At 39.9% G+C, this 144,179-nt stretch overlaps 1 protein-coding gene across 1 annotated transcript; it reads left to right on the forward strand.

The window, feature by feature from the left end:
• The first annotated feature begins 27,498 nt into the window (after positions 1-27,498).
• On the forward strand, positions 27,499-121,058 carry LOC133967630 (contactin-associated protein-like 5). The gene is made up of 24 exons (XM_062403203.1): positions 27,499-27,681; positions 51,243-51,353; positions 53,050-53,243; positions 63,683-63,830; positions 67,591-67,794; positions 68,953-69,137; positions 71,127-71,270; positions 74,157-74,424; positions 79,724-79,867; positions 80,815-80,974; positions 84,466-84,572; positions 85,966-86,085; positions 90,518-90,718; positions 95,474-95,630; positions 96,985-97,112; positions 100,586-100,756; positions 101,615-101,833; positions 106,650-106,889; positions 109,818-110,045; positions 113,138-113,271; positions 116,005-116,092; positions 116,263-116,463; positions 118,832-118,906; positions 120,215-121,058. The coding sequence occupies exons 1-24, from the start codon at positions 27,519-27,521 to the stop codon at positions 120,412-120,414; spliced, it is 3,990 nt and encodes a 1,329-aa protein (XP_062259187.1). The 5' UTR covers positions 27,499-27,518; the 3' UTR covers positions 120,415-121,058.
• The last annotated feature ends 23,121 nt before the right edge of the window (positions 121,059-144,179 follow it).

Below are 144,179 nucleotides of genomic sequence, written 5' to 3' on the forward strand. Positions count from 1 at the left end.
GAGGTAATACAAGTTGTTTGGAAATTAAACTGAAAAGTACTCTGGAATTGAGTGCCATGTGCATATAATGTTAAATAGACTCAAATCACTGTTTTTGGATGTGACATTCATGTGGATGGACAGTGGCCACAGTGAAGAACATGGTGGAAATGAGGGAGCTAAACAGCCAAATAGTGAGGATGTACTGGGTGTGATTAGATAAAGAGGCTTCTGGGTATAAGTACTCACTTTGCATAACTATAATGGCTCAGAGCGGATAGCTCTTCTATGATCAGCAGTCCCCTCATGATTCTGCATTCAAATTCACTACATAGCTAAAAAATCTGAAAAGTTAAATTCTATTTTTTTTTTAGCCTTCCCTCCATTAAGTTTCATGGAAATTGAATCTGAAATTTAGATTTACGTTCATAGCCCCCAGATGATCAATCTTAATAATGTTGATTATCCAGTGTCTTTTATTCTAGCATCACTATCAGCAGGTTTCAGCTTTTGGGCCAAATATCTTCACAGTAAGTAGCTTGCAAATTCATTCTTTGCAGACATGCATGGTCTCCAGTGGATCTAGCCAATGACATGCTGACCTTTCCCAGTGTCAATCTGGGAATATTGTTTTAAGGTTGTGGGTCATAGACTGTAAATAAAGATAGACGACATGTCTTCCTTGATACCAACTATCTTGAAATTAATCCAAAATATCGGTAATATGAAAGCTGCCATCAGGGGACTTACCAATGGCAAGTCAGTCTGTCAATCTTTACATTTCCCCCTTTTTTAAACAGCACCAAATAACTATTTAAAACCAAATGTATGTGGTAAACATGGTATAGAATACAGCAAACCTTACTCTTTCCCTCCAAGCACCACTGGGACTAACTGCAGCATCACAGAGCTGCTAGCATGATCCTGTTTACTGTCACCTGCGTTCCATGTGTCCACTCACAAAGTGTTTACATAAACCTGCACCAGGTTTGGATTTCAGTCCCCAGACCCACAAAGGTTGAAGTCCTGTGATCTAACGCTGCAATGAAACTTGGTCAGCACATTTATGGTCTGTGTTTAATTAAGGTTGCAACCTCTGGGGGCCGTTAGGGGACTTCAGGCTCTGTTCTGCTCATCACCAGAAATTAGTGCTTGGGTGCTTTTTAAAGACTGGGATATTGCCACACAGTGTTTAATTCCCTGAGTGCAGTGGAAGCAGCAACACGGGGCTCCACCTGTCCTTAATTAGTCTGAATTTTCTTTGTGTACATTAAAATAGGTGCTGACATTCTTCCTTGTTATGGGCTAAACATCTGAGGGAAGCATTATGCAAACACACCACAGACTGCCAGATCAATACATAAGTAAGAGAGAGGACGGAGGGCTCAGGGAAGGGAGGAGTATTCAAATCCCGGATTTAGACCCAGAAAAACGAAGATTAAATAACAATAATCACAAGGCAAGCAATATTAACAATTTTATAGCTTTTTCTCTTGAGATTTTAACAATGCTTCTTCAAACACGACTTAACTCTTCTCTGGTTTAGTCTTTACTTACGATTGAGGATTAGAGCATGTTGGAAAAAAAAGCAGATGCATCTGTCTGGTTTTCTCTTTCAAGTAGCACCACACAAATAAAAACACCTTCAGCCTTAAACTGTTCCCCGTACCTCTTAAATATCAACTAAAGCTTTCTTTGGATACTGGGATCTGAATGTGTGACCTTAAATTAACATTTGCACTTGGGAATCTTGTGTATACATGTTTTCACACCAATTAAACAACTTTTTAATGCTTGACTCAACATGGATCCTCTCTTTCAACAGGATCTAACAAGAAACAAATTAGCACTTTCACTCAGGTGAGTTTAAAATGATATCCCTTCAACAGTCTTGTCCCAACACAATCTAAACACCTCCACCGAGGCCTAACTGTTCCCTAATGAAACCACATTTTTCACTTGTGATTGAAATCTGAAAACACAAGAGGGTAGAACACCAAATTTATCTACATCTTGTTTAATAGGGGTTTTCTGCAGAAACGATCAACACAGAGTCACAGGGATCTCAGAGTGAAGTTGGAGAACCATCAAATGCAAATATCTTATATAGGAGAACTAAGTCTGTTTGTCTGAGGTATGCAAAAAGTTACTCTTCTACTACAAAATGGGTTTCAGCTACACTTAGTTATTTTCCACGACACTTAGTTATTTCCTGCAAGCAAACAAACAAACACAAATCATTAGTTAATCAGTTTTAAACGCATATACTGCATATGGGTGGACACAAAATAGCAACATAAGGTGCCTCTGTTAAAAGACCTAATATTGATTGACCACTAAACTACGATTTAACCACTTTTTGAAATGACAGGAACATTTGAAGGGGGACAGCTGAACAGGACCTGTGCATTGATTGCGGCCTTGACATATAATGTAGCAGGTGCCAATACCCAACAGTAAATTGGTTTTGATCAGGGTATGTGCATAGATATCTGCCCTGATATCACTTTTCGTATTTCCTTGCTGCTGAGCCTGAATTCTGCAGTGTAAGATAAAGTTTGAACGTGAAATGGTGAAAGCTGCCAAGCAACTCCTGGTATTTGCTTAACTGTGGTGGATGGAAAGGTTCATTAAATCAGCTTTTTCTGATCTTGAAATGAATTTGTGCTTCATTTGGATGGAAACCATGCTCACTAAAGAAGCCATTTTATGGCCTTCAGGGCCAAGGCTGCACTTTATCTCCTAAACCAGCGGATTAGTAATTAAAGTACAGCGGACAGGATAGTCCTCTCTCACTAAATCACTGTTGAACTCTGTAAGTCACATGGACATGTTAAATGGGATTTATTCTCAGTCTGGACCCCATCAACCCCAACATCAGGTACAGGCGCCTTCCAAACTCCAAAATCTGACATTCAAACCTTCGTCATGCCGTGATTGCCCTGCTGTTCAGAGCTGAAAAAGGGGCTCGACATTACTTTCTGTTGATTTGTTCAGGGACCATTTGTCGCACTTTAAATGTGCACAACTGAGATCAACACTATGAATGTCTTTCACTGCACCTTCAAGTGTGGCCGATAAGAATGACGTCGTCCTAAGAACTACTCACAGGAGACTGTGAACTGACCTTCGAAGCCATTTCACAAGTTCAAACAATACCCTGAGGAGACACAGCAAACTGATATATTCGATTTTATTCTAATTGATCAGTGAATCAATCAGAGCCATGCTTCCCGCAAAATAGACAATTCCCATTAAGCTTTATCCTTTGAGGATCATGAGGGGGGGCTGTACCCAAGCACTTCAGCAGTCATTGGGCTCAAGGTAGTGAACATCCTAGATGGTTCAACAGTCCATTACACTATCAAACTAGTCCCAATCCATTTCAATCAATCTGCACCCGATCTTCGATATTAGTCCTTTTGAATACACCTGATTTTTAAATTGAATGGGTTATTTCTTGTCCCATGTCCAAATGAACCGACAACCAACCAACAAATCAATGATGAAAACATAACCTCCTTGGCAGAGGTAATTAATACCTGCAACTGTGGGAAGAAGCCAGTTTACCCAGACCAAACTCAAGCCGGCATTGAGAAAACACCCCAGCTCAGAGCCTTTTTCCCATGAGTCAACCCTTGTACCACTGCACCACCGTGCTCAAAGTCAACACCTTTTTTCATCTTGTTGACCAAGTGATTGTAAACAGGCAGTTCATATATAATAATCTATTAGCAAATAAAAGACGAATATTAAAAGAGGTGAAGAATGACAACGATATGGTCATAAATCCTGCATATAAGGAAGGAGGTAATTTGCATACAGGACACAGTCAAACATAAAGCAGAAATTCTCATTCGGTTATCTGATCCAAAAATTCCACTCACTTAAAATCCTACCGACTCTTCACAACAGATAACAGATAACATTTTCTTATCTTCTATTATAAGACCAAACAAAAAGGATGGATCTTAAATCCAGAATTCATTTTATGTATGGTCAACATCAATTACACAGATTTCTTTTTTTTTGAATACCCTTCGAGGAGTACATACATCTTTAACAAATCCTGCTGGCCATCTTGCAAATGTGGAGGGAATGCATTATGAATGTGTTGGCTGTCATCTCAAGCCTATTTTAAAAAGGTCTTAAGTAAAAGTTCTTCTCTGGCCGTCATCCTTTTATCAATCTCATCATTGAACTTTCTTATGAAACACAATTATTTCAGCCTCTGTTTATTGGCACCACACATGCTTCTAATCTAATACAGGTAGAATACACATCTGCTTAATAACACTAGATGGATGGTGACATTTTCTGGCTTTTAAACGGCTTCAGCGATGTTTTTAATAATTTTTTGTCATTACTTTAAGGCTTTGATCAACGCCCCCGGTCACAATGAGACATAGTACAAAGAGTACTTTTTTGACACCAAAAAATTATGGCCATCTAATTAGAGATACAATAATCTTCCAGTGTCTTCAAGCTCTCATTCTGTTCTCCTCAAGAGAGCTCTTCCAATAAGTCAGCTTTACAGGTAAGAAAGGCTTTGTCACAGAAGATGTTCTTCAAAGAAAAGATGCCGCAAATATCAAATTGAGACTTGCAGCGTGTTTATCCTTCCAGCTGGATCGATTAGACTTTAAATTAAACTTTGAACAAGACCTTCGGACTCCGAGGACCAGAAATAAACTTCTTAATTACTTGCTTAACTACTTTCTCTCCTTAATCACAGGTCAATGAAGTGACTACAAGTTTGTGCCAACGCTACATAGCCAACATTAGGTTATTTACTGACTTTGCTTCAACTATTGTTGTATTTACAAACAATACTTTAAAATATGCCTCCTGGGTAACGTGCTACATCTTTGTTCTATCATGCTGCATCGATGCTACAGAGACTTGCTATTGTAAAGCACCAGGATATGCTGGAGCTAAATGTTTAGCATGCTATCTTCATGTTGTACTGGTTGCAGACTGGATGCTACAATAACTCATTATTGTAAAGCACTAATATGAGATGAGACAGGTAACTGGTTTGCATGCTAACTTCATATTGCACTGAATGCTGACTGAACGCTACATCACTATTGCAAAATACTGATCCAAGACAGGACAGGCTGGAGCTAACTGGTTAGCGTGATAACTTTATTGCACTAAAATCAGAGTGGATTAAAAAGTTACTCACTATTGCAAAGTGCTGTTACGGAAAAACCGGAGCTAACTATTTAGCATGCTAACCTCAGTAAATGTGACAGACGGTATAAAGTTAACATTGTCGCATTGATGCTGAGCAGGAGAAAAACCTTACACATGTCATCTCTAAGTCAGTCTTTTAAAGTACTTTTATCAACATTAGACCCAAAGCTTTCACCTTTCATCTGTGTTCCCCTTGTTTTCATTGAATATAAGGGGATTGTTTGGCCTTGGTGGAGGTTTGAGCTCTACTGAGTGCCATTCCAGTTTGTTGGTTGTTTGGTTGGTTTATTTGTGAGCAGAATTACACAAAACCTGCTGAACCGATTTCCATCAAACTCATTGGAGGGACGGGGCCTGAGAAGACATTATGGTGCAGATGCAGATTAAGGGCCGAATGCAGGAATTATACTATCAATTTGTATAACTCTAGAACATTATCCAACTACTTACCTTTTCCTTTAACATTTAATATGAGAACTAAAAAATCATGCATAGAATGGATTAGCCTTTGGCGGATGTATGGGACCTACTGATTGCTGTCTAGTTTGTAAATGACTTTAGAAACTGACACATCATTTAGTTGATGCAAAATTTCTCTGAAAATAGAACCAACATGTCACCAGTCCATACATGTCTCACTCACCTCTCCAGGGCATTTGTTCACAGCGCAGCACGAACAAATTATTCATTTTCTCATTGAATTTGCCTCCACACATTTGACACACGTAGGATGTTGCCTATGTAGCTAGTGTTACATGGGTAGAAAGGAACAGAAAATATAAACAGTGCATCAGCAGCGAACATAAAAACGCCATTAAGGCTTAATGACCACGACTTTCCTGTCACGGCACACTACAGAGATGTGAGGCATGACATTTCCTCTCGAAATTTCACGGCCTTGGAAAAGTTTCTCTTCCACCTCGGGGAGGGGACCTTGACCTACTCCAGAGAAGACAGATTATTTTGGATACATAAATTACAACCACCGAAACCACATGGAACCTAATGAGGACTTGCCTGTTAGCGTGATGTTAAGATTAATGGGCAGCCAACATGAGCTCCTCATGATTTGTTTGTCCCCCTTTTTTGTGATGTTGTGATAAGTGAGGCCCTGTTCAATAGTTATGGATCTTAGGCTGCGTGTGGTTACACTCTCCGCACATATTCCAGTAAGTTGTCAGTTATTGTAAGCTTTATTATACTACTTTTGTGAGCTCTGAACATTTGCTGTCTTTTGATAATACTTTATTTTTTCATATTGCAGATATTTGGTTGCATATATCCAGTGTGGACATTGAGTGGACATTGAATTAATAAGTCATATTTTTTCTGCCTTTTGAGCCTCACTAATGATATTTATAAACTACATTATAGGGTCTGACTTGTAAACATGAAATATAATAACATGAATCTATGTTAGCCGAAGCTCTGTGTGTGCTTTCTGTGGTGAGCGCTGGGTTTTAATGAGCTCATTGACCTTCATTTGTATTCACACTGTAGGCACAGCTGGTGTCCTCTGATTGGTGGCATTTTTCTTAGGTCAGAGCCTATTATCAATATGTATGTGCTGTTGTGATGTATTTTGCTTGATGAAGGTTTTATAATAGAGACATTATGAATACAGTGAGTACATATGATGGACAGTGTGATATTTAGGCTGAGCAATTTCCTTACCATTTGCAATGCTAAATGATTGTAGCAGGCTACGTTCTTCATTTCTCTAAATGCAAGTTTGTTTTTTAGTTTCATTATCAGTTGTTTTTTAAGGTGTAGAGCCACATATATATCTACACTTGTATTAGCATTGTTTAGAATAAACAGTTTACAGCATAATGGGATGTAAATTAATGATAATAATAGTAATAGTAGAGTATCATTGTACACTTTCATTCGATACTTCAATAGTGCAGGCAAAAGTGTAGAGACAAGATCTTAGATTATCGGACAATAAAATAAACATTTATTTGCATCTATACACAAAGGATAATGAACTCAGGCAACTTTTGGCAAATTGCAACAACATTTGTTACAACACTTTCTTGAGGATAAAAAAAAAAAATCGTCCATTTTCGAAATTACACGATGCCGGTGTGATTTGAGCCGGAACAGCAGTTTCTCTGTTTCTCGGATGTTCAGAAGGGAATAATTATCTTGGTGATGAGAGAGAGTAATGTAATTGTATCTGTAAACGCATTTTTTTTACTCTCAGCAAAAAAGCAAAGTCTTAGTTATGAAGAGGTGCTATATGATATGCCCGTGTCAGCTGGCCGTGGCGCAGAAACCCCAGTTGGGAGCTTAGCCGTTCTCAATTAAATCCACAACTGAGCACTTTGATGGTGGAGGGCTGCACTGTGAATTAGCCTCTATGTGAAGCTTTTGTAGCTTTGCCACTGGCTGAGTGCACTCTCACTGACCTCCTCCTCTTCCTCAAGCTGAGACAGAGATAGTTGTAATGAAAAAGCAACGGTGTCACAGAAAAAGTGGCTTATTATACACCAGTATAACAGAACGCTGCAAAAGTGAATACAATTATAGGATGTTGCATTTCTTTATAAAGTTACAGTGACATTTGAAAAGTTGTCATCAGCAGGTAGGTTTTAGAAGATACTTGTGTGGAATTTTTTTTATAATTAAGGCTGAATGCACTCGACCTTTACAGCCCCCGTAACTGTAGTTCATCATGTAGTTTCTCTTTCTGCACATTATTTACACATTCACGATGCTTTTTGAAATCCATATTTACTGTAAACCTCATCTACGTGCATGGACTTAATATTCCGCTGAACCTTTGGAAGGATTTGTCAGGATTCCCTGCTTATGTTTGTCAGTCGGTGCATCGGGCACAAAAGAATGACTCCATAAGTAGTCGGGTTGATTCAAGTCACTTTTATTTATGCAGCACCAAATCATAACAGCAGTTATCTGAAAGCACTTTTCATACAGAGCAGATCAAGACAGTACTTAGACTGTTATTTACAGAGACTCACAGGAGGAGGATAGGCATAAACCCCAGGACCAACAGTGAAGTTACTTTACTCAAACTTCTACTGAAGTTTGTAACACACTGTGCTTTTTTAGGTTTGAGTTTGGGGCCTGACATATTAAATTCCACGAAGAATTTTGTGTTTTCATTGGCATGCGTTTGTTCGTCTGGGTGTTAGTTAGCAGCATTACACATTATACTACAGGACTGATTGCCACAGAAGTTTTTGGAAGGATGTGCTTCGGCTCGAGGAACCACCCATTCAATATCTGATTAATGGAAAAAAAATCTGTCATTTGAAAACTGCTACGCTCTATGATCTGCAGAAATTTGATCCAGATATATTAGGTTTTGCATAGGATTTTTGTCTACATCATAAATGTACTGTATCTGATCTCAATACATTTACATGCAATTTATGGATAAAGTCACCCATTGGCTGAGGTATGTGCTCTACCTGTGCCCTTGTAGTTGTTGTTGTTGCTTGTGTTTGCTTGAAGTTGTCATCAGATAGATAGATAGATAGATAGATAGATAGATAGATAGATAGATAGATAGATAGATAGATAGATAGATAGATAGATAGATAGATAGATAGATAGATAGACAAACAGACAGATGGATTGATAATCACACTGAGACAGATTTTCAAATGTAAGTCATGAATGGTAAATGCCAGATTTGACAGGATTGCTTCCACTTTGAAACATTTTAAAACAAAATACACACTAGAGAAAGGACACACAGCAGAAAAAAAAACGTCACCTTTCAGACTCTTGAGACCTTTCAACCTGAAAACCAGATCCTGTGTTTGATATGAGATACAGATCAGTCAGTTGCTGCCATGATGATAGCGATCTTCTAAAAGGATATCGATTCAATCACAAAGGATATTTTTCCAATGGTGGATATTCTACTGTAGAAACGCAATCGCCTGATCTTAAAACTGAAACACTGGAGATGAAGGCAGGCATAACTCTCTGCTATTAAAACACTTCATTACATAATGATCCATCAAAACATGAACGTTCTTTCCCAACCCAACATTGTCCGATGCTTTATTCCTTTCCATCATGTTACTGCCAACTGAAATCAATAAGGACATCTTGTTTTATGGTTATTATGGGATGGAAAATAGGTCAGTATTTATTCATCAACAAATAAATTAGATCAGGCCTATTTGTAATCTATGTATCTATATATTTCTCTGTCCATTTAGCTGCCAAATTACTGTACCGCCTCTGTAGCCAATAATGATGAACATTTTATTGTCCCTTCGAGAATGGCCCTTGGCTTGGGCCATTCTCTCCTTTCTGCAATTTCATTTTCCTTCTGCAGTTTTAAGAGGAGACTCTAAGCCAATAACAGTTAGTGGTGGGACATCATTTGTGAATGCTGCTGCCAGGATTATAAGACTCATAGTTTTTTTAAGCCTTTCTCCTTGTCCCTGCTTTGTCCCCTCCCCCCTCACATCTGCTTCTCATCAGGCCATCGACTCATCACCTGAACTCAGTGGTATATAAGGATCAGTTGGATCACTGCTTCCTCGCTTGAACCTTGTGTTACCTCCATGTTGAATTCACTCTTGGGCTGATCGGGTGTTTCTTGACTTTTCAAACGCCTCGTCCTCCCTGCAGTCTATACCCGTCTTCTCCGGATCACATACTCACAGTGTCACGCTCAGCCTGTTCCTCAGCCACACCGACTACCTTTACATGGACAGCAATATTCTGACTATTGACCTTATCCTGAATAAGACATTTTCTTGATAATAATGTTCATGTAAATTGCTTAGAGAATGTTTCACTCATACTTACCTGTTACAGAGCATAGTGTAATTATGACTCGCTTTACATTATCCTAATACTTGTTTACACTTACACCACATCATCAAGTCGGTAACCATCAAATGTCGATGTTTCAAAATCCTGTGAAAACTCTGTCTCTGACTTGTTCTTCTCGAGGTATAGTGATCAGAATACTGCACCTCATTGTTTACTGCTTATTAGTATAACCTTATTCATGCTAAGGTAATCAGAACACGGCAGCGTCGTATTCAGACCTTTGTCTTATTGAAATAATGTATTTAAACATGTTCACTGTTCCCCTGGACTGTTTATAAAATCCCTGGAAGCTTTATAGACTCACTCTGCCCTGTCTCCCTGGACTATGGACTCTCCCCTGGTTTCTCTTTGTGTCCTGGTTGTTGGTCATCCCATCTTCTACTCATTTCTTCTCCTGCACATCCATCCATTATCTAGACCACTCATCCATTAAGGGTCCGGGTTGGGGCTGGAGCCAATCCCATCTGATATTGGATGAGAGGCAGGCTACACCCTGCACGGTTCACCAGTCCATCACAGGGCCGACGTTCAGAGACACAAGGCGACTGTGCTAACATCCACACCACCATTGATGCATTTTAAATGAATTGTTCATTGTTAACTGTCTGGAATCTGTTCTGCTTTTTGAGTTTGCCATGCTGCTCAGTTTAACAGTTGCCCTTGATTTACTGTGTTTGTCTTCTTTCTACCTTCTCCCCAGGATGTAGGAACAGGCGCGCGTGCAGACACACACACACTCACACACACAAACGTAATTAGGTGCATAAGTTAAATCTTCGGCTCCGAATTATTCATCTGTGTGATTTTCACTCCAGGTCCTTCCTTTCCCTCTCGCTCTGTAATGTAAGACGGTGAGAGCACAAGTATGACAAAGAGTATATTTCTCTGTGTTTGACAGGGTGACCCAGTGGGCGAGGAAAAGCTTCTGCAACTGGTGGAACGCATCTGACCGATCTGGTATTATGACAAATCTCCTACAAAATGAGAGTACGCCTGCAATATATTACGATGCTGGATGGGAGCCTTGTGGCCCAGAATGATACCAGCAGCTGCGTCCACCTGCCGTTTCCATTATCTGCTCCAGAAAATGACAGTTTCCCCTGGAACGAGCAGGTCATATATATGACATTATCTTAAAACAGAGAATAGTGTTTTTGTAACATATAAACAGAGGTGCTAAGGTTATAAAATATCAAATCATTCACAAATTAAACCTTTATATATGAAATGTAATTTATTTTGACTTTATTTTGTATTTATTGAATTGATCTGACTGCAAAAATAAGCTTTTTATCTTCTCTGTTTTCCTCCCCTCTTCACTCTTGTCAGTGGAGAGAAACGTGACCTTAGGTATTGTCCTCTTGTTTTTGACTCTCCAGTAGTCAGCGGTTAGTGTGTATGTTTTGTTTTTGTCTAGTTTTAGACACTCTTTATATTAAATACCATTTCTGTTTAAAACTCTGCGTCCTGGGTCCATCTCCCTCCACAACACGTGGCCCATTTAGTTTCTGACACTCATCTCTGGCAAACACTTCCTGTTACATGGGAACATCAAATCAAATGCACGTCAGTTTGAACCACTCTACTGCCTTTCTATTCCATTTCAGATGTTTGGATAAAAACTGAAAAATATTTAGTTGTGAAGAAATTCTACGTAGAAACCAGAATAGTATTTAAAGTCCTCAAGAAAACACATCTAAATTCTCTAGATCTGGATTTAATGTGCACCAAATTGCATACACTAATAACTGTCCCCTAAATATTCCAGATAATAGATTCTGCATCTGACCAGAGATCCGGAAGAGTTCTTTCCCGACCCAAACTGCATCCGCATCCCTCCGCCAAGTTTCTGCGTTAATCCCCCCAGTAGTTTTTGTGTATAACCTCTTTAGCGGAAGTAAATAAAACTCAAACCTATCACTGATTTTGATAAAGTGTTTCTGTTTTAACTGACTGAGCTTTTTTTATAGCCTTTACTGCACTGGTTTAGCGGCTCAGGAAACTCACAGACCAATCTCACGTGACGCCACTGAGCCAATCACACATTTGTAATCTGATGAGCCACAGTCACTGTGATATGAGACAATATGAATTGTCTTGAATCATAAAGCTAGTTTGACATTATCGTGCTCCAGTCGTTCACTATCTAGAACTTGCCCGCATTAGGTTCTTTATGTAACAAAATACTAGTTTTAGATTTAACCGATTTTATCCAGGTTCAAATCTTTGTCAACCAAATGCATTTTTTATTGTCTAATCTAAACAATACCGACATGTTTGTTTATGCCTCTCACCCCTTGTGCTCACATTACTACAGACCCTTTACAAATATAAATGAAAAAAATTATCAGATCCGCTTTCACTTATCTCCCACAGCTCAAACCCTCACAACTCCTACTAAAACACCTCCATATTAGCCTATGTGATAAAAAACACATCATCTGAGATTATCAGGATCAGCTGACATAAATGTTGAAATAGCAGTATTACAATCTAAATATATATATGTTTCGATTGTAAGCTGGTTGTGTGTAGGAGCGGTTGTGGATGACTATAAATATACTTGAGTGACGGGCTGAGGTGGTGATGATCACTCGGATCATGTGTTAGAAAGTTGAAACCCCATTTACACAGCAGTAGAAAGCAAATAGACCTTTTAATGGCAATGCAGAAATGCTGAGGGGGATTTTGTGTCTGGAACCACAGTGCATTGACCGCGGCTGGGAAAACGGTGTAATTGACAAGGACGGGATGAACGACATTTGCAGGAGAGCTGGGGGGCTGATGGCGGACTCAATATATCATGATCATCTGTCCAAGGTGTTTTATAAGTTTATTGAGGATTAGGGACGTCTGCTGCAAGAGGTCGGTATGGAGTAGTCGTATTGAGTCAAGCAGTGAGCGGTCTCTCAGTAAGTTAGACGGCCGTCTTTCCATTCTTGCTCAGGATTATATTTCACCGGCTATTCATAGATGCTTTACTTCAATTCTTTATTCATGATTTTTTATAGTTTTACATGAGTGATTTAAGTTAAGGACAAACTAACGTTTCTGATACCTTCAAAGACTTGAACAGATTGTCTAATCTTCAACAGGCTGTTGTCGACATGTCTCAGATGTACAAAATGATAGCTCTCAAGAAGTGAAGCCAAAGCGTCTTTATAGCCTCCTGGTGGCTGGCTGCATTGTAGATCATAAACCCTGGCTCCTCCATGTTATCAGATGGGACATGGATCAAAGTATCTGTCTAATACGTCTTCCTCATGATGGTTTCTGTCATTTTAGACTGTAGAGCCCACAGAGGTAACATGAAAACTAACTTTAGTAAACATGTATTTACTTATTTATCTATGTTTGTTTCTCCATTTTGTGAGACTCTTCATTCACAAATATGAATCGTGTTTAAATAAATCCCCATTTTTAAGAAGACACTCAGCAAATGGATATTAAGATTAAGATTATCTTTATCCATAGTCATATTATCTGTTGACCATCAAAACCAGCTGATTCAGATCACAACAGACTCCAACATGCTCCCATTGGTCATCGAGGTTAAATCATTCAGATAATCAGCTCAACAGTCATTATCTGTGCTCCTGCTTTTACCCAATGTCCAAGGCATCCATACTAATACATTTTATTTTTTAAATAAAAAAAATTTCCATCCAGAAAGGCATTTATCTGCTTATCATCAATAATCTCCACATTTATAGTAACACATATATCAGATGTACTGGTTATAGACACGTGTCGTAGTTGCAGATAATACTGAGGAACAAGGAGAAGGTGAAATACAAAAGCAGGGATTTCTTAGTTTTGGCTGATGATGAGGTGGCGGTAATGAACAATCTTAGCAAGGCTTGTAATTCATTATACATCTTTCAATATTTTCAAACCATGGGACAGTTTGATCCAGACCATGACCAGCTCTTATGGCTGGACTAAATTTTGGTCGGTTGGTCCTGACTGTGGTCTGAGGAACCTCTCACAGCTGGTATTATGGTTCAGTTTTTTTTTTTTCCAAATGTCCACACCAAACAAGCTAAGTGTGAATGTGTCTGATGACATCCCTGGAGCTTTCAAAGTAACAGTATCAGTTTTAAGGACTCAACACCTCTAGAGTAGTGTGGACATTGGACAAAACATCGCAAAATTGATGTTTGGCTTTAACCTTAGCCAGTAAAGTTCCTGTCTGTTTTCTCCACTTTAAACTTTGTGTATTAACAAGGTAGTTCTATCATTTCGGTCGATCAGACCAAGCAGTTACTATGAGTAACAACTCAAAGGTATGTGGACTAAATTTAAACTTAGAATTTATGACAAGATTAAACTACACAACAGGATATTAGTTGTTTCTTAAGTTGTTTTGGTCTCGAGTTTCATTTTCCAGGCATTTATGTCTCATGTTTTGTAATCAGTGTTGGTAGATTAGAAAGGAAGCTCTGAAATTTCCATCATTTTATCAATGAATAAATTGTGGGTTGAATAGATTGGACTTCTTCTATTTACCCAGCATCGAGGTGTTTCCTTCCACAGAGAAATTTTGGCCCCTTACAGCAGGTACTTATTCTGATGTGATAGCATTTATTCAGGTGTTAGTCTGCAAAATAACTGATCTTATCTCACAGCCCGTTAGAGCCGCTCACTGCTGCTTATGAGATATGGAAATGATGCATGTGTTGGAAACTGTTACAATTCCAGGCCAGAGAACCTGAAAATACATTTTTATGTTGGCCACTTGTGACTCTTTTCCCTTTCTTCTTTAGTTTTACTATCGAGTCAATTTGCATAAAAACAACTAACGTGCCGATGGTCAACCTGAGGAGATGGAGTAAAATAGAAAAAAAAGCTAGAGCTTGAGTACAATAAGTGGTTGAAAACCATGTGAACTAATTGTCATGAGGACAAAGAGAGTCAGTGATGAGTGACGACGAGGCTTTTTTGGGAAAAGTAGAAATATTCACTGCACAAGTGAACAAGAGAGGAAAAACATCATTATCACATCAATGAAGAATATCTGCACCATCAGAATAGGAGTGAGGTGCACTGCGGCCCCTGTTTAATTAGCTGCTGTGTGGACGCGCCGCAGTCATTATGCCCATTCGAATGGAGCGTGTAAATGTCTTGTGTCCATTTTCACCGAACAAAAGACTTTAATGGTCACACGAAAACAACTCCAACTTCCTGCTCAGCGATAAGGGGAGGTCAACGAGGGAAAGAAATCTGCTGATAGATTATTTTAATACTTGAAATGAATGAACTTTTATAAACTGTAAACTCAGTGATATGATAACCCTTCAGCAAACCCCCCAGCCAGATATGATTCTCCCACTGTATACAGCAATGCAGTGTTGCGTGTGAGCATTGAAGGAACACGGTGCAGGTGCTGAAGGTGCAAATCATGTTAACGTGAGTGTAAATTGAATGACCTGTGCACGTAGCCCGACATGCACACACACAAGTTTAATGGTTTATTTCATATCAAAGAATGTAAAATTAAACTGTCTTGAGCTTGTCGTCAGAACATTCTTCATTTCAGGTGTTTTATTAAAATCGGCTTTCAAACCACGATTACTTCACAGTGGAGGGAACATGCACGTGTCATATGTGGTGACTAAAGAACAGGGGATGGTATTTGTTCCCACCATGTCGGGCAACCTGGTTTAGTACAGTTGAATGTACCTAACTTTACTTGTTTTTATTATCCAGGATGATTTTATTCCATTATAGTGGGTTTTCGTTTAGCTTTTGTTTCCCCTGAATGAGCGAGAAATGCAACATGATTTAAAGGATAATACAATGTCATTTCCTTTTCTTCTTTCCTTTTCTTTTTTGAAATAATAACCAAGTACAAGCTTCCTATACCTCCATTCATAATAAAATAAAGACTAACTAAGACTGGTTTATCTGCAATAAGGATTTTGTGCCAGGATCAATCAGATTTAGTTTTTTTGCACCGATTTGATAGTGTTTTTCATGGAATGAAACAGAATTAGTTTCATTCATTTTCACTGTGTGGTTTATATAAACATTTGAATGATTTACTGAAGTGCTGTTCTTTTGTCATACATGTTGGCTTTGTCGGAGTCCGTTAAGCAACTGACAAAAGATCACAACTTTTAATAAGAAAATCTCTGTAATCCAGTTCTTTATAAAGCATTTCAGCGACAAAACAAATTTTTTGCTTTTTACTTTTTTAATCAATTTCTAAGTGTTTCCATGAATGTTACTGAGATCAGGTACACTTGTGAATAATAATAACAAAAATATATCAAAAGTGATCTGATGGGCCAGTTTTTCCAAGGACGCAGAAGAAGACATGTTGAACCCGCTCTTCAGACTCCCTGTTAGAACACTACACAGCTGACTGACTGTGCTAAGGAGAATCTTCAGAAGATCTCATGAGTTCAGGAAATGTCTGATTTCTGATTTAAGTTGTGCAATGCAGCCTCTGTCCAGGTCTTAACACTGTGTGTCAAAAACCTTTTAGAAGTACTGAAGTAATGAATGACTCTCTTACTGATGGAGGATTTCTTTCGGCATGTGTTTGTTGCATCCTTTGTCTCAATCTGCTATAGTTTTTTCTTTGTCTAAATTTGCTCCATGACTGCAGAGCACGTCTTGACTTAATCTGCTTTTCAAATACTTGCACAGACCTTTTCAGTGTGTGTTGTGACAGTGGATTCTGCCTCCGACTTTATAATGTCAAAGGAGTTTTATCAGGTCACGACAGAGAATCAGGAAACTTCTGTCAAATGTAACTAGGGGCACATGCTTTAAAAAAGTTTCTGTAATTATTTCATCTAAGTTTCTATGGTGAGGAGAGATTGTTCTGAAACCCTCGAGTCAAAGGTCTGTTATGACACGTGCCATGTCGACGTAAAGAAGGGAAGGAACCATGTGACTCAAATGAAAGCATGAAGGGCCTTGATTGGCTTTTCAATGGAAAGAAAAGCCATAGAGCGAGTAATAAACCAAAGAGGAATGTGAAAGGCGATGGAACAAGAAACATTAGCTTTGGAAATGAGCTCCATAATCCATGCAATTAAAATGAAGTGGCTGACAATGTCAGTTGGCCATTTCCATTTGCCACTGCGGCATTTCTCATGTGGAGCTGCTCCCAGCGACATGTTCTTTTGATCCTTTCATGACTCTCTGGAGCTCGATACAGAAGAGGGGGACATTTAGGAACATTTGTTTCAGTGGCTAAAGTTGTAGGCAATTTGAATATGAGAACTAGGTTTGCATAATGTGGACAGAAAAGCCCATATAAAGACACATGGAAACCATTATGACCATTCAAGCTGAGTCTAATTCTCCTTCTGATGCTGGAATTACTGGGCCTTTGTCTCCTAGTCAGCTGTGAAATGTTGCTGCTCAGGCTGTTCTGGGGGAACAAAGTATAAACTGAGACAATTACATGTCCTGCCTTTGATGAAAATCTCTCAATGATTTCAAGGGTGGACTTTATCATTCAAAGTGGGAAACTGCCCGGACCCCCCAAGCTAGCAGGGCCCATAATAGCTATTATCTGTCTGCACTATGTTTAGCAGGGGTGGAAGTGATGAGTTAAGTTCACTCTGGTAACTGTAAAACAGCTGTAGTCTTTATCTGCTCTTAAGCTGGATAAACTGTACAACTTGAGTTAGTTTTCCCCTATTTCTATCGAAATTCAGTTTTGGTGTCGTCTGTTGTGCAGTGTTCAGGGGCTCGTCATTGTCATGCTCTTGTCACGAGTCAATTCTCCAAACTCAGCATCTATTATAGGTTATTATAGGTTTAGGTTTAGGTTATAGGTTTTTATGCTTACACCTTTGTTTGTTTGTTGTTAGCTTGCAGGATTCTGCGTGAACTACATTATTACAAAACCTGGTGAATGGATGGACGTGGGCCCACACCTCATAGGATTAATGCTGATCATAGAAGTGTTGGATCCAAAATATGTTATCACATTCTTTTAATCTACATTATAAGATATGTTTTTTTCCCCATGTTTTCACTCTTTTCCCAGAGAATCAATCACAGATCTTGATTTAAAAAAGAGCCGCATTTAGAAGACTGATAAGTATGAGTCTGTAAAAGTTGGTGCAGAGGTGGAGGCGGAGGTGTTTTTCTCACTGTGCCTGGCAAAAAGGAAAAAAACGCAGTGAAAGTGAAGTCAGGACAAGAGGACACGACACGTCATACAGACACAAACCATGGAGGCCAGGCTGGTGGAGGATGTTGCAACAGCTCATCTGCTTGTTCGATGTTTCTTGCGATCACAATGACATACTAGAGAAAACCAACATTACAGCATACCACACAGAATGTCACGTTTGGTAATTTCTTCCTTGTGAAAAAAAGCAATACTCAACTGGTCCAGAGGGGCCCAACGGTTATGTAATCTGCTAGTAGTCAGGTCGTGGCTTCATGATCACATCGCACAGCGGGAGGATGTTAATCGTGAGCTTTGGCTTTTTTACAGTTATACAGTGTGAGCGGAAATTGAACAACAACAAATTCCACTGTGTATGAGCAGCATTACTTATTTACTATAGAGGTTGAGAGGACGGGTTTGCTATATCTTTTTTATATTTTGCATTTTGAATGAGCCTAACCCTAAACAAAGTGGCTGAGGTTTGTTCTGGTTTACTTTTAACATTTTCAATGTTCTCAATTGCGCTGATAATATTCAAAATAATCCCATAGTTCAAAAGAAACGACTGCGAACCATATTGACCCACAATCATAAATTGTAGAAAAAAACACCAACAAACAGCAAAAGCTATTCTTAAAAAACCTTGCAATATGAATACAACAGTGAATAACAGTTAATAGATTTATGAATCCTCAAGTGGCATTCAGACATGTGTGTGCAACTACAGACAGATTTTTGTAAGTCACTGTACAGTGGGGTACTCAACCGCTATTGTGTTGCCTAGCAACCTAGAGTCTTGTCTGTGTCCGATGGCTGCAGCCGCTGTGGAGTTTTTGTTTTAAATACGCCTTCACCTTTTCTCTTCCTTCACTCTGCTTTTAATTCTAGGAGATGTGTCAGGCTGTTTGATTAATGCAGTTTAATATCACTACATTATTGAATCTGTGGACACCCACGGCCCTCGTGTTCTTAGTCTTGTAATAATCAATTATCACCTGACTGCAAAAGTGCCTGATTGGAATTAGGTGCTTTCGTAGCAGTTTTCACCTGGTAACAGTGATTATCCACTGAAATATTCATGTTTAACAGCCTGTTAACCTAAACATAAACAAAATTGGCAATTATTTCTAAGACGTTGCCATCAAATCCTAATGAAAGATATGTAATTGTGACTAGAATTTTCAGAAACCCTAACTTTAATTGAATTATTTATAACAGTAATTACAATGAAAACACAAACATAACCAAGTATATAACACTTACTCTAATCAAATGAGAGTCATATCAACACAAATCAATGCTACATACATACTGTCTTTGAAAGGCTTTACATGTACAATGACTGCTTTCATACTGGCTCGTATCAGTTGATTTCTATAGGTCGAGCTCTAATTTACTTAAATTGACTAAAATTTTGTTTAGATAACGCTCCTGTTGGCTGAGCACAATTCACCAGATCTTGACTCCTTCATCACACACAGAAAATTCTGATCCCAACCCACTTGTGGCTGTAAAAGCCTAAAAGCAATTCCACACAACATCGAGCAATGACCCCTGCGATGAAATGAGTTTATGTGAGTGGGAATAAATTAAAGCAGCCACGAGCCACAGTGTCAGGATAATGGTATGGCAAAGCAAAAATGTCGCTCTGCAGAAGCACAGGGAGAGAGAAGAACCAAACAAAGCCACTAATACCACTGCAGCAACACAGCTCACTCACATTGGCTACCAACGCTACACCACAACTAATATTATTACTCATGAGGAAAGATTTGTTATTTAGCTTTTGAAACGTCTTTGCTTAAAAGCCTTTATTTCTCTCTGCAGCTGAAACTGCCAGCAGAGTTTTTACTAACAGCACCTTTACTTAACTTTAATGACTCGGCTGGAGTCAGCTGGAGTCTCTTTTATTAGTACAGCATAGTAACAAGGCTCAGTTCACAGTGTCAGCAGCACACAGACAGACAGATATAAATATAACCTTGCGGAATAAAAAAAATAAAACCGCAGTATTCCTAAAAGCAGAGGGAGTTGTACATTCACGTCAAGACGCATTAATTCAGGGGAACATTCTGGAGTTTTGCTGCTCGGCTGACTCTCTTGTGCAATGTGTCATCTCCTCCTGATCCTAATTAAAGGGACGGAGATAATGCAAGAGCAGAAAAACTACTTAAAAGAAAGCGAGGAAGAGAAAGTGGAACATGCTGCGTAAGAGGTGGTCGATTTTCTCGTGTAATTCATTAAACGTAGATTACAACTTTTTTTTTTGGGGGGGGGGGTTAATAATAGATGATAGACCACATTTAATATGGACGGAGATTTATCACCTGATTGTGGAGTTCCCTTGAGCTCTGTATTAATTTATTCATGTATTATTTTTTATCCATTTACCCCCTCTTTTTCAGATATGTTTCAGATTTCAAGCAGGTATCGATCGATCAAACTTTTTCTACGTGGAACGATTCAAAAATATCAATCAGCAAATCAAAATGTTTTACAGGTGATTGAAAAAAAACATGGGTTTTTATAGATAAATAAAAAAATGATTTAACCATTTAAGATTTAATGTGTTGTTCATAACACCAGTAAACATTTTCCTGAGGATTTTATTGACTAAATTGTAAGTTGTAAGCCGATGATAAAGTAGCGGATGTAGTGGGGCATGAATACCGCAGGATATCGTCCAATGGGTGCAGGTTTAGGTGAGCGAGTTCTCAGTCATGCTCTACCCACTGCTCCTCCTAATATGGTTTCAACCCCCCCCCCCCCCCCAAGATGGTTCTGGATGAGATGTGAAACTCAAGGTTTCAAAACAAACCGACGGCTGACATCACTGTGGGTCGACACCTTCTGCTCTTCGTCCGAGCTCTGAACCACTTTGTGTCTTTTTAAATGTTCTAACCTGCCAGCCCTGCTGTTTGTCGCTCTTTGCTAAGAATCATCTTCTCACCTTAATGTGCCAATTACTCTCCTCCCCCGTTTCCTCGTGTGTACTCTGCCTCAGTGTCAGTCATATCTGCCACACTCCGCATGAGAAGCTCTTAGTTTGTAGAGAACTGCTCTCTACTCCTGCATATGTATCTACCAGTGTGTCAGCACATTGTCGCAAGCCTAGTTTTCTGAAATTCTTATTGTGAGCTTATTATTTTTTGCAAAAAAAATCTATTTCTACATCCATTCCACTGAACATTACAGTATCTTATGCTTCTATCTGTTTTGTTGTCATTTTCATGGACCTGCAAAAACAAAAGGAGGACGTGACGTACGTCAATAATCAGACTGGGAAAACTCAGAGACATATAGTACATATATATGCATATATAGTACTATATGTAGTACTTTCAACGTGACCCTGTTGAAGGTGCACATTTATTGTATATTCATTATACTAAGTAAAGTGAAAATACTGTGGCTGAGAGATCTCAACACACTGCAAATGAACAAAACACATGCAAGTAGAAATAAAAAAACATCTTGTTTACAGCTCACAAGTTTTTCCACATTCCGACCTCATAGCACATGAAAAGACTGAAAACAGACTGAAACCCATGGGAGACTGTCGGAGGTTTGAATGTGATCAGATTAAAATCACATGTACGAGATGCATTATAATGCCTGAGTCTTTCTTAACATCCTTCTACTCTTTGCTTTGTTTTCACTGCTCACAAATTGTCCTCACCGTTGTCATTAGCAACATTTATATCTGCAGCAAGCAGCTGTTGTCATCAGGAAACTAAGCTCCAATAACCCGTTTGCTGCTGTGTGTGACTCTGTTACTGACTGTACATAGCACTGTACACCCAGCAGCACTCAGTCAGCAAATATAGATACTGAGCACGGTGGAGCATTTAGCAGCTAAGAGGCAGATATTTCCCTCAGGAGTTGAGGGAGATCACAACACAGCTGAAAGGAGAGAGTTGAGTACTGGACACAAACGTGGCTCTGCATGAATCCTAACACTGCTCTGTGTCAATAATCAACTGCTCGCCAACGCGTTTTCTATCTGAACTTTATAAAATGATAATTTGTCACTTTACAGCTTCTTCAGCTGCTCCAGTGACACAGTTAATCAGTTAAAACAGGTTTATGTAAAGAAAAAAAACAAACAACAATAGCTCATGTAAGTACTTTGACAATGTCCTGACCACAGCCTCTATATGAAGATTGATGGCTCCCTGAGAGTGAAGCCAAGCATCTCAATCTCCCCAAGCTGACTTGCTGAAGCATAAGTCATAAAATCTGCCTCTTCCATGTTGATGAACGGGACATGGACCAAACTAAAAGAAAATCAAAGGGCACATGAAGAAAGCAGTAAATATACAACCAATAAATACAAGGCTAATAAAAACATTGACATAGAAGACCGGTTATGTCTTTTTTAGTGCACAGAATGGATATTGTACTTAAAATGTGGGTGGAAATATGTCAACGTATTATGTTTATGAATTGGTCGTCCGCTGCTTGTACGTGCAGGATCTCGATACCATATCTCCGACCCCTGATTGCTGCATCACAGACTTTGGCTTTGTATCAGCGAGATTGCAGCATTATTATCTGCAATTTCTGGATAGTGGGAGGAAGTGAAGACATATTGCTCATCTTTACAAGTAGTTCATAGTACCAACAATGAAAAATACAATTACAAGTAATAGAGGACAAGGTAAAAATAGCATTGTTTCCAACGTTCTATCTTTCAATGAACCCAAGTACAGTAAACAAACATTGTTTAATTATTATTTGCCTGTAAACTGTAATCTCAGATTTTCCCATATTCAGCTGAACTGCATGTGCTCTGAATAATGACCCAAGGTTATGCTGCAGTTAACTGGCTCTAATTGGCAGGAAATGTACTACCTCTATGTCCCTGTGTTTGTTTCAGGAACCTTCCTGTAACTTTTCAGTTCAATATCCGTTCTGTTACAGGACGCTGGACTTGAAATTAAATGCAAATGTGTTTGCACACAGTTGACAAAACACACTAATTCCAGGAGATAAAAGAGAGCGGATTTATTTTCAGTGCGTACGTCTGTGGCTGTGACCAAAAAAGCTACAGAGGGTGAGTTTCTCTTTATAGTTTTTTATGTGATGTCTTTTTTCTTGTGTTCCTCACAATTACCATTATACCCCCACATTAAACTACTGTATACCTTATCTGTTTTAAGTGTATGTTTTCAAAGATTTGTTTTTTCCTTTCATTATAAAATACCACAAATCTGACGAGCGCTCTCGCACCAAAACAAAACTCTGCTTTAACTTGTGGAATGAGGTGAGGTTGGTGAGAGCAGTAATATGTGTCAGAGCCGGAGGGAAAAGCAGCAGATGAACAACACATGAAACTGAGCTTCTTCAAAATCTGCCTCCTCGTTTTTTTCTGATCTGTTTTTGTGTCTGCTACCACAGAGGAGCGATACATTGTATACTGTACTTCAGCATAGTATCTATATTCCCTCTTTATCTGCATTGGTACTGCAGTACAGCGTAGTTGTGCAATGAAGTGTATGTAGTGTGAATTGTATATTGCGTGTTGAATAATGCATCCTGAATCGGAGCTAATGTAGGTGCATTTTTTATTTCATTTGAATGACTATGTGAATAATGCTTGGTAAACCTTGTACGACACGGTTTTCATAGCTTTACTTCATGGTGGTAACTGGCCAAAGTTTCTTCTGTGAGCAAAAAATAATTAATGATTCTCCTCTCAAAAATGTGTTTTATTACTATACAGTTAGCTGACACCCCAGTTTGTGTGTCTTTGTGTTTTGTACAAAATAGATAATTTATTCACCGAACTTGCTGAGAATATGACTTTAGAGTTTATCTCAACATGACTACATTTGATTATTGGTCAAAAGTCAACAAATCTAGGTTCCGGAAAAAACTTTTCCAACATATAACCACAACGTACAGTTACAGAGACAATATAAATTGTATATTTATCAGACAATGTATACAATCATAGGACGTGATATAATTAATAATCATAATGTTAAAAACAAACGATTAATACTTTAAAAAATGCTGTTATAAAGTGCTTCACATGGTTGAAATTTGGTAAATTGGTTTCAGGATTAAGACAAATAAGATGAGCAAATAAATAATATTTATATAAAACATACAAATTCAGGCTTAAAAAAATTACAATTAAATAATAAAAAAGATAAAACATGGAGTTTTTTAAAAAGCTGTGTTTTGAAAAGGGATTTGAAAGATGTCACTAGCAAGGTAATGAATAAGTCACAATGAAGTCAGAAATTAAGCCATGCATATTTAAAAAGTAAATTTTCTGTGCCTCCTATAGGACTATATACATATATAAGAACTAAAGCTAAAGAGTCAAATATTTTCACATCTGTCTTCAGAAAGAAGAAAGTTTCATGTGTTCAACTTAAATATGACACCAAAACCAATCGTGGTGCCAAATGATGCTAAACACATTGTGATATTGAAACTTGACGCCGCCAACACACATTCACACACAAAGGAAATTGGAGATGTCTTGGTTTCAGTGATTAAAGTGCAGAAATAAATTATCTGCATATTCACAGTCTGTTCACAGTTCAATGTGCAAAAGTAATCTAAAATGTTTAAGTGACTCAACTGTTATCAGACACATTTTATTATTCCAAGCTGCATACTTAAATTTGTCTTCAAACATGTTTTTAAGTGAATAAAATACGCCGCTGAGAAGTGTGAGAACAAAGACATTTTACCAACTTGCCATAACAACAAAACTAACAAAGAGCATCAGCCTGACGGACATCTACAGCATAAATTCAAAGTCCACTTTAATGCTATTTCTGCAGTGAACACATTCTCCAAAGTGCTGCATTATGTGGACAGGGAAACCGAGAAAAACATTAGTCCAAAAAAGGACTGAGTGCCCACACAAGTGACATCGCTGCAGCCTGTAGATGTCTCCACCAACATAAAACTGAAATACAAAGAATATTACACATCCTCAGACCCAGAAAATAGATGCAGTGTTTACTTGGAGGAAACGATGACCATGTAATATGAGCAGTGAAACAGCCAGAGGGGAAAAACCAGGTGAGAAACACATAAAGCTGCACAATGCACCACTTCTGCTTCCTCTGTTAATTTTTACTACATCTATTCCTCTACGGCTTCCACTATTACAATCTCATTTATCCCTTCAACTATATCTCATATATTTTTGTCCTATTTTACTGATTTGGTGCAACAGTTTAACCGTTTGTCTCAATATTGTTTTAGTGATATGCACAGCATGGCGCTGAACGGGGATAATCATTGGTCCATCACTTTGGTCCAGTCACATCCCAACATCTATACAAGGTGTCGCAGTATTAGTATGATCATATAAATGCTAATAATTTAGGAACAACCCTGAACATAAACATTATAAACAACACAAACATATCAAAATAATATGTTATGTAAGAAGATAAGATAAGACTTCATTAATCCCAGAAGGAAATTCTTGTAATAAATTTTGGACATGATATTGAAATATGTTAAAATATTTCATATGATAGCAAATCAATTTGCTGATTAAGAAAACACAAGAGGAGTTATACAGTTAGATGGCCACAAGACGAAGCGTCTTGGTGCTCCGTTCTTAGTGGGTGGCTGTGGCTGAGGGGTAGAGCGGTCGTCCTACAACCTGAAGGTTGGCAGTTTGATCCCCAGTCTGACCCATCTGCATGCCGAAGTGTCCTTGGGCAAGATGCTGAACCCCGAATTGCCTCTCATAGAACAACAAAGTGCTGCCAATAGATGCACTGTATGAATGTGTGTTTGAATGGGTGAAAAACTGTACTGTAAAGCGCTTTAAATGGCCATCATCAGACCAGAAAAGAGCTGTATTAATACAAAACCTTTAAAATCCATCGCTGAAGGTGCTGTGATGTCACACCAGTGTGGCCTGGGCTGAGCAGCATAAACAATCATATTCAAGTGTCCATAATTCTCATCTAGTCTCATTAAACTACCTCCTGCTGTTATTTGTGGTTTACACCATCCAACAAACACTTCCCTCTGTGAACTTAACATATAGGTGATTATTTTGTGCAATAATTCATGTTCCCCAGAGGATGAATTACACTGAATTTGAAGATTCTCTCTGTTTCTTTATGAGATACAAACTTCAATATAGTTCAACATGTCCTTTCTCACTTGAAGTTCTACAGTTGTTTTGGTATAAACCAATAACATTGCCTTCAGCTTCAGCCAATACTCTGTGTTTAATGATAGTGTGTCATGATCACACACCAAATGATACTTTTAAAGTGTAAATAATGGATCTATTACATTTATTCAGTTATAATACATTAATAATGATATATGATGGGTCATCCGGTTGTGGTAAAACTTTTCTCCAGCATTTCGTTTTTCAATGGACTGTTTCACCTTCAGGAAAAGGGCAGAACGTCCTGTGGACGGAAAACAGCTTTTTAATAATTAGAGACATGACAGATTATCGTACAACCTTATATGTCTTTAATGTACTATTTATTTTTGCAAACTGAGAAACCGATTGTCCCTTTTTTGTGCCTTAATACGATTCATAAGAGCAAATGAATATGTATCCTGCGTGTAAGGCACTTTTGCACAACTTTGTTTAGGTAAATCATAGATAAACTAATTAATGAACTGCTGTTACTGTAATTGATGAAAGCTCATAAAACCATACAATGCTCACAAAACTTCACTATAGTAAGATAACTAAAAAGCTAAATAGGATTTCTACATTGTAATTGCAAAAAAGAATCAGAACATTGCTATCCCGGAGCTGTATGGACACCAGTTAATCCGCTCTAACAAAGAGAAAGAGAATTTAAAAAATATGAAAAAGGAAAATATTAAAAAATATATTACTTATTGATGTTCAAATGTCTTATCTGGTTTTAAAAAGTACTATTATTTATGTTTTTAAATCATGCTATTAAAGCCAATAACAAACCCATAAATACATTTAAATATGAGATACAAAAACATTGCACATTTTATTTCTTTGCACAGAACATGACTAAAATGGCAAAACTCCCAGTGAGACGATGCTTCACACTGGTCCACGTCGAGCTGCAGAGTAAAGCTCATATATTGATTCATTATTCACCTGTCAGCGCATTAACATACGTATGGCATGTCTGCATTTTATGTGATGTCGCTGTAAAGTTCACAGGGGCGCGTGCACATAGAGGAGTTGCAGCTGCTTCTCTCTGTAGATCTGCTGCCTGTGTGTTGCAGCGGCTGCATGTGCATCACCACAGCTCCTGTTCTTCCAATGAAGAGAGGGTGGGAGGGAGGGAGTAGGAGGAGGAGAGGGAGCGAGAGGCAGTGTCTCAGTCGGGGAGTGTCGTCGTGGAAGCGGGTTGCTCTTCCACATCCTTCTATGCCTCCGCGCCGGAGGAGCGAGGAGGAATATCCGCCCTATCTCTGCCTCTCCGCGGACGATCGGATAAACCACATCACGCCTGGGAAGATGGTTTTTCTGCTGCATATGGTTTCCCTTTACACTCTGAGCGTCTTCAGCGGAGCCTCGGCCGCCTCTCACTGTGAGTATTTCACCCGAGCTCACCTGTGAGCTCCTGTCTCCTGGCTCGGGAGTGGAGGCTGCTGAGTTTTTACGCCTGGATGCTGCTGCTGCTCCAGCTTCTTCTTCCCGTTGTTGCAGGAGCCGGAGGCTGAAGCGAGTGTTTTGAGCAGATGTGCTGAAGTTTACTTGGCGGTCTGTTTTTCTCAGAGACGTGTTTGGTTTGGGCAGAAGTTGATATTTCCCTCCGGTTTTTCCTGGTGCGTAATGTGAAGGTCAAGCAAACAGGTCCGTTCCTTCTTGGCGCACATGACAGGGGCAGCGCGCTCTGCAGCTCCGGCTCTGTCACGCACGCATGTTTCTATTTCTTCGTTATGTTGTGTTTGCAGGAGTCAGTGTTTGGACATGACGAGGAGAAAGTGCTGAGTGGCCTCAGCTCCACCGTGCAGGAGGCTGCTGTCATACAGGGACCAACACTCACATACACTCAGATGTAGTCTGATGGAGACGCTGCTTCTATAAATATATGTTTTAGATTTAATATCAAGCTGTTTCGAATATGATTGCATTAACATGTGTGTTGATGTGTGTGGATTAGAAACACCATTGTATGAGCTTCTGCTTCTCTTGGCTTCTGAACACTAAACTGAATCCTTAATATTGGACGACACAAACAATTGGAAGTCCCATCTTGTCACGTTTTTTTTTACATTGTAGAGCAAATGATTAATGGATACGTCAAGGAAATGATCAGCAGATTAATCCATAGTGGTAACTAGTGGTGGTTATAATAAACGATGTAATCCTATTAAGTTGTTTGAGAAATTGTGTACAAACCATATGCATCAATATACATGAATATGTTATATGATATAGAACCTGATTTGAAACACACTGTCAGAACTAAAGACAAATCCTATGGACATTTATATGGGAAAAATGTATTCAATTGAGCAAATTTAATTACATTTTAAATTACAAAAACTCAACATTCATGATCTCAAGGTATTCACACAGTAATATCTTATAATTGTATTATACAATAATGATATTCATTATTATTATTATTATTTTTAATATACTCCTTAGTGAGGTGTTTATGTGTCCACCCTCATCATAACTTCTAAATAAGATATTTCATTTTCAAAATAACACCTGTCATTGTCTTAGTCAAATTAAACAAAACTGACATCACAGCAAGTACAGTTAAGAATAAAGATGGGAGGGGGGCGTCAGGGTTTGGTGTCTGGACAACTGTTCTTAAAGATCTCGACAGTTGGCACAGCACTTCCCAGGGTGCTCAGAAACACACCTGGCAATTGAAGTACATACGGAGAGAGACAGACAGAGAGAGAGAGAGACAGACAGAGAGACAGACAGAGACACAGACAGAGAGAGCGAGAGAGAGACAAAGAGACAGACAGAGAGACAGACAGAGACACAGACAGAGAGAGAGAGAGACAAAGAGACAGACAGAGAAACAGACAGAGACACAGACAGAGTGAGAGAGACAAAGAAACAGACAGAGAGACAGACAGAGAGAGAGAGACAGAGAGACAGACAGAGTGAGAGAGACAAATAAACAGACAAAGACAGACAGACAGAGAGACAGGCGTCACACAGTGATCTGTGGATTTATTTGCAGGATAGCAGCTGGGTGAATGTCGTAAACTGGGCAGCAGATCGGGGCTTTGGTTGTGGATTTTACAGTAAATGTCAGATTTCAGACAGAACACATCAATATACAGGGTCTGTTCGCTGCATCGGTGTCTGTGTGCATGTATGTATGTGTGTGTGTGTGTGTGTGTGTGTGTGTGTGTGTTTACGTGTGTGTGTTTGTGTCTGTGTGTGTGTGTTTTTGTGTGTGTATGTGTGTGCACGCAGCCAAAGCACACATGGAGAACAATTGAAAAAAGAAAAAGTGTTAATTAAAGCACATCCTGCCTCCATCACAAGTAGAGACAGAAGACATACAGCAGCAATATAAGAGCTCAGGCTGTGATTGGTTCACCTGGACGCTACAACCGGTTTTGTCTCCAGACCAGGATGGAATAATTTCACCTTTTTTTTATCCGCTTTTGATATGTCGCCTGTTTCTGAGTAACACTCACCAGAGGTGCTGGTTTCTCTTCACCTTAAAAACAAAAAAATGTAATATGAATTGTGTTTATTTATTTAAATACAATTTCGTGACATTACCCACATGGACACAACAAATAACAACTATATATATATGAAGCAAACAATCTAAATGAAGCAAACATTACAATTTATATTGAAATTAGACAGGATGTAGCCATAGCTCAACAAAAACTCAACAGGTTAAGTTTCCTTTATAATCCTGGACAAATTTCCACATTCACACCTAAACAGGTAATCTTTATCAAAATGTATTTAAGATATGATCCGATTTTTTTTTCTAGTTAGGCCCCACTCCCATCTGCTAACATGGAGGAGGTCAGGACCTATACAGCAGCCAGCCAGCAGTGGGCGATCCAAATGTTTTGGCATCACATTTAAGGCGCTGTCATTTTTATTTACAGTCTATGTGACAGATCATTTCTACTCAGGACAATCATGTTCTCCAGAGGATAAACTTGATCTTTATATTCCACTTAATTCACTTTCAGGTCGAAACATTTGTTATTTTCTGCACATGTACAACTTTTTACCAATTTACAATTTTTATTTAAAAATCAGATGACGTGTTTTCTTTTATTTGGTAAACACATTCTATCATGCTCCCTGGAGGATGTCCCTACCTTTAGAAATAACACAAACCATCTGTTCGTTTCTAACAACATTTAAGTAACGCCGGATGTTTTGTAAAAAAAAATTCCAGGTATCATTAAATCAATACACCAGAGGCATGACATCACGTGATCTGTTTGTCTGCTCTCTGAGGGCAAGTGTGACACCGGGCTTGTGTTAGGGTTTAAGCACTTTATGTTAAGGTGAGGAACTGAGCTAAACTGACAGCTGCATTACTCATTTATGACAGTCCCGTGGTTCTCAGATGTGTGCTGTGATCAGGGCTGACGTGCCACACCGAGACGGAGCACTGCGATGCTCTTGGAGGTCAAAAAGCTGCTCTCATATTTATCGTTCAGGAACAAAGGGATGGCTGGTGAGTGGGGCAGAGTCGTGTCATGGTTGGTTTGTGTGGCCTTTTTCAGGTGGCGGGTGCTCTTCCCCTCATGGAACCTTTCGCACTTTGTTTGGCTGCACAAAGAGACAGTGAAGCAATGTTGGTGATGTCGGAGCTTAGCCGGTCATCGAGTTAATTGATGCTGTGTCGCTAGATGACAGTCAAACTACATTTTCTCTCTTTCTAATTAGTTTAATACAGTAACATGTACTCTGTTAAAGGGCTGATGGGCAATTAAACATCACTGAGGTGCTAAACTCAATCTTTGAACTTCAGAGGAATATGAAGGTTACATTTATCGTGATAATTAGGAATATCAGGAGATATTTTGGTCCTATTTACTCTGCAGGGAACTTCGGTTATCTTTATGAAAAGCTTCTGTATGTTAATATGTAGAAATCTTTAAACAAGGGACAAAATTTGGTGGATGCTTCTGGCTTCTGTTTCGGCGAATCACGGGTTGGTTGTCCATGGGTAAAGCAAGAGGTGGAGCACTTTGAATGGAATTCATCAGCTTTTTAATTCAGCGGTATTCACATGAGGGTAACTTTTATTGGAGTTTAACTTAAATGTCTTCTGGACCTAAAACACCATTTATAAATTATCACTGTTTGTGTTTTGTGTGGAGAAACATTTGACCCAAATTATCTCCCGTTTTACCCAGAAGTCATTTCCTCGTCACACAACAGTAGATGGACTCAGGGATTGTCTTAACAATAGCCTCATACTCATTGCGGCGGAATCCACCCTGTTGTAGATTCACACAACACAGGCTTGAGATTCTGCTCCATGTTTACTCGACACATCATTCCTGCAGGTTTGTCAGCTGCACGTTCACGCTGCCAATCTCCCACATCTCTGAGGTGATTCTGTTGAGTGACGAGGCCACTTAAGTTCATGGAGCTCACGTTCATGGTCATGGTCATGACACCAGTTAGAGACAAGGTTTGCTTTATGACACGGAGCACGATCGTGCTGGAAGGAGCTGTTGGAAACATTTTCATATCAGCTGATATCAATAATTAGCACAATACATTTTGCATTATTATTTCTTTTAGATTTAACAACAGTGATTTTTGTTTGAACCTTTTCTTCATGAACATTGAGTGATGAACATTTACTAAACATTTTACAAATCAGAGGCAGAACATTATACCCACTGTGATTTATATACATTTAGATTTTATTATATTGCTATTGAAATAATATTGTCACCCAGCTCTAAAGTGAATTTGATAACTTTTTTAACGTAACAAGAAGAGTCAGGCATGACATTCATTTGACCACAGCTATGCGGTAAAGTGTAAGTACTGAAGACATTTTGAGGTGAGCTTCTTTGTTGGTTGTCAGGATCAGGATGGAGGACTGGTATCAGATTTGTCTTGGTACACTCAGCACTAAGCTCAGCTCACCTTATCTTAGCTTAGCTCAGTGTTTAGGCCAGAGGCTATTTATGTTTATCCTTGGATGTAGACCGTCCAATCAGTCTACATGTTTCAAACGATATAAGCTTCAGGTTTTGTCTATAGTCCTAAAGGTTGCAGAAATAACTGGAAAAATGCAGTTTTGAACTATGCAAGACGTCATTATGTGATTTCTCTGTTGTCATGTAACTTTTATAATGACATCCTATGTTGGGAAATCGTTTTTGAATCTATACAAGCTTCAGGTTGTCTCTAGAGCTTCTACGAATCAGCTTTAAGAGCTAATCATGTGGCGTATTCCTACCATGTGGCGTGTTCCTACCATGTTTGTCCTTTTGAGCTATTTTGTTCTAACACGTTCCCGTAGCCACACATGGAAAAAAACAATCCTGTTTCCAGCTAAGCCATTGAAAAGATAAAAATAATGAAAACAAGATATGAAGAAACATTTCCTTTGATATACATTTTTTACAAAATGATAACTGAAACTGAACAAAAGACAAAACGAAAAAACGGATGTAACATTTTTTCCAATATATTTAACGATTACATCCATTTTTCATAAATACCTATTTAATTTGATACTTTCACCACAATGTTCTTTCAAGGCAGCCTTTTCTGCTCTGAGAGGAAACACAAGGCTTTCATTAGCCGACAAGACCCTTTAACTACAGGTTTGTTGGAGGAATATTGCTACAAATTACAGTGACTTCTTCACAGCAGGTAGAGGCCGCTGCACCAGACATTCATCTTTTATGAGCTTGAATCTGTTCCCCGTGTGGCAAAGCACCGCCCACATATATTTACTTAAAATTTCCCCTGCTTCAAGTCTGCTCAGCAGGCGGATACTTCACAACTAATTATTCCCCATCTGAAGCACCTAGAACGTGCTTGAGCCGCTCTGGCATTCAGCATAACGGCAGGAGTGATGGTGTGTGTATGTGTGTGTCTGAAGGAGACGATGCAGCTGCAGGTTCACTCATTGCAGATTCATTCATTGCTAATGAATGTGGAGCAGGCAGTGGAGAAACACCTTCCGCTGTACATATTCAAGGCATGATGAATTTATCAGGAGGTAAATGAGGCAGAACACCAGGGTGTGACAGGTGCGCCGGCACTTTTCCTCAAGTTTAAACATACAATGAAGTTATTTTGCGACTCCATTTACACCTGGCATAAAAATGGGTTTTCACATCCAAATCACAACTTTTAATACGTGTCCCCCACGTCCACAAGCAGATCCAATTAAGATTTGATCACTCTGTGGCTGACTTCACGTTCTCCACATGGAGAGTGTGTACCTCCACGAAGGTTAGCAGCTCATCTCTCCATTTGAGACAAGAATAAATCCTGGATCTGCTCCAGCTTTAATCATCTCAGTAGTTTTTGAGTAATCCTGCTCACAGAAAATTAAAGATGAAAAACATAACCTTCTCGGTGCAGGAAAAAAGATAGAAGACGATGATATTTTGTGTTATTATGTTATTTACCTGGAGCAGCAATCACAACAACAGATCACAAAACACAAAGACAAAGGAGAAAACACAACAAATCATGTTTTCTTAGTATTTTGAAGTGTGTCCGTCCAATCAGCAACGAGACTTGTAGGTACCTTTTCCATCAGAAGTCATTTGTTATTGCATTTTGTAAGTTGATGTTCTAATTTGATTTTCAGGGCCACTGTCTTTGTTTCTTGCCTTTCGAAGCAGACAATTTAATTGTCAGGTTTTGTATGTGTGCTTTTCTTTGGTTTCATCTTCACTTTGTTCACAAATGTCTTGATTAATGTCGATAGCTGAGGACTGAGGCTAGGACTTTTGTTTACTGGCTACGCTGCAGCGCTGTTGGTTTGAAACAGTCATGTGGGCGACGTGTTTTGTCCCCTGTAGGTGTTGTATATGGATTAACAATGCAGTTGAAGGTGAATGTTAGACCAAATCAACTAGAATGAAATGTGCAGCTCAAAGATCTAAAGACGCTTTTTTGAAACATTGCACGACATATGTCAAAATAATGACTACTTCTGTTTATAGAGAAATAATATCTGATTATGTCACATGTCAAGATTACCCTCCTCTTAACTCTGATCCCATGTGAGCTTTTTGTACAAATGATTTTTTTTTTATATATTGCAGATGTTTGCTATGTTCGGCATTAAATCCATTTATCCTTTATTTAATTTGTTATGTTGCAGTTTTATCTGTCAACTGAAATAATGTACTATCAAATTCATCTTAAAATGCAACTAACTGCAGTTGAACTGGTACTCTATGTAAATATATACAGTATGTTCATTTTTTACCAGCATTACTATTGCCTGCATTCTCTGTTTGGTTTTGTTCTGGGTTTATTTCATGTGAAAAACCGACCAGGTAACATCCCCATTACTTGATTTCAAAGCTGATGATGCATAAAGCAGCTGCAAATGACTCTTTGTTCAAAGATCTTTGGTCAAAATTAGCAAATGCAGCATTTCCGTGCTCTGTGCATGATCTCTGAGTGACTGCAGCTCTGCGGAAACATGAAGAGAGAGAGTGGAGAGAGTTGCAGTTTTGAGTTTTACCTCCCTGAGATCAGTTTGTATCTTCTTATCTCTGATTTTCTTGGCTGTGATACATAGACGGATGCTGCTGTCTTCACTCTGTCGTTTCAGTTTTTTTTTATGCATTGACTGATTCACTCCACTTGTACTGACAAGTATAGTATCACGGCGTGGGTATCATAATGTATAAACGATACATTATAACAATATAAGAAATAGTTAGGATTCTCTGATTTAATCTAATCCTAATCTCAATGTACAGATTCTGCAGAACAGGATTTAGGACCGTAAACTTCTGGTTTCCTTTTTTCAGTTGGACCAATCACGTTAGAGGAGGGTTTGATTGGTGCTGAGAGCAAAAGTAACGAAACACACCGACTGAAATGCATAGTTTTTTTTCATTTATCTGCATTGATATATAGATGGGAACTAAAACAATATAAATTATTACCGTGATATAATTCTGCAACCGTTGCTCAGGAGAAGAAGTCAGTTTTAAAACATAAAAGAAATACTAATGTGACATTTATCCTGATAATTATCAGTATCTTGATATACCTTTTTACCACGATGCCAATTCTTACTCTGAAAGGACGTATGAATGTGAGTTTGTAGAATCTGTAGGTGAGAGTCCATTTGAAGTTTGACCAATCACGTTTGAGCTGGCTTTGGTTACCCGCCGGTAAACAGTCGGAGTGCAGAGCAAAAGAAGCGCCATCTGCTTTTTAACTAATCTTCATTCATATGCGTATAGTTGTTGGTAGAAATGATCCCAAAACGTTGTCTGGACCTAGAACATTAACAAAAAGTACCACTCTTGGTGTTTCCTGTGATTTAAGAAACTATTCAGGCTATAAAAGGTTCAACCATCTTCAAAGGGGGCAAAATATTGGTTGTTATCCCCAGAGGCTTATTCACCAACAGATGATGGATGATGGATTCCAAGATTGAGCCAATCCTGTCAATTCAATACCTGATAAACATGTCTCTCTAATGTACATTTCCATTATTATTGATGTCCTTCAGAGATACATGGAATGAATATAAAAGAGACCATTATAATCATTTATAAACATATGATGACATGGAGAACTTAGCCTTCAGAGGCTTTATACCAACGTCAGCTGAAGGCTCAGTGCAGAGGGAGAAAAAAAGATGCTTGTTGATTGTAACGAGTCTGAGGAAAATACAATGGATACATGATATAAGACTATTTGGAGAAATAATTTCTGCCTGATCTCTCGGGATCAGAAAAAATCTATTGTGATGAATATGGCGCCAGTGAAGGCCTTTCCATTTCCAGCTGCATTGGTCACACAGCGGCACTGCACCGATTCCCAATCTATAGAGTGCAATGAATATGCTCCAAATAGCCGTGGAGTCTGAAAGTTTCATCCTCTATTTATTTTCTGTGTTACTGGCAGAGGGTTTGTAAGGATTATCAACACCCACTTTCTATCGACTGTGCCAATAAGATGGATGAAATAATCAGCGAGGGACGGGTACAGTGATGAAAAATGAGCCCAACAAAAAAGAAAGACCCCGTTTGAACATTCAGGCTCCAGAATGAACAAACTCGGCTTTAAATCAGAGGGAACTGTAGAGGTCTGCTTGTTGCTGGCTGGATCTCGCATTCTGTATAGCACAGGTTATTATTGTAATTACGCTGTGTGATTATCTGAGGAGTAGGCACGGTTCTGGATTTTTCACACTGTGTGATTTGATATTGATTATGTTGTTTTCATATGGAACAGAAAAAAACAACCCAAAAATCAGGGTGTGCTTTTTTCACAGGATAAGCATTCGGGGAGAAAATGAAGCGGCTCTAGATGCAGTGTGACTACGATGCAGTGTTTCATTTAGAAAACAGAAAAGAGTCACTTTTGTAACACGTACAGCGGCGTCTCTAATAAAAGCAGCACACTGCAGCAGAGAGAACATAAAAACCAAACACCCGTTGGCTGTTCACTGGTCTAAATATGACCACTTCAGAAATCGATGCATTTCAGTTTAGCTCAGTGTATTTCCTGAGGATACGCGTTGAGTTATTGGCCACAATGACAATCCGATCCTTAAAAATGTACCTTCACATTGAAATAACAACTTTAGTCTTCTAAGCTTAGATTGATATGGCTCCTCTTCCCAAACTCCAAACCTCATCTGTGCCGCCATGTTTCGTAGCGTTGGTATTTTCGCCTGTACTTGCCCAGAAACCCTTTTCACTCAGGTTTTCATAGAAACAACTTTTTGTCGGACTGCAAGTTATTGCGACACTGGACATGGTCATTTTTATGTTGTGCTGAGTTTTCCCCTCGGTGGGACCTAACAGACCCACTGCATTCTTCCTGAGCCTGATCCAATACTGAAGGGGCTGATTCAAATCTATGAAGGTTTCAATTATTGACATGACACAAATTAAAGTTTTAACGGGTAGCACGCAGCTCCGGAATCTGAATCCACTGGAGAGCAGATGTATCTCTGCTGGAGTTGTTTGAGCTGCAGAAGTGTTTGTTCAGAAAGATGCTTATTTTACCAAATGAACAATCTTTAGCTTGGCACAAACACCAAAGAGCAGACAAACCCAACAATGGCAAGGTTGGAATTATGGCTCCTCCAAGTGTTTGCGTTATCTGCTCCTGATCTCCCACTGTTTGTCATGTTAGCCACAGAAAACCAACGAATGAGCAGCTCTTTGCTAATAAGGGAGAAAGTTAGACGGCTCTGTTACAGCTGCATTCACACAGAATTGACAGAACTGGACAAAAACCCACCTAATTAGAAGTGCTACAACAATAATTAGCTTCTTTTTTTTTTTATTCTGTTTTCGTGGCAGTTCATTATCCAGTGGAATAAACAAACTGTACATAGTAAATATCCTATAAAAATAGATGAATAATTTTTTTACTGCTGTTAATATTGAATGATATTATTTGTTGGTTAGTCAATGGTTATCTGCTGTTGATTAGCACACTAGATCACACTGAAAATATTTTTATAAATGTTCTTATTTCCTTTTAATTATTAATGTATCCATAAATCCATGTGTTGATAGCGATGGAGGCGAGGCTTAGCGACTTAGAAGCTCGGCTCAGCAGCTTAGAAACTCCGTTAGCTGTAGTTAGCCGGCTCCCGCTAGCCGCGGAGCCACCTAGCTTAGCACGTAGCTTAGCCTTAACGAGCAGTCCCCAGACTAGTCCCGTGCAGCCGGGAGCCCAGGGCAGATGGGTGACGTTCCAGAGGGGGCATAGTGCTAGACTTAGAAAGCCCTTGATTAAAGAGCCACCAGCTCACGTTTCAAATAGATTCTCTCCACTCAGCGAGGCACCCGCTGATAAACAAACTCTGATTATTGGCGACTCGGTTCTGAGAAACGTCAGGTTAGCGACACCAGCGACCATAGTTAATTGTATCCCAGGGGCCAGAGCCGGCGACATCGAATCTAAACTTAAGTTAATGGCTAAATATAAAAAAGGTAAATACAATAAAATCGTAATTCACGTCGGCAGCAACGACTCCCGGCTTCGTATGTCGGAGGTCACTAAATTGAATGTTGAGTCGGTGTGTGCTTTTGCTAAAACGATGTCGGACACAGTAGTTTTCTCTGGCCCGCTCCCTAACACAACAGGTGATGACATGTTTAGCCGCATGTTGTCTTTTAACCGCTGGCTGTCGAGGTGGTGTCCTGTAAACGGCGTGGGCTTTATAGATAATTGGCTAACTTTTTTGAGAAAACCTGGTCTTGTTAGGAGAGACGGCGTTCATCCCACTTGGGATGGAGCAGCTCTCTTATCTAGGAATATTACTAAGTCTATAACATGACAACCCATAGTTGGGACCAGGAAGCAGAGCTGCAGTGCTAAACACTTCTCTGCGCTCCCTCTGGATCAGTCACAAAACCCCATAGAGATTGTGTCTGTTCACCGTCCGATTAAATTATTGAAATTAAACAATAATAGAACGAGAACTCCACACAAAAATTTAATACAAATTAAAACAACCTCTGAAACAATACAGGAAACCCAGACTTTTAAATGTGGTCTTTTAAACATTAGATCACTGGAAAAAAAGGCTCTTTTAGTTAATGAAATAGTCTCTGATTACAACATAGATTTATTGTCCCTCACTGAGACGTGGCTGCATCCTGATGATTATGTCAGTCTAAATGAATCTACTCCCCCCAGTCATATCAATTCACAGGTTCCTAGAGAAATTGGGCGAGGAGGTGGAGTTGCTGCTATTTTTAACTCCAGTCTATCAATTAATCCTAAACCTAAACTCAGCTACAAGTCATTTGAATGTCTGGTTCTTAGTCTTCCACGCCAATCAAGGAACCACCAACAGCCAATCATATTTGCCGTAGTTTACCGTGCTCCCAGGGCTTATACTGAATTTTTAAAGGAATTCCCTGAGTTTTTATCAAACTTAGTCCTAAAGACCGATAAAATTATTATTGTTGGTGACTTTAATATTCATGTTGATAATAATAAAGATTGCCTTAGCGTAGCATTTATTTCAATACTAGACTCTATTGGTTTCAGTCAGTGTGTGCACAAACCTACTCATTGTGGTAACCACACACTTGACCTTGTATTATCGTACGGTGTCGCAATTGAAAATTTAACAGTACTTCCGCGCAATCCAGTTCTATCAGACCATAATTTAATAACCTTTGATTTTTCAATAACTGAATATATGCCACTAATAAAAAATTCATTTTCTAGATGTCTACCTGATAGTGCTGTAGCTAAATTTAAGGAAATAATCCCAATTACATTTAAACCCGTATTAGCAGTAGATATAAACAACAAATTCTTTAAAACCCTGAGCTCCATTGAGATCGACCACCTCGTCGATAGCTCTGCAGACTCATTACGATTAACATTAGACTCAATAGCGCCTCTAAAAAAGAAAGATGTCAAACATAGTAAATTAGCTCCGTGGTATAATTCCCAGACAAATGAGTTAAAACAATTATCAAGAAAACTAGAAAGGAAGTGGCGCTCCAGCAACAATGTTGAAAACCTCATAGACTGGAAGAATAGTGTTAAAGAATATAAAAAGGCTCTCCACAAAGTAAGAGCCGCCTACTATTCAAAACTAATAGAAGAGAATAAAAATAACCCCAGGTTTCTCTTCTGCACTGTAGCCAGGCTGACAGAGAGTCACACCTCCACCGAACCCAGTATTCCTCGATCCCTAAATAGCAATATCTTTATGACCTTTTTTAATGATAAAATTCAAACTATTAGAAATAAAATCAACCATCTCCTGCCCTCAATTGGCACTAATACCCTCCCAACAACAGAGATCTCAGAAACGGCTGAGAATCCTACCCATTACTTAGACAGCTTCTCTCTGATCACCCGTGATCAGTTTACCAAATTAATCTCAGGTTCTAAACCAACAACCTGTATCTTAGATCCCATTCCTACCAACTTACTTAAAGACATTCTGCCCCTAATTGATAGTTCGTTACTTAACATTATCAATCTGTCATTATCATCAGGTTATGTACCACAGTCTTTTAAAATAGCTGTCATCAAACCCCTACTCAAAAAACCCACCCTAGACCCAGAGGTTTTAGCCAATTACAGACCAATATCTAACCTCTCCTTCATTTCTAAAATCTTAGAAAAAGTGGTAGCCAATCAGCTGTGTGAGTTTCTCCAGGAAAATAATATATATGAAGACTTTCAATCGGGGTTTAGAGCCAATCACAGTACAGAGACAGCCTTGGCAAAAGTCACTAATGACCTTTTAATAGCCTCAGATCAGGGACTTGTGTCTGTCCTCGTTCTGTTAGATCTCAGTGCAGCATTCGACACAATTGACCATCAAATTTTATTACAAAGACTAAAACAGTTAATTAACATTAATGGAACCGCCCTTAACTGGTTTAAATCGTATTTTTCTGATCGCTCCCAATTTGTGCAAATTAATGATGAGTCATCTGTGCGCACCAAAGTTAATCATGGTGTTCCACAGGGCTCTGTGCTCGGCCCAATTTTATTCTCATTATATATGCTTCCACTAGGAAACATTATCAGGACACACTCGGTAAATTTCCACTGCTATGCGGATGACACCCAGTTATATTTGTCAATAAAACCTGAACAAAGTAATCAATTAACTAAACTTCGAACATGTCTCAAGGACATAAAAACCTGGATGACCCGCAATTTTCTCTTATTAAACTCAGACAAAACAGAGGTTATAATACTTGGCCCCAAACACCTTAGAGATGCATTATCTAATGATATAGCTGCGCTAGACGACATTGCCCTTGCTTCCAATGAAACAGTCAGGAACTTGGGAGTGATCTTCGATCCTGATTTATCCTTTAATAGTCACTTAAAACAAATTTCTAGGACCGCTTTTTTCCACTTGCGTAATATTTCAAAAATTAGACATGTCCTTTCACAAAAAGATGCAGAAAAACTAGTCCACGCCTTTGTTACATCGAGACTGGACTATTGTAATTCATTATTATCAGGCTCCAGCAGGAAGTCGTTAAAGACTCTACAGCTTGTCCAAAATGCTGCAGCACGTGTCCTGACGAGAACAAAGAGAAGAGAGCACATTTCTCCAATATTAGCATCGCTACACTGGCTTCCAGTTAAATCTAGAATAGAATTTAAAATTCTCCTCCTCACCTTCAAGGCCCTTAATAATATAGCGCCTTTATACCTTAAAGAGCTGTTAATACCTTATAAACCCACTAGAGCACTCCGCTCCCAGAATTCAAGCCTACTTGTCGTCCCTAAATTCTCTAAAAGTAGAGTAGGAGCCAGAGCTTTTAGCCATCAAGCCCCTCGGCTGTGGAATAATCTACCACTTTCAGTTCGGGAGGCAGTCACCATCTGTTCGTTTAAAAGTAGGCTCAAAACCTTTCTTTTTGATAAAGCTTATAGTTAGAGCTTATTAGTGCGCCAGAACGTTACTTGTTCTATTTTATGACACATGACACACGGAGCTTCTCTTTCCAGCTTCTCCTTCCTCTTCTCCATCCCTATCCCCCTTCCCCGGAATCCCTTTGCTTTATCACCCGCAGATCCAGGGCCTCTGTGGCCGCACCATGGATTACGGTTTGTGGATCGCGCACCGGGGGTCGCGGTGTTGGATCCAGTGTGGCGGATTCTGAGTCATGTGGGCTGATCGTGGTGCTGGTGGCGGACCCTGTGTCGCGTTGGCATTGGGCACGGGCGGTGGACCAGGACCGCAGTGGTGGCTTGTGATGGGTCCTCCTGGTGGGCGGCGGTGGACGGTGACTGAGGACTGAAGTGGCGTCTGGTCTGGATGGTGGATCGTGGTCTAGATGGTTGCTGAGCATGGACTGTGCTTCATCAATGCTGCTAGAGACTTTGATTATTGATGATGTTCTCCTGCACGTGGCATCTATTGCACTTCTGTCCGTCCTGGGAGAGGGATCCCTCACATGTGGCTCTCTCTGAGGTTTCTACATATTTTTACCCTGTTAAAAGGGTTTTTTGTAGTTTTTCCTTACTCTTGCTGAGGGTTAAGGACAGAGGATGTCACACCCTGTTAAAGCCCTATGAGATGAATTGTAATTTGTGAATATGGGCTATACAAATAAAATTTGATTGATTGATTGATTGATAAATGACACTAGTATATTTCTGTTTGTCTAGTATTCTCTCTATTTACTTTTCCTGTTATTTCTTAACCGCCTTCAAAATCTCAGGGAGTTCCGTCGCGTTTCCGTTATGTTGCTGCCTGCAGCGGTTCAATGACAATAAAGAATCTTGAATTTTATTTTGATGTAACTGCCAGTGGTATTGCATGCACAGCCACATTCGTGCCAGCTGTTTGTTGACATGTCTGCAGCTGGAGATATCGTCAGCGTCAGGAACTCCAGATATCTCCGCTGCGGAATTACAAGCCTGAGGCTAATGTGAACACTTTCTCCTACTTGGTTGCTCATAATCACGGTTTAATTGATGTGACGTGAATGCTGCATTAGGAAATTCATTTTAATTCTCCAACCAGGGTGTCAGAACGCAGTTACTCTCTAGGATCGGATTATGATTGGCTTTTTTTTTAGCCACTACCCATCCACAAAAACCCTGGGCATCAGGAAGAAGCCACTTAAGAATGTTTTAATCAGCCAATAACGCGTCGAATGACGGAACCAAGGATTTGTCACCAGATGTAAAAGCGGTGTGTTTTCTCACAGTGCGTAAATATGGTTTTACTGTGTGTTGCTGTTGGGCTCATTCCGCCTGTTGCCGCAGCTCTGGAGCAGTAAATATTTCAGAAGAAACTCGGGGCGGCCCAGTGACACAGGCATCCTATCTATAAATGTGTCTTGTATGAATGACTGCCCTCGAAATGCGAATGTAAAGCGCTGCTGGGAAATTACCCTCCACCGAGAACCATTTCCTCCGAGACACATCTGGTATTTAAAAGAGCCTCTTCTTTCCCCATACAACTCAATGGGAACAACTCTCTATAGATTATTTTTTCACCCATCTCAGCCATAGTCAAAATAATAAATCAATGTTGGATATTGATTTGTAGGGATGCTGTGGTTTCAAATCTATCTTCATGCTCTTCATGATTGATCAACTCTTCTTCCCCCTAATACTGTTTCAAACCGTCGGCTGAGGTCGCTGAAGGAGCCACATGCACACTGCAAAGAGCTTCTAGTCGTTATTCACCAAACATATGAAGCAAACTCTCATTAGATACAGTATTGGAAGAGCAACCTCTGTTAATAAGCCTTCATTAAAAAGGCTTGGTTTTCATTTTATACAATTGATCTTGAAGTACCTTTTTGTAACCTCCATGAAGGAGGTTATTGGGCCCTGTGCACTAATGTTTTTTTCTTTTTGAACATTGCTAGATGGGTCATGGATCTTAATGAAAACATCAGCCATGTTACGGGAGACATCCATATGAGTGTGCAAAATTTGGATCAGATCAAGTGATCAAGTCCATTCTACTTCTCATTTTTCTTTGTCTGTCTGTTTGCAGGACTATGCAAAAAATACAAATCTTTGCGATTCTGTTGAAACTTTCTAAGAGGTGGAGTGGGTTCACTTAAGGTGGCGGATGCTTTCATTTTCAATCCCTGGATCAAATGCAGAATTATTGTTGAGCAAAATACCTAACCCCAAATTCCCCTGATACCTCTGCAGACAATTAATGAATGTGTGCATGAATGAGTCAATGTGACTTAAGCTTTAAGAGCTTTGAATTGTCAATAACCCTAAAAAAGTCTGCATGTAAATACAGATGTAATAATATAGGCATGTGTCGTGCTTTCATTTCTAGAAACAGGTGACACTTGGTGAAGAACTAGATAATCCTCTTTACGTATCTGATCTCAACACATGTAAATAAAATATGGTGAAGAAGTGGCCAAAAAAATACAATTTATTTACATTCACAACCTGAGGTTCTATTTTTTTTTTAAATCGCTGCCTTTTCCTACATAGATAAAGTTATCAAACTATCTGTAATCAATTCAGTTTCCAAGTCTTATATGATTTTACCAGGATGACAGTCAATGATAGTTATTATATAATAGTAATCACTCATTGATGCTCATTACTACAACATATTCCCTCCTTATTACCTTATCGTTATCAAGCTGTAGTGTAAAATGCTGCCAGTAATCCTATAAGCCATCGGAAAATTAACACAAATCCTGTTTCACTCTATTCCTGATGAGGACTGAATAATTAATGTTTGGCAGATGAGATGTGTAGCTGTCGATAAACCAGTGAAACATCCTGCAGGCTGCCTGTAAACGCCTCAGCGGCGGGTCCCTTCAGATTATATGCAGTGTTCAGAGAAATGAAGTGCTACAGTATCCAGTGTTTCTCAATCATTTGTATTGATGAGTGCTTCCTTGAATTCAGCCAGCGTTTGGTGCTAATTGTCAGCCAATACCTCAGCTCTGCTCGGGCTGCTGAGCAGAGGTCACTGAGCTCCAGAGCCCGTCAGGCCCTGTGAGGTATCATATGAAGCTTTATCGGTGCCACACAGGGGTCTGAGGCCGCTCTGTTACCGGATACTATCACTGTAACCTTTGATATTATTGATGCTGTGGTCTGTGTTGACTGAACTCCAACAGTCTGCCTTTGCTCATGTGGGTTCATCTCTGTTATGTAGATGCTATGCATATATGGTTCCAGTGGTTTTATAGAAGGGGGTTATATCATAGATGTCTTTATTTTTACATACATTACAGAGGTAGATTCAAGATGCTGAACAGAGACATTCAATACACAAGGAGAAATGAAAGCAAAGTTTTAAACAGATCAATCTAGTAGTTAAAGATGTAAAAGAAATTGAAAGGATGAAACTGTTTTTGAAAATAAATTGAAAGAGAAAAATATTAGAAATGAAATAGATTGAATTGTGTAGAGTAATAAAATAAAGATAGAATGAAATACACCGATGTAAAGCTTAGTAAGAAACACTTATTTGAAATGTTTTTAACCTGGTTTTAACAATTGCAATGGACAGATCATTTCTTCTAGAGAACGCAAATTGAATAAAGTAAAATATGATGAATTGATGATCATCTCTTGAGTAATTAAAATGTCAATGAGTGCCGAATCTTGCAAAGTTCAATTCAGATCAAGTTCAATAAAGGACGGAAGAACTTTATTTTAAGAAATGCAAACCTTAATCTATTATTATTATTAATATTTATTTGTATTTTATTTTTTATTATTATTTGTGCAAAGTATCTGAGTAGCATGGTTCTCTCTCTCTCTCTCTCTCTCTCTCTCTCTCTCTCTCTCTCTCTCTCTCTCTCTCTCTCTCTCTCTCTCTCTCTCTCTCTCTCTCTCTCTCTCTCTCTCTCTCTCTCTCTCTCTCTGTCTCGGCCTGTGGACCTTGTTCTGAGTTTCTGACACAATCAGTCAAAATAGACGATCACGACAAATGAACACACAACAACTTTGATAAATTGCTTGTTTTGTTTTCAGGGTACAGAACATAAACTTTTTCAAAGCTATGCAAATTAAGACTTTGAGGTTTTTTTGGAGCCCTTTCAAACAGGCAACAATGATTCATCCCATATTGTGTTTTTGTTGTTGTTCTTTTTCATTCAATTTTATTCAATGCAGCTTTTATAACCAGTGTCCCTTTAAAATCTGTTCTATTGTATCCTTATTTGCCCTGTTGTAATTTATCTCAAGACAGTTGCTCCTCCTGAAACAAACAAAAACCATTCAGTGAAAACCCATCATGTTCATTCCTTTAACTTCCTGCTGACTTCACTCTGTGAGAAGCTTCCTGCACTGAAGGCGAACGCTCTTTTAGGACGGACATGTTCAAGCTTTCAAAGATCCATTTTCAGAGACATGCAATTTAGATTTTATTTCTTTGACTTTTGCGTTCTTTGAAATATTAACAAGTAGAGGTAAATAAAATATTTAAACCCTATAACCCTGCAAGAATATTGAAACCAATTTGAGAAAAAACATCACTTTTATATCCTGACCTATATAAACACCTGTTTGTCTTTTATTTAAGAGTTGTTGAAAGGGGTGGAATAAGCTTTTAAACCCTTTACTGAAGTAAAAATATAAATAGGACATTGTAAAAGGTTCTCCATTACCAGGCACAGTCATCTATTCATAATTCAATAGAGTGTATAATCAGTGAGGTGTAGTTAAAGATGTAGAAGGGCTCCCACAGCTATATAAGAATTAATATAGTATAATGTTGCACTGCTATTATACAGAGTAATGAGTTGCATTTGGTCAAAGTGGATGGATGTTTAACAATATTCTTTGTATTTTATTGATCAAGATGCATTCAATTCATAAGGCATATGATATATTTCAACTGGAAAAAGTATGTATGAGGTATTGCATTTTTTAATTTTCTACATTATATGTAAGTATTTTTTTTCATACAAAATAACCAGTAATTTATAACGGAATAACAAGTTCAATGTGTTCCTCTGAAATGTAAATAGGTCAGTCATACCGACTTCTCCTCTAAGCCATGTATATGAGTTTCATCATACAGTTTGATCCACCCGCTGTAGAGGATCAGACCAGACTGAGAAGCCTGCTCCGATCCGCTCTTCCTGTTTCTCTATCTCAATCGCGTGTTCTATTTTTAATGAAATTCCTTAGGCATTTTTTCATATATTCACCTGTTAGTACATTTCCTGAGACTCTATATCCTAGAGGACGCTCAGGCTCCCTCGTATCTGGCGAGCCGTGTTTACTTGGCTTGGACGTGTGTAGTCTTTTTCAGGTGCGACGAAGCCTCCGCCGCTGGAGCTTAAAATACCCGGCCCTATGTGTGGTACAAAAGACACTTTCTTGTGATAATTGATTTCTTCGTGCAGGAGCCTCTGTTTCGTACACTCGTGTAAAGGCGCTCGCTTATGAGCAGAGAGGAGAGCATTGGAAAAAGCGACTGCATATACAGGCTGAGTCTATTCCACTCTCAAACACTGAATACCTGACAAGGAAGGTTCAAGGATCTCGTCTTATACCACCTTAAAATGAAACCTGTGGCCAGACGGCATTTGTGTTTCTCAGATACGTGATGTCGGTGAAATCAAAAGATGAAACAAGTTTTCTATTCGCTTGTCGCTGTGTGTGTTTTTTATTTGATAAGTATGAACATCTAACAGACTGAAGAGCAGAATGAAAGCTCACCCTGAATCTGAGCATGTTTGCAGTCATTCATCGGGGAGTGAATGGTAAGAAGAGAGTCCTATTAATTTTAAAATGAAAGGACAGTGGATGGTACAAGGATATTGGAGAAAGAAAGTCTTAAAGGATGAGACTCGCAATATACTTCCAATAAATCCTAAGCAAAGACCATCGCCGACTCAGACTTGATCCATCCAGCAATAACTGTCTGTGTAAGCAAATCGGATGTACTGTACTTCCTCTGAGCCAAAGAATTCAAATACTTAAAAAAAAAAAAAAAAAACAGAGATAGAGATGCACAAGGCCTCTCCACTACATCTGGCATTTGTGACATAATTTGGTGCCAAAGTTGGTGTAGTAGTGATCATGGTGGTATCGAGGTCCCAATGTGACCATTTCACCTGGATTTTATAACATTGACTAATGAACTAATTTAAACAACATTTTTATCTAAAAGTTTTTACCATCCACAAATACAGATAATACCTTTTAGGTTTAGCTGCAGCTCAACTCTTATGCATATGTACCTGTCACTCAGAATCTGTTGCAACTGAGAGTGATGTTCGTGGGTGCCCCCCTTGAACTCCGTGGAAACGCTGCAAGAAACTGAAAACAAGATTCATGGATCCGCCCATTTTTGTGCGTCACTCCTCTAATAGTTTCTTCTCTCTCGTATTTCATCCTTCAACCAAGTGTTGGGGTATCCGCCCTGTGGTTTTTGCGTTATACTGTTAACTAACAGGCAAACAAACAAAAACATTACATTCTCGGTGGAGGCAATAAATACTTTAACATACATCGAAACCTATAGTGACAGAAAACATCTTCTGGTATTAAAGTGAGGTCAAAATTCCTCAGATATGAGTAACAACATTTTGAGCCAGTTGAATTTAGAATTTTTATTATCGATTATGATCGATACTTCTACCAGCCACCGGGTGCAATCACGCTGATTTGGCTTCACTTTAATGGAACACATTGTGACATGGGGCCTCATTTACATATGGGCAGAAATGTTCTAACTCTTCTCAAAATAAGTGTGTGCGCAAAATCACCGCCGGATTCATGACACGCAGGACAACCGATTTTGTTCTCACCACCATGCTTATGTTTGTAAATCAGAATCATTCTAAATTGATAGGCCCCTGTCCACGCTCTGTTTTAGCATACTGCTACACCTCTGTTTTTCCATATAAGGACATCCGTTTGTCATGAAGAGAGCGGTGTGCTGAACTGTTGAAGTTATAAGAAGTAACCCAAAAGATAAAAAACACAAGAATCTCACAACAGCAGAAATGAAGGTGTCAGAGGTGGAAGACACAAATGGAACAAACTGATTGACGATATTTAGGAAAAACTTAACCTGGGCTGCTGAATAATTATAACTTCAGGATCAGGACAGTAGCACATTAAATGTCCGCTCATCCTGCTTCCTCCTCACTCCTTCTGACCTGCACTCAGTTTAGACTTTAACAATTAACACTGATAACAAGTTACAGTATTAGGACATATACAGTGCTGTGGTTAACTTTGTGTTTGTTTGATTCACTTTAGAGTTAATGAGACAAATGTGACGTGACGCGTCAGGACATCAGCGTTAAATTGATCGGAACGTTACAGAGTCAGAATCCGACATCATTGATTAATAAATAAATACATGTGATGATCAGTTTGTGTTTGCAGAGGGACAGAGACGAGCACACTCACACAACACATACACACACACAAATACACGCACACACACTCACAAACACACACACACACACAAGCCCACTCTTGTGCAGTTCCTGCTCAAATTTAAGTACAAACATATTGATGAATCCCAGATTTCTGCATCCAACATTCGTGCGCACGGTTAAAGCACAGATCTATGCGTAGGCACTGTTATTAAATAAGGCCCACTTTCTTTCATAAAGGTAAACAGGCACGGTAGTTTGTGATTTCAAGCGTGTCCCACTTGCACCGTTTCAATAGAAATCCAAATGTCTGTCAAATTGTCCCCCTGCAATTTAACCTCTCACTGTTATCTGGGCTACATTTTCATAAAAGATGAGTGATGTCAGACGGTGATAATGATGTACTGACAATGTTCACTCTGGTTGGAGATGTTTAAATGCGATGAGAGAATAGTCAACATGTCACTTCTGTGCTGTCCTTCTGTCGGCCTAGAAAAACCTGGTTCCTAGCCATGGGGTGTACAGCTACGATGTCCTTTATGTTTGATTTTAGGAAGATTAATTGTTCCCACTCAGCCAGCAGTTATGTTCCTGCGTTGAGATTTACGTCTGAGTTCATTTGGAATTTCAATCCCCGGAGTCTTGCAGACAAATGAGCCTCCATCCATCCAAGTCTTCGCTGACTGACAGCCAGGCATTTAGCTACACTGCAAGTCTGTAAACAACAACAACAACAGGGTCTGTAAGAACCACCCTTTATATGTTGAGAAACTTTTTCTGCACGCACACGCCCAGCGAATTGAGGCTCACCTGTCAATTTGAGAACATGTGTTACACCATCGAAATATTGCTGGTTTGTTTAGCCCTCTTCATGCTGTCAAGGTCTCATTTGTAGTGTATGTTCGTGTCAAGTGTAGATGGAATGGAGGAGTGAGGCAATTGAGCACGCATTTTAGGTGTAGGCTTATATCAGGGAGGGTTTCAGCTCTTCAACCGCAGATGAATCATTCAAGAGAGGATGGATACAGATTGGAAGGGAAATTAGAGGAGCCAGAGGTCTCTTTTAAGGATCAGAAGTAGAATCTGAGAGACTTTTGACAGATTAAAAGTGCTGCGCTTGCATAATGACTCCAGTGCTTGTCGTGGCGCGTTAAGACGCCATGCCAATGTTCTCATTTCCCCAAAGAACATCTGCAACTGCATTGCAGCTCAGCCATAATTTGAGACTTGGACAAAACAGCTTGATCCACTTTAGTCACACTTGAAATCAGGATTAGAAGAATCTCTTGGCAAGCGATCTGAGAGCAGTCAAATCAGGTCAGCTGAAATTCACAGGGACGCCCAAAAGGAAGACGAGCTCACGCTGTCAGTTCTGCTGTGCTCTTGTCGGCCAGATGGATGGGCAATTTCCACTCCAGATGTGCTCAGAATCCGTCTGTACTCAAACTGGAGTGGAATCTACAATATAAAAAAAGCCTCTGACACTCGAAAGAGTGAACCACACGCTGATGGAGAGGGAGCAGGGATAATTGTTATCAGGCTGGTGCCAGTTTTCATTGCGTTCCCAGATAGAGGCCGTAATGCAGCTCTGCACTCATGTGAAGCCAAAAAGCAAAGAGGATGTTGTGCCACTCGCCGCTTTTATGGCGAGCGGGTTTGGTCAGAGGAAGATGAGGCTGACAGCTTTAGATCACTGGAGTCTTAATCTGCTCCTGCCTGTTGGACGTGATGTAATCTCAGAGTGCAGGATTAAAACGAACACACACATGCTCACAAAAGGAGTCATAGCGTTTTGTGTGTGGTTTTCAGGGGTCAGTGCACGGGTTAATAGACTGTTTGAAGCATCTGAGAACTGGATAAGTGAGGCTGCCCTGTTATTTATTTTCCCCCAGTTTGTTGCTCAGAAACTCCTCCGCTGACAGGTAAAGGTGCACTTCGAATCAACACGTTTAACTTCTCCCAGGATGCATTTTCCGTTATTTACCATCCGCTGAAAGTACCCAGGCGGGACAGGCGGCGAGAGCCCTTCAGAACCGTCCTTATCATAATCAGATCTGCATGTGAAATACAAATGCAACAATAAATGTTTCAAAGTTAATGGTTTCTGAATGGTGTGTGCTTTCTTTTTGTTTTCTTCCAGATAACTGCATCGGTCCTCTGGTATCAGCGTTGCCCCATTCATCCTTTCAGAGCTCCTCTCAGTCATCAGTCCGATATGCTGCGTACAATGCCAAACTCAACAGAAGAGATGGTGAGTCGAGACAATGCTCAGTGTTTCTTAATGCTTTGGCTATGCACCACCCACCTGGTGCACCAGCAGATACCAGCGAACAATGACAAAAGCAGCAGACCAGAAAGTGTTTTTTTACTGGTCATATGGGCTGTTTCTGAATGGTACAAAACAGAAAAGTACTGTATAGCAAAGAAAGGGACTTATTATTGTGATTAAAATGAGTCCTGGGGATGAAAATATGAATGGCATTGTCACCTCACAGTGAGACAATTTTGGGTTAGTGTGTAAATGAAGATGAATAGCGCGTCATCTCTTACCCCCTTGTAATAAAAAATGAAGCAAAAACATCCTGGCTGCAGGCAAGTTCCTTCCAATACAAGCTCTTCTCAAATGGTGAGCAAGAAAAATGTATTTATTTGAATGGATAATGAATGTGGTTTTTCACCTACACTGCAGCCAGCCACCATGGGTCAGTCAATATGTTTTGGCTTCACTTCACTGTCATGTTGTCCATCTTTATCCACAAGTCCGTAGCTCTAACCTCTGAGTTTGCATGTTCTCACCTGTGTAAACTTGTTTTTTTCCCACAATCCAAAGCTCTGCCGGTTGGATTGATTGCCTGTAGGTGTGAATGTGAGCAGGAATGGTTGCTTGTCTCTAGATGTCAGGCCTGTGACAGACTGGCAACCTGTCCAGGGTGTAACCTGCCTCTCACCTAACGTCAGCTGGGATTGGCTCCACATCGGACAAGCGTATATTGGATGGATGTTTACACATTAACACCCGAAGGTGCTGAAAAAATCACCCTCTAATTCCCAAGCATTCTTTAAAACAACCACCTAAAACCTGAGAGTTAATTACTGCCTTTTTCCTAAAGTTAGTGAACATTAAAATATATATATTTATATATATATTAATATAGCCAGCAACAGCAAACTGCATTTTTGGTGGCGAAGAGCTAGCAAACAAAGCAACTGCATTTCCCATGATGCATTTCACAGATCACAATGTATTCCATGATAGCATAGATTAGATGATCATGTCTCTGAATCTAAAGGGAGAAGTATGCAAATGTTTCTCTGTTTACCAGAGTCACAAGGTTGTTGTCAAAGGGGAACTGACCCTAGAGCAGTGTGAGGGGTCACCTGCCACAGGAAATATAGAACTAATAAAACTCTGATGCCAATAAACATTGTTTTATTGTATTTTCAAATGTCAAATCAATCTCAGGGAAAGGAAACTGTCTGATTGCTGTGACTTGATTTTAAATTGATTGTGACACCGTCAAGATGATGTCTCATCTTTTAGGTCTCGGTCACTCCTCTGGTACAACTTGTCGCCTTTCAAGTGCTTAATAACTAACATTCAACAACTGCAGCTCCCAAGAGCTTTAGACACAGACTCTACGCGACTGCTTCTGAATTCTAACAAGATAATCAATTTTGCATTGTCGAGAAATCTCCAAAAAATTTCTAGCAGGTGCTTTACCAGAGGCCGTACACATTTCAGAATAAATCAGCTATTTTAGAAGAACAGAGAAGGTGTTGATCATTATCAGTTGAAGATTAACTCCACCTTCAAACCTGCCTCCGTCCATACAAGGAATATAAATGCTTTCAACCTGAGCCCGAAGGCGATCAGCTTAAACCACAACAATCCACTGTTCATCGACAGAATGGATGTTTAATGGATCTGTTGTTCCGCTTTCCTTCAGGAGCCGGAGGCTGGTCCCCCATGGTGACCGACCAGGAGCCCTGGCTCCAGGTGGACCTCAAGGAGCAGCTGGAGGTGACGGCTGTGGCTACGCAGGGACGTTATGACAGCTGGGACTGGGTCAGCAGTTACCTGCTGCTCTACAGTGACACGGGCCGGGCGTGGAAACAGTACAGGCACGAGGACGGAGTGGGGGTGAGTCTATATAGATGTTTAACTTGATCAGCATTCTGTATAACATTGGTGTCATCATTGATTCGCTGCTGTGCTGTTTATAACTGAATCCAAATATATTCAATATCCTTTTTTATTTAATTTCTGAAAGAAAATCAACAATTTGGAATGTGTGGAAATATTCAGATGTATAAGAAAGTAACTCAGAGGATTTTTATGGTCAAAGGAAGAGGTGACTATTTTCGGGAATATGTTTCTTTGATAAATTGTCCAGAGTTAGAAGGGAAAGACTTGTAGAGTATGGAGCTACAGCAAGGAACACATTAGCCTAGCTAAGCATCACTGCTTAGCACAAAAACCATCATTGTGGCTTACAAGTCCTCAAATAGCTACATTTGGATAAACTTGTGTACGGCTTACAGTAAAAAATAGGAAACAGTGACATATAAATAAACATCAAATATAAACACAAGTTAAAATATTGAAGTATATATATAAACATCAGAGAAATGCAAATATTTAATATAAACACGAGCGACATTTAGAAACAGTAATACAATTTAATCAATACACCAAGATACCATAATTCATCCGCTAACATACAAACCTATTAAGCTTTTTTATCTCGTTAATATTTTTGTACTATACATATTATATGTGTGAGTGCGCTTACTCTCATAGGTTGTTAAATCATTTTCTGCATGGTAATTTTGAATTTTTTAAGTGAAATTTAAAAATGTGAATTATTAAGGCAGAGGCTATAAAAACTACATTATTTATCCTGTCCCTTTTTATGTATTTTGTTAATCTGTGCAAATAAATGTATAATAACAAATTATAACACAACCGGAAATGTCAAAATATCAACTTATGGCTGGTAAAGGAAAGTTTTGTTCACTTTTTCGCATGGTGAGTAAGAGAAATTACCTCATCTAATCAATCTCCTTCTAATCAAAATTGATTGTTGCAGGATTTTTATGTTTGGACAAAGATCATAAAGTAAGTAAGTAATTAGATTCCGTCGCATCGTTTTCATGTGCTACACTTTGTGGAATTTATTGACTGCATTACAGTTGACTTGATAGCATATGCCCTCACTTTTTCAGACATATTTCAAAATGTGAGAAATATCTGGTGTCAATGCGATAATGATATTGCTTTTTTTATCGTTCGTGTAATGTCAGAACATGTTGTGTCAGCGAGAGCAGTTACTCGCAGTCCGAATAAACAGCCTAATTGTCCGCACATGTGATTCTTCCTTTATGTCTTTGGCCCAGCAACATCAAAGGCTGCTAACAGGACATTCAGTTGTTTTCCAGCGTGTTTGCTACCCGACAGTCGAGTTAGCCGCGAGGGTCGTTGCCCACTGGCGTGTCACTGCTGTAGAGTGTACTCGTTTTTAGAGTGCTGAGAAGAAAGAGTGCAAATACATGGGGTAACTATTATGTCGAGTGCTGTGTGGGGATTTTTGAATTAGTTATGTTCCTGCGTTTTTAAAAATGCATTATCTGAAGTAGACCAAAATGTAGGAATTAGATGGAATCAAACATCATGAGGGTAAATAAGAACCTTTTAAAAGTCTACCTCCACAAGCCCTGTAATTCATATAATATAAATAAATATAATATATACTAAAACAGACTTAAATGTTTAAGTCCCTCTGTAAAGACCCTTAAATTTAGTGACACCAAATCACCAAACACTCATATCAATTCTCTAAATATATTAGAATTTTCTCATGAAGATAAATTAATTATTCCGCTGGAAAACTGTGAAAATAAAATGAAATACTGGTTATGTTAAAGAAAACCAAAATCCAAGACTTCTACCCTCCTTCCGCCAAATTCCATAGTGATCTGTCCAGTGTTTTTGTGTAATCCTGTTTACAAAACAACCAACAACATGACATAACAAACAAATCGTTTTTCTTTGCTGCTACTGGTAATAAGCAAATCATCTAATGCTAGAACACATTAACCAAAAGCTATATTCCTTTTTCCTTTGGGAGGTTTCAAATACAAAAAACAAATCACATTTAAAATCCTCAATTATGAACATTTGGGGGCCTATGATGGTTGCCCGGGATTAAATGTGCCATCTGGAAAAACTGTTGCAGATTATTTTGCCATTTTAGATTTTTAGCCAAAAGTAAATATCTTTATTAAAACAAAATGGCAGAACTAATATTTTGTACAGACTTCTGAAAATAACAAAGTATGTAAATGGTGAGAGACAGGACTGTGTGTGTTATCCAGTGACTGATGGATATTTTTGAGATATGGTGCTAGACAGTTCACAGATTGTTTCACACACTGTCAGTCCTCATATCATTACTGCACCTCTGCAAAAACGAAAGCTGCAGTCAGTGAGGAGATGAGACATTTTGGGTCAATACCACCAACATGACCTGCAGCTATCGCCCTTCTTAACTGACTCAGAGAGACGAGAGAAAGACTCTGATTTCTTTATTTTCAAATATTATGTGCCGCAGTACTGCACCACACCAAATCTAAACAGCAAGATCCCCGTAAACTTGACATATTTACAAAATGTGTATTAAAAAACCATCCACACAGAAAATGAGAACCCCATACCTTCCCGTGGTGTTGTGTTTTGTGCGGTACATGTGAACTTGCAATTTCAGATCCTGCAGATTCTAATGAAACTCAGACCCAGGCTGACTAACTAGAGGTATTACCAAGACCTTTGGCTGAAACTAACCCTCATCCGTATGGCATTTTAACAAGTGAAGCTCAAAGGTAGCGGCTCACTGTCAGACAGTGAACTGAAGGGGACTAATGAGAGTGCAGCATCTGCTGATATGACTGTGAGCTCTCAGCCACTCTGTGCGAACATTGAGCCAAATTAGCGCCACCGCAAAATTAGCTCCATAAAATACTGGGCCGTGGTTCAACAGTTCTACTCGCAGACCTCAGCTGCAGCAATACAAGATGGTATGCAACATATATTTAAAAAATCTACTGCATTAAAATGTGTTATACTAGACAACATGAATTAATATGACATCCGGAAGATGATGCCAAAGCAGGGGTGAGGAACATCTGGCCTCTGGGATGCATATGGCCCAACACTTTGATCTGCCCCCCCCAAAAAAAAATCTCATGACACCAATTAATTTTTGTCTGCGATAAATATTAGAATGAGACACAGTAGAGCGCATATACCTCAGTCCCCTCACGGAACCACATTACAATTTACAAGATATAGATTTTCATTTGTATCTGCACAAATTGTACAGACTCATAAAACATCAAGATCCATTATTTATTCTCTGAGAAATTAAAAATAAGGTGGAAAAACTACATTCCTGGATCAGCCCCTTGATCTGGATCTGTACCAACATTTAAAAGCCTTCTCCCTGAGTGACCTGTATCACATCTTTCCACCAATCCATCAAGTTCCTGCGTAATCTTGTCTACAAAAAAACAACCGGACAGGAGTGAAAACATAACCTCTGCAACCCTAAAGACAAGAAAAGTTTAACAGGTTAGATGAGATACAAAAAGTATATTTTGATTGAGGTAATACACAAGCCAGTGTTCCTATAGTTTGCTTGCAGTGATGAAAAGGCTTATCTCCCGGATCATGGAGCTAAACAAAGTGAGCATATGCTTAAATTAAGGTAACGACGATTATATGAATCAGTATTTAACGTTATTTAAATCCGCAACATGCAACTTTCACACCGTATTCTGATGCAGATGTTCAGCAGGTGAGAAAGTTGTTCGCTAAGAAGCTGAAACCTTATTGAGGGCAGTGACTTGTTGCTAACAATCTGCTACGACATCTGAATAAACAAAGTTTGGTGGGAGGTTTCACGACATTACACGTACACAAAAAGAACTGAAACATTTGTTGTTTGCTGTAACATGTAAAGCAGCTGATGTGTCTTTATAATCTACAACAAGAAATCATTGATCTGCAAAGAATTAAGCAACAAACTCCCACTGCTTGAGTTCTCTAAAGTGTTTGTTAGATTTTTCCATTGTGAAGACATTGTAAGAGATTGTTGTCACAGTCTCAGTTACACCCAGAAAACTAGTCGACAGTAGCATCATCCATCATTACCATCCGACATCAGATGCCTCGCCATAGAGAAGCAGCACCAGCGATTGCATTATAGAAGTTAGTGTGATATATGTGCTTTAATAATTCGTTATGCCCCTCAAAGGATGTTATAAAAATGTAAATGGCCCTTGATAGGAAAAAATTTTCCCTGCCCCTGAGCTAACTGTTTGTGTTTCCCCCTTGGTGCATAACTAACATTCTGTTTAATAGTTCATCAAATTTGTTGTTAGCAAAGTTGAAACTTTGGCCAATTGTTGTTGGTAAAGCAAAGCTCTATAGAAATAGTCAATCCTGCTCTCAAATGAGGCGTTGGAAGAAATTACCGACACACTGACAACATCATCCTAAAGCTCCACCACTGGATATACAAGCAAGAATTAACACTGGATTAAATTAAACCCTTTGCTTGGGCTGTACAGGTAAACATACACACATACTACATCTGTCACATGCCTTTTCCGGTATGGGCCTTTGGGTTCAGCAAGCATGTGTACCAAATAAATAAGTGAAATAGATGTTTATATAGTAGCAGATCAGCGGCCATTCTCTGTTGGGATCACTTGGGTTTTAAAGAAATGTCGAAAGTAATATTACTTTAGTAAATGTAGTTGATTAGTATGTTGCAACCACTTGGCAGCAGTAGTACAGACCTTGAGAATGCCTGTGTCTGTAAGTACACTAGAGTTTAATTAAAAAGATGAAGCAGTTTAATGTTTTGTATTTCCTGTTTACGATGTGTACGTATCCCAAACTACATTAAAATGAACACGCTTCAACTTGCTTCACCTCAGTTACAGTGTGGACGTCACCATCGGTCTATGGGAGTGTTCTGAGCAAAGCCTTGTTAGAGAAATATGTGCGTCAACAGAATTGCACTCCTTCACAAGCTGATAATAACCTAATTAGTGAAAACCAAGGGAGAAATTCTGTGAAGATTACAGATGTCTGCGAGAGCTTTGAGGAGATGAAATGTGTGCTTTTACGTTACGTTCTGTTAAACACAAAGAGTGACTGACATGAAAGACTTGCGCTTGAATGCCTTCCCTTATGTGAAAAAATAAGCTAAGTACTTGATGATACCTTTAAAGCAAGCTCTAAAATACATAGGCAGAGCTGCCGTTAATCTTATCCTCTGTATAATATAGTCATTCTTTTTCATGGTAAATTAGCAGGATGATCTTTGCAAAAACTCAGAGGTGGGAAGAGGGATGTATTCGAGCAGTGGTGGCCCATTAACATCATTATTTTTGGATAGACTTATTTTGAAATCTCTTCAGAATGTGGCTGTGAATTAACGTGGAAAACAAAATGTCCTCCTTAATGGAGGAATTTCAACATTAATTTTCTTTCTTGTTAGCTGTTCAGGTAGACGGATCTTACAAGGATTTATATGTGTGTGCATGATGGGCCTTGCATGCTGAAAGTGCTTAGAATGTTGTTCAGCCTGATCTAAAATCATTATTCATGAATAATACGTTAAGATGTTTTAGCCATGTTAACTTGCTCTACAGAGGCAATGCCAATCTATTTGGTTTGCCCTTTGGTCCAGTTAACTATCTCAAAAACTGTTTGGATTGCACTTACAATTCTATTAAACTGACATTCAGGGTCCCCACAGAATGAACCCCACTGATGTTAGTGAACCCCTGACTTCTCATTTATTGTTACCTCTATTTCTTTACCAATGCTTTTGTGCAGCTGAGAATGAGGCTTTTGAATACGCTCTAAGTACCTTAAGGCCTCTGCTTTGAGGAATAAAAGGATTAGCATAGCTAGGGGGTGTTTATTCATTTAAGCTCACATATTCATCTGATTTCAGTCACAAAGAAAATATTATTACATTTACATTATTGGCTGATGCTTTTATCCAAAGCAACATACAATGAGTATATTCAGCCATGAGGGTACAAACCCAGAACAACAAGAACCAAGTACTATTTGCCAAAAAAAAAGCAAAACTACAAAGTGCTACATGTAAGTGCCATATAAGTAAAACAATATATGTATTTTTATCTAAAGTGTAGTTGGAAAACAAGGTCAAATTGCAGAGCAGCTATCATAACATTTATTTCTTCTTTGTCCAGTTTATTGGCAGGTAGCAAGGAACGTGACTATTTAACCTAAACGGGCACTCAGAGCGCACATACTTCTACAGAGGCCCAACAGTCTTATGAAATCATAAGGCTACCACTGTTAATTAGATAATTAGCTGACGTAAGCACATCAATACAGTATTCTAAGCTTATCAACAAGGTCATTATTACAACCATTACACATTACCATGTTAATATTATCATTGTGGATTAATGTGCAGAGAACGGACATCATATCAGGCTACAGATAGAGTTTTCTAAAGAGGGTGAATAAGTTTCAGAGACCTGATTGGTCCTGGTCACAGCACTTCTGGCTTTTCACTCATGGTCAAAGGTGAAATGGTGTTTGTTTAAGTGCTGGGCCACACTGATGACACACACAAACAGAAGTTACGGCTGGTTTCGAAGGAAACCGCTGTTCCTTCGGCGGCAATTTATACATTTAACCTCTTAAGAACACATGACCAAATGTTGGACTGATTTTAAGAAATCATAGTTTCATCCTGTTAGAGATTAGAACTGTCAGACAAACATTCAGCTAAATAGTATAGGCCAAAGCTGTGAATGTAATAGGTTGCATCCAAAACATCTATCCCCAAAGTTCAGTAATACTTTGTTTTCATTTGAAAAATTACATTATCATTTTAAGTACGATGTAACCGTCATCCCCGGTCTACTGCATTGTGTTCTTTACGCTAAGAAATTGTCCATTAGAGGTCGGCACAGAGCGTTCTCGAACGACCCTCCACTTTTTATATCAACTCACATCCAATCTTCTCTAAGCTATTCTGCAGTTACTGGTAATTCCTTTCCTCAAGTGAAGTAACATCATATTAACGTATCTAGTTTCTGAGCGACTTGCAATCTCGATGCTAAAAATGTCTTCCTCTCATCTTATGGACGTCTGGCTACGCTGCTGCCCACAATTCCCGATGGCTCTGCTCGGTATATCTTCAGGTCTGTCCATTTTTCTTTCAGAAAAAATGCACATGTTAACATAGAGTATCAGCCCTATACAGTTCTGAGCCTCAAGGTCAAGTTGCAGGGCAGGCATAAGCTCATCTAATAAGCTAGGCTATATAAACTTTTATTTCCAGCAGAGATTACGGCTGGAGCAGAAGTCATCCTAGTTTTTTTCACAGCCTTTTTAATGCTCCATAGCAAATTCATCACAAATAAAGAAATTCCATGATGATTCAATTGAATGATGAATCAAAGGATATTTTGCTGCCTTTTCATCTCTTGCAATTATTAGCTAGGTAGGACAAATTGTTCATAAATGGGCAGCAACTGCCAAGTTTTAGGGTGGAATGTTTTCATGCATGCAACCCAATCAGTGGGATGCTGCTGTGAATCAATCAATACCCCTTAAATGTCAATGGGACCACCTTTAGCATTGCATTTGTTGACTATCTTGAATGAGATCTGCTTACTGATCAGATTGGATCTTCAAGCAGTAAAATACGTTTGAATTTCAACCGTATAATGCAAACTGGGGATATTCTATTTCCTCACACAGGGGAATCATTATTCCGGTGCATTCCGAAAGTGATGCATCTCGTGGCAAGGTCATGTGCTCCTAGCCATCTTACGTGTTGTCTGAGGCTGTTTAACTGGACAGTGGCCTCAAGGAAAATTGTCATTGTCTTCATTGCCTGCAGCATGATTTATCCCCCAGTGAATTGATTAAAATAAACTTATGTGCCTGAGCTGTATGCAACATAAAGGAAAACGGACACAGGGGAGCTCATCACTGGAGAGGAAGAGCAAAGAGTCTTAATGAACAGGGAGGGACACTGTTCCACACTGACAGAAACATAAATAGAAATAATGAAGTCACTGTGGGGTTAGGATTGTTTATGCGGATAAGGACCAGCCGCGGTCCTCTGGCCCCCTGGAAAACCCTCTGCACCCTCAGGCCTTAATCCAGAGACAAAGCCTCGTCCCCAGCCGGAAACACACAGGATGCACCGTTGTAAGTTTTTCCAGAGAGGAAAAAGCACAAACGTCATATAGCTCAGGACAGTCTCAGTGGAGTTCTTGTACAGTGAGGTTGCCGTTGAATACTAATGACTCATGCTGACGTGTGTGAGTGTTGTTGCTAATGACTTTGTTAGAATGATTGCTCTGCAGTCTCAGAGTTCATTTGGTTCTTTAGTATTTTTTTCCAGAAGTTCAACTGGGAGTTCAAGTGTAAAGAATGGGTTTAATGGCAAGAGCAGTTTCTCAGCTGTTTATCAAACTTGCAGCACAGACACCAGACACGGAAAGTGTCCTAATCAAAGAAAACAAAAGCCTAGTACTACAAATTTAGAAGGCCCAGAAAACATTAACCTTTTCTTTCTTATTATTTATATGTGCAATGTCTCAAGAAATTCTTATTCTCCTGGTATTCTTCTGTAATCGCTGTTGTACAAAGCAGAGTCCTGGACGGGTCCATTTTTGCAAACTATGCACCAGTCAGAACCCAAAAGCTGGACCCAAACTGTTCCCCACAATTATCTCCAAGTCCAATCCAGACCTGCACAGACTATATATATAATATATGAGCCGTCGCCGTGATTAAACACACATGCTGCATACACATTCATGTACATCAAGTCTGTATACAAGAAATTACAACATTTTCTACACAAGAATTCACACAAATATATTCACAATTATGTACAAAGGAATTATTAGAATTATCACTTTTTGCTAATACCCAATCAGGTGCAGGACACGACTGATTTGAAAAAATGTATGTAAAATAAGAGAAAATGGTTTAACAACATTTCAATCAAGATTTAACAACACTTGGAAACTTAATTGCTCATATTACCGACACAAGTCACATCACACCAAACCAGCAGAGTCCTGATTAAGAGGATCATCCAAGCTTTTTAACGTTTTTGATGAATAAATAATTCCTTTAGAGTATTTGTCCCCCTGACCTTTAATTTTAGTCATGCATATTTCATTTGATTATGTTGTAAAGAAATACTTGAGCTTAGCAGCTTCAGTCTCAGATGCCTTAAATTACAGCTCTTGAATGCACAGCAATCAAATGATAATGTGTCTGACACAAAGCCTGCAAATAACAAGGTGTTGGCTGCAGCTCAAAGCCACATGTTTTCATCGACCTGATTCTCACTAAAAAACTAATAACTACAGTATTTAAAAATGTTCTGGCCAAAGGGTGTTTAGAATACCTCAGTGCTGGGAATATGTATGCTTTATTTGTGGGAAGCAGGTACGTTCCTCTTTCTTTATTCGCTGTAATTGCAGCTTGTAGTGCCACAGTAATATGTTTTCCTCAACCACACATGTAAGTCTCAGTGCCATTTGTTAATCCCTCCTGTGAATTTCCTTTGCATGTATAAATTAGCTCTTGCTCGTACATGTTTTAAGACCCTAGCCAGCAGGCCCCGCTCGGTAAATGGCTCAAAATGGAAAAGTGGTGGCATAAATCACAATAACAGCCTTAACAGTCGCACTGTTACCTTGATTATCAGCCAAGAAGCAGCATCCTGGCGTATCTAATGATGCCTCTGCTTTGCAGCGCTCCGCAAGCCTCGTGTGGTCATTTGTGCTGCCAGTCATTGTTCTTTCCGTTGTTGTGGAGAGCTGAAATATTGGGCTTCTCTGACTCTGCTGAAGTATTCAGTAAAGCCTGCAGCTCTACTGTCAATGATGTATCTTCTTTTTTCTTTATAGTACGAGTACCTATTGATCTGATATGTCACCTGCCTAGAATCCGTTATGAGGAGGATGGTAATCAGTCATTCAGCAGAGGTTGCTTGTCTCTGTTTCTGTGTCCATCTGTCATCCGCTCTCTGTTTCTCTATTCATGTCCCCTGGTGTTATTCCGTGAAGACTGAAAGTAAAGGAGGGGTTGAAGAGAAGAAAGAAGAATGACATCTCGCAAGCACTCAGAGGTTTTTGTGTTTTTAGCTCTGCAGGGAGAAAACACAACACGAGAGCTCTTATTTTGCCCCCTGGTTCCTCAGTGGTCATTTTTCCTCGGTCTCACATTGACCTGTTTGAGCAGAGAGTCTCATATTTCTACACCACGTGATGATTATTATCACTCTACATTATATAGTGTGTTCAAGGATAGGAGGAAGACGCTACCCTTGAGTCAGCCTTGTCAGCACTTTATTGTTTCCTGTGCTATTCAAGGATTTCGTTTTTATGCTGCTTGATTTCAGGTATTCGCTGGTGAAAATCTTGCAATTCGTTGGCTGTCGATCAATCTTATGCTGTCATTACACTCTCTCTCTCTCCATCTCTCTGCAGAGGTTTGTCGGGAATGTGAATTCAGAGGCCGTTGTCCAGAACAAGCTGTCCCACCCTTTGAGAACGCGTTTCCTGCGCTTCGTCCCTCTCGACTGGAACCCCAGCGGTTGGATGGGCCTCAGAGTGGAGGTGTACGGCTGCTCCTACAGTGAGTCGCAGACACTCTGCCATTAACACCACACCAAGAATGCACTCAGTCTATACATCAGACCTCTGTAATTACACCACCTAGAAGGATTTGTTCATTTACACCGTACCTCCAGCTCTGCAGCTGCTCTCCTGATCAAGAGCGATTAGAACCATTTCCTCGACAACTGCTTTTAACATGCTGTTTGGTGCTGCAGACCAGCAGTGAAAATGATGAATCAAAAGACAGCAGGCGTGAGCACCTCACATGCACAGGGATCTCCTCACACTCAACACTGCCAGAATAAAACTGTAAATTAAATGCATCTCGACATCGGCTCCAGACAAATGCGGAAACATCTGGTGACGCTCTTGTTAAGGGTTTCGGTTGTGATGGAAAATGCTTAGGCAATTCAATTCAGCGTGTCTCTTTCAAGGTAGATATCATTTTATATACACTAAACAAACAGTTTCCCCATTTCTCTTCACTCTGTCAGTTTTCCGTTTTTTTAAAATACTGTGTATGACAATATAAGTGTGACAGTTTTGTATGAGGTTTAGATTGCAGATAACCTGTTATTTTATACCTACAACAAACAAACCCAGCAGTGTGTGCAGCTAAATGTTGCTGAAAAATACAGCCTGATCTGGAGGAACTACAGAAACACTGGAAAATGCAGGCTCAGTTTTAATTCTTGCACAAGCTTAATTAATTAGAACATAAGGAGTTCCTGCTACAGTTTATGCTCGAAGTCTGTTAATTGACATTTGCAATTTTGAAATAAATTTTCATGAATATCATTTTTTTGGGCCCTTCTGTGCATACACAGTATATATATTTTTCTAAAATAACTAATTATTTCAACCTTGAAGTCTCACACATTGTTGCAAGGTGTAAAGCTGTAGTGCTGACCCATAGTCACACCAGCGGCTAAAACGAGCTACTACTATTTAATCGGCCGCAGATTGCTACGGAGAAAAAACTGATACAAGTGAATTGTATAGCTACTATGAAATCAGCTGGATGTATCGAAGTAGTGTTTAGTTGTTTGTTTAAATTAACCCTAACTTAACCTAAAAGGTTGTGAAAAGGAACCATCTTTGATTTCGATTTTGATTGAGGGGTCACACATGCATTATGAACATATTTAGTAATAAACTGAGAAATATATGGAAATGAACGTAAAAGGAGAGATTATATGTTAAATCAGGAGATCTTGCTTTAAGACCCTATGTGGGCCTCATCATGGAGTCATTGCTCTGCCATGGCAGAGAAAGGTGACCCACATAACGGACAAAAAAAAAAGACAAAGGAGTGACTGTGAGTAAGAGTCTCCTCATGAAGTCCAGTGGTAACAGCTTCAGCTGGTGTTAGCGGACGCATTTTGAAACATGTAAGAACATCAAAGATGCCTCACAGACACAAGTAAAGAAGACAGGAGTGTCAAACCTGGGAGGAAATGTGGAAATTGCTTTTCTGGATGATCATCCTGTGTTGACGCATGTCGACACCACTGGTGTGTGTGTTTCAAGAGAGAACAATGATGATCAGCAAGGTCAAAACTCAGCAAAACTCAGTTATCACATGTATTTCACTAACTTCTCTAAAGAAAATATTATGTTTTATATAAACGTTTAATTCATTGAGAACCGTTTTTTAACTGGCTTGACTGAAATCTAAACCTAAAATACAAAGAGTCCATAAGTTATGATGTTTTTTCATTTTTGCCTAGCAGTTGTGTTCTAATGACCTAACCACTTAAAAACGTAGACCACTTTCCAAGCTTAAACCAACAGCTCACAAATATCATTTGGAATTAAGATGACAACTTCCACATGGAAGCTAGCATGTTAGGTAAATCAATAATTAGCTAATTCTTGCTTTATTCCCCAGTAGTTTTTACCTGTAAATGAAAGATACAAGTTTTAATGTACAGATTTGTTATTCCACAAAATCGAATGAGGTAACAGCATTATCAATTGAGCAATTTTATTCAGGATAGATAGATAATTTCAATTTATTTGCTATTCTCTCTTAATTTTTCATTATGCTACTCCTGTGTGTTGCCGTAAATGTTTGGCTAACCAGCAGTAAATAAAGTTGTAATTCTGTTTAAATTCTGTTGATGATTAACGTGATTTTTGTAATAAGTGTCCTAAAATATTTCATGTAAGAAATGTCTATATCTGTGCTCGTCGTTATGATGAGAAACTAAAACAGGGCGAAGCTCTGTGTGCACAGCGAAAGGAAAAAGTGATTCACGCACACAGTGAAATTAATAACCTGAACCGTCCTCAATACAAATGCATGTAATGGGGAATCACTTATACGCCTCTCCCACATGTTATGAAGCGGCACTAACTAGATGAGCCGGTCAGCTCGCTGTGAAACACCCTCAGAATATCCCACAGAGAGAGTTTTATGACGACCAACCTCCATACAGTGAAGGGTATTAATGTTGGATAAGCAGGTATAAAACTAATGTGGCCTCATATACTCCTCCTTTTGTTCTGGGTATTTTTGGATTCACTCGTCTGCCTGCGTCGACTGAAAATCAGAATTACAATAAATCCAATGATCAACGCCAGCGACTGGAAATACTTATCTGCCAAAATAGACAGTGAGAGACAGAGACACATGGAGGTACAATTTATATGCAACTCATTCTGCTGCATTAATGACTATTTAGTACTCAAAACATGTCTCTATAAAAGCTAGAGGTGACACTGAAAATGCTCCATACTATTACCTGATCTCTCCCTGGACTATATGATGGAGAGCGGTCGTAGATTTTATAGATAGAGCAAAAACTGTTTGCGTGCAGGAAAAGTCCTCATCACTGTGGAAAATACTCCATATTCATTTATATTGCTGTAACAGCCCGGCTGTCACTCCCACGGCAGCGGGCCGACGCAGAGCCGGACCACATTCGAACAGTGATTAACAGAATTGCACGAGTCGTGACAGACTGTGTGGGAACTGATAAACCCGTGCGGTCTGTGCAGTTAGCTCCTACAGACACTTTTTATGGCAGTCATTTCTCGACTTGTCAAAATAGCAGGCAAAGCACAGGTATATCGATTGCTGCACTTTATTAGGTGTGAAGGTAAGACATGTCAGTGAGTGAGCGTGCACAAAGCCCTGGAACCGGCCAGTGGAATGGAGCCAACGTTAACGCTACCAAGGACAGCGGCCTATTGAAGCCGCCGTGGACAGTATATGCAGACGGTCACTGTGTGTTACTTAAATATATTTCCAGCAAAATCATTGTTGGTACCAAGCAGATTATCCTTGTGCTTTTGAGGGAATTTCTCAGATCTTTGCAATAAGGAACAGAAAGCTAGCAGAAGGCATTAAGCTGTAAATGAAATGGCTGAAGAAGCAATTCACATTTTTGCATTATGCGGCTAACCTTGTGTGTGTGTGTGTGTGTGTGTGTGTGTGTGTGTGTGTGTGTGTGCAACATGATATCCTCACAATATAGAAAAAGTTACAATTTGTTCTATTTAAGCAATGCATTGCTCCAGGTTGTTTTTGTATTTACTTACGTTTTTGCTGCCACAGCCACCTTATTACACTCTGTTTTTCCACCTCTTGTGTTTCAAACTCCCTCTTTTCTTTGGTAACATGTTGCACATTAAGGACGCCTGCTCAGTTCACTTTGGCAGTGATTTAAAAAAGTTTCACTTCATCTCTTCACAACCAAGTAGCACATTTTTCGTATTGTAAGTTTTAACAGAATAAAACACTTATTTAAGGAACACTCTCATCCTTCTTTTAGAGTCTTATGTGGCAGAATTTGATGGCAGAAGCTCGCTGCTCTATCGGTTTAACCAGAAGTCCATGTCAACGGTGAAGGACGTGATCACTCTGCGATTCAAGAGCCACCAGGCCGAGGGTGTGTTGCTGCACGGAGAGGGGCAGAGAGGAGATTATATCACCCTGGAGCTTCACCGAGGAAGACTGGACCTCTACCTCAACTTAGGTGAATGATGCGTCACATAGCTTTCCCCACAAATGTTTTGCTTACAGAGGAATTTTGTCTTAAATGTCAATGTTCTCATGGTGACTTTGGAATTGGTGCAATATTGAGAGGCCTTTACAAATATGCACATTGCAGATGCTCTTTTCATGGTCGAGTGATGGTTGTCATTGGCACATCCAACCCTACTTTCACCTGGTATCTTCACAACATAATGAAGAAAAATCATAAATTTGAAAAATCCCTCCCCCCCAAAAAGCCCATATTAAAAACAGAGGTAGATTCAAGGTGCTATACCGGAAAATTTTCGATGGAGACGAAATCAAAGGAAATCAATTTAAAGTTAAAAAGCACAGTTACAAATTAAAACGTTAAAATGATGGTAAAGCAAATTAAAAAGATGAATGTGTATAAAAAATATTCAACAATTTTATTATTTAATTAGACACCGTGAAAATTGCCACATTTAAAACATTAAACCAGAAGATGTTTGACATTTTTAGTTGATAAAGGATATAAACAGAAAGTTAGCCCATCATTACTTGATAAAAATGATTCAGCCGGTAAAACATTGACCAAATTAGAAGGTCTGATAGGTCCCTTATGAAAGAACATTTAAATCTGCCAGACCCAGATCTTTATTTGGATCTGCACCAAATTGCACACCATCACAGATATCGGTCTAAGATCCAAGCTTTATATTCGGCACAATCAGTCAAAATGTAAAAAACTGTGTATCCTCTAATTTAAAGAAATTGATGTCCTGGATCTGCCCCTTTGTCTGTATCCAAACCAAAATGTAACGATTTCTCTCTTGGCCCTTGTCTCATCTTTTCACCAAGTATAGGGGAAATCTGTTATATAGTTTTTTGCAAAATCCTGTTAACAAACAAACCTACCGACCAACAAACACTCACTGACACGGGTGAAAACGTAACCCCCTTTGAGGAGGTAATAACTATTCAAGCTGTATAGCTACCTTCATGCCGTATTTGTATTGGTAGCCTAGTTAACGTCATCTGAAGAACAGAAAGGGCATAATTCTGTGTACAGATGCGTTTGTTTTGCCTTCGCTCTACGTCTGAACTCCGCCTGTCTCCACTGTGGGAAAATGCAAAGCTGTTCACTGTGTTGAGCTCTTCCCTTTGTGTTCCTTCCCAGATGACAGCCGGCTGAGATTCAGCAGCGGCCGTGTGGCTGTCACTGTGGGCAGTCTGTTGGACGACCAGCACTGGCACTCTGTTCACATCGAGCGCTTCAACAAGCAGGTTAACCTCACAGTGGATTCCCACACACAGCACTTCCAAACCAAAGGAGAAGGACACTCGCTGGAGGTTGACTATGAGGTGAGTCCATGAGCCGAGGCAATTATGTAAATTGAAGGTAGGCTAGAGTGATTTTACCACTTCATAACTGTATTCAGTGGAGGCCAGACAACCATCATCAAGCTCTGAACAGAAATTGTGAAAACTATAATAATAACGATTTTTTTTATTATAATGCAGCAATGTCACTGGAAACTAAATCATAACTTTCTTTAAAGGTAAAAATTCGAGATAAGTGCTTCAACATACTGGTAAATGTTGAAGAAAGACTAAACCAGGGTTGATGTGATCTTGTCTTTGAGTCTTAAAGCATTAGATAGCTTTCTGCATCAACCTGTGAGTACAAAGAATTTCAATGATCTATCTGAGATTTAATAGGAGCATGGATGACCTTTTCAAGATCAGGCAGAGAGAGAAAAGACCTGATCTTTGAGCTGCTCCTTAACCCATAAAAACATGATTTTTATCGGTTGTGATTTGTTTTGCAAATGAAAGGTCACTGTCAAATATCACACCAATGTTTCCAGCTGCAGGTTTGATATTTGCAGAAAGGGCTCACAAATGGTTCTCTAAAATAAGGAATTAGTTCCGCTTTCTTTTCATTTAGCTGAAGAAGGTTTTGAGAAATTTTATGTGCAGAACAATAAGGGATCATCTATGGAGCCTTGGAGAACACCACAAATTAGAAGGGGGCAAAGAGGAAGAGAGAAAGCTTTGACTTATAGGATCAATAAGATGGAGGAGTGTAAATGGAATTCTGACAGCAATTTTCTGTGTTAAAAGAGTCTGATTGATTAAATTAGCTAGATTACCTTAAGACAATGTTTTGGGTTAATTAGCTTAATCTGAAAAAAAATAAAAAGTCGACCTTATCCTGCTAAAACCATTGAGTACAAATTATGCTTCGATTTGACAGGCCTAGCAACAGTAATGTAAGTGTGTAATGAATGGTTCTTCATATTATATCGCCTCTGCCGAAAGTATCACTGCACTTTTTGTGGACATTTTATAGACTGTTGCAGTAGCCCTGTAAAATCCCGTTGTAATCCACAAGGATTACTGAACCAATTTCAAAAGTATCTTTAATTTAAACTAGCACATTTATAATCACAAGACCCAGGTTGAAAAATACGATAATTGCCCTTCCAAGGGGTCGGGGGGTTAACAAGCATAAATTCCTAAAGGTATCACTTTTAAAGATGAAGTGTTGAAAAACAGCAAACATGCCATTCCTGGCCATGACTAAAAATGTGAGCCCAAACCCAAGCAATGACAAAATAATGTCATACCAGAACCGTGGCCATTCTTATGCTGCGATAACAGCCTCCACTCTTCTGGGAAAGCTTTCAGAAATATTTTGGAACCTTGCTGAGGGGATTTGCTTCCATTCAGCCACAAGAGCATTAGTGAGGGTGGGCACTGATGATGGGCGATAAGGCCTGGCTCACAGCTGGTGTTCCAGTTCACCCCAGAGGCATTAGATAGGGCTGGAGTCAAGGTTCTGTGCAGGCCAGCCAAGTCCCTCCAGCAAAATCAAAAACAAAGAAGAAAATGTTTATGGATTATACTTTCTGCACATGGGTACTGCAATGCTATAAAAAATAAAAACTGCTGCAGCATCAATATTTGCCTTTGTTTGACAAAGGACAAACATCAAGCCATGAAAAGCTGCAAACCAGAGGCTCACATACTGTGTTCATGTAATCACTGTAGAGTGTACAGTGTTTGGATTCAGTGAGTGGGTGTTGTTTTCTCACTTGCTGAATCACTGGCTCAGCTGTTTATGCAGAAACTGGTGAGAATAAGTGTGTGGGCTTCATGTATTTTGAGGCATGCGTCTATACTGCCTGACGATGGTTCCACGGTAAAATGCAGAACAGAATGGAAATGGCAAATATTTCTATAAACATAGCAGACATGAATATGCATGTTTGTACCTGTTTGTGTTAGATTGATTTCTGTATCTAGGGCTAAGTGGCTTACCCCTGATGTTTCCTTGTCACCGTACAGCTGAGTTTTGGGGGCATCCCGCTGCCTGGTAAACCCGGCACCTTTCTGAGGAAGAACTTCCACGGCTGCATGGAAAACCTTTACTACAACGGGATCAATATCATAGACCTGGCAAAGAGACGCAAGCCACAGATACACAGTGTGGTAAGTTTGATGGACTTTCAGAGTGTCTGCTTGTATCAGAGTGAGTCAGCTGCTCGAACATCTGTATTCAGTGCACATACTCTATACTGCGAAATTCATTAGATCTTCCTTTTGAAGATGGATGTTGAAACGCTCAGGCTTAAGAGCCAGACGTCTACTTGATTTTGCAGGCACGTACAGACAATACTATTTGGGTTTTACAAAATCTGATAAGAATATAACCAATATTATTTTTTTTAAATAAATATCTAATCGAAACATACATTTGATGAACTAGAGATTAGATATTTGACAGCTTAAAAATAAACGTCCTGGTTATAACATATATTTAGCCTTTCTAGATAGCATTTCTTTTTCGATTTACTGTGACATATGTGCAGATACATTTGTAAGAACATACATCTGTGGAAACTCTATTTACCAGATCAGGATCTTCAGCTTCCTCTGTAGACATGAGTCCGTCCAAATGGTTTCCCAGACACAATTTTCAAACCTTAGGCCAGAACATCTTTGCACAAGGGAAAATTAATTGATTTATATTTCAAGGGAAAGGGACGGTAACAGAAAGGGTGAGAAAGTTGGCAACAAAGTGATGTTTTTATGTGTGATAGATCAAAGGGAATTAGCATGCTAGTGTCTGCCAATTTGTGAAAAACACAAAGTTCAGATCAGGATGTAAATTAAGATGGATGACACAACCATTGCCTGAACAGAAGTAAAGCCAAAATATTGTTGAGTCGGATGCTGCTGTCTCGTGCTGGTGTTGTCTTGTGGAAAATTTGCACAGTAGTGGTCAGGTGTCCAAGCTCTAATATCAAGGTCCCGCCAAATTTCAGCTGTCAATCATGTAATTTCACTGCGTTTTCACAGCATCAATAAACTAAGTACTAACAGTGTGATTAGATCTACCCAAAATAATTTAATGTTCACTTTTGACTTTTTTTTGTTCAATCTGCTAATGTGGAGGACGTTGGGATTATAAACTACAGTGCAGCCACCAGGGGGTTATCAAGAAGCTCTGGCTTCACTTTTGGGGAGCTGTCATGTCATCTATCTTTAAAAGCAGTCGATAGGAATTTGACCTTTACAAAAGCAAAAATGTTGGCTTTTGAAAACTCAGGAGGACATGACTAATGTCAGGACATCACAAGAGTTTTCAGGATACATCATCATGGAACCATGAATATCTTGGTTGATCCATTTTTACAGTTATTATGTTATTTTCATCTAACAAACCATCCAACGTCACAGTAAAAGTTTTAAAGTTCGCTTTGTTGTTTTCTATTTGAGATTTGATTATACTTGATTATTCTGATTTAAAATATTCTGGTCAGAAATCGGAAAGAAGGTATAACTTGAAAACAATCATTACGTCCACTGCAATCTTAACTACTCTTTCATTAAGTCCAAGTGTGTGAGTGGATAATTTAGAGACTCGACCTCCCACACAAATCAGAACGGTCGGTCAAAGAGCCACAAGCCACATCTCATCTGAGACACCCCCTCCATTTAATGTCTGATTGCTGTGTTAAAAAGCCTTTACTGACAACAGAGGCAGGGAGGTGGATAGGGAGAGCGTCAAGATGGAAGCTGTAATGGAATTTCAATGGGACAATCTCCCTGAGGTTGATAGAGGAATCACATTGAGAGTCAAAGAGCTGTGATTGCTCTGTGCTGCCCTGCAGGCGTCGGGACTGATAGGACTCTGACTTCGACAGACATGACCAGTCTGAAGTTTGAACACACCTAACACAACCTCTGCAATGCACAGAATTAAACTGAAATGTTTTTTTTATGTTAGGCTGCTTTGCGGCTTTGCTGCTTTGGAGCGAACAAACTTCGATAGAACTACAGATTCTCAGTGCACCCAATCCATTTCTGAATTTCTGAATTGTCTTAATTTCTAGGTGATAACAACAAGATTCACGAGTTATTTATATTTATATGTAATATGCTATTCTAACTGAATTAGTTCTTAACTAGTGTCCGTTCTAAATTTGTCTGTTTGGATTAGGGTAATTTGGTCCATGGAGACACTGCCCATCCTTGGGCCATTAACAATGTGATGTTTTTTTAGCGATTTAATTATAGTGTTATTAATTTGATTAAATACACAATACTTATTTTCTTCCCAAGAGTTAGATGAGAAGATTGATACCGGTCTCTTGTCTTTATTTATAGTCTGAAGTTACCGGCAGCAGCGAGTTAACTTAATCCAAATATAAGGACTGAATTCAACCAGCCGGCCCGTATTTTAAAAAAGCTTCAAAATCTGCCAAGCTCACAAAATATCTGTATAAAAACGGAAGAGGGAGAATGACAAGTTTGTGACTTTCGGTGGGGCTACAGAGCCAACTAACCAGGGACAGAAAGTTCCAGCAAGATGCACCATGTTGAGGAGACTTAACGCAGGAGATTTGATGTGTTGATTACTGAGCTTTAGAGTTGCAGGAAGAGCGAGTTTGGTATCGATCGTCTCAGTAAGAAACAAATAAGGTTAATTAAATGTCAACCTATTCCTTTAATCACCAGCAAAGTAAGTTTTTACTGAATCTGTGACATATTAAATACTAAGAAATTTTGCAGCTGCATTATTATCATGAATTAATGGCTTCATTTTATTTGTAGGCTTCTAATTGCTTCTGCTGATTACTTTATAATAATTTATGACAGATAATTCGGTATAACCGGTAATAGATGTCACTTAATGATCCTGGCTGAGGTTAGGTTGAGGTTTTGCTCGTTCCTCTTTAACCATCTGGCCCCTTTTGGTGCATATGACATTTATTTTGAAACACATCACAATGAATTTCATATGAGACCAGCTTTCCCAAACATAGCTGAAGATACATGCAAATCTGTGTCCTTGGCTTTGTCATCCTCCAGGGCAACGTGACCTTCTCGTGCTCGCAGCCCCAGCTGGTGGCCTGCACCTTTCTGAGCTCCGGCAGCAGCTTCCTGTCGCTTCCATCAGCAGCATCTGCCACAGGAGGCTTCTCTGTTCGCTTCCAGTTCAGGACGTGGAACGCAGATGGGCTGCTGCTGTCTGTGCCACTGAACCCGGAGCCCCAGAGACTGGAGCTGCAGATCAGCAACACCCAACTGCGTCTGACCCTCCACAGCTCAGGACAACAGAAGTCAGAGGTCTCCACGGGTCAGTGCACAGCGTACACACACATATGCTAGAACATGAGATGAAAAAGGATCGTCCATGGCCAAATTCTAACATTAACTTTTCAATAGACTTTTGTGAATACATGCTTATACATGAAGTAATTAGGGGGTCAATTGATTTTTTAAATCAGGCTGAAACCATGATACAAACATCCAAAATAAACAATACCTGTTATAAATCGTGAAATTGTAATTCTGTATATATTACACATACAATATTTAATTTTCTTCTTCTTCATTTGACACATTGATTATACTCCAGTGATGACTAGTCTAGCTCAATGTGGTGAGTAACCCTGAGATTTAAGAAAACGTGAGCACATGTCAAGAGTGAGGAAAAACGAAACAATGTGAAACAATGTAGGACCTGAAATGTCTCAAAAACTGAGGTCACACTGCTTATGAGTAAAGAGTATTTTGGTTTAAAGGTACCTCTACTGGAACTGTGTGTTTTTTGGTGACTGAGTCACCCTTTTGTTTGACTCATTGGTAACAGTCCAGGAGACACAATGCAATGCTCTAAAAAAGAGAAGGCTAATGTAGCCACCCACCGTGGAGACCATTAACATTTGAATTGCACCATGAGATAATCCCTGGGTTCTTGTCTACAAATGTGTGTAAAAACGCAAACTCATCCTCTGCAAGTGCACCGCATGGGCGTGGGGGGTAAATTGCCTGGTAACACCAGGGCACTGTAGATTATCCTTACTCTTGTTGAGGGTTAATTACAGAGGATTCACACCTTTAAAAGCCCTATGGGACAAATTTTGATTTGTGAATATGAGCTATGCATATTAAATTTGATTGATTTGATTGATTGATAGAATAGGTACAAGATCAATACATGTGAACTACACTGGAAACATATCCAACACATTAAATAGAGCTCAAAGCGATGAACACTCAATCTTAACTTTTCTTTGTGTGCATGTATTTAAAGGAAACATAAAGTGCACATTTTCAGGTTGATGTTCAGAAAACCCATCACTGTCCTCGAACAGTCCATCACAGCAGCTCCTCTTTTCAGCCTCTGTCTCAAACACTTGGTGTTAGCTCCGGATGAAGCTCAATCTGCTCTGATTGGTCACCTGGACCATTCTGCTTTTTTCAACAGCTTCTAGCATGTGGGGGGAAGTGTTGGCCTCCGCTTTCGCTCAGCTTGGCTTTGTTACTGTTTTGTTGTGTAGTATAGAGCAAATGGGCTTTGTGAAGTTATGGGACATCGCACTGTTATGAAAGCATAGGCCGGTCTAGTAAGGAGTTATTTCAGGATCATCAGGGGCTTCAGGCTCTTCTGGGTTGGAGAGGAGCTAACTTTACTACAGGCTTTGGACTTTTTCACTTTGCAGAACTTTTCAATTTTAAAAAAGATCATATGTCTGCTTAAAAAAAAAAACTTTTGTGGAAGAAAGCAAAGTAACCACGTCCTTAAACTTGACCTCAAAGATGATAATACATGTGCATTTTTTTAAATCTCACTTGACGGGAACTTGAGATGCATCTACTTGAGCATGTCGACCCCAAAGTGCGAAAGGCTGCTTGTTTTTATGTGCTTCACTTAACTGAGGCAGACAAAGACAGACAGTGTCACTCACTCTAATCCAGAATCTGGAAACCGAGCACGCTGAGTGGCGCCAGTAATTTCATCTGACTTACTTTTATCACCTTTGTCCTCAATAAAAAGTTTATTTTTTGCAGAGAGAAAATTTGATCCAATTCTGTGCATGGGCTTGTTTAGCAGAGATAACTCCGATAACTATGATTGGCTGGATAAGCCAGACTTTCAAGAAATGGTGAGCTGTAGGGAAATATAGATGGAGAAGACAACCACCGCAGCTCAGGGAAAATATTCCTTTTTTATATAATTTAACCCAAACTGCATTTAATTATCTTCTCTGGGGCCTATCGATGTTATGGCTGTATAGCACATGAGAAATATGACCTGGAGTCTGCTTATTGTTTGCAATGATGTGTGAAGTGAAAGTTTCACGTCAAATTAATTCAGCGGAGTGAATATGTAATCTCACATTGCTTGTGATATGAATTGACGTCTCCGCTAGTTTGGTGTGTTTATCTATTTATTCATTCTCTGATTGTCATTCTGATTCCTCGTTTTGCTTCCTCCTTGGGTGGATGTTGGAGGTCACACTTGCCGCAGAAATTATTATCGAGCAAGCGTGCAGATAGCATCTCGGGTTTCAAATTCAGGAGAGGCTAATGTAGCCACCCACCATGGAGACCATTAACATTTTAAACACACCAAGAGATAATCCCTGGGATCTTGTCTTGCAAATGTGTGTAAGACGCAGGATCGTCCTCTGCAAGTGCTCCGCATCAAACACGGGCGTGGGGGGTAAATTCCCTCGTTACACCAGGGTACTGAAATAATGCTGGTCTAGTGCAAAAAAGGCAGCATGATCCTGGGAGCCGCTGGAAATCTTCCGTATGATGGATGTGCTGATTCATAACAAACAGTGAGAGCTGAGCGGTGAGGGCCAGACTGACTGCTGCTGAATCTTTACTGCATGCTGTGCAGGGGTAGAGGTCGCGTTAAGTTTAAAGAGATACCTGTTGATGCGTCTTTACTGTGCAACATCATTATAGGTTTTGTATCAGCTGCAAAATCTTTATCCTCATTAATAACCTAAAAACTGCTGCAGCAAATTAATTCCAAGTTAAGTTGTGAATCTCAAACTGTGGATTTTAATTGAGAGTAAATCAGGTTTATAGATTAAAGCATTTTCCCTTTTTCTCACCGCCTTTCCCGTGAAGGTGTAAAAGTATCACACAGCTCATAGCGAAGTCAAACTCAGCGCAGCAGAGGTCTTTGAGCAATCGTTACACAGCCGTGGGGCTCATCCTGGGATCCTGTAAATCAGCAAATTATCTATATTTAACCTGCTGTTTTAATCCGGCTTTTCAGTTTTATAAGAAATGTCTCTTACTTGTTTAAAACTCTTGTTCAGTTCGACAGGTGGACAGTAGAAGCTCTTAAGGATAAACTCAGTCACCATAAAGGCTTGTTTGATAAAGGCTTCAAGAGCATTAGTGTGGAACAAATATTGATCAGTTTCTTCGTCTGTTCGGCCTCAACATCGTCTGCATCAACAGCCATAGGCTTCATTTTTTTTCATCCTCAAACAAAGAGACACACACGACGGGAAACAGCAAGATGAGCTTTGGTTTCATTGAGCTCACGCTGCCAGTCTGTGCTGGAGGAGCTTGAGGTCGGCAGTCATGGCATGAAACCTTGAAATGTGTGTTTCCTGGAGGCATCAGTGGGGCTTAAAGGTGTCGTCTCATGCATGAGAATAGGCAAAGCTTTTATTCTTCCTGACAGGGCAGCAACACTCATGCAGATCACCGCTATGATAGAGAACACTCGTGTCCTGGGCAGTGCTATGACACTCCCAGCTTGGCCAGCAGCAGGATGCGAGCAGATCATGATATATATATGAGCTGAAAGAGGGGAAGAGGAAACTCCCACTGATGCTCGCCTGCAGTCCCTTGCGGCTACACTGTTTATTCCGTGAAGCAGTCAATGGAGTGGAGAAAAATGCCCAGGGCACTCGCAGTCTTGCGGGATAAAAGGTTCTGCTGTAAGCGACAGGCATCAGTGGACTGTGTGGAAATCTCAACTTTTCCCAGGAGCTTGGACACGTCTCATTTTGGACTAACTCAAATCACTCCCAGGGTGCATTCTGCTCGGCTCCCGAGCTGCAGCACACTCAGCTCAATTTGGATGCAAATTTAGTCTAGGACCAGTCAGCACGGGCGGAAGAGAGGTGTGGCTCAGTCATTTCAAGTCACTGCACCAATAATGGTGTTGTTTTCCTGAGCGCTGCAGCTCGGTGAGGATGTCAGTGTCATTTTGAAAGAAATGCTTTATAGCTGACACTGGGTTGGATTATTCCTCTTTTGAATGGATTTTCAGCTCGACTTTGGTCAGATTTGATGTTTGGTCATCAGGTTTGACATTTTACAGAAATATAATTAAAATTTTACTGCACTTCACTACTATGATACCAATAAGACACATACCTTCATCTGATACTTCTCTTGTCTCGACAGTTAGAATGACACAAAAACAATTTCGCTAGCCACGCTTATATTTTGGATTTGTTTTCCTTACTTACAGTAATCATATGGGTATGCTTACATCACCAACGACTGTTAATTTGTGTAATATTTGTGATTTATTCTGCCACTGCACTAACATACAAGCTTGAACACAGCATCTTAATCACCAGCTGTCTTTATGTCTTATTTTGAGTTAAAGTAGATGAAAGAGTCTATTTAGAACAATGTGAGTTGTGTGAAACGTAATTTTCAGAAACCAACCAGGATTTGTATGTAATTAGCAACAAGGTGTCGATGGGTAGTCCATGAAAGTCAGTGATGCAAAGTGTTTCGGTAAAAAAAAAAGAAATCTGTTATTTCGATGCATTTAAAATTATGACGAAAATATACATAAAGGCAAAATAGCTTCAGACAGGAAAACAGTATTATTTTACTCTATATCATACATCATAATTATTACTGAGGGATTAGACTACAAGCATCCTTGTAATGTTGCAGCAGGTCAATGAGGCACTAGTTTAAACTATTTTATACACTGTTGTGATTTTTTGCAGTGCATCATATGGTACATGCTCATAGGTTTTCAAAGTCCAAATCAACAAAGAGAGGAGGAATTACAGCCGCAGTAATCCCATGTGAAATGTGGAATTGTATATTACAGTAGGTGAGAACAGGGCTTAGTTTTACATCAGTGGAAACCATGCAAAGTCCACAATAATTAGTTTACACCGACAAGCTGAAATTAGAGTAATCTTGCTTATTTACACGTCAACTAAATTTAGTTGACGTGTGACAGAGAGGGGGGGGGGTTGTTTGACTTATTCTTGAAGCGGCTGCTGCTGACTGTGTGTGATGCCAAGAATAATCTGTGCAAAGGCAAAGTGTTGATGAGAAATTGTGGATTTGACTGCAGCGTTGGCAGGTATCGAAATATGAGTATCAAAACGTGTGTATCTTTACTTAAACATTTACACCGGGGAAATTAATCATCAAAAGTCTTGTGCTCCCATGGCCATTGATGCATGGAGCCATGATATCATGAAATACGTCCATAACACTTCCCCTTTGCCTGTGTCGCACATGTAGATGAAACAAGAGCACACTGGTGGAATTCATTCACAGCCGCCAGGCCCTCAACAAATAACTTTCTGTGCTGCCGCTGACTTCACTGTTTGAAAATGTGAAATGTTCCTCCGCAGGTCTCCGAGTCAGTGATGGTCTGTGGCACTCAGTGAGTCTGGACACCAGGAACCTACAGATCTCCATGAGTGTGGATGGAGAACCGTGCTCCATGACTGAGCTGTGGGAACAAGTGGAGTCAAGAGGCAACTTGTATTTTGGAGGTTTGTGGATTTTCACACTTTAAAGATACATTATTGTTTTCCTCTTTAAAGGTGAGGTAAAGAAGAGCTTTTGGTGATAGGAGCCGACGCTGGTGTGGATGTGATGTAAATAAAAAGAAAGCGTTACGTCTTGCTGCTGCACAAAACTCCGAAAAGAGAGATGAGAGAGGCCAGGAACAGTTGTGTTACATCTAGTTACAGCCATATCTAGTTGTCATAATGAAAACAATAAGAGTGATAATTCTGGATGTAAAGATGTTATTAATTATAGCAGCGACAATTCATATAATAATAATTATTGTTGTCTGAATCCTGCAGCTCTGGAGTCAGAGATACCTGCAAAAAGAGAGAGGGACTATAAGACGCAAAAAAAACACAAAGTTAGTGAAAGTAGTAATAAATAAATAAATGTTGAAGCAGAGAGATGGAAGAAGAGGCATGATGGGAGTTCCCTCAGCACTCTAGACCTATAGCATCATAACTAAGGGATGGTTCAGGAGCGAGTCACCTTCTGTGACGGTAGTAGAAGACAGGTATTTCCAGTTGCTAACAGTACTTATTAATGTCTGAAACAGTAGTGGCCAGGGTGGATGAATGAAAATCTTGTTTAAATCATTATTGTACCAGGAAAGAGGATAAGCATATAGTACTGTTTATGACTCCATGGAAATCTCGTACTGGATCAGAGGTGTATCTAACTTCCTCGTTCCCTTGCTTGGTGATTGTGTGGAACTTGTGCTGTTTGGGTCGTCCTGCTTTCTCTGCTTCCCAAATTCAGATCCAGAATTGTGTATTGAAACCAGAACATATAAATATTAGAGAAATGTATTGGATTTAAATCGCTAAGCCCACCTTTAACAGAGGCACTGTTACATACCGTTTCCTCCCAGTTTTATGTTACCTGTACAGTAAAACAAAAGTTTGCATCATGTTTTATTTCCATCCAGGCTGCCCTGCGGCCGACTGCCAGATCCCGACTCCGTCCTTCCAAGGCTGCATGCGGCTCATGTTCCTCAGCGGCCAGCCAACGAATCTCAGTCACGTGCAGCAAGGTTTGCTGGGAAATTACCACGAGCTTCAGTTCGACACGTGCAACATGAGAGATAGGTGATGAAATCTCTTATTTACCCTTGTATTTAATTAGAGGACAGCTCTCACAGAGATCTTGGTTATATCCAACTGGCAAAATGTGTCAGACATAAAAATGGGAGCAACATTATCCAAGTTGGCAGCCGAGTTATTCATGCCCGCTTGGTTAATTTGTGGATGGCACTATGTTGTCTATAGAGAAGCCTGAGAGTCACTGACATCTTGTCCCATGGAGACAAACATGCTGACAGGATCATCCAATTAAATTGCAACAGAATCTCGGTAACACCTTCTCTGGCAGAGGGCTATGCTAACAAGCCGCTTCCTACCGTCCTGTGTGGCGTGCTATCCCTCATTACCCTGCACAGCTGTGGGCCCTGTGAACGGGAGCGGCAGACCCACAAGCTCGCTGGATGTCTGCCTGTGGCTCGGAACATTTAAAGCAACGAGATAAACATGCAAACTGCCATTTCTATCCTTGTATTTGCCCCGAGGAGACTTGCTCCTCTGTCAGATTTCAAACTACCTTTTTCAAGGCCAGATTGTTCGCTGTCGGAGGATATGCAAACACAACAGCGCTGCCAGTCTGTCGTGTCAGTAGGCGAGGGGAAGCACTGCGGGAAATGACAGAAAGATTGAATGAGACAAGTTTTTTTCCCCCGAGCGGAGATGAACACACCTTTTGTGTCTTCATATATTGATGAATGAGTCTGAATGTAATGTGGTAATTGGGCTGAAATAGAGTTTTTAATGAACCTTGTTCAGATTTTTTTTAAAGCATATTTACAACCATTTAGTAATATAATGAAAACTCTTTAAAGCCTCATTGATCGTTTTTGGGCCACTAGAAGGTCTTCACATGAACATGACAGACACAACAGTTTAAACACAGCACGAATAAATTATCATTTTGAGATGACAAACATGTTCACAAACGTTTAGATATCTAGCAGATGCACAACAACATAAGGATTTATTCTGAGTCGTGTTGAGATCCTTACTTTGATTATCTATCGGTCAAGATTAGGAATATGTACAGTGGGTTTATCAGAACGATTCTTCGGTTGCCTGCTGCTGTAACCAAAGCCGACGATGACAGTGAGGCTTCACGGCCAACTGCGGCGTCAATGAAAAGGTGACTGATGAGCTCAAAGTTTTTTTTTTCTCTTTCTGGAAAGGTGATACTAAGTATGATTTAAGAGTTATCTGAAAGAATTTCTGATCTACTGTTGGTTATGAACCATGCAGATTCAAGGAATTTGTTTTGGTGTGAGGTGGAAAAGAAACATTCAGGAGAAAAAAGGGGGAGAGATCAAGCAAAATAAGAGGTTATGACAATAAATAAATACTGTAATAAAATAAAAAATATAAGAATAAACAAAAGAAAAATTATAAGAATATGTGAGATGTATCAATATGTGCAATATATTGCAAATTATTCAGATCATCCGGGATGAATCCCCTGTCTCTTCCCGACCTTATTATTTATTTATGTATCTTCTAAATGATCCATTTCTTTTTTATATCGTCTTAAGTTGCCTTGAATTTGTTGTGAAGCCTTTTATATATCAGGTAAAGCTCTCTAACCCTAACCCTAACCCATATTTTGGAATTGCCTAGAACAATTCCAAAATATGGAATCATATTAAAGTATTGCACCAACTATTTGATGACATATTTTCTCCAAATTTGAAAAATATAAATTTGTAAAATGACCTTTTCATAAAAGATTTGCAAGTACACATAAAACAACAGATCAACAGTGTCTGCATTATGAAGCATATGTCACACAAAGATAGTCTATAAATGTCTCTGTGCTTGTGTCTGATGTGATAGTAAACATGATGCTTTGTTTACTGCCTTGAGGTGACTGTTGCATATTAATGACCCGAGTGTATGAGAAAATTTACTTATCTGTGTTAATTTCCTTTTGTCTGTGTAATTAAATCGCGTGACTTAATTTGCGGTGAGCGTGCACCTGGGTGTGCCGGCTACTGTAATTTCATGACCTGTAAGAGCACTCGTGAACACTAGAACAGAAAATAGCTTGATGGTAATTAAACCAGTGGGTGCAACCTTATCTGTGTTGCGGCTGGCCCACTCTGCTGCAGTTAATAGGTGAGAGATGAAAGTGTATGAAATTATAGATGCACGCTTGAAAGGCTGGCAATTATGTGAAACTGGAGGAGGCTTGAGGAAGGGACTATTAATCAGAAAAGTGCGGTTTATAAATTTCTGTGAAGCGCGCATTGTGGTGAAATCCCATTAACAGGCATTCTAGTCTGAAGGTGACAGTAATGCTTTTATTTTTAGACAAACACCTCGATGTGTCAGCTTTTTCAGAAACTCAGACAAGGGCACTGTGTGAGAAGCCATGATTTTCACAGTTATTGTTATTTGTTATTTGATTTTTAATGTTGCTTCACGGAACATGAATAAAAAGCAAATTATTCTTTCTTGGCAAGTTCAAAAGCGTGTGTTCATAACAAGAGACAAAAGAATAAAGCGGGGCGGTGAACAGGGGTCTTACTTACCTGATAAATAAAAGATCAGCTTCGTAAACACTAACTAAAGTATTTTCTTCTGATGCTAAATACAAATGCTTGGAGATTTGTTTTGTTTAGCTGTCAAGAAATTACTGTAATTTCTCCTGCGACTAAGAGTATGATTTCTTTTAAGAATCCATGTGATGGAAAATTGGTTAAATTGAAGACAAAGGTCTATTACAAGTAAACTGGAGCTGAAACAATTAACAACTTGTCAATCGAGGAACAGGAACTGCTGCTAAGGCAAAACAGACACTTATATATCCTAAGTCTTTTGCTTTCTGTTCTCTGAATCCTTTCTATTTTTATTCAGATTTTTTAATTCATTTCCTCACCCCCACCAAGAAGGTCACCGTACTCCATTTGTTTTTTGTTGCCAAAAACTACTTGAATGATTTCCCACGAAACTCTGGTCAGGGAAGCAGCCATTAAATTGTGGCTCCAGTCCATGGGGCTTTCTTTAACATTGTGAAACAAGATGTTTTTCAACATTTTCAACATTTTCCCACGGATAATTCATGGAGCTTGTTTTGAGGACTGATATCTTAAAGTGTGTGAAAGATGCTGCTGCTTGCGATGTTCTCAGTGCTGTAACAGATCAAGGATTTTTCTAAATCAGGGGCCATAAAGGGGCCCCAATTTCCCAAGAGGACCAATTTATATTTCCTACATCCATACACAATACCTGATTGAGTAAATCATTCAATGTTCACTGTTTGCTCTATAGCTTTGAGAAAAGCCAAAAGATGGTAAGTAATTAGTTTATTTACTAATTTTTATATATTTTTTTAAAAGACTACTGACAGGGCCCCTGAGTGCCATTGCTGTTTTGTTGCATTTCACTCTGTTGCTATTCATCTAAATCCAATTTGATAACTGATTAATGAAGAGACTGACGACTAGAGTAACCAAAAATGAATATAACCAAACTCTAAAAAAAAAAAAAAATCTATTGTTTTGCAGGTGCCTCCCAAACCTGTGTGAACACGGAGGCCGCTGCTCTCAGACGTGGAGCTCCTTCGCCTGCGACTGCTCTGGAACGGGATACTCGGGAGCGACCTGTCACAACTGTGAGCAGTTCGTCTCAAGTTCATTTCACCACCTTGTCTCAAACTTGCCATTACAGCCTCTGTACCTCCCCATTTATTCGAGGTCTACTGAGCTGTGTCATTTGATTCTGCACACACATCTTTTCCTGTCTCGCTCGCAGCATCGGTCCGTGCCCTCAGAGGCAAAGCAAAAAAACTTGTCCCGCTTCAACATGACATGACCTTACAATCATCACTGCTATTCCCCCTCCCAAATGTTTTTTTTTGCGATATTCTTAAATAGCTTTAGAGACTGGTTGAGTTCAGTCTGACTCCACATGTAGGAGTTTTTCCTCTCGGGCTGCATTTTTTGACAGCCCCCTAAACAACGCCTTAATATCAGCTGTGGAGACTGTTGCTGGAAACTATGTGTGAAATCCCCTTGTCCCAGAATACTGATTAGTTGTTTATATGCAGGCAAATGCAGTGTGTTTCTTTTTTTTGCACGTCAGAGGGAACATGACAGAAATGAGCATCTGCTGAATTAAAAATAGGTCTTTTCACCTCAGCTGTCATCAGCTTTCCTCAGAAACACATTTTTCGTGTGCGGCTCAGAAGTGTATCTCTAAAACTTGAGGGTTTGGAGCCAATCACCAGTTAACTTATTGTGAGAGACACAGTTTGAACATGGGATGTAGTGTAGTTTCTGCTGCTCCAAACACCACAGATAAAAGCCATAGGGAAAAAAGGTTTTGGGATGATTAACATGTCGGGCTATTCAACTTAAAGTTTTAAAGTTCAGTATTCATTTTAAAGTAGATTTTCTTTCTTGGGCTGCAAGTTATACTTAAAAGACGCAATAGCACATGAATAATCTGTAGTATTTCCAATGTAAGTCATGCTGGAGAAAAATGTAGGATTAACATTAGTGGCTTCTCTTAGTTTATTTTTGCCGAGTTAATGTAGATAAAAACTCTGTAAACACATTAGTTCTCATCTTGAAATTTTTTTCGAACACCTTCATGTCCTTTATGTGTTGAATGTCAAACATATATATGGAAAATAGCAACAATAAGTCACAACAACATAAATAAGATGATCATGTTACGATACAATACTATGTTTAGTTACTTATTTACTTATTTATATCCATATTTTTGACATGTCATCTCATACATATTCAATTGACTATTGCTGATTGATGACGCTATCACCAGTAAAACAGTAACTTACAGAGGCAGGCTATAAATAAGACAGTTTGGTGATCAAATCCTTTAATGTGGAGGATTGCATGTTGCATGAATTTGTAGTAAATGCATTCTGATCAGGTTCTTCAGTCATTAATATATAACTACAGTATCCATATAGATCAAAAACTGCTCAAAGTGTTGTTACTTGGAGCAATAACTGATTTCTGTCCCCACTCTGCTTTCAGCCATCTACGAGTCGTCCTGTGAGGCATACAAGCTGATTGGCAGCTCCTCTGGCTTCTACTCCATTGATCCAGATGGGAGTGGTCCCCTGGGGCCCACCCAGGTATACTGCAACATGACAGGTGAGATCACTGTGGCCCCCATGTTGTCACCTTTATTAATTTTTTTTGTTTCGATGAGACGTGGCAGAAAGTCCACTCGCTTAAAGATCACTGTGCATTAATCCACACCACATTATCTTAATGTCTGCCATCCCTGCCATACGCACTGGACCTGTAAGTTTTGCCATAAGAAGTTTCCTGCTTCTTCCTCTGAAATCAGCCATGTAAAAGCTGTTCAGATTAAAAAAGTGTCAAGGCAAGATAAGGTTTTAAAAAGCTTAGTCTAAATGATGACCAGTGGCCTCTAGAGGCTACAATTTCCATCAGAGCATGTGGTCATTAAAGTCAAAAGGGCTAATCCCCCAGGAAACATTAATCTGCTCAGTTACTTTCATGGCCGTGTGCCAGTGAGTTATGATATTTTGCATGCAACGGCTGACATTTTGAACTAATAACGGCACCATAAAGAAGTGACCAGTCTGGAAATTATAAGTCCTCAGGAAAGAATGAAGGTGTGCAGTGAGTTAATCAGAAATCCGCCTGTTGCATTTGGGTTCTCTTTTGTTTAAGTGGTGATTCTGACCCAAATGTGCTGCCACAGCCAAGGTTCTCATTAGGATTCATTCAGAAGTGAAGAGCGAATATTTAAATCAAAAGTTTGTCCATTGATTTTTGAAATACAGTTCAATGTCCTGATAGTAATGTGTCGCTCAAGGAGAAATCATTAACCTCTCCCCGACGGAAGAGGAAAAAAAGAGGCGGAGCCGTCAATAAAATCATTAGGTACTGTGCTCCGTGCAGCACACACATCAAAAAAAAACTTCATAGCAGCTTGTTGAGTTTTGAGCACCTACTGAGTTTTCTATTTGACTTTGAATGATCTGCAGAGGTGGGATTCTGAAGTGAGCTTGGGAAAAGCCTCCTCTCTGTCTACCTTCGTTCTTTTGCTTAGTTGAGCTCAAATTTCATCCACCAAGAAGGTTTTGTTTTTTGCAGCTGTCCATCGGTGTGATTGTTTGTTTGGATTATCTAGAAACAACCGGACAGATTTTCACAAAACTTGATGGAAGGACAGGTAATGGTCCGAGAAATATATATTTAAATTTGAGCACAGACTCACAGCAAGGAAATTCGTGGCCAATGTCTTTCTGTGTGGAGTGTGAATATTCTACCCGTGTTTCCTCTGGCTTCCTCCCACAGTCCAAAGACATGTAGATTGGTTTTGGTTGGCGATTTGTCCTGGGTGTACCCCATGACCCTTCAAAGGATAAGCAGGAAAGATAATGGATGGGAATGTTGGAGCATATATGCCCAACATTCCCATCCATTATCTTTGAGGTAAGAAAAAAATATCTAAGGAGCATATATGCCCAACATTCCCATCCATTAGCTTTGAGATAAGACAAAAATATCTATGGAGCATATATGCCCAACATTCCCATCAATTATCTTTTCTATTCTAGTGTTCAATTGCGTTTATTTGTTAGTTTGTGTGGCTGTCAACAGGATTCTCAATGACTACCACAAGAATTTCCATGAAGCTTTCGGGCAGGCTGGGATATGACCCACTGACACCTTACAACTTTGGATCAGACCCACATAAAGGATCCACTTTCTTTAACATTGTGAGATGGAGCGTTAACCTTGGCAGAGGCACCCTTCTGGTGTCATCTAATTCCATAGACACTCAACAACTGAGCTAAGACATCGTAATCTTGCTGTTCAATATAACTTCAGACTTCACTAAATGGAAAAAATGTAATCTGTCCTGGGGCATTTTTTTAGTTTCTGACTGTGCGAGGGGGAAAAACTGCAATTACTGCCTCCCTGTATACCAAACCACTGATCTCCTGATAACTAATGTAAAACTGCTTAAAAGAATTATATATTTTTTTTTCTTACCTCAGTTTACAGAGCCTCCCTTGAAACAGTTTGGAGCCTCCCTGGGGAGTCCAGCCTCCCTCTTTGAAAGCCTCTGCTCTGCAGTTAACAATTAGTGTAAATTATAAAACTGCGTCTGAAACCAGTCTAGTGTTATTAGCGTAGAAACTTGGCCTCCATCTGCCCCTGTGGTGTCCTGTGAAGCCACTGTGCTCTGCATCAGCTGAACTGTGACACCAAAGATGTGACGTTTGACAGACAGGGAGAGACACGCAACACGATTCCCAGTCCCTGTGACATAAAGGCACAAAACACAAAGCGTTAATTTCTTACATTGTGGAGACAGTATTCATCAGTTACCTGTCACAACTTTCCCAGACACTTTGTCCTTTTCAAGGTTAATGTGCCGCTCATGTCATCACGGAGGAGAGCCATCTTTTTGCCGTGTGGTTCTAACATTTCTGTCTCGCCCTCAGCAGCAATGATGCCTCAGCTTGACCTCAATTAAAGAATCTATTCGAGATGTAAATAACTGTAAGCCTCACAACCTAATGTGAATAATCAATCAAAAAGCGGAGAGGGATTTCCTCTAAGGCAGAGTAAACACAAAATCCACATAATGAATATTGAGTGAGAATGGAAATAAGATGGAGTCTTCATCTGATTTTATCGTACACACTGTTTGAAAGTAAATTATGCACAGAAAATGAGCAGGAAAGATTCAGAAATTCAAATTAGAGTGGCTCATGGTTTGTTTTGGGGACGCTGAAGGTTTTCATTTCACAGACTGGGCGTAGAGAAGGGAGTAAATCCAATGAAAGGAAACTGCTCAAGTGCTTTTTTTTTTTTTTTTTCCAGTGACGCAGATCTGCAAAGATCTGTGAAATGTCACCAGCAACACAGATGGTTCAGCCAAGAACACACAACGTCTCACTGAGTCGTTAATGAACTTGGCCAAAAGCTGAGCTGTGCAGTAAATATGACACAAACGGGTCAGAGCGACGGCAAAACAACATGATACATCAAACCACTTAACATTTAATTATTTATTTTGGTAAAAATAAAACATCAGACATGGCCTTTTCACATCAGTTTCCTGTTCTCATTACATATAGTGGTTTATTGTACCATGAACTGTGTTTAAATGCATTTTAAAATATAAAGTTTTGTGTTATATTTGAACATAGCACTATGGCCCTGCTTCATCCATATACTTTATATGAAGATGGACAACTGTCAATCTACATGTCAGAGAAATGTTTGTCAAAGATGGTTTCTATCATTTTAAGTAGTTTTCATCAAACGTGATGCATTTTCAAGTGCTCTTATTTTCGATAATCTATGTAATTAGTTTTTTGATGCTGTGAAAATGGGGGAAGAGTCCAAACAGCTGAGACTGACTCACGTTCAGGAAAGCGCATGCATTCGTGGGACCATGCTTCCACTGCTCCATCCCCAAATTGCTGGTGAGCTGACCAGCTCGAAATAACGTCTTTGCTATGAGGCTGCAGTGTTTGTATCCACGATATCAATCTTCATATACAGTCGATAATGTCATCTGAAATAATGCAATGAAAAAGTTTTCTTAAATTTTTAATATTGCAGACAGCTGAATATTGTGTATCTGTCAACTAACTGTATGTGATCTTATATTCTATGAAAGTGGATTATATATCCACTTGAGAACAGAGTCCTGCTTTTACTTTCTGAATAAACGAGCTAGCTCAAAACACTCGCTGCTTTCTGTCGCATCAACCCCAAAGCCCTAAGGAACCTGCCTTAAGTGGGCAAACTAATATCAAAGCCATCTATTCAACTTAGATACTCAAGTGCCTCCCAAACTCAGTCCAAAATAAAACTAGATCAAACTACCCAGGTGGGACATTTTTGCTTCAATGATCTCAAAGTAGGCTAAACAAGAGCGTCTCTTGGGATTTTGAGGTATGTTCTCGTTAATTTAGAAAAACAGAGCACTTCTTTTATCTAGTGAATGCAATATGCATATGCAGCATTCAGGTTGCAGAAAATATATGAATGTGAAAGATGTGGGCAGACTGCTAACTCTGTATTTTTTCCTTGCAGGGAATTGCAAATTAATTGTCTTTAGAAGACACACCTTCTTCTGTATTTAGAGTAAAAGGTGTGAATAGGGGATTAGGGTAAACATTAATACACCTTTTAGTTGTGGAGAAGGTGTTGATACTGCAGTAAAATTATCGTAGTAGGGATGGGGTGCTTAATACCGACGTTTCGGAGCTGTGTCGAGATTCCAAAGTGATTTATGGGCCAGGCACAAGGCTCTTATTTTGAAAAATGAGACAGAAAGGACTTGTGTTAAGTTCACAAGTAACAACGTTCATCATCACACGGCATGATTGGCTGAAAAGACATCACGTGAGGAGAGATATGTAAACAAAATGATCATGTTATCGTACATCATGCATTATTGATTTCACAGAGGGCAAAATTATCGTACAGATAACGCTTTGTGGATAAGATCACTAACAGTCAAGTATTTAAACAGGGAATATATGGGTGGCTTTGTGTTAACAGATTGAACTTTCTCTTCCAGAAGAGAAGGTGTGGACGGTGGTGACCCACAACATTTCAGCACCAGTCACAGTCCAGAGCTCCTCTCCTCAGAAACCTCACGTCACTACCTTTAACTACAGCGCGTCGGCTGAACAACTGCGCGCCATCGTGTCAGGGTCCGAGCAGTGCCAACAGGAAATGGTTTACAACTGCAAGAAGTCCAGACTCTTTAATACTAAAGGTACATTGTGTTGTTTTGTGTTTTTCTTTTACTTACTCTCCTCTGTTTCAATTGCTGTTCTTTTAATTTACGTTTTTTTTTCATTCTGTTAAGCATTTTCTAACTTTGTTAAAGAAAGTGCTTGACAAATTACCCATATTTTTCCTGGAAACCTTTCTTTGGTCATAGCAATCTTGAAGTAAACACGACAAAGATGGCAGTGGTGGGACAAAGTAATCTGCCAGGAGTGTGATTGTTTGGTTGACTGCATATGAAGATCGAATTGGCAGTATAGGTCATAAACTCTTCCTCCTCAATGTTAGTGGATGGGAAATGGACCGAACAAAAATGTCAGGCTGCACCTCAAGTAAGTTTTTTCAGAGATGGTTTGTTTTTCTTCTTCAGTTACATTTCCCCAGCAAATGTGTTTTTTATTGGTTATTTGATGCTGTGAAAATGGGGTGAAAAGTCCCGACTGACAGCTGAGCCTGACTTGTGATTTGGCAAGGGTGTGTGTTGGTGGGACTTCACTACCACAGCTCCACACACTCCATGATTACCGCTAAAGAAACTGTCTCCAAAAGACAACCCCCCAGCGCAAGATGGCAGCGCTCGTGTCGAAGATATTTTGGAGACATGTCCTCCATCTTTATTCACAGCGTATGGTTTGGCCACCCAAGTGCCAGATGCCGTCAGTGTATGATTGGGCAGAAGTTGAGCAATCAACCCTTTCATCAAGCCTTCTATGTTGCCATCATTCATTATTCATTCAGATAAATGAGGAAACTGCATGTTATCGGGCTACACTCGGCCTTATTATGGAAGTTTGGGTGAATTTGCCGTTACTTTACTTTGTAGCGTCAGGGGAGTGTTTGTTGTGACAGTGTGAGTTGAAAATCAGGCTGTTTTTGCTCTGTTACGTTGGGAGCTGCTGCCCCATCAGTACCATACCGCCCCTGCCTAACTTGCCTTTTTGTGTTTTCACAATAATTGGTGAGGCGTTCTCCAATCTTTTTTGTGTGCATTCATCTTGAACTGCTCTTGCACCTATGCCGTCCCAAACATCCAAACATTTGCTCTTAAATCATGAAACATTCATGATGTCCCAGTTTCCGCCTCCTCCCTCGGTGCCACGCGTGTGCAAACAAACAAGTTCATTATCACACTAGACTTCAAAGAGAGACGAAAAAACAAGCTATTTTGTGGCTGCGTGACGACTTTCAGAAGGAGACTGATTTCTTTCTTTTTTTCTTTCTTTTTTACCATTTCTTTCTTTTGTTGTCTGAGAACAAACAGAAAGAAATGGTCAAATGTTTCCTGGCACATCACTGTACTGCATGTGCACAAAACAATATCCCCTTTGACAAGAAACCCGCAAAACAGCCCGCTCAAATTAATTGTTGGACAAAATTTCACTTACCAAATGCAAATTCACAGGAAAGCTGCAGGTGTTCAAAGCAGCCGGCTCTGAGTGTACAGATGCAAACATGTGCCGAGAGAAGCTCCAGTGTAACACCATCTATGTAGCTCAGCTGCTCAACGTGTCTCCACTCATCTCACCTGTCATTCTCTACTGTTCTCTTCTATAAGACAGATGTTCACTCACTTAATGTGCTTGTGGTTATGGGTTCGACTCTCACCTGATTTGCATTGTTAAACACACCCTGATAAATTTGCTCAGAATTGGGTGTTTTGGGTGCTTCTAACGCAGCAGCGATTTAATGAGGGCTCCTCTCTGTGTCCCAGTCTCCAGTCTTGTTATTTCCACAGTTTTATTTTTATCCAGCAGTACATTTTTGTACTTTTTTTAGGTACTTCTTTCATGTGTCTACATGAAGCATACTGTTTCTGTATGAAGCCACGACGCAACTTGGCATTTGGAAAACCTTCATTAAAGTCTGCGAAACGCTCAACGCTATCCGCCTGTCCGACTCCGGTCGGTCGTGGTTTATAAAAAATGACACCAGCAGAAAGAGAGAGCCCATTTTTATGCTTATGGTTCACTGTTGTCAAAGATCTTTGCTGGAGATAAGGTGCAGTGGAAGAATGATGATGTCGGCCTACCAGCCACTTGCTGTTGAGATGTATCTTCTATTTACTGGGGGGCGGCGCTGCACACCGGATGATTTTCATATCTGAACTGATTTTACAATGGTGGGAGATGACAGATGTGAAGGACTCTTAATCTTTTAATCTTGAGCATGCTCACACTAGACGGAAAACCACACATTTGGAATTTAAACAGACGGTTTCTGAGCAGTGATTCCAGAGACACACAGAAACTCACATGATCAGACGTGACTTCAGAGTAAATACAACAAGGAGTTGGACAACCAGCATCGTCCGCTGGTGGTGTACTGTTTAGCAGAACACTATACTATATAAAAGACTTTTCACCATGTAGGCAACCATGTTTCGGTTATTAACACAAGTACGCAAGTGATGCCTCCCAGTCAGTCGGTTCTCATTGGCTACTGTGGGTTTCTGCTCACATGCAATCATTGTTCTTTTCATACCACAAGAGTCAGTCAGATTTGAAGTTGGCGAGGAAATCGGCTAGGCACCGATTCAGTTCAGTTAGATTAAATCTCTTAAACCCTCACACTACAGGATCATTTGACCAGATAATCTAGTAGTGTGATTTGAATCCGTTCAGTCTCAAATCGGCAACATCCCCTTGATTGTCAGGAGGCCTGAAAACAGTCCCAAAAATTTTCTGATAATCCTCTCTCGAGTAGTGGGCATTAGGCTTTGGCTGAGACTGATGCGCTTCAAATTTTAAAAGTATTTCTTGGAGTCTAAATGCTCTTATTGCCAATTACTCCAAACAAAAGCATCAAAATAGATGTCATCTTATGTATCAGCTGAAAGAATTTTTTTTTACGTTTCATTACCATCTTTCATGCTCCTGTAATTCACAGCTCCTGTAATTCGAAACGTCTTTTCGTAGCCGCTCTCAGGGCTTTGTTTGCAGCGCTTGGAAAGATAAATAAAGAGCAGGGAGAGGGATGCATTTGCTTTCTCGCCGTGTGTAACTCCTGTCAATATCCACCCAATTTAAGGGAGAGAGTGAGACTGACCTCTACTTCAGGAGCTATTGATTGTTGCCTATTCTTATTTGTGTACCTGTTCGGTGTCTAGATTGCGTTTTAAAAACAGGCAGCCGAACAGAGGGGATGTGGTTTGTCTGCAGTGATGGGGATCGAGGGGAAAGACAATAAGGCGAGGGTTATTTCAAACCCTTGTAATGCCAACGACATCCGGCCTCCTCCAGGTTGTGCAGCCTGCGTTTCATCCTCCCTCGTCATTATCGCCTGCATTTATTTGATGACAGCGTTAAGCAGTCGTGTGGACTATTGTGTGATCTGGTGAGCTGATGAGACGTTGCATTGTTCCCTACCTCAGCCCGATTCTGTGACTTAGACTAATAGGACACGTGTATCCATACATATAAAAACGTTGCCTATTGCAGCTTTTAATGTATTGGTGGGAAGAAAAGCAGATTCGCATGTGACACTTAATTGTATATTCTGACATGTGGCTTAATGGGCTTTTCTCTGCCGCTGGGCTCATCTCTGATGCAGGGTCACGTTGTGTGACAGATGACTGAAGCCGGACCACTTAACCTCATAGTGGAGGTAATGAATTGTGCAGTTATGGCTTTGCTGTAGCCTCATTGACACTCACAGGAGTGTTATCATGAAATGCGAGCGGGGAATCAAAACAAACACATTTATGCAATGAAGAAAATTGCCTATTCGGTTAAAGTTCAACGTGCATAATTCATGAGGAGACAGGTCCATTTAAATGATTTATCAGAAATTAACAGCTCTGAAACCAAATCTCCTCTGTGAGTTACTATTTTCTTCTTCTGTTGTTCGCTCCTTTCTCTCCGTCTTCGACTTTTTTTAACCCTCGTTATGTTTAATTATATTTACTGTGAAATGGCAACCTTGGTTTAAGTTTGACAAATGATTTCTATATAAGCCGTTGAATTTATTTTGTGTATATGTTTTGGACGTGAATATAAATTAGAGTCTGAACGGTCCCAATATCAATATTGATATAAGGAAGTGAAAATGTAAAATATGTATAGATATCCATGTATGTATACATAGTAAACAATTGATACAATGACGTTATTAAACCCTTAGAACAGAAAAAATAAATTGAGGGTTGTTATTTTACAAACATAAAGCAAAAATACATATACAAAAATTATATATAGAACATTGTACATTTTTTATTTCTTCAAATAAAAGCTCATAGTGATAAATTTGTAAAAGGCTCATCTGATGAATCAGTCACTTCCTTACATAAATTGCCATGTGTAGTTTTTAAATTACATATTGGTGTATTTTTAGAAGCATAAACTTCCTGTTTTTGTCTTTCCTGCATCTTTCTTGATTAATACCAGATCTGATGACTTGTGACCCAAAACATTTTAATCATGCAAAGCGTTTTGCTTGGTTTTACTTTATATTTCTTTAATTCCACATTCACTGTTTTTATTTGCTTTTGTCACATGTTGCGTAAGCCTCTTGGCACAGCTGCTGCTTGAAGAACAGGATTTTCTCAATGTCTTATCTAAAAAAAAATAGTTTGCTTCCATATATTTCTTCCTCTTGGATTTTAGGATAAAGCCAGTGAAGCAAAATAATGAAATCCTCCAAAAATAGACCATGACCTTGACCTACTTGAGCTAGAGCATTGGCACTGACAGGCATCAGGCCGTGGCAGCGGCGACTGACTTTTGGGACTGGTGTATTGTTACAGATGGAAGTCCGCTGTCCTGGTGGCTGGACCGCGAAGGAGAAAAGAGGAGTTACTGGGGAGGCTTCCTGCCCGGGGTCCAGCAGTGCTCCTGCAGCCTGGAGGAGAACTGCATCGACATGAACTTCTTTTGCAACTGTGACGCCGATACAGATGCATGGTACGTGACACAGACACTCCATATGTGACATTTCTAACCCAGAAAGAAGATTTGGTGTACCATATTTATATCAAAAGAGGTGTTCCTAACATTTTGTCCACCCTCCACTTATATCAGCTTATAAATAAGAGAGCCAGCACAGTACAATTCAAGAGCACCATAAACTACAGCCTAACGATGATCATAAAGTTGAATCAGCACCTCTCTAAAACAGGCTCCACACAAACTGAAAATTATAACCTCCATGAAAGAGGATTTACTGTCAGACCGTTCCATTAGACTGCTTTAGTGTACCTAATAACCTGAATGTATATCTAATTCACACTTATCTCAATATAAGGTCCTAATTGTGAATTAACACACTTGAATAAAGTAAAAAGACTTAAGACAACGAGGCCCTTAATGTCCAAAGCCCTTGAATCTCGTTGCCTTTTCAAGGAGACGTCTTTCTCTACGTAACATCTTCCTGCTGTTTTCCTACATGGGCTCCCTCTGACAATTTCTGGATATTTTACTAGAGGGCTGAAGGAAATGTTCTCGAAAATGTCTTGAGAATCGGATTTAGAAAATTGGAAATAAATAAATAACAATGATAAAAGAAAATAAAGATACAAATGACTGAGGAAAAAGTCTCAATGTATGAATGCAGCAAAAAAAAAAAGAATATTTCAAACTTGTTCTCCAGTATTTCTACATAGTGTCTACAGAGAAAAACTAGTTTATGAGTTTTTAGTCATATCATTCATTAGGCATTCACTAAATAGAGACTAGCATAGACTGAATATTCTTAAATGAGTCAAACCGCTCACAGATCCCCAGGAGCCGCTCAGACTCTGTGTAGTGTTTTGCTCCAGCACCTTTCAGCGTCCACAGAGAGATCACACCGTTTCCTTCTAAATTAAATAAATGTTTATTCATGTGATTTTCCTCATTCCAATGTTTAGAGCTCATTTTCAGTTTTGGGACGTGTGAGAACAGTTTCACAGACCAGTGTCTTATTAATTACAGCTCGCACGTAATATTGCAATTATGATCAAGCTAATCATAATTTCTAAAGGGGCTGAATGGAGAAACAAAGGCTGCATTAGAGTTTCTGCTTTATTAGACGCCCTCGATGTCTTTGGATTCTGTGTGTTAATCCACTCCAAAGCTTCTCCCGATTCGGCTCAGTTTGCATATTTCCAGCGGCAGTTGTCTCCATTGTGATAGATTGCTCCCATTTTAATGTGTTTACTCTGCGTTCTGTGCTAATGCAGAGGAATGGATGCCTCTATCTGGCCCTCCATAAAGGCATCCAGCCCTCCAGGGCTCTGCGCAGCTATTTATTTGTTGCTTTTTTTTTTGTCTGTCACAGGGCTAATGACACGGGAATCCTCTCCTATAAAGACCACCTACCAGTCAGCCAGATAGTAATCGGAGACACCAACAGAACAGGCTCGAAAGCCATCTACCACATCGGCCCTCTGCGTTGTTATGGAGACAGTAGGTGATCACCTCAGTGTTGACGCTGCTGTGCTAGATTTGGTTGCAGATGGAGGCTTAGGGCCGATCATAGACAAACCACATTTAGATGAAGTCTTTATGCCTCTTGCCTTTTTCCGGTTTATCTATGGGTAGAGCGTTAAAGCTCATCTGTTGTGTTCAGTCATCAGTGGGTCTGTCTGTCTTGTCCACGATGGAGGGGGTTGGGGGGATGGCAGATTTTGATGGCAGCACCGGAACATGAGAGATGGTCGATATTTATTGCTCCGTGTCCCACTGTGAGCCGCAGACACGGGGCGGGGAATTTTTAGTTGCTCATCTGCAGTCAAATGTAGTTCAAACCCCATGACTCTACTTTAAATTCAAGTGGAGATAACACAGTTTCCTAACAACTCCATGTATGTCAGGCTGAATAATGGATGAAAGACACAGTTTGAAATTATGGAGAAGACATCTACGTCATTTCCAGCAACAATATATGATATTTTTCTTCCTTCGGCCTTGTGTGACTTTCTTTGCATAATCTAACCAATTATATTTTAAATTGGTGAATAAATGAAAAGAAAATCGTATGTAATGTAAGAACAATTTTCCCTGAAGTGTAAGTGGTTTAGATAATGTGCATTTCATTTCTGGTAATGCTGCAGAACTAGAATCATTACCTTGAAATCATCCTTGGTTTCTTTAATAAGACATTTTCAGACACAGTAATTTTATATGAGAAACTGATTCACTTTAATGGTGGTTTTGATGTTATCATTTAACCCTGGTCTCACAACATATCCTGAAGCAATGAGTTCTACAAACAAAAGATATTGAATTTTTATTTTGTGTTTTATGTCCTCTAATAAAACGGCTCATTGAAAAAGTGGCGTCTAGTAGAAATCATCGTATTAGAAACAAAGACTGTTTTGCCACAGAAGCAATTGAACTGGCTACTGAGTCAAATAGTTAAACCCAATAACCTGGGTTTGGTTTTATCTCCGGTAACAAAATAAACAGCTGTGATGGCTGTTTGCTCCCCTGTTTATCATAGACTGTATAGAACGATGCAAAAGCAAACCAAATCATCTGAAACCTGGTGGCTGACTGTAATATAGGTTATAAACCCTGCCTCCTCCATGTTTGCAGATGAAGCATGTTTCATTTTCATGTTTCTGATAAATTTGGTTTTAACTCGTTATTTGATTATATAAAAACAGGGTGGAACGTTCTGATTGACAGCTGAGACTGGCACGCAATTGGTTGAGCATGTGCATGGGCAGGACTGTGATATCGAGCCTCTAGTTGTGAGGCTCCATGCCTGAGCAACTAAGGATCCAATAGGTGGATCCAACCTCTTCTAGGATTGTCATCTGCGAAGTAACCAACCATTTTACTTTGTGGGGTGGCTGAGCTGCAGCAGCTAGTGATGTGTAAATATAAGTTAGAGACCAAAATAGAAAAGCTGAGCCAAAATGGAAACCTGGGGGACACGGCTGCTTTCTCCTAGTACAAGATGAGAGCTGTATCTTGGATATTTTGGCTTTATAATTGGGAAAAAGTGCATGGCCGTTGTCCACCTTTATTTATAGTCTTTGGTTTCAATTAATATAAATCTGACACAATGAGGAACATTTAAAAATGTTCATTCAAGAAAATGTCACAGTACATGTGGGACTGTGCTACTCTGTTTGAAGTCTGCTGAGATTCTGTATCTGCTGAAAGAGTCACAGCGTTTCCTCAAACCTTTCTTTAAATCACGTCAGGAGCTTCTTCCTGTATTTCTTTATCATTTTTTCCCCATTCAACTCCTGAACTCGTGTCAAGCTCTTTGACAGGACATAAGCTCGGAGCATCAGAGGCTGCAGCTCACCTGTCTGCGTGTCAGCAGCTGCTCGCAGGATGCTTCACATAAAATGAGGCCTGGCATTAACGAACAAATCACTTTGACAGGCTGTGGCTGATTTACTTTATAAATCATGTTCATGTCTTAATGACCGACGTGCATGAACTCCGCTTTCCTGCATCAGAAGCTACAGGAAAGCATTAAGTAGTAAATATTTCTCCCACCAGGTTCAAAGAAGATAAATCTTTGGATTGATTCCTGAATACTTTTTTTATATAAACTGAGCCCAGCTGTTGATTCACGCTGTGAGGAAGAGTGACCCCAGATGTTTCACACTAACATTTCACACACATGTTTCACACATTTGGAGAAAACTCACACTTGCATAGGCTTGCATAGATCCAATGGAAAACAATAAGTGGAATTAAAATGTCAAGATCGTTTGGGATTGGTAAAATATTGGTGGAGACAAATTGGCAACACCCAGGCTCATAATGATTAAAACTATCATCTATTTCGATGCTTTGCTGACAATGGACGTCTTGCAGTTCCATGGGTAACAGCTGTGCTTCAGTCTGGAGACAGATGGACAGATGGACTAAGTGTGAGAATGTTTTACTCCAGAGATCACAGCTTTCTACTAGACATCAACATGGGAAGAATTGGTGGCAGATCCGATTTCAGTACATCCCTTCTCTTTTGCATTTCATTATTATCACTGCCAAGAGGGATTGTGTGCGCCACTGTCCATGAAGAATGGAACATAGAGCAAGAAATAATTCATTGTACTTGGTCCCTGACAAAGAAGCAGATCCAGGAATTGTTGTTTGGAGAATTGATGGGATATTTTTTCTTAGATGTTCACCAATTTCTAAGGGAAAAATTTGTGGATCTTGATGAAATACCAAATCAGGCATATTAAGGAAACTGATATCTATGAGTGTGGTTTGATTGACTTTATTATCATTTGCTCTGTTTGACTATTGGCAGGATTACTCTAAATCCACTGAACCAATGTCCATGCAATGTTGTGGCAGGGTTTTGCATGACCCAAGTAAGAACCCAATAAATATTAGATCAGATCCACAGTGAGGGTCATATCCAGGAATTGTTTTTCCACTTCCTTTAACATTCCAAGACAGGGTGTTAACCTTGATGGATGTATGCGTCGCTAAGAGCCATTCTTGTGTTGTCTGATTCCAAAGACTCTCAAAATAGAGATGGCGTTTTATTCTGAGTTTGACTTGACTTAAGACTTAACTAAATGGAAAATAAACTCCATCCTTAGGTGTTATTTAGTTTTTGACTCTTGGAAAGTGGGGAAGCTGTAATTACTTATTTTAACAAACCACACATTTAGGCTACTTTGAATGATTGGATCCTGAAATTTCTTAACTTCAACATTGTGAGATGATGTTTTTGGGACATTTGGAAAAGGGTTTTTTAGGAGACTGACATTTATAAGTGTGTGCAATTTGGTGTAAATTTAGGGTTAGGCTTATTGGCAGAAATATGTGCCCTGCTGAATGATGTTCTAATTGCAATTAGAGCATCACTGACAAGAACATTTTTCACAGAAAGTTCCTACCTGCACTTTACTTTCTCCTTCTACAACTTCCCTCTTTATTTTCTGTCTCTCTGTCAGAGTCGATATGGAATGCAGCGTCTTTCTACCAGGAGTCGTCGTACCTCTACTTTCCCACCCTGCAGGCAGAGCTCTCCTCTGATATCTCCTTTTACTTCAAGACCAGCGCTCCTTCAGGAGTGTTTCTGGAGAACCTGGGCCTCAAAGACTTCATCAGAGTGGAGCTCAGCTGTGAGTCAGCGTGCAGACCTGCATAACAGAAGTGCACAAAGTACACACAGTACATGACAAGGGCAAGCACGCACACTGGAAAAGAGCAACCATACATAACAACAGCCACAAAAGCTGTCAGTGATATTTCTTTTCCTTTCTCACTTGGATATACTAGTAGGACTGTAGTTGACAGTTTAATTTCCCCATGAAGCCGGCTGTCAGGTCCGCCCGGCATGATGTAATCCTAATGACATAGTCAACAGCAATGTCATGCTGCCAAAGGAGACGTTAAAAGCATCTCCTTGCTACACATTTAGTGGAACTGAAATCATTCATGCTTACAGCAGCTGACATAATAGAAAGGGGCTGTGGATTTACTGTAACAAGGAAATAAAATGCTGCATATATTTAGATTTTTTTAAGTGAAAGATAAAAAGGTGCTTGTTTACATGAGAACCAATTAAGGAATTCACTGTTGTCTTTTAGGATTGTTTGTACTTGGACTAAACAGCATATTTAATAAGCCCAGAGTACACTTGCACTCACAGCAGAGGTAGCTCCAGCAGCACCGCTTTAGTTTATTTATTGCAGTCGTTAAAAATATGCGAAATTGTTGATTACAATGCGTTTTGTTCACAAACCTTGGGGAGGAGTTCTCAGGATATGTGTAGCCATTATGTCTTACTGCAGCATCAGAAGCATTGTGAAATATTGACAAGCTGTCAGCTGAGCCCCCTCATAAATCCATTCAGGTCATCAAGTTTCCCAGCAGCATTGTATCACATTGCATCAGAAAGGGAGGACATAGGAGACCATGAAAAAAAACAATATCACATTCGTGTGTGTGTTTGTGTGTGTGTGTGTGTGTGTGTGCAGCTCCCTCGGTGGTGACGTTCTCTTTTGATGTGGGAAATGGTCCGGCGGTCCTGTCCGTGAAATCCCACCTGCCCCTGAATGATAGACAGTGGCACTACGTGAGGGCAGAGCGCAACGTGCGGGAGGCCTCGCTGCAGGTCGACCAGCTCCCCCTCCGCTTCCTGGAGGCTCCGGCTGACGGGCACCTGCGCTTACGGCTGAGCAGCCAGCTCTTCATAGGTAGGCTCGTCATCAAGCTTGATATACTGTGGGTCCAGGGGAGGAGGATGCTATTCACTAGTTAGAAAAAAAAATTAGCAGAATGCGTCCTCACTTGTCAGACATTTCCAGAGGGTCTAATCCGCCTGAGTTGAATGAAAAATGTCACAGTTATGGTTAAGGTGTTCTGCAAAACCTTTTCTATAGCAGGTGTTGGTGTGTCTTCAGGAGCCACAGGAGAAACAGTGCTCTCTCAGGGGCCGTGCCGCTGTTGAAAGACAACAAATCTCAAAGCCTCCACCAGAAACAGGGATTTATTTACTTACACCTTGAAATACAGATTTGTTTTGCCAATTTTGAGGCCAGTGCAGAAAACTGACAGAAAACTGACCTAGTGTTAGCATACGTTTGTTTTTTTAACATTCACATTGATTTGGATCATGTCTCTGGCCTCCCGACAAATTTTAGTCTCAACCATGGAATTTCTTCGACTCCGAGTCCAGGGAGTGAAGCTAATGCCGAAGTGCCTTAAACCTGTGTTCTTTCTAATGACCAGCAGAGGGTGTATCCACTAGTCTAGTCAGCTAATTTCTATGGAAGTCTTTGAGAAAATGACTTCACCCTTGATTAAGCACATCTCCACTCTTATTTTATACATTACGATGATCATTTTGTAAAATATTGTCCATTTAAATTCAAATATATGATAAAGCAGTTTGCTTTGGCCGAGAATACCATGTGATTGACAGTAATAGGTGTGTGTGCATTGTAGTTGAGAGCTCAGTCAAGCTCCTGCCCCTGCTCCTCCAAATATAGTTACTTCCGGGTTTTTTTTAAATATAGATGGCGCAGAAAAAAATGTCGAGGCTTCAAAATGCAAGCTCACAAAGCAATGGGTGATGTCATGGTAGGTTAACACTTTAGACTAACTCCCGCTGGAGCAACAATGACTCTATAGCGACGTGGAACCCAAAAATTGGAAGTTGATCAATTTGAACCAAAGCAATGAGCTAAAGGTCAGTAAAACATTAATTTCTCTGGTGGTTCCTCACCTGAACTGACACCTTTCTCATCACACAATACTTTGTTATAAAATGTTAATCACACGTTACTTTTTTATAACAAGTTAATATTTATTAATGCAGCTTTAAAGAAAAGTTTCAGATTTATTCTTAATTCAACACTCTCATGTCATGAGTGCTTTAATTTTGAAGAAGTGATAGACATAAAAAATGAGTGGAGGTATTTTTGGAAGCAGATTCTTCTGGAAGTAAATGTCCTGCTCGTTTTCCCACAGAGAAAGTTATGTGGCTTATAGTTATAGCACTTCTTCTGGTGGATTGGCCTCATTACCCTGAACTAAACTATAAGTCTAATGATTAACAACTACGTTACAAACCATCTGTTTCTAAAATGATAAAAACATCTGGTTAATCAGGTAAATGGTTGGGGGAAGATAGAGATAAATCCATTAAGAAGTCTGAATAAACAATGAGTTCACTTTTCAGTTGTGGGTGCAGCCGGTCTCTTTTCCATCCATAAAGTGTCTAAGGATCTTAGGTAATGTAGTATTTAGACCCATTGTGGGCCAATGTAATTGAAACAACATGATTTGTCTGCGATAATCAATACTGGCAGCTTTCACACAAACACTGGTCTTCAAGTCATTCTATTGTAACACACCTAGACTGTATAGACGAAATTACAGCTGAAAAATGTAAATAAATAAAGTAGAATAAAAACAAATTCAACATTATAGTATAAATGAGGGTAGTAAAATGTTGAGTCTGCATTAAATAAAATGTATGGGGGAAAGGGCAAAGTAAAGCTAAAGGCTTCATCCCTTGGTTTTTGAGAATAAATTTCCCTCTGGTTACTTTTTCTGTCTCACACCAGGACAAAGAAACCGACTCGAGTTGTCTAATTAAAAAAAAGAAGATACTGACATCTCATAATAACATTGTATTTGTCCCCTGTCCCCTCTTATGTAGTTGGACTATGGAGGTTATCCCTCTTAGGGCATGTGGAGATAATTACAGCGAACAATAACTCTTTAAATGTCCAGTGATTATTGCATTTATATAGATTTACAAAGTGATCCTATAGGCTGCTACGAAGAACTCATTTATTTTATTGTTTTTTCATTATTACTCTGGTCAAGGAGCGAGGCTGCTCTCTTTCTCGTGTCACATTTCTCTAGCAGACTTTCCCCCCTTTGACATTTTAATGTGTCTCCTTAATAATACACCAACCCTCTGGAAGCGACATAGACAACAGAAAAAATACTTTTCTCTCTATTTTAGGCCTGAGTTCATGCACTTAACGGATCATTTGGTTTAAGAACGAATATATCAGAGGAATTAAATGACAACTAAAAGCAACAATCCTCCGTGGACTGAGAAAAACATGTCATCTGGTGAAGATAAAATGGGAAAAAGTGTCATTTCATGAAATAATTTTGTTATTTGGATTCTGGAAGAAAACAACAATGAACATGTGATTATGTCACTTACAAAGACCTACTCTGCCATTTGAGAACTGATTGCTAGCTCGGATGTTTGCTGCTCATTTTAGTGAAATAAGAAGGCTACAGCATTAAAGATGTTAATCTTGAATTTCTCATCTGCCCCAAATATGAATACGTCTGACCTACAAGGTTAACTTTAACCATCTGATGTTTGTTTATTTATTTACTTTTTAGCAGAATTGTGCAAAATATCCTCAACCTCTTCCACCAAATTTGGTGGAGGAACAAAGCCTGGAACTGAAAATAACTCTTAAAATTTAGATGCAAATGTGGTTTCAGGGGCCAATCGAGAATTATTTCCCAATATTGTAACATCACAAAATATGGTAATTAGTCAACATTGTCATTATTTTTTATGGTATAATGTGCAAATCCTAATTATGGCATATTTAGTCAATTCATGAGTGTTTACAATTTCTTCCAGGTTCATATTTTCAGATCTCTTAAATGTATTTGTTCATGTTGTTAAACTGTAGCATTTTTAGTTTCATATTTTGTTTTACCGTATCATACTGTGTTGAGGTTATTTCTCTCGAGCAGTTAGATAGTTAAAGAGAGACAATATTCATTGCATTGCTTTTCATGGTCACAGTTGGTTTTCGGGACATTTCCCCCAGTTTCTTAGTGAATAATTCATGGATTTTAATGGAAGAAATCAGGCACATTTAGGGGACTGATATCTAAGAGTTTGTGCAATTTGGTGCAGCTTGATTGAACATGAGGGAACTGTTGGTGGAGGTGTTCGCTCGACTGAGTGCCTCTCTAGTTATTACTGCAAAACTCTATTAAACACAGCATTTCTGCAGAACTGTACGTGCCATCGCAGGGCTATCCATTACTGCCTTTAAATTCTCCCTCTTGACTTTTGTGTAATTTCCTAGTAATTACTCTAAACGGGGACTGGAACCTCTGAGCCTCGTCCCTTCGGTCTTTCAGGTTTGAGGTTTTTATAGAGTCTGTCGGCTAAAACAAGCAAAGGCGACACGGGAAGTTTCAGATGAGAAACGGCAGCTTGCGGCATTAATAACACAAGCCCACGCTACACAAAGCCAGCGCGGGTAGGGAGTGAGAAATTACCTGTGTGACCGTTAACAGTAGCATGGGTTAATAGCAGCAAAGACACCCTCACACTATATAATACAGATTGTATGATAGACCAGCCTCTCCTGCTCTATACTACATGTAACATGTACACTAGACACATGCCAGCTCCCTGCAGAGGGCACACACAAAAGCTTCATGCCACATAAAACAATAGAAGATTTAAACAATTCCGTTTGTCAGCCCAAGGGAATCATGGGAGGTGGCTGTTCCCACCTGTTTTATTTTTGTCTTTCAGATAAATTATGAGCAAAACAATCTGCTGCAGTATCTCCCACCTCTTTGAGACACACTGTGCACACGAGCTGTCGCCAACATCTTTGCCAGTTGTTTCTAGATATTTTGGATAGTCTTATAACGAGGGTACATGTATTCGAATTGATATGTAAAAAAAAACTGATGAACCTACAAGATTTCATTCTGTCAGATCGTTTTTGTTTCATTGAACTGAATTGAAATTACACACATGTTGGAGGGAGGATCAGGGAATGTCCATTGCAATGAAATAATGTTTCACACCTGATTTTATTACTTAAGAATGTTTATGAAACTTTATTTTTGGATATGTTCCAAACAGAAATAAAACAACATCTGGATAGATGGAAAAGTTTATTTAAGCTGAGGGCTGGAGTGCAATTTTTATTTGACTAAAAAGGTGATTTATTGTTTTATTTCATGAATACATTATCAGGTTGTAAGGCCTGTTGATAAATTTGTCAAATATAATGTATCAGACTGCATTGGTGTTGTTAAGTGGGATTGTGCCGGGTGTTGAGTTTATGTTTGTGTATTTGAAACAATACAGGATTTAACAAGTATCTTCTGTCAGCCTTGTGGATAATGGGTTGAGACTCTTCCCACCTGTTCTTTCAGAAATAGGCAAGCAATGTGATGCACTTTCTCACACCTCTATGAAACACTGTACACAAGCAGCTGTTGCCAAAGTCCCAGACATTGTTTTCTAAGTTTATCTCACAGAGATGTCTCATCGAACGCTGTCTCATCCATTATGTTGTATATTTAGTCATAATGAGGTTTCACATGCTTAAGTGCCTACAGGGTTGCACAAGATGCATGCTGGAATTAAGTAAATGCTTGTCGTAAATCCTCGTCAACCCTAAAGGGAGCCATGATTACAAAGGCATTACAGATGCTTCTCAGCACAGCCAGCGGACATCAGATGGGATGTAACGCACAGTGTCTCCCCAGGGGGAACGGCGTCCCTGCAGAGAGGCTTCCTGGGCTGCATCAGGACGCTGACAGTCAACGGCATGAGCTTCGACCTGGAGGAGAGGGCCAGGATGACTCCCGGGGTGAGCTCCGGCTGTCCCGGCTACTGCAGCGGCTCCAGCAGCCTGTGCCACAACAGAGGGAGGTGCATCGAGAAGAGCAACGGCTACATCTGCGACTGCTCGCTGTCCGCCTACGGGGGAACCACCTGTAACCAAGGTGAGTCCCGCCCTTCGCCGGTTAAAATTAAACAAAAGCAGCACGCGTCGTGTAATTATTTTAATAGATACATTTTTATTACAACAAAACAAAGAATCGATCACTGCCGAGGTTATTCCATTAGAGAGCTCCTATAAAAGTGTGACTAATGCAAGAGACAATTAATACTTGTCCTGACGCCAGACTCCAAGAACATTTAAAATGCATTAGACCAAATTATCTGCAGCAGTGTGTGAGCCAAGAACAGAACTGATCCGACACTGAAACCCAACGCAAATACAAGAGCAGTTGGCCAGGCAAACAGCCACATGGCTGCAAATGTTGTAACCACACTGATTACTCTGTTTATTTCTGCTCTGTTTGGTGTATCAGCTAGACCTGGATTGCATGGCCCCACTAGCAGCAGCCGTATCCTGGATATTTATATCTTAGTTTTCGTCGGAAGTAGAATGTCATCGATCTTTATTTGCAGTTTATGCGGATGACAAATTCATTTTATCAATGCTTGATATTTTACAGTTAAATCACAAACTGTATAACGTAAAAAACCTGAAAACAAAAATATAGAACATGAATAAAGAAATTAAACTTTTTTTGTGTAAAGCATAAAATGAAGGCACGTAAACGATTCCACATTATAGACTCTCTCTTGTCTCAATTGATGGTAAGAGGAAGTTGTGAAACCAGAGCCGTCCGCTGTGTGATCGTATGGTGGCAGATTTTGTATTTTGAAAACTAAAGTTGTTTTTTTATCCCGTTCCATACTTTATTTATATTTGTTCTCACCTTGTGTTACTGCCTGTCCATGTTTTATGTTGATTTTAGTCTGTTTCTTTGTTCGTTCCCTCGGTGTGAAAACGTGTAGTGTGACAGCTGTCGACTGAATAGAACCAAACCGAGGCTATTCTACGTTTTTTCCTCTTTTATTTATTTAGTGTATAAGCCAGACACTTGTGTTGAAACAAGCCGTCCAGCTGTGATACACGGCTGAGCTGAAGTAGGCTGGAGATTATCTGCTTCAGTGGAAGTGCTAGCGCTTTCTACGGAGACATTGTGAATGTGCTGCCCAGACGTGTGAAGAGAGACGGTGGTGTAATGGCATCTTAGTATGAAGGCAACCATCCCCTCCTCCCTCCATCCACCCCAGGAAATACAAATTTAATTTGAAAGTAAAGAAAATAGTGTTTTCACACAGGGACTTGAACTCTCAGCATCTGTTGAGTTAACGGAGGTGTGGATGCTTCCACGGCACTTGTGAATCATCGCCGTTCTGAAGTAGGGTTCTTGTCGTCGGGTCCTTGTGGAGAAGCTTCTCTCACCCGCCTGAGACTGTCAGCTGCTTTTAGAGGTGGTTAAGTAACTTGTTAATCAGGTTTTAATATAACCATATTATTGCATAGACTGCAAAAAAGGAAAAGGTTAAGAAAACGCAAAATATCAAGGCAACTCACTGCACAAGATTTTGAGGCCGGCTCAATTTCTGACAGTTCTGCCAACTTATAATTTTTTGTTCCAATCATTTATCATTCATTGTAAAAAAAAAATCTGAGTTGCTAATATTCAGAATTGTGGAGTCACAGTTGACCAGGGTATGGAGGATTTAACCTGTTAATTTTATAAAGTTTAAAGCTCCCACAAAGTGGAATAAACTGCCCTGATTAAGTCTTCTCATTACTTTAAATAATATAATTTTATTTATCTTCAAACAACCAGTTAACAACCCACTACGTCTATCCTGGGTCTTCAGATATCAGGAAAAATGTATTCCTAATGTGCAGGTGCATGTTCATAAATGATGAATTAACATTTTTTATTTATATGTAGACGTGAAATTTGTCACCCACTATAAAGCGTTGTATCAATGACATTTTTGAATATAAATCATTTAAATTGTGCTTTCGTAGTCGTATCGACCACTTTTAAGTACAAGGAGCAGTCATCCGTTAACATGCACACAGGCTATTAAGGGTTCAGTGTCTTGCTCAAAGACCCTCGGGCAAGCAGAGTGGAGGAGCCTGAGATTGAACCACTTGCCATCTAGTTAGTGGATGCCCTGCTTAACCTCCTCACCCACAGCAACCAGAATGATTTAACTGCATTTTACAAACACACTCACCTTCAGGAGGTCAAATTACCTTAAAGAGAGCTGCTCGCTATCGCTGGATATTTCTAAGAAACTGTATTTTCAGTCCTTCTGCTACTTCTCTGAAGAATTTCATGTGTTTGGCCAAATTCCAATAAAGCCAGTGGTTGTGTTTAATGCTAATATCAAAAATATTCATTAATGCATTTTAAATGAACCCACAGACTTCATGTTATCTCTCCCCATGAGGCAAACTACATTTCCAGCCTCCTCAGTGATAAGGTTTGTGCGGATTGTGCAGTGTATCCATCCATATATTTTCTGCCACTTATCCGAGGTCGGGTTGTGGTGGCAGGGTGTTCCAGACATCCCTCTCCCTGGAAACCAGCTCTTCCTGGGGGGGGGGGGGGGGGGTCCTGAGGCGTTACAGACCAGATGGGATGTATAATCCCTCCGGCGAGTTCTGGGTGTAACCTGGGGTCTCCTCCCAGTTGGAGGCGCATGGAAGGAAGTAGCCCAGGAGGCAACGTAATCAGATGCCCAAACAACCTTCTGACGTGGAGGAGCTTCCCCTGGGTGTAAGAGCTCCTCATCCTATCTCAGCCCAGAGACCCTCGGCGGAAACTAATTTTGTCTGTGTATATCTGCGATCTCTTGGTCACTGCCCACAGCTCATGACCACCGCTGTTCCATCTAATACTTTCAAATTAAGAGGTGTAATGGAAATAGAATCCTCTGTGTACTGTGAGCTTGGCTTTATCTCTTTATCTTGTTTCAAAAACAGTCGCTTCCTGCACTGAAACCGTTATTTTCCTTCCCTCTCTTGCATCCATGTGTGTGCGCAGAGGTGTCGGTGTCCTTTGACAGAGAGTCCTCGGTGACCTACACCTTCCAGGAGCCGTTCTCGGTGATGCAGAACAGGAGTTCGCAGGCCACCAGCATTTCCACGGAGAGCAGCAGCCGGGCCAGAGAGGACATGGCCTTCAGCTTCGTCACGTCCCAGAGGCCAGCCATGCTGCTGACTGTCAGCACCTTCAGTCATCAGTACATCGCTGTCATCCTGGCAAAAAACGGTAAAAACAGCTTTTAACATGTATACGATAAAAACGCACTAATCTTTAATGGTAAATATATTCAACTATTTATAGATTTCAAAACTTAAATCACCTGCTGTTAGCAAACACCTCCTCCGCCTGGTTGCACACGTGGCAGTGAAACACTTCCACCGTGAAGTGGTCCTTTTAAACATTTATATGCACATTTCATATGAACACATCAGTTATGTAACCACAGGCCTTTGAAGCCATTTCAGACTCACTCAGAAAAAATGCCACGTCATTACACAGTGGCAGTTATTGGGAAGGAAAACAAAGCGTTTGACATATGAAGCTCCCTGTGATGCCCTCAGGTCTGCAGCCGTCAAAATGAGAGTGATGTGATCCAAATTGTTTTATTTGCATTATTATAAAGGTTTTGGATCCGAAGAGCAGTGGTGGAATAAGCTTAGTGGCAACTCAGTGAATTTGATTTGATTAGCTGTTAGTGAAATTAATTCAAATTTCTCATGTTGTATTTGCCTTAATTGACCCTGCAAATTTGCCAAGTTTGCACACTTAATTAATTTCAATGTAAGCAACTTACCAACTAGTGTAAGCAAAATTTATTTTCATTCTCACACAGCTTCTGCAGCTACAAAGAGACACACCATCCACACTCACATTCACACCTGCTGTTTATACAGAGTCCCCAGTTATTCTAATCCAATCTGCATGACTTTGGATTGTGGAAAGAAGTACCCAGAAAAAAACACATGCAGTCACAAAGAGGGGATTTAAACTCTACACAGAAAGACCCCTGCTAAAAACGAAGAACGTTCTTGTTCTGTCGTATTTGGTCAAACTGGATAAAGTTGGAGTTAGGTGTGAGAAAATATTTTAATCGTCTGGTGAGAAAAAAAAAATGCAATCACATCTCAAAGCGTATGTCACACAGGCACACAGGTAGAAACAGTCCCTGCTCTCTCAGGCTGACAGGGTAACCAAACATTATTACAGAGGAGATTGCTTCCTTGACAGCGGGTTGGCCCACTTCAAAACGAGACCCACCAGAGTTCAATTGGAAACGGAGAGAGATGATCCTGTTTAGGCAAAAATGGATTCCACTTAAATTAGAAAGATCTAATCAAAAACCCAATGCACTCCTATGTTAGTTCTTATATTTTTTCTAACCTTCAGTAGGTTGTTATGACATGTGCAGATGTGCCTAAGAAACAGATATGGCCGCCTCAGGGATGTGAGGCTGCTGAAATATGAAGAAAAAAATAATCCATATTTGTTCTTACATTTTTAAAGTTTATATGCATGTCATAATGCTGACAGCTGAGGATCAGAGCAGAGAATCCTTGAGACTGTTTATATTACCGGTGCCACAGCCAGAATTATTATATTACTGGGGCCGCCCCCACAACTCTGCAAACTGATAATAGATGAGGGAATTAAGTGAACCTCCGCAGCTCTGTTCCTCTGCATCTCTGAAAAGACTCTACGTTGAATATAATATAAAAGATTAGAATGCATTTATTTGTCATAGCCAAGCATCCAAATTAAGTGTCCCTCTGTAATGCACACACACACACACACACATACACACACACACACACACACACACACACACACACACAAACACACACAAACACACACACATACACACACATACAGAGCACACATTTTTATAAATATGAACGACAGTAGATGCATAGTGGTCCATACATTAATAGAATACATACACAATTATATACTAGAATATAGAGCGCACAACTACACCAAGTTCCAACAGTTCTAAATTCACTAGATCAGCATTTTATTTGGAGCTGCACAAAATTTCACAAACTCATAAATATCAGTCCCTGATCCATGAATTATTCTCTGAGAAATTAATGAAAATGTAAAAAAATGTCCTGTCTCGATCTGGATATACCTGGTTCCACGCCTTGATAGGGATCTGGTTCTTCCCTGGTAATCCATCCAATACTTTGGGTAATCCTGCAAATCAACAAACCAACATGAAAACGCATTTCAAAGTAAAATATTTGAGAGTCTTCACGTTTATTTATGAAGGCAAATAAACAAAACATACTAAAACACAGACAACAGATTAAAAACAGAGAACATAAAATCAATTATCTACGAACTATTTGGGGGAAATAAAAATCCCGTTAGAAGCCATGACATCATTCAATGAAAACTGGTTTTAAAAGATTTTCAAACATGCCAAGAGAGGAGTAAAGATTTTAGGAAGTTAAGGATGTGTTGCAGCTCATTCTCATCATGTGGTTTATGAAATAAAAGGCAGATTTACTCCTCTTTGCTCTGAAACATAATTCTGATATCGTGGAAACAGCAAGTCTCTTAAAAAAAAAAGAGCATTGAGACCTATTTATATTTGGATTAAATGTCTCACATTAAGTCCGGAGAAGTTTACAGAAAAGGTTGTCACATGTCAAACTCTTGCTACCGAGTTTTTCCTGCTATCGACCCAAGAAAAGCCTCAAAGGTCGAAGCCGGGAGCCTTTAAGCTGTTTCCAAACTTCGGCTCCTCATACTGGGTGACACCTATGTGCGGTTGTTCCTCACAGTCCGCGTCCTAATGCACTCTCCCGTGTTATATCTGGACGCCCACGTTCCCCGGGTCTGTGTAAACACTGAAGGGGACACTTCATCCACCCTGACCGTCATCCAGGAGCACTTGCTGGATTTGAAATGAATCACAACACAAAGCCCTTCACCTACAGACGAGGAATTGTAATATTGACCCAGCTCCTCTCGAAAATACTCCCGCCCGCTGATTCTCTGATCTTCAGGCAAATGTGTGCTTAAATATGTGTGTGTGTGTGTGTGAGTGGGAGAAACAGTGAACACATATTGACTTATTCAGTGTGGGAGTGAAGAGCTATGAGATAAATATTTGTATATCTCAAAAGGCATTCGAAGAAGTTTAGAGATAGCAAAGCATCTATATACAGTTGCAGGCAGCCACATCGTTCCAGTATATTCACTTCCCCTGTTTGTGATCATTTGGCATTTTACTGGAATGTACACATACTAAGCAGTTTATGTACATGGAAGTTGAAATTGAGCTCAGAACTAATTTTCTGCTCTGTGTCTAGGGAGTCTGCAGATCTGGTATCACCTTCAGACGGAGCGGAGTCCGGACGTTTTCAGCCCTGTCCTCACTAACCTGGCAGACGGACGACTCCATCGAATCAGGGTCCACAGAGTGGGAAAAAACCTCTACATTCAGGTGGGGACCCGACACGTTAGGTTTTAAGTTTATTCTCAATGGTCCACGTGCCTTAACAGTGGGATGTTCTTCCAGGGCAACACTTTAATAGCAGAACATCCATTTAAACACAAGTAAATTCATCATTTCGACCAGAGCTTCTCAAATTGTTAAGCCCCTAACCCCCAAAATAACGTGCCAGAGACTTGCAACCCCAGTTATCAGTTAGAGGGAGAGCGTGGCCTAGAGGATAGAGCGGGTGTTCTGCAACAAGAAGGTTGCCACTCTTTCCCATCTGCATGCCTAAGTGTCCTTGGCAAGATACTGAACCCCTAAAATGGCCCCTCAGAAATGCTGAGTGTTCTAAAAATGTAAGTCGCTTTGGACAAAAGCGTCAGCTAAATGACATGTAATGTAATCTCAAAGGATATAGATGTTAGCTGGTTCACATGAAGTCCCCTACATTCACATGCTCAGAGTTCCCTGTTATACTTTCACTAATCGCTTGTGAGTACAAGGGGTCTCATGGAGCCAGAGAAAATCCGAAAGCTGAACAGTATTTGATTTAACTCATATTTTGTTTTGCTTTTAGAAAAATAAGGGATAACATTATATTAAGAATTGTATCTGATTACTGGAAATCATCTTGGGATCCTCCTTCTGTGTGTCCCAAACCCCCCCAGGGTGTCCCATAAACCCTGTCACCTCCATATTATTAAATGGGACATAGATGAAACTAAAAAGCCACAGAGCATATTGAATTGGCTTCTGTTATTTTAGCTAGTGTTCAGCTTTCTGTTAAGTTTGCTTTGAATTATTCATTTGATGCTATTGCAGCTCAGACTGACTCGCTAAGCACGAGTATCCGCATGACCTAGTTTTTACGATCACCAGTGCGCTGACTCTGCCTCCAAATGACGTAACTTGTGCGAGATGGCAGCATTCTTGTTCGGAATATTTTGGCTTCATTTCTGGACAGTAGGAGAAATGAGAGGCCTGTCGTCCATCTTTCATTACAGTCTATGGATTTATACTGAAAACCACTTAGACCCAAATTAGTAACCTAGCGTTGCTGCAGAGGGCGCTGTTGCTCAATAAAAGTTATAAAGTGTTGCTAGGACTGTGACGGTACACGCTTTACCGCCATGCCAGACGCAGGGACCCAGGCAAAGCTCCACTGCAGAAAAGCCTCGGTTATTCGTTGCTTTATATCAGGGGTGAGAAACTTCTACATCTGATACCTGCTGAGGTAAATAATGATAAATGAACACCAGAGAATGATGAAAGTTTTCCACGAGGATTAAAAAACAACATGGACAGGAAGCTTCTCTGCACGAATATCCAGTGTGCAGGGAGAAATGTGCAGTTCAAACAGTGAAGTGTAAAATAAAGATAGAGAGTTGTGTTTGCTCTCAGCAGTGGTCTTCCGAGTTCACAGTCAATTTCATACCAGAGGTTAATGTCAACATTTTTACTATTTATAGAATAACTTAGCACCAGGATAAAAAAGCAGCTCACTGCCCCTCTGGGTGAAAGTTTCAGGTCTGTTTTCACCTTTGACCGCACACAGCGGTGATGTTATGACACACTGATGCACCCTGAAGTGCATACTTACTTTTACTGCAGCCAGGTTACAGTTTAAAACAGCTGAGGGGCAATAGGAGGTTTTAAGTTGCTGTTTTAACCACATGTTACCCCCGATCTCTGCCGAGTAGTTTCAGTGGCCTCACATTAACTTTACATCCCAAGGCACATTACTCTGATTTAAGCTTCTCTTCATTAGCTTTCTGTAAATTTTAGAATTTTAGGATTTCAGTGGTGAATTTTGGAGCTCATCTTCATTTCAGATCTGCAGACTACACATATTCCCAGGAGCTTAGGGCTGAGGGTGTCCACACCTTTTCTAGTTGGGTCGGGACCTATTTTATGTTGTAATAAGAACTGTAAGGCAACATTTCATCTGAAGTTGAATTATGTTTTCCATTAAATATAATAGTTCAACTGTAAAATAGTTTTGTCAATATCGACAAAATAAATACAAACAATAGTCAAAATAAAACATAAACAGTATATTTAAATACTAATAAGAAAGGACTAATATCGCCCATCACTGAAGAACAATATTTCTCTCGCCCCTCAGGTCAAACCACCTGTTATCATATGACCACATTTGCCTCATGAGCTGACAACAATAAAGCTCTATCTACTGATGAAGTCCATTAGATGTTGTTTAAAAAGATTAAAACAAAAAGATGTTTCCAATCTCATTTATACCACACTTGACTTGAGCACAATAATAAAGACATTTATATGAATTTACTGCATCTCTACTGATATAATAATCAACAGAAATATCACTGTATTTATGAATCTAACTATGACACATAGTTAGTTATCACATCCAAGGACTCAGATGTGACCTTCTCTGCTCATTATCTTAAAGCTCTTGGGCTGCACTACAAATGTATGGCTGCAGGCCTCTTACAAGCAGGAGTAAACCAGATCGGAATCCTGCAGAAACAATTGAAGATCATCAAGTTAAGTGATGCATCAGATTCAACACAACGAAGCCAACTCAGGAAAGGTCTAAATGACTTGGAAGTCGGCGGTGGGCGGATGCACTGTGCCGTGTGGAGCTGCAGAGAATGCAGTTCTCAATCTATAATGTATTGAAATGTGCTGCTGCTGCTGGTGTTGCCCGGGTTCAGATTTCTTGTAATCGGCTTGTTATTTGATTTCTCTCCACTCAACCAGATCGACCAGGACATCCACAGAAAGTACACGCTGTCATCCGATGCAGAGCTGATCCTAATCAGATCCTTGACATTGGGCAAAGTCACCAGTAAGTGCTCGCCCGAATATTTCTGTAAAACTCCCACGTCAGCCCCCCGGCGTCCTACTTTTGTCCCCAACTGTTCATTTCACCTTTCTTGACTTAGATACCCAGAAACTGCTGCAATTAGAAAAAATCAATTGTGTCCCCGTCAGTAACACTGAACTGTTTCTCTGCAGGGAGCGAGAACCTCAATGAGGAGGTAATGCATGCGGCTTCGAAAGGTTTCATTGGCTGCCTCTCCTCGGTCCAGTTCAATCACGTGGCACCGCTGAAGGCAGCGCTGACCAATCGAGGAAGCTCACTGGTCACCATCCGGGGTCCGTTGGTCCAATCCAACTGTGGAGCGTTGGCAGAGTCCACCTCGCACACTCTGCAGGGTAAAAACACACAGTCATTTCCAGGTTGAGCTTCATGCAACAATCACAGGGAAACACACACTCTGGACGATATTTGATATGCAACTACACTCAATACAGGAAATGAAAAGGCAGAACCAGAATGTAAAGTTTGAATATCAGCATATTCCTCAGAGAAGTAATAAAAATTCCACACAAACTCTGCATAACTGAAATAACTATATATTCAGCATTTCTGAAAAATGTCCACCAACTCGTCACAACTTGAGAATCATAAGCTTTCAGAAAGTTCCAGTGTCTGAGGTCATGTATAACAAGAAGTGAAACACTTGAAGGCAGCACTCGCACTCTCTCTCTCCGAGCGGCTCACTTTTTGCTTCATTGTGAATATTATCTGTCTGAAACATTCTTCTGCGACTGCCAGTGAACTGAGTGAAGACCAAAAAGTTATCAGCCTGTCAAAACACTTTAATACAGCAAAGATAAACCTCAATATTTTGAGCCCATTAAATTAATTATTCTAAATCTATTGATGGGATCAATTATTTTGACCAACTGTTCTCGTTATCCTGCTCAGCTCATTCTCAGGGGTTGAAAATGTCTGGATTTATTGATGTTGTGAAAAACTGTAGAATAACCGAAAAACAGCTGAACCCATGAGGTAAACTTAATGAGTTTCAACAAGGGATTTAAAATGGTTCATTAAAATCCCATTAAAAACCTACTGTTATTTTGATTCGAATCTTCGTGCAGGTAAACTTTACGCAGCAATAGATAAATTATATAGATTTGTGATGAAACCTGGGTTTAACCCCAGAAGTAGTCGAAAGCGGAAATAAAAGGCAAACAGTCTCACTTCAGACGTCTGCCTGAAAACAAAGATATATTTCTATTTTGAATTGATGGAGCCGTCCGCAGCCTCATAACAGCTTAAGGAAAACAGCACAAGTTAATCACAAGTAAAAGTGTGTATATGTTTTGTTTGAACAGATGCAAAAAAAGCTGCACGCAGCACAGCTTCCATTAGAGCTTCTAAACAAAGTGCAGAAACTTATGCTTTGACATCAAGTGTCTTCAGTAAACGCAGGGAAGGCAGTGACTCACAGACGACGTCTGCATCCATATTTAAATATAATGTAAATAAAAGTTGGACTATTTTTTAAGATTCTGTGCTGACCGGTGAGGCAGCAGCTGGAGTTTAGCAGGCGGAGCTCATCGTTTGAGCAGCTCCATGAATCAGCTCATCTTGTGGAAGGCACAACATTCAACCTGTCACATGCTTTGAGGCTAATTTATTCATAACAAATTCAGTCCGACACCTGAACGCGTGTGAGTCAACAGGCGTCAGATCAGCCTCCATCATCTCCACCTTCCCCCAGACCAAGGTTTAACCTGCTTGTATCACCCTGCCTCTGTATGCTGGATGAAAACTTAAAGCAAGACTATTTACCTATTACTTTGCAACTGAACGCTGGATATTTCCCATGATCCCCTGCTTCCTGAATCAGAAGAGCTGCGGCTCTAACAAATCCACCGAGCTCTGTTCAGAATTCTTCATATTTCAAAAGTTTACTGCTGAATATTGGAGATAAACTCGGTTTTTAATGATCTCAGAGTCTTTTCAACTCTTCAACTTGCTGGACCTGGTTCTGACAGCTGAAGCTGTGACCCTCAGTCAGTTCCACACCTCTCACAGGAGATCGTATGGACTCACCAAGGTTACATAGAACAGACGTTCAGGTTGAGGAGTGGGAATGAGAGAGGAGACATTCTCCATGTTCACACTCACTCAACCATCACACTCACTTTAATGAAGCTGCTGTTTTAAGGTAAAGAAAAGTTTCATCGTGTCTCTTTAATCCCCCTATTACAATTTAACAGCACATAATCATGTGTCTTTATAACTTTGGCCCAATATACTAATGAAGTTGCTATTTTAAGATATTTTTAAAGACTCCTGTTGACTATTGGGATTAACGTTGTTTTTAATGACTTCTATGTCTTTTTACTGATCTACAGTTCAGCATCAAGGCTTAACGGCAAATCATTTGGAGGAGAATTTCCATCTCCCTGACTATTCGCGTTTAACTAAATGTGACTCGGCAAATAGATTGTTAAGGATATTAGAGGAACACTCACCTCAGGAACCAGCAAACTAATTTAGAAGTTGCTGTTTTAAGGTAAAAAAAAAGTTGCATTGTGTTATTTTAAAGAGAGGCAACTCAAACATGCCCCTGCAGCGAGTTAGGGAGAGATGAAACTCAAATGTCGTTGTCTCATGTTATTCTGTGTAATTCTACAGCCTCTCCAGCAGTGCATTGAAGCACACATGAAAACCATACCTCCTGTACACAGGGACATCAATGACTTCTTCTTTCTTTGTTTCCAGATCAAGCAGTAACTGCCAATAAAGACAACGAGCAGCTAAGCAACGGAAACCAGAAAGATCTGGCTGTGATCGCAGGTCTGTTTCAGGTTTTCTTCCTCTCCTCTGCGCTGCTTTATTTTTCTTTGGTTAAATGAAAATGAGTCCCAGCTGTGTGTTATTTGTCATTCTCTCCATTTGCCTCCTTCTTAATTCCTTTTCTATTTCTCCGTTCTCTTGATAACTCAGCCTCAGCTAAAGCTCATTTTCATCATTTCATTGCCCGTTAAGCCCCTTTTGCTTTGAGCTTAAATTGAACTTGATGATGGTGATGTTTAAGGATTTCTGGGTGTTTTCTTAACAAGGGACGGTTTGCTATGTATTTAAATGTTAACTGTGTTGCTTTTCGACGATAGAAATGTGACATGCTGATCAGGAAAAAGACAAAATAAAGCTAAAAAGCTAAAAATAATTTGTTCGCAGGATTGAACAAATTCTAATCAAAACACTAAGCAATTATTGTTTTTTTACTGTCTTGTCGTAATTCCTCGTACCTGATGCAGTAAATCTCACATTTTACTAGAACCCGATTTATTTAGAGGTTGGCCAATATGAGCCTTTCCACTTTTATCATGTAGGTAATAAAAGTTTAATTTTACTGAGTAAACAATGCAGAATTGATGAGTATTTATCTTTAAATACTTATTACATAAAGACTCCAGAAAATCCTGTCAGCAGCAGCTGACATGAGCAACATGAGCAAACTGTGGATGTGCAACATGAGCAAACTGTGGATGTGGAATTACAGACAAATAAAAACAAAAATCCCAAACATGAATTTATGAAACACATCGATATAAAATATAAAAACATAAACATCATAATAGATTGTGACCAATTTATGTTAGGCAGATATATTGGTAGCAGCGTTTATCTTTGCAGATATGGAACATTTTATTGCAGGGAGGTGACATTTCTTTGTCAGTAATAGTTTGATGACTACATCTTAGGAATCACTAAAAAACAGTCATTACCACTTCAATTACATTGGTCACTGTTAAAAAACAAGCTGCAATTTAAATAATACTGATCATTTAAATAAACTAACAGAGCCTCACACCATCAGTTGGTAAGTCCCTGGTTAGTATCGTAGTATTGGGCGGTACATTTGTTTTTTGGTTTAATAATCTCTTTCTTTAATAATTTCTATCAGAACATTGTGTTAATTTGTAATAATCGAGCATAAATGTAGGTTTTGCACTTTGTATCTTGAGACAGTATTTTAGCTCTGCTGTCATCACAGCTGTCGTCACATGACCAGTTTAGATCAGGAGGTTAAAAACAGAGGCTCGATGGGGACGTGCTCGACTGACACCCTCTGATGAATCTCTACTGCTGTGCTCTCAGGTGTGGTGACGGCCGTGGTTTTCATCGCCGTGTGTGCCCTGGCCGTGATGAGCCGCCTCCTGTACCAGCAGCGTCAGGCCCAGCGGAGCACCAGCAGCAGCATCAAGGAGGAGCACAGACAAGGCGTTTACACAGACTACAGGACAGAGCTGCAACTCCACAACCCAATCAGGGACAACATGAAGGAGTACTACATCTGACACAGCGTGCTCTCTCCGGCCCTTAGTTGCAAAAGTACCTTTCTCTTACAAACAGGACTTGCGGGCGGGGCGGGAAACGGATGCGCCGCTTCAGCATTTCTTACAACAAAACATCTCTGTACAAGAACAAGCGAGTGGCTGAATCTTTACAGCTGTTAGTGTATTTGATGTTGGTGAAACTGTCCCAATCGAGCTGCTGTGGTTTCTGTCGTTGCAAAATGTGTAAAGCAAAAATCGGACGTTCTGCAGGGGGTGGACGCCACACGCGCAGCGAGCAGGAGCTCCAATCCGTGAATGCGCACACTTCAAATGTTTGTTTGAAACCCTCAGATGCTGAATATTTTCCACATTTCGGTGGGACTAAATTGTACTGGCAAGTCAGGAAATGTAGGCCAGGCTTGTAAGATATGCGCGCATTCGCTGCTGTCTTTGTTTTTTTTCCAGTGGTGGTGAATGTCTTAGAAGAAGAAACGGGGACGATACTGCCTATACTGTATGAGTGCCTAATTTGCATACAACTTTTTATTTCAACATTTTAGAAGTTTTCCTTGTGATTTGCACAAAAAGGCAGTTTTCATTTGCATACAGGGGTTAAGTTCTGCAGCCCACACTACACAAAATAAAAGGAATTTCCAAGTTATTCACATCATCTTCCCACGGCACCACTGTCTGAAGTAGCATGGAGATTGACAAACCTTAAAAGGTCAGATGATTCCAGGATGTTCTGAGGTATTTTATTAATTCAACACTTTCGAGTCTTTCAGGTTTTTAAGTCGAGCGATCATTCAGACATAAATCTATTTATGTGATGTATTTTTATTTATATATATTTCTTTGTGAGTTATTTCTCCTGTGCGTAAAAATCTAAAAACACATGTATATTGTACCATGAGAGTAGCAAAAATAAGAAAATAGCAAAGAGGAAATATAGTACAGTATTTAAATTACCCCCAAAAAAGTACTTCAATGACTACATACATTAAGGGGGTTTTAACAATCAAACTGCTTTCGCTAGCATCTACACGCATCTACCGTCTCATACTGGTGTAGGAACATATCCGTTCTCTTTGGTAATCAGGCAGTTTTGTATTGTATGTACAGGAATCCTGCATCTTTTTCTGTTCGAAGTAGTACGTTTTTTAGCACCTTCTCTACTTCACTTTACCACAGTACTTTGAGATGAATTCTTACCGCAGGCTAAACATTTTTGTGATTCCTTCATCGCAGTTGCTAGCGTAGAAATATGCAAAACCAAGGGGGCAGGACTTTTATTTTTATTTTATTTTGCAGCTGGGACATGAACCTGAGAGGCTAGAATATTTCTCTGAAGCACTTTGGACCCAGCTAATATACAATTTTTTCTGTCCGTTATTTTACAGCACTATAGCCAGAAGTGGTATAATATTTTTATTTCTTTACAATATGGATTACAAGGATAAGTGGTGTTTTCTATATATTTCAAGCAGAACACCTTTTTATATACTGTACATCCTCCGGTGGTTTATCATACAAACAAAATCATACACACAAAAAATAAGACTTGGAAGAGACCTAGAGTTCAGGGGAGTACATTGCACACCCAACAAGTAAAAGCATGAATTAAAAATAAAACAATGGAGAGAACTTTTTTTAGACCATTATCACCAGAAAAGGTAGATGGACTCATTTATGTAGCGCTTTTCTAGTTTAACCGACACATTGACCCACTTTGCGTTCATATAGCGCCTCTACACGCCGGAAATGTGGGTTTCGGTGTCTTGCTGCAGGACACTGCGATATACGGACCGGAGGAGCAGGTATTGAACTAGTAACCCTCCAAGAAGGTGACACCAGAGGAAAAGAGTTTTTTCATAGTTCACTGGCTTCAGCTGCTCGTAGGCAGGTTAGCTGTCGTTGTCATCATTGTGCTTTGAGCTTAACATGCTATGCATTAGGGATAAGCCTACGCCCACTCACACACACACATAAAAAAATCCTACAGTCTGTTTTTTTTAAGTCCTGTTATGAACTGCAGTGTCGGCCGAGTCATTATAGTCCGTCTCCTTAGGATCCTACATGTCTGTATAAAAAGTCAAGGGAAACAATCCAAGATGCTCCAGTCCAGTATTTGGAGTCGTGTTGATGGACTGACGGATGAAAAGACTGACAAACAATTCTCACCCTTCCCTGAAACCCCACCACCGCCACGGCTAAAGATTGCGTGACTATAAGTGACGTGACAACAGTGGCCTGGTGAAAAGATCGGGTCTTGAGCCTCCGGACCCCATCTGTGCATGTCCTTGTAAACTAAGTATGTCTCACAATGTGATAGTCTGCAGATCTCCAGTATCAGAGAATGAATACATACCTCTCAGAGTGTTTTAGGTTCTATTGCAATGGGTAATATCATGTGGGTACTTCTTAATGATTTGTATAGCTGCAGTTTTATTAAGGATCTATTGTATAGATGTATAATTTAATAATAAAAGTGAATATATTGTTAATTCCCTGTTGTAACATGGTTTGACTGCCACATCTGCAAAGAAGCTCTCGAATTATCAAGATGTTTACAGGCTTGAACTTCAAGTCAAAAATGAGTTAAATTAAAATGAAAGGGGTGATGTTTTTTGTCAAATCTCCATATAGAGCTGTCTGAAGTAATTGGAAGAAATTTGAAATTTATCATTGCATCTAATGGTTAGTTAAATATAGTTCTGCATCAGAGTATATTATATGTTATTATGAACTTCGGAAAATGTCCAGACTGTTGGTTTTCTTTCAGAAATGAAGAAGCAGCAGGAGTTTGTCCAGGTCAGACTCGTTCACAGCAACAGGCAAATGTGTGGAACATTCAGTTGAGGGGTGGAGCCTGGGTAGAGCAGCAGGAGGCAGGACGTGACGTATAATCACTGCTGTTTAGTTTCGGTTCGACACCAGCGTCCGGCCTAATCACCGAAAGCTTGCGAATCTGCTTGTGTTTCCTTTGTCTCCCATGTGTATGCCTCCTCTTTTTCATCCTGAGATATTCTCCTTCTGTCAGTTGTTGCATCCGTCGCAGCGTTAGAAACTCGCTAACTGTGAATCCTCCAGGATAAGTTCTGAAGCAAATGACTCTGACATTTGCTGATCACATTCAACTTTTGTGTTTGTGTTGTTTTCAATTCCTTTGTTGTTGCTGATTTTTCAGTTATTTGGACCATTAGTTCCTGGTTTACTTTGAAATGATATACCTTTAGTGTCCTTGCATGTTTTACTTCCCGTCTTTGTCCTGTTTCCTGCTCCTGTATCTCAACTGTGTCCAGTTGTCTCCATTCACCCAGTCTCGTGCTTCTGTCTCAGTCACTTTTTCTAAGTCTAAGTTTCCTGCAGGTGCTGTGCTGCTTGTGTTTCAGATTCGCTCACCATCGTTATTCTACTTTCTTTTTTTAGAGTTTGTCTGAGTTTTGGATTTGCAGTTTGCTTCCCTTCCGAAGTCTGTTTCCTTCTTTATGAAAAATTCAGCTAAAAATCTTCTCTACATGCACTCTGACTGCATTTGAGTCCTTCTGATATTTAACTCCAAGGAATACCATGGGATCTAGAGGAAGCGTTTTCGCCTGTGCTAGTTTTGCTTCATATCTAGTTGAAGACAGTTGGAGAAAAAGAAAAGTCTGAACAGGTATAACTTGAGTGAGAATTTGCTGAAAGGATAAATAAACTAATACTAAAGCAATAAAAACATTTCTTCACACAGAGTTGTGCATCAACCAACATCATGCACTTGTCCCTGCAGCTGCAACTCTTTGATTCCCACATGTAGCTTCTTCCATTAGAATCCACACATAAGCACTGTTCAATAATCTCATTAAAAGCAGCGCTCCAACATATTGTTTGCACACACTCCTGCATCTTCTGCTGACACAGGACGTCAGAGGCTTTAAAATCATCCAACAGACCAAACCGAGCACAATTTGTAGCGCCAATAAATGCGTTTATTTATCCCCCATGTGTTTTTATCACATTACCACAAGTCATTAACTTTGTTGTCTCTCTGCAGTAGTTTGTGCTTTTCCTCTCCGTCCTCGTTCCACTGGGTCATTATGACTCCAGAGCTGCAGGATCCAGATATGAACGATACTGAAGCTCAACTATTCTTACCTCTGCAGAAGGAGGTCATGTTTTCACCCTTTGTTTTTGATTGTTTGTAAGCAGGATCGCACAAAAACTACCAAATGGATTTATATGCAAGGATGGGACATGGGCCAAGAGTGCACCCATTAAAATGAGTTTGTCCAGGATTGTTTTTCAATTTCCTTCACATTGTGAGAATATGTTTTTTTAATCAACTTTCCAGGGAACAATTCATGTATCTTGATGAAGAAAAAGTAAGTAAGTATTTATGCCACTGATATGTATGAGTGTGATCCAAATAAAAACCATATCTGGTCAATTTGGTTCCATTAAGGAGTGCTTGGGCCTGGCGGAGTGATGAGCTGTGGTTTTGGATCCAGACAAAGAAGCGGAGACAGGATTTATTTATTCTTTAATGTCCTTAACATAACTTGACATTTTCACCATTTCCCAGTAAATAATTCCAGGATCTTGATGAAAAAGCAGCTGTAGTTTTATTTTTATTTTTTTGTTCGTTTTATGATCTGCTTTGTTCTGCTTTGTTCTGAATCTAAGGGACTGTAGGGCCTGGTTGTTGGTACGTGCTCCACTGACTGACATTGTAGTTATTACTTATTATTGTTGTTTACCAGCGTTAAAATCACTATAAGTACCACTTCTTATTTCATCGTAACAACCAGTTTGACTGAGCTTAAATATGACAATTAAATAACAGTTCCTGGTCTCTCTCTCTCCGCTCTCCCACTTTTCGCTCACCTCTCCTCCTCTCTCCCCCATTTCTCTCCTCTCAGCCAGCTGATCGAAACAGACTCTCCTCCTCACCTCCTCAACCTGAATCTGGTTCCATTGGAGACTTCTTCCTCTTTTTTTACTCACCTTCACCAACTAAAGCTTTCTCTATTATATAAGGTCTTACTCCCTCTATGTATAGTGCCTTCAGATAATGTGTGTTGTGATTTGTGCTTTACAAATAAAATTGATTCTATTGAAAACTGCCTGTTGAGATATTTACAAAGAAGCCTACTTGGTATGAGCTGCCATTCCGAGCTGTCTCTGCCTCTGCGTGTCTGTATTGTGATTGCAAACAAAAGGATGATAAAATGTCAAACTTCTCTTCACCTTTAAAGGCTTTGCTGTTTTTTATTTTTTTCTCTCTGGCTATTTGTCCATACAATTTCACCAGATTTCTGCACTTTGAGTAAACATAGTATTTTAATACCTCAGGGGAAGACGAGTGAATCACTGCAGCGTTAGCAGTTTGTTCTTCCCTCTTGTATTTGAGGTCTGATGTGAGGTCCTGTTTCGATGTGATCTTAAAAATTCAAGAATACATTTAAATTCAGTTTCCAAAATGATGAAGTCAGTAAACCAGTGAGTGATGATGAAGATTCAGTTTGGAATATTAAGTCAAGCGGCTGTTATGCGCAGTCAGTCCTTCTCTTCTAAAACGTTATTGAACAGATCCAGTCTGATGTTTTGCTTTCTTATTGCTCTTTGATGTTTTGTTTGCATTGCTGCCTTCATGGATAAAACATATTTGGTCTTTGAAAAAAACGATCATGTTTCACTTTTGTTACTTTCCCACTATATGTTCATCTCTAACAAGCACCAACACCAGACTTTTAAGCCGATACAGATGTCAATGTTGCAGTTACTTGTATGCATGTCACTCTTGATCCTTTTTTGCTGATCTTCAATATTTAAAAGTGGTGACAATATGTGGTTTTAAATGCACTGAACTCACATACATGTTATTTACAGAAGCCTCTGTATTTCTTTCCACATTCTGATTTCAAACAACGTCACCACTCTGGTCATGGAACCTCCAGAGGAGCATGTTGCAGCACACTTCCAGCTATGAACCTATGAAACATGCAGGAGTTCATTTCATCCTCCAGAAGTACGAGAGATTTACTGTGGTTTAAATCCTGCAGAGCTTCATGCTGTTCTTTCACCTGCTGCACCTCAAACTGGGCGGAAGTTTCACTCCCAACGTCAAACCAGGTCGCTGAAGGAGGCAGAACGACTCTGCGCACCACGCAAACTGCATTTATATGCAGCTTGGGTTTTATGTCCCACGCTGCCACAACAGGTTTTAATTATAATGGTGTCAGCGCTGACATTTTTTATTTCCTTTAACCAGGAGCCTCATCTTTCTCCAACCTTGAGCGAGTTCTGTGTCCAGACTAACTATGAGCAGGAGCATCCATGTGACCCTCGCTCGTCGTTACTGCTGCTGTACCTTCGCTAACGATGGCGGCTTTGCCTCTGTGAGTTTGAGGAGCTGTTATTAAAAACTGGACCATCGAACTGTACCAGCGCAGCCGCCTTTATCATTGAGCTGAAATTATACATGTTACATGATACAGGTTTAGTTGACAAGCTAACTATTATGTTAAAAAGAGACATTTCCAGCTGTCAGTTAATGCTTCTAGTTGACTTGTATAAAAATTAAGTCTTAGTTGTAAAACATGACATTTCACCCCATTTTATTGCGTCAAATAACAATTCAAAACCAATCAGACCAGAAACACTCTGCATTGTAATAAGATTTGCGTCAGATGACAGAAATTATATTTGACAAACATTTACTCAAAATCTAGGCCACTTTGACTTTCTAGTCTGGCCCATCTGCCAACATGGAGGAGGTTGGGTTTTGGAAGAGCTGCAGCCAGCCACCAGGAGGTAATCCAGATATTTTGGCTTCACTTTTGGGGAGTCAGATCGACATAGAATTCTGGATATAATGAATGAAATGTGGTTTCATACGGAAACTGTTGGGTCTTGGAGCTGTGAGCTCTACTGAGTCCTAGTGTTTATGATAAGTTAGTTTAGTTCAGGCGGAAATGTCATGGCTGACAGCTGGGAATGACTTAAAATACGTCAAGTATATTGTTCTTGGATGCTGTGACTCTGCACAACTGTGATTACTGCACCAACTCTGGCTACAAGACGTAGCCGTGTCTCAAATCAGGGGCTGCATCCTTTGGAGGACCCGGTTTACGCAGCCCGCGTTGGCTGAATCCTTCATCAACCGCGTCGGCCCAAAAAAAATGAGACAGTCTCCTTATTGCATCACCTTCTTGCCCTGCCCCAACAGCGTTCGCCTAGCAACAGAACACAAAAAAAGTTCTTCGGTTGACTAAAAACGTTTAAAATTATGTGTACCGGAAACTGTTCTAAAACAAAGACATTTTTTTATTATGCCTAATGTATAATCATTGATACTAAATTATTATTAAAATTATTTTATATATTATTATATTGTACTCTAGCTAAATTAGTATTATAGTTTGTCGCAGAAGCGCAAAGAATTGTGGGATATATGGAGCACACATTTGTTGAAGGACACATTTGTTGGAGCCATTGAATCGGGACAGTTTAATCGCTCCGCTATGACGCAACAATTTTTGTACAATGGGAGCAAGTGGAGACTTGTCGTCCATCTTTGTTTATAAATATATATACGGCCTATAGTTAAAGCCTGTTGTGTTCCGGCTCCATGGGTTTCTCTATCTGGTCCGAGTTGAGATCAGATAATCGGCTGGGTTTAACAAACTGTTGGTTACTGTGGCCTCACAGTCGGGCCACACATCACAGTGTCAAGCTCGTAATAGAAGCTGATATTGATGTGTGTTGATTTCCGCTCTCGTCTCCGCAAAGATGAGCTGAGCAGACAATGGAGCTGCATGAGAGGGCTCCATCTGTGTTTGTAGAGGTTACCGTGCATAATTATGTGCACCAATCATGCTAAATTGGGCAGAAAATATACAGTACCAGACACGAGTTGTGATAAGTGAATCTCTGTCAGTTTGATGTATTGAAATAATAATGTAATAAAGTAATGACTCCATGCTGGTAACAGACCCCCAGCTGGTGTTCATTTTAAATCATCCCACTGGGATTCACATGTGTCCCATTCACCAACTGTTGCCCTCCATGTGTTCGGATTGCTCTCATCTTTGTCCTGAGGTGGCAGCGCACGCAAACACACACACACACACACACATACACACACACACACACACACACACACACACACACACACACACACACACACACACACTCACACACACACACACACACACTCACTCATGTACATCACACCAGAGAAATGAGGTGAAGTGGTAAGAATCACCTCCACTGCTTATTTATTGGATTCAGCGCCACCTACACAAACTCCTATCAGCCCAGTTACTCTCCTTTCAAATGAAGAAAAGTTGCAGAGAAAGTTTCTTTTCACACCAAACTTCTGAGCTAATAAGCAGTGGTGAACAAGATCCTCTCTTGACTTCTTGCGCGAGAGGCACTTGACTGAGTTCACAAGCTAAATTAGTAGAGGATTCACTCTGAATATGCGTCTGACAAATGCAACACCGCTGTATTTTCACAGCATGAACGTCTCCATCAAACAAGACACATAATGCAGCTGCACTGTGTGTGTGCCGGTGTAGGGGGCTTGTGACTCACAGATCCAAGCAGCATCTCCGACACTGCTGCTGCTCAACAGTTATTTCAGGTAATCATTATACATCTAATGACAGCCTGCAGGTGCTAAGCCGGCAGGGCTTAGGACCAGGCAGACTTGTGAAACTAATTAAAGGACATTAAAAGTAAGTAGCAGGAAGTCAAACTAATTCAAGCTTATTTAGGCTTGAAGAATATCCGATTCTTTGTGCGTGCAGGAAGTGACGGGAAGGTGTTGATGACACAAGAAAACCCATTGTGTGCCGATGCCGGTGGAAGTGAGGGTATAGCCAAGTGACAGGGTGGGCCTTCTCAACTAATGAAATGCTTCCTGTGGAGGCTCCAGCATCATTGCAGAAATACACAGAGGCAACCGTGAGCCTCCGACAACTCCCACACGCTGCTGCCTGTGGGCAGATCCATCGAGCTGTCAATTCAAATACAATTTGCTGCTGCTCCCACTGTGGTTGAGCTCTTGGTGATGGAGAATAATGCAGGAGTTACTTGAGGAGAAAAAGCTGGAAAAAAACTATACACATTTACTTTGAAATGTATATGAGGTCGCCTGCCCTCATTATGACAGGAGGTGCACCGCTGTGTCGAGCTAAATCAAACCTCGATCTAACACAGACTGCTCTCTGTGCTTTTACAATAAAGAAACGGTTTGAAAATCAAATCCAGTGATGGTGAGTTATAACAGGAATTAAAAATTGTATTTGTGCTATGGAGAAGTGGTTCTCTTCCTCATCTAAAGTATCACCAGTACATATTAACATTAATTACTTCTGGGACATGATTATCTTGAGTATACAAGTAAATGTTACTTAAGGGACACAGTAATTAATCATGTTAGTCAAATTAAATCAGCTTAATACAGAGGTAAGTAAACAGAGTTTAAATATAGTGTTAGTGTAATTAGAGTCCGTCTTCACTTCCTGTTCACAATGTCATGATGAAATTGGCTGCAATTCACCAAGAGGCCACTTGATAGTCCGCGATTAATTGCAGTGACTTGAGCTAAACAATAATTATATATTGACACCTTCCTCTATACAAAATATTATACATACATAATATTATACATCAAAATAACCTTATTTTCTAACATTTTTTCCATCACGCTAGCTTTTTGCTGACGCCTGCTGATGGAGGATCAACCATCTAAAGGAGGACGTCAAATGTAATGTCTAACTTTCACAAAATCAGTAAAGTGTCTTACTAATAGAAAGGATTTTTACTGGGGCTGATAAGCACACATCTTCCCTATACAACAATTGTTTCTACCCCTTTTATCAGAAACCCACAGAAAATTGGGAAGAAATGTTCTTTACGACATAAACACTATGATTTTGGGCTACAGCTCCAGAGCCTCCCAATCTGTCCACACCAGTTTACCAAGATGTTGTGAGAATGGAAGTTCTTCATGTATTGGAAAGCGTCTGGTAAAGAGATATTGTCATGGCTGGATTTGAAAGGAAACTAGAGTCGTTTACAGACAGGAAATCTGGAAAATGGCTTTCACATATTATAAAACACGGCAGGAGATTTTCCAGGTCAGACATGTTGACAACAACAGGAAAATGTCTTCTTTTGTATTCTCACATGGACTCACACTGACATTTTCCAGAAAAAGCTCCAGAAAACACAGTAGGAGATGAATGTGGGTCCAAAATATCAAAGCACATTTAAATGAACAGGGGCAAATTATGATTTACACATTTATGAAGAAACATGCAGCCAACTCCACTTTGGCCACTTTCACACTCCAGTCAAATTTCACACTCACAAAAACAGAAAGTCGAAGGAGAGGCAGTCCTTCATGAAGAGTAAACTCAGAGGTCCACTTAAAAAAACAAGGACCTCTCTCCAGATGGAATTTAAATTACAAGCAGGCCAGTGGGCTCACAAAAAACTGTCGGTAATTGCAGCTGTAATTATTACGGTCTTGGGAGTGAAAAATTACCCTCATACGCTCGATGGGATTAAAATCACTGACAGCGCAGGTAATGGTAAAAATCACCCAACCTCCATGAACGAGAAATAAACCCAGTCCGAATGGGGCTTCAAATCGCTGGGACTGTGACAGTAGAGGGTTATTTCTAACAACAGACCACTCAACTGAATCCAACTGGTGGTGACAGAGCACTCCATAAACTACCCACTGCGTTTGTTTTATTTATCGGGAGCAGGCTCTTATCTTTGCACTCGGGATGAAGGTTGACTTCAGGGACGAGGCTCAGGAACACTGAGGTGTCCGGTACCAGGACAGAAGAGACCTCATCGCGGGATAAATTTCATGTACGTTTAAAAACAAGAGAACTGTGGGTAACCTTGATTATATGACAGGTTTTTTGTTTCAGGTCAGATTAAAGATTAAAAACGCATTTCTTATTTATGAAATTGGTTTTGTTCTTGAAAATGCCCAAACAACTCAAATTCTGATTCATTTATTTCAGGACGTTTTCTCACCTGAGAGTCTAAATCATACTTCATGTTTTCGTTTGGATTCACATCGTAGTTTAGGGAGCAAACTGAAGAATTGTGTACGTCCGCTGCGAGCTGTTATCTCCCCTCGACTTTCACAGCTTCACATCTCTGAGACAAATATCCGCTAACAGAGCTCAGATCAATGTGTCGTCTTTATTTGGTCAGTACCTTTTGTAGTTGAGATATTTAGATTTGCTACTTAATAGTTCTGAGTCTGCAAACTAATCTGAGTCACAGTGAAATCTGTGAATAGTCTTAATGGTGTTTTTGGCAATTTCCCTCAGTTTCCCATTAACCTCCATTAAATGCCTCAGTAATGACTACTGTGTGTTTGTGGGAGGGGGCAGGTATTACTCATGTTGTGGGGACTTGTTTTACATCCATGTAATGTCCTCTGAAGTCACAATGTGTGTTTGCTAGTGTGTGTGTGTGTGTGTGTGTGTGTCAGTACCTTTGAAAACATATTTCAGAATAAAGAAGGAATGGTTTGTCCAATTTCAGACAAAGACCATGTCTAATTCTTGGGTTAATGTCAGGGTAAGGGAGTCGCCACGAAATTAACCCAAAGTCTTGTGTGTGTGTGTGTGGGTGTGTGTGGGTTTGTGTGGGTGTTTGTGTGTGTGTGTGTGTGTGTGTGTGTGTGTGTGTCCTGCCCCCGTCACAATCCTCATTTGCCAGGGAGAAAAAAAAAATCCAATTAACCAACAGCTTGCTCTCAAGTGGAAGTGAGAAATTGAGAAATTTAGACAAAAGCACGGGCACAGAGGAGACTGGAATAACAATAAGCCAACGTATAACTTTAGGAAACATATTCCTACAACATGGTGTAACCTGAAAAAAAAAAAAACCTATAACCTAACCTAGGTAATAATAATGATAATGTATATTGTAATCTATATAATGAAGAAAACCTATACCAATAAATATTTTTTAATTCAACAAAGACAAAATTACAAGCTGTTCCTGTCCATTAAGAAACAAAACTGTATATACGGAATAAATGTCAAGTTATAGAGTTTTACTATATATCATTTAGCAAATTAAGTGGCAGGTGTTTCCCTTGCTAGGTGGTTAAGAAAACTGAGCTGAAAGCATCCAGCAGGTAGATTTATTTGTGATACCTGCTGTGCACATGAGGATAATCTTCTTTGGCAGCATTTTGCAACATTAATATTATGCTCTAGATATATCTATAATAAGCCTATGTTTTACAGCCTATCCACAAACATACCAATCATCTCAAAGTAACTTTGGAAAGATCTTTAACATCGGTTTGTTGGTAACGGAAATACAGTTGTGTAATAGTTGCCTCCTAATTTGTTGCTTGTTACCAGGTACAACTTGGAAACTGTTGTTATTAACGCCTTGCTGTGTTTCACCGGCAACATTAATTAGCATCCAGCCTCGCAGGCAGCTGTGATGGAAATCGGAAAACACAAGAGGCTAGATTACCAAGTTGTCTTTGTGTATTTTATCAAGAGCTTTCTGCAGAAAGGATCAACACAGAGTCACAGGGATCTCAGAGTGCTCACGGAGAACAGTCAAATGAGAACTAAGGCTGCTGTCAAAAGAAGGTTAGGTCATCTAAACATGACAATGGGCCAGTTACATTACATAACATGTCATTTAACTGACAATTTAATCCAGAGCAACTTCCAATTAGTGCATTCAACTTCTATGAGATGCCAATAAGGGTTCAACATCTTGCCCAAGGACTCTTCTGCATTGGGCTGGGATTTGAGCCGTCGACCTTCTGTTTAGACAACGACTGCTGTACACCACAGCCACATTTAATAGATCATCTAAAGGAGACAAGAGATTCAGGTCACAAAAGATTCAGACAACAAGGAACGTTTAACGATAAAATGTACTTTTCCGCCACACAGCTAAATGACACTTCTACGCTGGTGATAAGTCAGAAAGTTTTTATCCGCGGAAAAAGCCACAAGAGAGAAATTTGGTTTTCACAACAAGGTCTCAAGACGTGTGATAAGAAATATAGAAGCTGAATGTATTTGTCTCTGAAATCTAACAGCTCTTTCACGCCTCCCTTGTTTGGTCCGGAGGTTCAGACTCTTTACCTCAGTCTGAACCGAATCATCAGGCGCCAACGGTTCCTCAGACCAACTGACAAAAATGTACTCCGACCAAAGAGATGGTTTAAAGTGCCATTAGCAGTTACCACAGTCAAACCACGCAACGATACATAAAACCGTCAATGTGAGACATTTGAAAGACTTAAGGAAGCAAAGATTATTAATAATGATAATACTAATAAAACCATACATTTTATACCACTTCCCATAACAATGTAAGAAGTATAAATAATAACAAGGTTTAAATGTTTGGTCTGCATCTTTACTGAATCTACAAACAAACAAAAGTAATAAACACTCAGAAAAGCACCTGGTGAATTAAGGACAGTTATGGTGTAGCCAGGGCCGGCCCTAGCACATTTGGCGCTCTAGGCAAGCTTCACTCCTGGCGCCCCCCCCCCCCCCACACACACACACACGAAAGCTTATTATAAAATTATTTCTTTCTTCGTCGAAGTTGCTTGGACACACACACACCATAAGCCTCAATGTGCTAGCATGTTCTGACAACACCAAGGAGGTTCGTACCTCGATTTTTGCCTCATTTTACCCTAATGTTAAATTAATTTTTTGAATGTCAAAATATTGGTTGGAGATATATGTTAGGGGTCCCAAAATTGCTACCACAGCAACAAAGTATATCTGTAGAATACAGCATGAATGCAGCAGCAGTAACGACACAGAGCCTTCACTTCCTCATCCAGACTGCATCTTATTCAAATTAAACACAATTTCAAGTACAAGCATTTCTTTGAGTGTAACTGCATTTTAAACTGCATAAAACATACATTCAATTATTATGGTGTATCTTTCCTCCAAACATCTTAATATACATCATCACTCATAAAGAAATATAAACATTTACAATATAGACCTATTGAACATTAGCTTATAACTGGTCTTTATAAGGCACAATAACAATACATGAATTACAGAGTCTGTGTGTGTCGGAGCTGAACTACACACTGTAAGGTAAACAATATACTATCGCGACCCGCCTGCAAGACGACGTGCAGGTAAAATAAACACCTATACAGGCGAATGTAGCCCCGCCCACTTAGTGCGCGAGTGTCTCTCCTCACTGCCCAGCGGAGTTTCTAAGTTTTACCAGTCAACACGTCTCAATGACACTCGTGGTGATCAAGCGAAGCTTTAGGAGCTAACGTAGGTGACTCTCACCCACTACTACCCTGTAGAATACAGGATGGAAGCAGCAGCAGGAACGACACGGAGCATTCAGTTCCTCATCCAGACTGCACCTGTCAGTACGGGGTGCAACTGGTCCCAAACGTTCCACCTGAGTGCTGCTGTCATTAACTGATTTCTCTAATGAAACTACTTAAATTACTGTCAGAGTAATTAAATACAATATTTTTGGCTATACCACATAGAGAAGGGGGCGCAAAAAACTCTGCCTAGCAAATTATTTTATCTTATTTTTTGCTCTGCAGTTTTTGGCGCCCCCCTCTGAGTGGCGCCCTAGGCAACCGCCTATGTCGCCAGTAGGAAAGACCGGCCCTGGGTGTAGCCACCAATTTTATTGCACACTTTTTAAAACTTTGCTGCCACCAATTCTTACTTTTGAGGTTCCATGACCAGTACTCGCAGTTAAAGGGGACATATTATGCCCATTTCACCACAGTTGATATGGTTCCTTGGGGTCTTAATGAAATGTCTGTAACATTTTTTGGTAAAAATACCCCAAGGATCATTTAAAACAGCACCTTTTTACTCTGTCTAAAACAGACCTCCTCCGATCAAGCTGTTTTGAGGACCCGCCCCCCTCTCACCCCGCCCCCATCTTACCCCACCCCCTTTCACCCCTCTCGTCCCTCCCCCTTCTCACCCCTCCACCCTCTCAATGAGGGGGAAAACATTTGTTTGAATGTGTTCTCAGTACAGAATGCATTCAACATCTATAGGGCAGATTATGGGCCTTTATGTCTAAAAGGAATAGAGCAGTAAGTTTTTTTTTTGTTTTATGCATGAGATGTCAGTCATTTCTGCAATAAAATTATGACAGAGGAATAAAATACATAAATTACTCTTCCCTCTGTATTACTTTGCTAACTGCTCATCTTACACGTGTCAATTGTTGACATGTTACATATCAAACATTAAAAGCACACAACTGTTTCTATAAACTTTTATTGTCAGAAAGATTGCTAGAAAGATTGCCACAGAGCTTTTTAATCATAGTTATTAAATGTACTGGCTGGGACAGAGGTAATAAATACAAAAAATACCAAGTATAATAAATACATTCATTACAAAAATACAATTTGTGCCATCAGTGGCTATACTGTAAACAAAGGAACACTTTATATTTGTGTGTCACCTTTTATTCTCTAAATACAATGTGAACTTTGCTCAGCCGTTACAGGTATTTGGCGTACAGAAGCTTTGTGAGCTGGTGTTGAGGCCCTCTGGGCCGGAGAATCAGGGTGGTCCTGCCCTCCTGCTCGGTGCTCCAGATACGCAGAGTGTTCCCTGATGCTCAGGGAAGTTATACAGGGTTCAGACCTGCCCTTGATTGAAACTCGACACATAGCTGGCTATAACTTCCTGCTTGTCAGGTTTCTCATACTAGGCAGAGAGATCCTCAGGTTTTGAGATCTTCAGCACCTCATTCACATATGGGGCCGGGTCCTAAAAAACCTCGTGAAAAATGAGGTCCAACAGGTTATCCATGTAATATGTAATACAAATTGGGGAAAAAGTTGGACATTTTGCACTTTTTTGTATTTATTATTTTCTTTTTATAATTATATTATTCTATTTATCGTGAAGACGATAAATAAATGGTCTTTAAATGGTGAAGACCATTTAAAGACAGCAGTTAATTGATATGTTATTAATGTTTCACATTCTGTTTGTACATTGTTTGGCTTTTAAATAGAGCCTGTAAGAATCTTGGAAGATTGCATCTGCTTTCACCGGCTTTGCTGTGCACTCGCCCTTCTTATACATTACATCTGTCCCCAGCCGACACACAGCTCCAGGAGGCAGTTTTCATAGACAATATATGTGGGTGTCTTATGAACAGGGTTGGAAGATTCCATTCTATTAGAACGACAAAGATTTCACCTAAAGGCTGCAACAGCTAAAATAGTGTAGGATGGTAATCTGTGATTATTGAAATGTTTAGATTAAATATTGAGTCACTCACGTCACATGTTGTCCTCAACAACAACAACATACTCCGGTATCTTGAACTAGCGGCCATAGCAGCAGCTGCAGCTGGAAGTTAGGTTTTTGAGTGTTGTGCTCTCCACGCTCTTCCCCCCGCTCGCGTGTCCTCCCGTTAGGACTGTGCCGATTTTTTTCCCACGGCAGCACTGGGCTGGAAGTTCGCTACGGCCGACACTCGTAGCAGCTACTACAAACTTCCGTAGCGAACTTCAAGCTCCAGCAGCTACAACCGGAGCTCTTAGCAGCTGCTACAAGCATCCGTAGCTAACTTCAAGCTCCAGCAGCTACAACCAGAGCTCGTAACAGCTACTACCGGGGTTCGTAGTAGCTGCTAAGGGGCTCGTAGTAGGTGCTACGGCCCCTCGAGCGGAGGGGGGGGGGGGAGCGTGGAGAGCACAACACTCACGAACCTGCCATGTGATCACCGTTCACCGTGGACGCGCCAACCGTCCTCGATTAATGAAAACTCCTGTAAAGTCTCTACCTATCCCCCACCACTACATACTAGCCTCACACACACGGCACAACATGCTAACAGCACTAGCCTCCACACAAAATGTCTAAAGGAAGCAAATACCAGAATTATAAAAAAAAAAAATACTTACATTTCCCTCGTCTTCAGTATTGCCATGGAAAGATGGCACCGACCCCTCTTTCAATAACAACCTTTTAGAGAATCCAGCGTTATATTGGCCCAGGTTGATAAAACAGTCCGATTCAAAGTGGTGGCAGGAACGGTGCCATCATATATGAACTCAATCCATCTCAATCTTGTGTCTTCTGAAGCTGGAGTCACATGAAGACATGTTTGCAGCCGACCACCGATTCATGCTGCTAGTTAGCTAATCCAAGTGTTTCCAAGGCTTGCAAGAATGGAATGGCGGACACCGGTGGACCGATCGTCTATAAAGTGGGAGGGTCCCTCTAGGGGTGGGTCGAGTGGTAGTGGGGGAGTGTATAGAGCTATGGGGGAATGTACTAAATGGGCATTTTTCGACTATGACGTCTATTTCGGGGGAAATTCCATTGGACGCACTTTAGCACATAGTTTCTGAAATAGAGGAATTTTCAAAGTGGAATTTTCATAATATGTCCCCTTTAAAGCAAAGACAAATGCAACGAGCTGACTCGTTAAAAATGGCCCTGGAACAATAGTTTACTTAATTCATCATTTAAAACCCTTTTTCTGAAAGGTTCGGATATTCTGACCAATCCCAGGAAATTGTTTGAAGCAGCGGGAAACAATGAAATAACAACATGTAGCTTGGTTGAGACTCTCAGGCGACAAAACGACCTAAACTAAATGGTCAAATTAAATGTGATCAACAAAAAAGCATTATTTAAATACACAAAGGACAATATGGTGATTTGCTGTATTGTGAGATCAGAAGACCGATGTCACTCTCATATCGATCATGAGGTCGCTGCACCAGCCAAGAAATAGTCCCTGAAAAATCCCCCTGTAACCCCCCGTTATTATCCAACTAATGATGCAGCATGTTTTGATCTTTTAAGATATCAGTGCAAACTAAATTTTACACCACAGTAGAAACCGATTCACCCTTCAGGGCTTCAGTCTGGGTTTTGCCTTTAAAATCCCATCTTCCAAACCTCCTTCAGAAAACCAGTCTTCCTAGTGTTTGGGGTTAAACCCAGATTAAATGAAACTGTAGGTGAATTCAGGCCAACTTTGTTCTTTTCACCTAAATTCCTTCCTGTCTGCAGCTAAAATGATGAAGCATGTCCTTGCGCTGTCTAATTCCCAAACTTGGCATATTCTTAGTGAGAGGGCAGGAGGTCCAGCAAGATAATTCCAGCTCTCACAGGGGAAGATTAACAACCCCTCCGAGGGCTCGGCTGCAGCTTGTCAATCAGGCCACTCACTGCTTTGTTCTTCGAGCTGATGCAAAGGGCACTTACTCATGTCCATCACTCACAACTTTTTCAGAAGATCCTCGTTGTAGTGTTCCGAAAGAAAGAGTTGGGGATACAGGAACAAAAAAAAATTGAATTTTAGGTTGAAAAAGAGGGACGGTTGTCATTCATCTCACGATCTTATTGCTCCTCGAGTATGAGAAGCGATGCTTTTATACAGGGAAAGCAAGGCTAAGATAAGGAAATGGCCTGGAAATTACATTTGCTATACAACCATTTGTATCAGTCACAAGATAACAAAGGAAATTTCTATTCACATTATCGTCCTCTCAGGCTTATCACCAACCAACTGCAAATTTACCCTGCGAGCCTGTATCACACACATTAATTAGCAGAAGACTCCGAGACATGTGCCGTGTCTCAATCTGGAGACTTCCAAGCTCACAGTGTCTACTCTGGGTTCAGGATGCAAAGCCGGATGGTGCAAAACGGAAAAGAAGTTGAGAGTAAAATGATGTCCCTACCTCCAACGGAAGCCATGTTGGCTACAAAGCATAAGGAGGGTCAAGGAATGAGAATTCAGATAAGATAGTCTCCTATCTTATCTGTATCCCTTCAAAATGTAACGTTTACTTTATTCACCCCTCCAAGAAATTTCACACAAATCCTGTTGACAATGAGCTTCTTGGCGAAGGTAATAACTATATATTACACAAATACACCTAAATATATAGAACAAGAATCAAAAATAGTTTAACACAAAAGATAAATGCACATATTTGTGATCATTGTAAACATCTTTGTAAACATTGTAGTGATCATTGTAAACTTCTAAATCAACAACTTATGAAGGACAAACTACGTAATGACGCATTTTGCAGCATTAATTATCATATTCAGTGAAAAAAAGTCTCATATCTGTAAATCGGTCGAGCTGTGGAAGAGGAGCGAAAAAATGAAATGCAAAAATCGCACTCAAGTTTTGCATTCATCATTTCCAGGGTGTGAACCTGTCAGATTCATGCACAATGTGCATGTGATGCTCACTGATTTGAGTCCAGTGTTCATTGGACCTTTTGTCACATATGTGTCGTCGTGCAACTTAGCCGATAACATTTCCTCTTAACCCCTCAGGAAAATCTCTCAGAAAAAAATCCAAGCAGAAATAGACGAGGAGCGTTTTTTGGTTGAGCCAGACTCTCCTGGTTGACATATTGACGCTGTCTTCTGAAAACGTGTCAAAGGGAAGTGTCACGATGCATCGACTGAGGCAGCTCGGGGACGATGGTTCAGACGACTGGAGGACAGTCAATTACAGTTTGATGCGGGTTCCCAGGGAGACGTCTGCATAAAGGACCAGCTACAGTTTTGTCTATTCTTCTCTCTTTGTACTGAACATCCTGCAGAGCCTTTCGATATGTTTTCTTTTCTTGCCACCACATGAGCATCGCGGCACAGCGGGCAGGATGTGCCCCTCTAGAAAGAGAAGTGTCTTAAAACTTGGTTACATGCTGCAGGAGCAAATACAGATTTACAGAAAAGATTTAGAACCGAAAACTGCAAGTATACAGTCGGATGTTTAAAATCTATTTCATTCATCCCTTCATCCCTTCATCCATCCATTTCATCTCTTCATCCTCATTCTCTCATCTCTTCATCCCTTCATCCTCGTTCCCATATCTCTTCATCCCTCATCCCTACCTTCACACCTCCATCCTCCTTCCCTCATCCTTACAATAATCCTTCCATCCCTCACCTTACCCCTTCATCCTCTCTTCCCCCCTCCCTCATCCTCTCATCTTCAGTTTGATTCATATCTCTCGAATGTCTCGTCTTCCCTCATCAACTGTTATCTGGTTATGTTCAACTTTGCTCCTCTCGTAGATGTAACTGATGCTGCATCTGGCCCCCTTGTCGATATCAATACTATCCCTCACAGCTCTTCTGAATTCCAGAAAAAGAAACATGTGAGTAACACCTTTAGGGCTGAGGCGGTGTGAAAATAACAGGTCAGATTAATGGAGCGTGGCGTGGATGAAACGTACAGTAGAATGCTGCAAACATCCACGAGAACTGGAGGCGCTTTCACTGAAATATCACACTTGAACCGGAGCAACACATAAAGTACCGGAGGTGACATATTATCAATAACCCTATTATATGACCTGTCACAGGATAAGACGGAGAACTCTGCCACCGTGTCACATCACAGCACACTGAAAACATCAGATGTTGTCAGGTCTCTCACAGTTCGCTGTCCAGGCACATGTGTTGTTACAGTCACAGTCTGTGAGAACGAATGAAAGAAAAATGTGTGCATGAAATGAAAAATATACTATCCAGCAGAACGAAGCACACCGAAATTAAATTTATCAATATATTGATTCACCCCATAGGCGAAGAAATGCAGAAGCAACCTCTCCGGAGATTGGAGGGGGAACTAATAGTTTCCTGAAATCTGCCCTAAAGGCTAAAGCAACATAGATATCAAAATATGTATTTATTATACAATTTACTTTGCATGTATTATCGCTTGTTAGCAGCTAATTTAATATGATGTTATCAGTTACTTGTATGATTAACATTAGTGGACTGTGATTAAATGTGTTAAGTGAAGCACAGTGAAGACGACTAACAGCAACTCAACCATGATGTTTTCTGTGGTTCAATTTATGGGGGATATTGATGTCCTCACCTTACAGATATCAGTCCTCTATTTATAGCATATTTGATTCTCTAAGTAATTTGTTCTTTTCTCTTGGAAATCAGTGTAAATGTTAAAGAAAGTGAAAATTCCTGTCCCTTGATCAGGATCCATTTCAAAATGCTATGAGTTCAATCCGGACCCAAGTTACATCCTATCACCAAGGCTGCTTTCAGACGTGCCCTGAACTCCAGATCCTCTCCATAAAGATTCTCCTGCGAGCGCCCTATAGACCGCAGAGAATGTCCGAGGGAGCTCAGGGGAAAAATACAGCAGGACTTAGTGGGAGGGTTGATGATGTTTCCAATATGCAATGAATGCAAAACTGAAAAAACAAGACAAGACAAAAATGTCAGGATGAAAAGAGGAGCGGAACATGTATAAGGCCGCAGATGAAAATGGGAACTTGGAAAGAGAATTTATGTTGCATTTCAACACGCCTGAGGAGAACCTCCTGCTGTGTTGTTCATGTGTGAAACTCTGGAGAAAGTCCAGGCCCCATTGTGCGGACATTCTGCAGAGCTCATGTCTGAAAACTGCTCAAAGTTTTGTGGTAATCAGTCCAGTAGTGTTTGTATAATCTAACAAACCAACAAACCAAACTCACAGACAGGGTCGATAACATAACCTCCTTTGTGGAGGTAATAACTGTAATTTGGGGGTTTTGGACATTTTTGTGTGTTTGGATGTTTGTGCTGAGCTGCTTGGATGAGGAGGTGAGTAAAGGAGAGGGAGAGCAGGGAGCTGGAGCAACTCTCTGTGGTTTTCTGTTGTTTACTTAAGATCTGCTGCGTTTTAGAAAAATATAGGATAACAACATCCTTTATGAGGAGAAGTAAACTACCATTCCCAAGGAGCATTAAGCTAAAAAAAAAAAAAACAGCCAGTCAGAAGGCTTTTAATAGCTTTATTTCTTAATGCACATCCTGTTAACACAACTCTGCAGGAACCAGATACTTCCTTCAGCAGTTTAAATCAATTAACTCTAAGATACTGCACCAATTGGGACCAAGTCAGCAACTATGGTGCAAAAACGAAGCATCATTCACAACAAGTGCTGTTTTTTACTCTGTATCGTTTTGATCATTTATTCAGATCATGTTACTTTTTACTGTTTACATACGGGTGTGCATGCCTTCCCCAGTCGTATGATACAAGCATCTTTGTGTGTTATGTTTGTATGTTGCATGTTTTGTTGCACCATGTGCCAAGCTTTCATCAGATGAAGAAGATGTCTCCTCCTTCTCCCACTATACAGCAATAAAGCTAAAATATCATGGAAAACATTTATTTGATATGTGCTTTATTAAGGGTATATACTGCAGCCAGCCACCAGGAGGCGATAGAGAGATTTTGAGTCCATCTTTCTTTACTTTCTATGGTCTCTAGAGTAACAACTTTTAGAGCCGTTAATGAATTGTTTAAGAATTTTTTTCCAATATCGTCAAATATTCAGGATATGAAAAGAAAAACTAGATTTAATTTTTAATAGCATGTTTTAAAAAAAGCACGGACGACCAAAGTGCTTAACAGGCTTAAAATAAAAAAAATATTCATGAACGAAAACATAAGAAATCATAAATATAAAAACCAATATAACATACACATAAAATTTTGGGATTCAAATATCGTACAATAGCTGATTTAATCAAGATCAGTGTTGACTATACATCAAGGACATTTAAAGTGCTTAGTGATGTTGCTTTCAAAGTCATATTTCTGTTATAATAGCATTTATCATATTGTCATGTCTCTGTTTATTCGGCAGCCTCAAGCAATGGATGTTCACTGGAGGAGTTGTGGCACAAAACAACATTTATATACAATTACATCATCAATACATATTTTAAACAGTGTTGACAGATGCTAAACACATGTATTAAATAAAGTGTTGCTGTTTCACCCACTAACTCAGGTATCTGTCTGTATGTGTTTTCCATTTCAGTGATGTTACCCAGAGGCTCATGTGCCCAGAGCTATAAACCTTCCCTGAGACAAAGCTCATATTCCCAGATAGCAACACTGCCATCTGCTGCTCTGCACCGAGGCATGGTGGGACGCCATGAGAACAGTGTCCTTTTCATCCTCATAGAGGGACAAAATAAGAGAGTGAGGAAATTATTTTATTCATATTCTGGTGATTAATTGATGGTAATTATCCTCCTTCATTACAGTGACGTACTATCCCTTTTTCTTCCTCTTGCTCTGCTTTTCTTTCCCAGACTCAGGGGAACTCCCATGATGCCACAGTTCACTGCAGCTGAGAAATGAACCCCAGCATCAGTAATCTCCCCCCCCCGGCTTCATCGCAGAGTCACCACAGAGCTTCCAGAGCCGTTCGTGTGGAACAACTTTTGCTTTCTTGTGCCATATCGGTCGGCCGTACGGCGTTAAATGAGTTTTAATCCAGGAGGCAGTGAGTTTTAGATGAAACTTTAAAGTCGGCTTTTAGTCAAGCGCTCTGCAGGGATGTCAATTCCCCAAATCCCCAACACATGACAAAACTCATGCAGCAATGGTTTCCCTCTCAAACCCAGACACCCATTCAGCTTCATGGTTCACACTCAGGCCGCTGATTAATGACGGGACTTTTTTAATCTCCTAAATTCTGGTCTTTTGTTGTCATGTAGACTGAAACAGTTTGATGCTGAAACTCTCAAGGCCGGATGGGATTAAATAAACTACTGTGTAAACATATGCTAGAAATATGAGGTAATGATGACTAAACCCTGCCACGATTTATGTATATATATGTCTGTGTGTGTGTGTGTGTGTGTGTGTGTGTGTGTGTGTGTATGGCACCTTTACAGAGTTGCAAGTTGCTATACAAATAAAAAATGAAGAATTGAAGTCAA

The sequence above is a fragment of the Platichthys flesus genome, chromosome 13, assembly GCF_949316205.1.
Source record: "Platichthys flesus chromosome 13, fPlaFle2.1, whole genome shotgun sequence".
Classification (NCBI taxonomy): Eukaryota; Metazoa; Chordata; class Actinopteri; order Pleuronectiformes; family Pleuronectidae; genus Platichthys; species Platichthys flesus.

Bases quoted from the DNA above. Each gene is read 5' to 3' on its own strand.
- LOC133967630 (XM_062403203.1), top strand. From the start codon at position 27,519: ATGCCTCCGCGCCGGAGGAGCGAGGAGGAATATCCGCCCTATCTCTGC. The intron at 53,244-63,682 runs GTGAGTCTATAT...ATCTCTCTGCAG, and splicing joins GGCACGAGGACGGAGTGGGG to AGGTTTGTCGGGAATGTGAA. The intron at 71,271-74,156 runs GTAAGTTTGATG...GTCATCCTCCAG, and splicing joins AGCCACAGATACACAGTGTG to GGCAACGTGACCTTCTCGTG.